Here is a 144,179-nt window from a genome sequence, read left to right as displayed (position 1 = left end):
CTTGTGAGTGAAAGCTACCAAATTGATATTCTTATCAAGATATAAACCTTAAGTGTCGTCCTGGTTTCCAATAAATTGACTTCTTTATGCAATTGCTCTTAAAACAATGTCTCCTATTTCTATCCTTAAAAAAAAATAAACAAAAAAATTCTACAAACCAAAGGCAAAGCACTCTGTGTGCTCTCTTCAGACTTATTCAATGCAGCAATTATAGGCCAAATTCTCCCCTACGCTGGTTATTTTTATCAGGGCATAGAATTCCATTGCAATTATTCTACCAAGTGCTGGGTTTACCCTTCTGTTGGGGGAGAAAGGGTTAAATGTATATAAATACCATTTTGAAAGTGATTGCCATCTTGGATTGGCAAAAGGACAACTTGTTCCCCATCTTATTTTGTAATTTGGCGCTGTCTACACAGCACCATATTTTGAAATAACTCACTATTCTGAAACATCTTTAACCCTTTTGGAACGAGGGTTATTGGGAACATCAGAAGAAGCCACCCAATATTTCAAAATCGATTTCAAAGTAGCAGGCTGCTTCACTAGATGTGGAATAGCTATTTCGGGATACTTCCGGTATCCCAAAATAGTTCTGCAGTGTAGACGTACCCTTAATCTCAGTGTTGCTCAATTCCCCATAATAGTACTTTCCTACCTCACAAGGGTGTTGTGGGAGAAATGTACTAAAGATTGTAAGATGCTCAGCTTTTACGGGGGCTGGAGGGAAGGCTATATATGTACTGCAGTTCTATAGCTTCTTTTTTATTTGATAGAGATACCACAATTTCTCTCAGAGGAGTGTAAAAAAGTCATAGAAAAATTTATCCAAACTTCATGAGACAAGACCTAACTTTACTGTCATGGACCTAATACTCAAATGGCTGCAGCTTTATGTCCTTGAAAGTCTTTAGAAGTTTTCTTAGTTAATTTTTTACTGCAGAGTTTACAATAGCCGTGCACAACAAGATTTTATAAAGGACACAATCATGTTAATCTTCACAGAGTGATGGAACTTACTAGCTGTTGGCATTTATTAATCTTTACTCACTTCAAAGAGCATTCAAATCCACAGAAAATGATGATGATGATGATGATAAAGAAACTATACCTGACAACGTTGTCTCCATTCAGTGCGATGAATGGTAAATGGTACAATCAGATTTTTGCATGACAACTTAAAGAGGTCAGTTTTTGCTGACAGACAGCTTTCTGTTAGCTCTATGTAATTGCAGAAATGTTGCTTGTCTTCCTGCTGTTTCATTACTATGATTTTTCTGGGCAATTTCAATGTCTCTTGCTATCCTTAGTTTCATTTCACAAACTAAAGAGACATTTGGTATTAGTAATGGAGAGGTAGCCGTGTTAGTCTGAACTTGGTAAAACAAAAGGAAAAAAAATTACGTAGCACTTTAAAGATTAACAAGATAGTTTATTAGGTGATGAGCTTTCATGGGGCAGACCCACTTCTTCAGATCATATTCTGAAAGTGAATTGGCATGGCCATATATAACAAAGGAATATACTGAAGAAAGGACACAGATTATAAACTAACAAATCAGCTACTAGAACAGAAGGTGGGGATGAGGGGCAAGGAAGAGACAAGGAAGGAGGAAATAACTTATTGTAAATCAATAAGTAGCTAATCTGGAGTTACTATGAATATCAAAAGGTAAGGAGGCTATCTTTTTGTAATGTGTAAGGTAATTAGCATTTTTATTAAGGTCCATTCTCAAAAATGTCAAATTTAAGCATAAATACAAGTTCTGAAGTCTCCCTCTGTAACGTGGTGTTAAAGTTTCTTTGAAGTAAGATGCACGTATTCAGGTCTTTAAGGGAATGGCCAGTTGACTAACAGGTTTTTCTGTGTGGAGATGTCTGATGTCTGATTTGTGGACATTAATTCTTTGGCGAAGTGATTGAGCAGTTTGTCCAATATACATCGCAGAGGGGGACATTAGCACAGAAATCTGAGGGCTTGTAATGATACCTGTAGAAAGTCATCCTTGAGCATACAGATTGCTATGAACTGTAACTTTGCTAAATATGGACTTCCTCGTTAAATCCTTAGGGTGAATTCACTGAATGGTTAACTCATGGTGATGCCTACCAAAAAGTACAGATGATCTTGGTTAAATTAGTGGTCTCTCCCCTTCTTTTAAAGCCACCAACTAGAAGCTCTTAAATAGCAGAAGTACAGCTCTGTAGCAGAATCTCTGTTTTGGGGATCTCCAGTCACTAGATAGTTGGGACTTCTGGGGTCTTTTAGTTCTTTTATTCATTGTAAACTGTTCCTCAGAAAGATTCATGCAGAGAAGCTATTTCCAAGATTCCAACGGTATAAGGTAATGCAAAACTAAAGCCCTTCTACCTCTGCCTCTGGTGGACCTCCAGTAGCCCTGTTGGTAGATATTTTTTATAGGGTTGGAGTGGAACCAGAATCACCCTTATGCCTCTTCTGAACTCCCAGCAACCCCATGTCAGCTCTCCAAGATGGGAGTGACCCAAGAGATTTATAATTTAATCTATTGGTACTGGAGGAATTGTACGCAAATATGGCTTACCCATCTCTGATCATTGCAAGTAAATCTTAATAACTTCACGTATATTTATAAGGAAAAAATGAAATTGCAGCAGATAGCTTATAGCTTACTCAAGTTAATTAAATCAGAAACATAATTAATTTTGCATCTCTTTTCTGCCACTTGGCAAGCTGCTGAAAAGATGTTTTTGCTCGGGCCCAGTTTCTACCATCTTATTTGGCTCATAGAAGCAACCATTTTTCTTAAAGCATTCAGAGAAATGAGATTAGAGCATACTAGTGCCAAAATATTGGACTCTGGTTAAAGATGTCAACTGCCTTAGCCCTTGCAGATAACATAAAATCTATTTATTTCCCAAAAAGAACACACGACTTTGTTTTTCACTCCAGACTCAACTATGTTTTATTTACAAACTAAAAGATTTACCCAGCATTACTCAGGTCCTTAACTCAATTAATTTTTGTTTTTCTTCATTTAAGTCATTGCTATGGAGTGCAGCTGGAGATGAAGGGTTCAGTATTCAGACTGCCATGGAGAGAGAGGACAACCTTAGCCTCCTCTCACCACAGAAGCTTGGGGCCAGGTGAGAAGCACCTCTCCATGGACACTGTTGCATCATGTCCCCCAGCTGGGACAGGTCCAGGTTCATCTATTCCCTACATCAGGGGTTCCCAAACTTTGTGACACAGGGACCAGTAAATCCATTCATGAGCTTTTGGAGGACCGGTAACATTCATTTGCATATTCATTAAGCAAATGATGAATATTCAAATAAGTTGTTTCTGGTCCTCCCAAAGCCCCCAGTGCCAGCGTTAGCAAAGCTTTTGATATGGTCACCCACAATATTCTTGCCAGCAAGTTAAGGGAATATGAATTGGATAAATGGACTGTAAGATGGATAGAAAGCTGGCTAGATCAGGGTTTCCCAAACTTTTTACTTTAGTTGGAACCCATTTTTTTTCAGTACTATTTTTTGCTGCCCAAAAATATAAGCACATATTAAAAAGAAATAAAAATGTATAAATTTTCAGTGTTTCACCCGGCTGCATCCTCTGCCCAACCTGGGCCAGGGCTTGGGGGACCCGGTGCTGCATGAGCACTCCAGAAGCCAGGAGCAGGAGCAAATTGGGGGTAGAGTATCTGGCTAAGAGGGAGGGTGCAAGGAAGGATAGGGTTGCCAGGTGTCCAGTTTTGTACCGGACCATTCGGTATTTGAGGGTTCTATCCGGGAAACAAATTGAGAAAATACCAGACATATAAAATGTCCAGTATTTTCTAATTAGGTAAGATTTATTTTTATTAGGTGTATCAGTCCCTAGCTGCGAACTGCCTGGCTGGTAGATGTGCCCATGCTGCGTGAGTGTGTCTACCTGCCAGGCAGTTCACATGGGGGGAGGATATGGGGGGGGGGTATACAAAATGGAATCCCTGGGGCCGGACTCACTTGTGTGCCTGGGTCTGCACGTGCCCAGGTCAGTCTCACCTTCTGCCAACCAATTCGCTCCCCCCCCCCCGCTTCTCCTCCCAATTTCCCCTGGCTATCCCCGCTGCCCCAATCCAGCCCTGCTTCCGGCAGCATCCTCCTCCTCATGATCTCCCCCATCCAACCCCCTTCCCGCCCCCTGTCCAGCCCTGCTTCCACCACCCGCCCACTCCAATCTCCACCAGACAGCCTTGCTGCCCCCAACCCTGCTTCCCAGCAATCGGTTTCCCCCACACAAACACCTCCTCCCAGCCCACCCCACCCTCCTCCTGGCAGCCACGCTGAGGCCCGATATTTTTTTCCCACAGCCCATAGTTTGGGAAACACTGCCCTACATTACCCAGACAGAGTAAGGAACTGCACTTTTCCTCGCTCCCTGAAGAAGGGTAACAGCCAGCGATGCTCCTTCCTGAACTGGGGAGGGAGGAGGCCATGTGCCCTCCCTAAAGCGTGCCTGGTGGATGAGAAGCAGTCCCAGATGGGGGTGGTGAAGCACCCCAGCCAGGCCCTTTCACCTGCCTGGTGATTTTGTCTCTTTTCAGTATGCTTTTATGTGTCCCCATATGCATTGGGGACAAACCCTTTCCTTGCTTTAAGTTATGATAAGAGGAAGCTGGTGGTCCTAGCTCTTACATTTAAGAGGAGTTCTTGGATCGTTGGTTGGACAGACAGACTCACTCACTTACAGACAAACTCTCTCAAATATATAGTAAATAACAAACCATATTCTTTATTAAAAGTCTCAGAGACGTGACCATGTTATTCTGTAACTTAAAAAAATAAGGGGTCCTGTAGCATCTTAGGGTATGTCTACACTACCCTCCTAGTTCGAACTAGGAGGGTAATGTAGGGATACCGCACTTGCAAATGAAGCCCGGGATTTGAATTTCCCGGGCTTCATTTGCATAAGCGGGGAGCCGCCATTTTTAAAACCCCGCTGGTTCGAACCCTGTGCAGCGCAGCTACACGGGTCACGAGCTAGGTAGTTCGAACTAGGCTTCCTAGTTTGAACTACCGTTACTCCTCATTTCACGTGATTCGGGTTAGCTTGTGTTTACTGACTTGTTTCCGTTAATATTGACCATTCCATCAACTTTTGTGTTATTTGCAAATTTTACCCCTAATTATTATATGTTTTCTTCCAGTTTATTTTAATTGCAAAATCAAGTGGACATATTGAATTGAAATCTAACAGCATAGTCTATGAATTCTATGACTTTTGTTGTTCCCTCAAATGAATGACTGAAGGGGGGTGGGTCCATCCTCCATGAACTCTACACCAAAGGCTCACCTAGACTACGGGGAAGATTCGAAAGAGGATATGCAAATTCCCATGAAATTTGCATATCTTCTTTTGATCTCACTTTCAAAAGCAGAGCTTTTCCTCAAAAAATGAGGTTTACGCAGATTTTTGAAAAGGGGGGTGCCGAAAAAAATGCATCCTGACTACTATCACTTTTGAAAGCTCTGCTTTTGAAAGTGAGAGCAAAAGAGAGATCCATAGGAATTTGCATATTCTCTTTCGAATCTTCCCCATGCTCTAGATGAGCCCCAAGAAATGGAATGTAGACATCTACAGCAGGATTGCCACCAGCCTCATGGAGAAAGGCCATTCCAGCTCCTTGAGTACTGGGCCATTAAGCTCCTTGAGTACCACTTAGTCTGTGTAGTGTAGTAAACAGGTGCATACTTCATATTTCTAATTTAAAATGCATAAATGATAAATGCACACAAATAGAACATACACTTTCAGAGAGTTAAAAGCTTTCCAGTGATAGGTTACAACCAAGGTCGGATTAAGGAGAGGGGGCTAGCTGGGTAGCTGCCCGGGGTGCCAACCTATAGGGGGCGCCTGATGGCAGTTCTAAGGGGTGCTGCATGCCCGATTGCATCTGTAAGGTGCTCAGTGTGCTGGGGGGCGGGGCCACACATGCGCTGTGCTCCCGGGGCAGAGCTGCGCATGCATCACACGCTCGCTGCCCGGGGCGCAGGAAAGACTCGAGCAGGCCCTGGTTACAACTTACAGGCAATATTTTGCAAAAAGCATATTCAAATTAGGCATATTCCAATTCATTAGCATATTTTCCAGAAAGAATAAGGAGGTGCAACATTACAGGACCTCTAAAGCTGAAAGTGGCCAGGCTTTCAAATTTGCAGTTGGAACAGCCTTATACAGTTAGTGGTCTGGACACAGAGAGGAACATGTAATATACATTGACAGGTGAATTGTACTTACACCACTGCAAAAGCGAGTATAGAATGCTACTGTGCAGGGTGGGGCCTTGAGAAAGGGGTAGGGCTGGGACAGTCAGCCCTCAGTGCTGCCTAGAGCATGCTGCACCCTCTCCTCCCCGCCAGCCCTTAGTGCTATTCAAAACATGCCATGGTGTGCTCCAGCGGTGATTTAAAGGGCCTGGGGCTCCTGTAGCAGTAGTGACAGCTAGAGGTCCCGGCCCTTTGGAATCACTGGACTCTGGGGCAGTTGATCCCTTTATCTTCCCTATCAACAGGCCTGCTACCATAATGGTTATGTTTTACATTCATGTTTTCATCAGTGGAAATCACTCTGCAAGCTGTGGAGGGAAAGGGTGAACTGGGACCCAGGCATATTTTTAACCGTGCTCCTCTGAGGTAAATTGAGGACAGATGTTAAATCACTTATTAAACACAGTAGTGTAGTAATACACAGGTAATTTAAACAACTATAGTTATCTTAGTGGTGCATGAGAAGTAATAGATGATCAACCCTTATAATGAAGATATTTCAAATAAAGATAAAATATACTTCGCTCTTTGGTGCCACTTGTAATAGTGCAGTTCCCCGCTGACCAGATGATTAGCTGCTGAGTAAATCTGAATCAAGGTGCGATATAAACAATAATGGGAAAAAAATTAGGCATAGAATTTCCTTAAAATACCTGACCATGCTCCTTCCCATTTTATATACATTAGGTGAATACTTAAGATGATTGAAAGGTTCAGGTGACATCTCCTGTATAAAGAGACCATGCTTTTACAAAATCTTCTAACTAAGGCATCCACATCATTGTAAAACTATTTGACATAGGCTTTTGAAACACTCCAGTCCACTGGTGTCTAATGCAAATTAATCTGAGGTAAAGTAGATTATTGAGATCCTAGGACAATGTTCAATAATACATTACTGACTTTTTAAAATCTCTGAGCTGAAAATGCTCTTAGACAAAATCCAAACAACGTAAGTCTAATTCACCTATGGAGTACTGAATCTAAATTATAGATTCAATCTCTAGCAACTGACATATGTTCTCTTATTACAATATATTATAAGGAAGGGAAGTCAGGATAGATGGACTCTCTTTGTTTAATGGATTGAGAGGATAGTAGGCAGCACTCGGTATCTCACTCCTACTGTCTTCAGTAGGAGATAAGGACACTCGGCTACTCCCAAGCATGCTTACCCCTTGCAGTATTACTCCCTGAGGCTCAGATCCATAACTGATGCATTAACAGGACACAGAGACATGAGAAATTATTCTTCCACTCTACTCTGCAATGATTAGGCCTCAGTTGGAGTATTGTGCGCAGTTCTGGGTACCACATATCAAGAAAGATGTGGAAAAACTGGAGAAGGTCCAGAGAAGAACAACAAAAATGATTAAAAGTCTAGAAAAAATGAGTTATGAGGGAAGACTGAAAGAATTGGGTTTGTTTAGCTTAGAAAAGAGAAGACTGAGAGGGGACATACTAGCAGTTTCCAAGTATCTAAAAGGGTGTTACAAGGAGAAAAACTGTTTTCCTTGGCCTCTGAGGATAGGACAAGAAGCAATGGGCTTAAATTGCAAGAGAGTTTGAACGCTAGGAAAAAACTTCCTAACTGTCAGGTGGTTAAACACTGGAATAATTGCCTAGGGAGGTTGTGGAATAACCATTACTGGGGATATTTAAGAGCAGGTTGGGTAGACATCTATCAGGGATGATCAAGATGCTGCTTGGTCTGCTGTGAGGACAGAGGACTAGACTTGATCTCTCGAGGTCCATTCCAGTTCTAGTATTCTATGATCTCACTAATATTAATGTGTCTACCTGCAGGCCAAAATGAGAGAGCATTCCCTGTTGCCAAGTCTAATTATACCAAATGGGCAATATGTAATATTTGTTCCCTGTTGTCTTCTAACAGTTCTAGAACAGTTGCTAATTATTTTTATAGGAAGCTACTGCAGATAGACCTAGATTTGGACATACGGGACCTTGGTTCTGTTCCTAGCTGTGCTGGATAAACTTGGGCAAGTCACTTGGGGTATGTCTACACTGCCACCCTAGTTTGAACTAGGGTGGCTAATGTAGGCATTCGCAGTTGCAAATGAAGCCTGGGATTTAACTATCCCGGGCTTCATTTGCATCTTGCCATGTGCCGCCATTTTAAAATCCCCCTTAGTGCAGACTCTGTGCCCACGGCTACATGCGGCACGGAGTAGGTAGTTCGAATTAGGCTCTCTAATTCGAACTATCATTACTCCTCAAGGAGGTGAGATCTTTGGCTAAGTCTGTGGGGTCTTGGGCGGGGGCTTGGGATGGGGTTTTTGGGGCACTGGAGGGGGTTCTGTGCTAGGGACAAGGGGTTTGGAATGCTGGAGAGGATTCGGGGTTGGGGTGTGGGAGGGGATACAGGCTCCAGTTGGGCCTGTGTGTCCTTGGATGGGCCAGGAGGTTGACATTCAGTAGGAGGTTTGGGGTGCAGGCTCCGGGGATGGTGGGGGTGGGGGAAGTTTGGCTCAGGATTGGGATGTGTGTGTCAGTCTGGGAGGGAGTTAGGGTGTGGAGGAGGTTCCAATCTGGGGTAGGGGTTGATGTGTGGGAGGGAGTTCAGGCTGCTGGCTCTGGTCAGGTGGGCAGTGCTTTCCTCCAGTCTGTGGCTGGTGAGGCTAAGCCTGCCTACCCGGATTCCCCACTGCTCCCAGAAGGGGCTGCTGTGTCCGGCCCCTCTGCAGAACAGCAAGGTGGCTGTGCATGGTGTATGCTGCCCTCACCCACAAGTGCTAACTCTGCAACTGCAGAGCTGGTGCTGGGGGGCAGAGGCAGCATGCAGAGTTACCAGGCTTCCCTGATCACCATTCTTCCTAGGAGCTACAAGGACATGCCACCAAGCTGGCACTCAAGGCTACGGCACTCTGGGGAAGGAGAGGGAGGGTATTGAGGCTCAGAAGACTGAGAGAGAACACAGACATTTTAGAATTGGCCATAGGGTGCACAAAATAACTCCAAATTAATCCACAAACCACAACATGCCCAAAATACTGATCGTTTTGTGCTCTTCTTGTGCCAGTTCCTCGTAGCAGTTAGAATGGTTGTAGATCTCTATTCTAACAACATCTCAACCAATAAGATTATGGGCTATGCAGTTCATGTGGGACACCCAGGTCTGCATGTGTTATATGCTCTCTTCTTGTGCTTAAGCTATAGAAGGCGTAAGTCTTTAGAGTCTTTGGTTCAGAGGTGGGCAAACTTTTTTGCCAGGGGGACTTTTTGGCACGTTGGCAGTGAAATTATATGGAGGACTCTGTAGGGAAAGCTGAGCTTTCTCAAACAGCCAGGTGTGGCCTGGCTCCTGCCTCCACCCCCCTCCCATATCCAGTGCCCCCTGCTCACCACCCCATGCAACCCCGCCTTGTTCCCCACCGGAACTATTATCCCTGTTTCACAGGCAGAGAACAGAGGTACAAAAACCAGATGAATAGTGGAAAGTCATGCTGGAAGCAGATGGTAAAGCAGCAAATCGAACTTTGGTACTCCTGAGTTTCAGCCTAGCACCCTCATTGCCATACCATCTTTCCTGTCCATGCTGTTGGACACTGACAAACACTGCCCCATTCTTGGTGTGTTTTAGCATTTAAATGTGAGCAAGCTTTGTGAGTTGTAAGGTTGATTGCAATAACAAACTGCATAGACTTATCTAATAGAGTGATGAACATGGGCCCAATTCTGAGAGGTGCTGATTGCAACCTCAACCCCATTGATCTTAATAGAGTTGTGGCTGATCAGCACCTTACTGAAATGGGCCCTATGTAATGTGGCTACACATGGGCCCTAAGTAATAGTGATAAGGGGTATTCATATTTTATTAATTTCTTATCTTTCTGATGGCTCCATCTTTTTCTATTTTTTCTCTCTCCATTGCCATCCTACTACTAAGTGAAAGAAAAATAACAAATAGGATCCCCGCCCAATCAGATTGAACCTTCCTTTTTATTATTTATCCATTCATCTGTAAGTTGATGTGCACGGCACATATAGCCAGAAGCAAATGTTGTAGTTGTTCTTTTAGCCATACAAGTACAGCATGTCAAATGAATGTGAGCCCTTGTTTATCTCCTCTAGAGAAAATTAAGTAGCACAGTTCTATCATGTATAATGATCTTCCTGATGGGTTGGCATTTGCATATAGAGTGAAGCCTTATGTAGCTTCCATTCCCTTCCCTTCCTCCCTGCCAATTCTGAGAGATTGTGGAATATTTGCTAGCTGGGGAAATGAGGAACTGTCTGTTTACATTGTGAATCTCTGCCTTGGGAGTGGCTCTGTTGGGGCATGAAGGGGGACTGTAGTGTAAAGGTTGGCGCTAAGGGAGTTTTGAGTTTTATCTGTGGTGCTGTCACTGTGTGAAGCTGGCAAGGAACAACCTTGGAGCCTCAGTTTCCACTTTTGTGAAATGGGGGCAACCCTATTTATCTACCTAATGGTACAATAATCTTTAATTCATCACAGACTTCTTGGTCACTTGGAACAAAATTTCCAGATGCTTGCATGGGTATAATCATTTAAACTCCCAATGGAGCTCAAGAGACAGCTGGATGATTAGGTATTGTTAGCTCATGCTCAAGTGATCTGAGTGCCCAGTGGCTAAAGGATTCCAAGTGGATCAAGAGGTGTGGCCAGAGAGATGGGCACCCAAAGCCTATCTTCTGAAGAACCAAGAGCCAGTGATATTTAGAAACAGGGACAACAGCAATGTCTAAAAGAGCATAGCGTCACATCATTTAAAGATTCTGTAAATCCCAGTGGTGAGCAAGCATCCTTCTGAGATATGCGAACCTGGTTCGCTTAGGTGCCCAATATGAGGAATATAGTCTCAAAGAATAATCTTTGCTCACATTCTGCTTTGAAATCTCTTGTTTCCTGAGAAACAAAGTATCTCTCCTTGTACTAGAGACAAATATGAATGAAATCAGCTACAGAACTATCGTTCAGCTCATATTTTTAGTGCTCAGTCCACAACCTGTAGTGTCTTCTCCACATGTGTGATTAGAATGGCTGATGAAAAGTTAATGATGTTACAGGAGCAGAATCAAAGCTGTTTGAGTAATCTTTACTGTGTATATCCATAGTCTTAAATACGCTGGGTTGTTTTCTACAGTGGAACCTTAACTTTAAATTGTCAGGTTTTCTAACCTTTATTTTTAAGAAAACTAGATTTTTAAAAATTGGTTTATTCAGCCATAAATACAGTTTCTTAATTGCAGGTTCATTAAGTTGGTTGGGTTATTTTACGGGGCCTATTACAAACAACCTGCTTTTTTCTGAAGACTGCCTGGTGCATTCACTGTGATATTCATAACCGTTAGAATTATGTTTAGATGTAAATTACCAATGAGTTGTGCTGACTTGTACTGTGATGACATGACAGCTCAAAAACTAAGTATAGTTGAGCTGGGCCACTCTTTGGACAAAGGACTTCTACAGGCATCTAAGAGTATCAAAGAAGTGGGCGGTGGTGATTCAGTAGGGGCAATTTGTCCTCAACTGGTACTCTGGTGTGGTATCATGGGACACTTGTTCTATTGGGCTGGCTGTTGTTTAGAAGACACAGATAAATCCCTGTCCACCTACACTAAAAATCCATTTGACTTTTGTGTAGAAAGAGGAATATTAACTTCATTGTCTTGGCTAAATTTCATCTCTGATAATTGCACTCTGCATCCTAAATACCACCTGGAGTTTCAGCTGGCAGTCTTCTTCACTTCCGTTTCTCCAGTGCTATGTGATGTGAATGTGACCTGCTGCCACATTCCATCCTAAAATTGGACACACTTCTGGGATGAATTAATTTTGCTTATATATCCTATACCTATTATTTTACTTCAGAGAAGCATTGTGAGACTGTCATAACACTTATAAGAAAGACAAGGGGGGTGAGGTAATATCTTTTCATGGCCCAACTTCTGGCGATGAAAAAGACAAGCGTTCAAGCTTACTCAGAGTTCTTTTTCAGGTTTGGATAATGTACTCCGAGGGTTTGCCTGCACTGCCATTAGATATTGACAGCTGGCCTGTGCCAGGTGAGTTGGGCTCATGGGGCTTAAGGTGTGGGGCTATTTAATTGCAGTGTAGACATTTGGGCTAGGATAGCAACCTCAGCTGTGAGACCTTCCTCCCTCACAGGGGCCTTGATACTGGGATCCTGCTTGAGCATCAACATCCACACAACAATTACTCTCTGGTAGCCCAAATCAATTGGCACTGGCCAGCTATGGGTTTTTGCTTGCAGTGTATATATCCTTAAATGTCAAAGCTAAATGCAAAACGGAACATTGCTTAGCAAAAGTAGCTAATATGTATTTCAAGGGGCCTCTTAGCACCCCTCCAATCTTGGTTGGGAGGCAGGGGGTGAAGGACAGGTAGGGAGAGTGTAAAAAGGCAGCTGGGGACAGGTTGTTGGTGGATTATAGATTGTTGTAATAAGCCATAAATCCAGTGTCTCTGTTAAGTTCATGATTTTTAGTGTCTTGCAAAGTTATAAATTTAAGCTCCCAGGCTCATCTTTTGAAGGTGTTGAGCATATTTCCTTTGAGAATGAGGACTGAGAGGGTAGATATGGAGTGATCATTTTGTGAAAAATGTTCACGCTCAGGTGATACGGTGTTTTTGTCTTTTATCATTTTTCTGTGTCATATTTTTTAGCTACAACAACACTGCATTAACACTTGTAAAGCTACTTGAGATTTTCCTCAGATGAAAGCTACTATGAAAATGCAAAATATTAATAGCAATATGTTAAAAATTGAGCTATACAGATAAATCTGAGTCTGAAGAATAGGTTTACTGAAGCCTCTGTATTCTGTAATGTTCACTGATAGATAATAGATATAGTAGTTAGATATGAGGTCAGATTAATAGTAGTCTATGCTATGCTTGCCTGATTGTTGAGTAGTCCATGCACTGTACTTCTCATATTTACTAGAAAATGAACTATCACTATCAGTCGTTTTTCTGTAAATTTAACTTTAGAGCATGCTTGATCATACTGAAAAGGCAAAGTTCAAATTAAGTTCTTAGGCAAAGTGAAAAAGATACAAATTGGATAATGTACTCCTAGATATGAGTAAAATAATTGTGCCTAAAGGCTCAATTTATAAAAGAGTGTTTTGGTTGGTCTTTAAGAAACATTTGCCTTTCATAGTGATTTATTCCTCCCATATACTGTATAAAACAAAGCAAATTTCTCCTATCTCTAACACATTTTCATATAAAAAGTTATGAATGGGGCACATCCAACCTACTTAACTATCACACTTAATTATTATATATATATAAAATCTTATTTTCTATTATATCCACTCCAATTCAGCTAATGCAGTTGATGAAGTGGGTTTTACCCATAAAAGCTCATGATTCTATATATTTTTGTTAGTATCTAAGGATTTCTTGTTGTGCATAAAGTATATTTAGTGGCTAATAGCCACTGATAAAGGGAATATATTCTCTTTTATAGACAACTTTGCAGTAAAACAGGGAATAATATAAAAAGTTTCAAAGAGGTAAGGCTATTAGTGAATCTTCATTCCCAAAGATGTTTCCTGATTGCTCTAGGCCATTTCTATCAAGAGAGCAATTTCCTACGTGCTGCCATTAGTGGATAATATTTTTTCCAAATAATAGACTAATAATGGTAACTAACCACAAACAGTAATATTCTCTCCATTTAAAAGATTGCCAATACAGACTCTAATGTTCCATGGTGAAACAGTACAACATAAAGAAAATGATTTGTGATGTGAAAACTCATTTGTTTAGAAAATTCTTTCTTCCTCTCTCTCATTCCTTCCCTCAAAAATGCTGAATAAAAATGGAGTTTTCCATTAAGTTTCAGTTTTCCCACAGTTCAAAATGTACATTTCAGAGTTATCAGACCTTGGAAGAACATTTTATATAGATTAAAAAAAATCAGATGAACAAGGCAACAGCGTACTTGCGTGTGCCAGGAGATTTGTTAGCACTTAATATCTTTGGGCTACCCAGACACACACATAAGATAAACTGAGCTTGGATTAACCAGATACAGTATAACAGCATTCTGTTATCTGTCACTGACAAATTACAGGCTGCTAGCTGGAATTGCTGCTTGTAGATAGGAGGAAGTTAGTAGTAAACTATGCTTGTTTTTTTAAACTCTTAAAATAAGACCATATATATAAATACTTTGAAATAGGAAATGCTGTGAGCACATGGAAAGGAAACCTTTCTATTTCATTTCCTCACTCTCTCATTTCATTTTACTATCAAACATTTACTGCATTGCAGATCTCTAAACTATAACACTTGGTACCAATGTCAATGTAGTTTAAGCGCTAGTCCATCATCCAGAGTTAGATTGTTTTATATTTGAGACTGCAATATATTATTTGAGGTCCTCTTGAACATGTATTCTCTTTTTATATAGCTGATTTTGATAAAGAGAATATAGAAGCACTTTAGAATGTTTTCAACTGTGAGGCTACATCTAGACAGACATGATTTTCCACAAATGCTTTTAACGGAAAACTTTTCCGTTAAAAGCATTTGCGGAAAAGAGCGTCTAGATTGGCATGGATGCTTTTCCGCAAAAGCACTTTTTGCGGAAAAGCGTCCATGCCAATCTAGACGCGCTTTTGCACAAAAAAGCCCCGATCGCCATTTTCGCGATTAGAGCTTTTTTTGAGCAAAACAAATCTGAGCTGTTTACACTGGCCCTTTTGCGCAAAAGCTTTTGCGCAAAAGGACTTTTGCCCGAACGGGAGCAGCATAGTATTTCCACAAGAAGCATTGATTTCTTACATGAGATCGTCAGTGTTCTTGCGGAAATTCAAGCAGCCAGTGTAGACAGCTGGCAAGTTTTTCTGCAAAAGCAGCTGCTTTTGCGGAAAAACTTGCCAGTCTAGACACAGCCTGACAGTCTAAGAAACAGAAGATGTAGTTCAGCTAAATATCATCGCAATATTTGTTGCTGGGGGAAGGAACATGCTTAAACCAGTTCTGGGTAGAACTAAATGATGACTGCATCAGAAAATGTCCAACACATGAACTAGGTTTTAAGTGGCCCTACTGTTCAGATGTTATGATTCATATATTTTCAAAAATTAAATTGCATAGTATAAACTACCACTTAGCTTTTTTATAGTGATTTTCATTGAAGGATCTCAACACACTTTCACATGAACTACTGAAGCCTCACAGTATGCCTCACAGAGGTATATAGGGATCCCTTTACTCACCACCCATACACATAATTGAAAACAGTACACTTCTACCCTACACAACCTTTTAGGAAAGGAACTGAAGAATACTGTATCTAGCCAAAAATTCTAGGGACTTCAGGTGGAGAGGATATAATCATCAGAGATAGAATTTAGGCAGAACAGTGGAGTTGTGACTCATATTTCATAAACTGGTATGATAAATTAGTTTTATCTGATCTAAAAAAAATCACCTTTGCTAGTGCGTTTCAGTACAGAGTCAGAAAGGAAGCAGCCATGGTTTGAATTTTTCATAGCATGGCTTGAAAGTATGGCATCCACTAAGTCAGATCCTGTTGGGGTCACAGCACAAGTTAATACACCTACTGGAGTAATCAACAAATCCTGTAAAGGGACTCTTTCTTCAGTACAACTCAAGCTCTGACTCCTGTCATCTTCTCCTGCAACCTTCTTGATTCCCCTCCATAAAACAAATTAATCAAATTAAACCCATCTTCTGCAAACAACACAAATCCATGCAATCCTCCTTTGCCAAACCCCTGATACACATTGCTTTTGCTTGGAAAACAGCACTTCTAGAACAACATATTTATTTTCTATTTCCATTCACCACACATATCCCCTGACCTCAGCTTCTCTTCTCTGCCCATGCTGCAGCAGCTTTTATGCCTCATCTCACCCACACCCACTTTCTCATTCTCATACAGTTAGCTACACATGTATTCATTGAGGTGTGTACATAGAGAACACAAGGCCTCATATAAAGGGTAGACTACACAGATGGAAGGGGAGGCAGAAAGGCCTGCAACAATAAAGGGGTGATACCCCTTTGGTAGGTTGAATCTACGAACACAGTCAAGAGATTGAAGCAGACTGTTGGAGTTGAGGACCCAAGAACTGAGGAGGGATAGTTGGGAGCAGAAGGGACTCCTCAAAAGCCCCCACTAGGAGCTAGTGACACATATTATGAAATCTAATACCTCTGGTATTAAAACTGCTTCTCTTCTAACCAGAACACTGGGCATTGTTTTTTTAATATGCTTTTTATAAAACCAAAATAAGTTTTTCAGTTTTGTCTATTGGCAAAGCCACAGCTGCCATCTTGAAATGGGTGTTTGGAGGGATTGAACAGACAAATTTAATATTAACCACTAATAACGGTGCCATAAAACTTCCTTGTTGTGCTACCGTCTTCAATAATAAGGGTCTTTAATCAAGAGCACAATGGTACAATGATCCAGTGGCTGGATCAAGATGGATTCAAATGACAAAGAAGGAGCATATTTTTAACAGTGAGGATAATTAATCACTGGAATAGTTGACTAAGGAATGAAATGCAGTCGCTATAGCTGGAAATGTTTAAATCAAGACTGAATGTCTTCCTACCAGATGTCCAGTTCAAACACATTATTGAGTTTGATGCATGAATTACTGGTTGAAACTCTGTGGCCTGTGTCATGTTGGAGGTCAGGTTAAATGCTCACAGTGGTCCTTTCTGGCCTAAAATTTCTTAACACCACATTATGCTACCACTTACACTTGTTGGCATACTGCAGCTACAAATATAACTTACTGAACATAGAAGGAGGAATCTATCAACAAAAAATATGTAAGACCTAATGAACATCTCAAAAAGTCTACTGCCCAACCCTAAACCAGAATCACTAATCTTTTATCCAAGCCCCTTATTCCTGGAGGCTGAACTGATGAAGACCAAGTCTAGTTTTACTACTGTCTTCTTACTGTAAACAAATTTCATAATTGACATGTCTGTTTATTTGAAGAGGTAATGACATATTTTAGCAGTGATGAGGAAAAGCAGTGACTTGGCATCTCTTTTGTTCAGCAATGTGTACAGTAACCTTTGGAGCCCTGTGCAATGTTACGTAGCATATGGACAAATGGGCTTTTGAGGAAACTGAGATTTAATTAACAAAAATGGGGCATCAACTTGTCCTTTATCTTTGAGAAACAGATTTACTCACTCCTCAGACTTGTCTGGTTAATACACTTCAGCGTTCAGTTTATAATTTCAGCTGACGTTTATAACTTTACATATAATATTGCCATATGATTTTCACCCTGATATAATTGCCCAGCAAGTTATTAGTTTTCAAACAATACTTTACTAGGCATATTTTGTACAAATATGGTGCATTGGGGGTGAATTCTGGAGTGTGTTCCCCCATCACAGGTTTATAATGGATATGCAGATGAAGTTCTAACTATAGAAGTGAGCAGACATCCCTATAATAAATGCAGGGAGATTAGATCTTCTGACATTTGGCAAAAGAGGTTTCTGAATCAGAGATCAATTTATCCACAAGCCAAAGGAATATTTTCATAGTGATTTTTCACCATAATTCTGTTTCCTTGCCATTTGAAAAAAAGTCACAAAGTCAGCAGGGCAGAGGTTGACCTGCATCTGAGGATTGCTAAACTGCAGCTAAGATGGGGAGTAAAAAAGATGCCCTTGTGCTCCTTTGATTGTGGAGTAGCTCTAACCTTTGCTGGCGATCAATATCCTGAACCTGTTGGGGATTGCTGGGAAGCAGGAGAGCCCTACCAGTGCACAGTGTGCTGGCAGCTGAAAAAGTAATGTAGGAATTACTGTGATAGCTCCATGACATCCGAGAAGCTCCTGTACATACGGGAGATCAGCCAGGGGGCAAATCTAATGGCTTGAGGACTTCCTTATACCAGTGAAGTAGCATTAAGTGACAGGTTGTGATCCAGGTTCAGCACCATGAATAATATGTGGTAGGAGTACGTTTTGATGGTAAATCTAAGCTTTGAGGTCCTGATCCTGGATTTCAGCAGAGGAGCCAAGCAAGGGCAAAAATAGTTCCTCACCACCTTGGCTATGATTTTTGGGATGTCTGAGGGACAGCTTGTCTCACAGATAAAGTTAGAGAAGCCCTAGGACTGCTCTAAGTTACACCAGCTTGTAACAGCTCCTAAAAGGCCATTGTGCTAATCAGGGACTTTCAAGTGTGCCTTAGCTAGGCTCTCCCAGCATGCACTTTATGCTGAGAGGCTGGAATAGAGTTAGATATGTCTGTTTTGTGCCATTTGTGACTCTCCAGCCAGCTACTGACACCAGCGTTATGGCAGGTTGTGATAATGGAGCAGAGCAAAACCAGTTTCGTTTGGGCAAAGGATCTTACCATAAGATCTCATTATCATTTTTAGTACTGCTTTATGGCTGTACTCAGAGGCCATAATGAAGAGTGAGCTCTTGTTGTGCTAGTTGCACAACTGAGGACACAGTCCCTGTTCTAAAGAGCTTAGATTCTACCACAAATAAAAGTCTTTTCTCACAGTCAGAGTGTAACTTTTCTGAGTCTATGTCTACATTACAAAGATAAATCTGAAAAAGAAACACAATTTGTGGTACGCAAATTGCATATCTTTTTCCGATTTACTTCCAAAAGAGACTTTTCTGACATTAGACCCAGCTACACAGGGCCAAATTAGAAAAAAACAAAAACCTCTTTTGGAACATCCCTTCTTCCTCGTAAAACAAGATTTACAGGGATGCCGAAAAATGCATCCACTTTTTTGACATTTTTTTTGGAAAAGCGGATGTGTTCCTTGGATGCAGCAGAACTTTTCCAGGATATCTCTGGTATCCCAGAAAAATTCTGCAGTCTAGACATAACCTGAGAGTATGAAAATGTTAAATTAAGGTCCCTCACATTAGATTGACCAGAAGTATTTACTGAAAAAATAGCATGCCATTAAATCCAAAATTAGGCCTTACAGTAGAATAAATATGTAATTTGGTAATTGCTATTTGCAGGAATAGCTAACTTTATTGTGTTATTCACAGTGCATTTGTATACTAATGTGGAATGCCATATCACAGAAGAGCTCATTGAATCTTGAAATGCAACTGTCTCTTTGTAATGGTGACAACGGTATGATTAAGATAATAGGCAGAAGGGTGTGGTGATGGGTTAAAATAAGCCAGACTGATATGGTTGTTAAAGGATATCAACGATAATGCGGAGGCAGCAGTGAGACTGTGCAGAGAGTTGGGAAGTTGGATTGGAACGAGTAGAGATATGAGACAAGGAGATCCCATATCGCTAAGTATCTTCATCACACACCTAGAGAGAGCAATGGAGAAGATGAAGGAAGAAGTAGAAGGGATATTGGTGCACGGGATGAGAATTAACAACTTGAGGTTCACTGATGATATAGTTATCATTGAGAAAAATGAAGTTAGCGAGAATGGTGCAAGTGCTAAATGATGAAGGGAAGCAGTATGGACTAATTATGAATATCGATAAAACAAAGACAATGGTATTTGGAGATAAGGAAATAGGAAGGAAGATCAGTGTAGATGGGATCGAACTAGAGAATGTAGAGAAGTTCACATATTTGGGGAGCAACATGACGTATGATCTAGACCAGCACTTCCCAATCTTTTCCAGATGGGGACCCATTTTGACAATTCAGGAAGACTTGGTGACTCAAGGCAATTCAAAAACAGGGAGAGGAGGGGGCAGAACCACCTGGGGAAACACTTGGCGACCCTTTTGAAATGTAATGGTGACTCATATTTGGGTCATGACCCATCAGGTTGGGAAACACTGATCTAGACTGTAAGAAGGAAATAGCAACTAAAATAGCGAAAGCAAGAGCAAGTTTGAAGGTGATGGATAAGATCTGGAAAAGTAAAGCAATTAGCTTAGGAACGAAGCTGAGCATCTTGAAAACGTGTGTATTTAGCAGCATGTTGTATGGAAGTGAGACATGGGTGATAATGCAAGATTTGAAGAGAAGGATATTGGCGTTTGAGAGGAATTGTTATAGACAGATCCTGAGAATAGGATGGATGCAGAAGGTCACCAATGAGGAATTATATAGGAAGATACAGCCAAAAGAGAACCTATTGCAGAAGGTTATACAACAGAAGTTACAGCTACTTGGGCATATCTGCAGAATGAACGATAAGCGAAAAGTTAAGACCCCACAGAGATCTTATGCGGTATTCGGCATAATGGATGGTTTGAATAGGAGAGGCAGACCCCATGGAGAATGATAGATGATATAGTAGATTGGTGCAGAGCTAATCTATAGAAACTAAGCCACTCCGCACTGGACAGGGGTCATCCGAAGCCCCAACTGTACATCCAAAGTCAGAACTTTAAGCGGCCTACAATTTTTATTGTCTTGCTCAATAGATTGTAATGGTTGTGAAGGAGCTACTGTCTCCTTTTGTGTGGGTGCTTAGGAAAATTACTTGTCTAATTTTAAAAGATAATAAAAGAGAATGAACCCATAAAAAGGACCTTAGAGCTACAATCAATAGGACTAAGCCAGAGGTTTCAGGGCCCAGGCAAAAATCAAGGATGAAAATTCATCCTTCACAAAGAAACCACAGCTTGTTTTTGTGTATTTTACAATTTGTCTTTAAATTTTCTAGCTTTGATGCATTTTTGGTTAAAGTTTTCACAGAGATTGAACACTGTGTGTTTTCAGAGGTATAGACTAACAATACACTGGTCTTAATAATATTTCATTGGTAGTAACAAAAAAATCCTTCATTAAGTGCATCGTTAACATAGTTAACCTAACACCAACTGCCACTTCCAACAGTGAGTGATTTTCTTAAAGCCACATCTCCTTCTTTTCATTTCTCTCTCTCTCTGCTATTAACAGTTTTCGATAAACCTTTTGACAGGCTTCCTTTGATGCAATGATCACCTGAATTATTGAAGTAGTTCTTATTACTCAGAGAAATAATGTCATTTTAATGTTCTGCTGCTCATGTCACTGTATTGTAGCACTTCATTCAGCTGAGTTTGGTCTTGCAGGTAACAATTGCAAATGTCTCTGATTTCATCTACCCACTTGACCATTATTGGCCATGACATCATAAGATTGAAGTGCTATCTCTTTTGTTACAGTGGCTTTCTGAGCCTACTTTCTATCATTATAGTTATGTGCTCTATCATTTGGTTTCAAATACAGTAGTATATGTGATCCTATAACACAATACTTCTTTTTGATACAAACTCAGCTGATATGTATCTTATTCTTTTCCTTGTATCGTTCTTGAAAAAATAGGTAATCTGTTCCTAAGTTTTCTATTTAATAACAACTGTGCAGACGATAAACCTGATTGTAATGGCAATGTTCTAGAATTTAGTAATCATAGAATCATAGAATACTAGGACTGGAAGGGACCTTGAGAGGTCATTGAGTCCAGTCCCCTGCCCCCATGGCAGGACCAAATACTGTCTAGACCATCTCTGATGGACATTTATCTAACCTACTCTTAAATATCTCCACAGATGGAGATTCCACAACCTCCCTGGGCAATTTATTCCAGTGTTTGACTACCCTGACAGTTAGGAACTTTTTCCTAATGTCCAACCTAAACCTCCCTTGCTGCAGTTTAAGCCCATTGCTTCTTGTTCTGTCCTCAGAGGCCAGGATGAACAAGTTTTCTCCCTCCTCCTTATGACACCCTTTTAGATACCTGAAAACGGTAATGTCAAAAATAAATCAGTATTGGCTTCTTCCACTTCTGTTAGCAATCCTTTTACTATTTTAACACCAATTTCAAATAGCCGACTTGATGTTGAAAAAATTTCAAACCCTTCACTGTGAAATTGAGATCCATCATCAGTTATCACCATGCTGGAAAAATTGATTCTATTTTATTAATTGCTTGTTTTGCACCAAGATCTTCTATAGATATTTCAGAAAAATGAGAAAAATAATCAAAATCTATAACATATTAATGTACTTTATATTCAAATAAATATAAATGTACATTAGACCAAGGTCTTAAATAATAAGATGATGAATAAATATCATAGGTTGTTTAGACTGAACATTTCAGTATTTTTGACATGTCACTGTCTTTTATGAAATGCTCTGTATTTTGGTTATTTGTGACCAATACAGAACCTCTCTTATTCTATGTTTTCATTTTCATATGCCTAAAAGGTCTCTCTCATATTTGGTTCAGCTGTTAACCCTAAAGGAATTACTACTCTAACCTTTAAACAGAATTCATTCAATTACTGATGAGTCTTGAATAAATTGATTTTATGGCATCAGTATTTTTTTTATTATATCCTTTTTCAATATGTTTAATAATCCTTTGTAAATTTTCATCCTGCCTACTTGCATATACAATTTCTTCCGCTACTATTTCTGATATAGGAAACATTTTAAGTACTTCTGCAGGCACCACATCATCATTATATTCAGTTACAATGGTTACATTGTAAACTCTAAAGAAGATACATGCACCCTCACTGATTGTCTTGGGTGGAGGATCTTTCACCTGATCACTTCCTCTGGTGCAATTTGTATCTTGTGTGACATCTTTATACATAGGCTCTGCTCTGGACAGGATGGAGGAATTAAGTGATTGTGAGAGCACATTCAGCAGTGTTAACTAGAGAAGAAATTGATTGAGGTTAAGGCACTGAACTCTGATACAAGGGCTTGTGTCTCCAGCTCTCTTTCTGTTATAGCTCTGTTTGAGCTAGTGCACTAAAAGTAATGTACACATGGTGGGAGGGGCAAAAGGCCCTGAGGATGGTCCTGTCCAAGATGCTAGATGTATTCAAGGCAGCTAGACTCTCCTATTGCTTGACCTACTATGGCTACACTGCTTTTTAGTGTACTAGCTTGATTGTAGCTAGTTGTAGATATGTTTCCTTAACATGGGAATCATAGCCCCCAGCTTTAAGTGCAGACACAGGGTATATCTGCACAATGCCCAGTGTAATAATGCTTCTGTTTCAGTTTAAACTATTAGGTGCTACTTTAATAAAAAAGTTACAATAATTGCAGATCTCTGTCTGGTCATAGAGCTCCTGATGGAGCAATGGGGGCTCAGGGTTTGTATTGCATATTTGTAACACTTACTGCTCTATGCTAAAAGTATTGACTGAGTGCCAGCAGAATAGTCAGGCATATGACCATTTTGTCTTGAATACTCCACTTCGATGACTTTAATTGAATTGCTATTTTTTCTATAGTATTCATACCTCATTTTTCAAAAATGAGGTAATACTGTAGAAAATGTACATAATACTGACATATCAGGGGAGATGGGCAATAGAATGAGGTAATACTGAGCTAATACTCATACTATTGCCCACCTCCCCTGATATATGTGAGAATTTTGATTCCTGTGTTCTAGAAGGCAGGAGGTCTGTGTGCACATGCCCAATAGTGCAAGCCATACTACTAGAAGAAATTACAGTTTTCCAAGTTCTCTCCAGAGGTAGGGTTAAAGAGCCTGTGGGTATCCCACAGGAAAGAATTCCCAAGTGCACCTTCCTGGACCCTGAAAGGGGTTTTTGCATTTGGGTTTAGACAGCAATATCAATCCAAGGCCAGGGAATCTGTGATTTTGGGGAGTTTTAACACTGGCAAGCTATTTTTAGTGGAAAGGTATTTTTAAAGTCTCTTGCAAGCTCCCAACTTCTGCATCAAAATGTCAGAGTGGGGAACAGTTTTGGTACTCAGTGAGGCTACGGCTACACTGGCATGATTTTCCGAAAATGCTTTTAACGGAAAAGTTTTCCATTAAAAGCATTTTTGGAAAAGCACGTCTAGATTGGCAGGATGATTTTCTGCAAAAGCATTTTTGCGGAAAAGTGTCCATGGCCAATCTAGACATGGTTTTCCGCAAAAAAGCCCCAATCGCCATTTTCACGATCGGGGCTTTTTTGCGGAAAACAGTACTGTGCTGTCTACACTGGCCCTTTTGCGCAAAAGTCTTTCGGAAAAAGACTTTTGCCCGAACGGGAGCAGCATAGTATTTCCAGAAAAGCACTGACAATCTTACATGAGATTGTCAGTGCTTTTCCAGAAATTCAAGAGGCCAGTGTAGACAGCTGGCAAGTTTTTCCACAAAATCATCTGATTTTGCGGAAAAATTTGCCAGTCTAGACATAGCCTATATGTATAGAATTAAAAATATGGACTCAAATCATGCCACCATTGAGTTAGGCAAGAATCTCCTCACTTCTCTGTGGAAGAGGAGCTCTGAAATACCTATGACATTCCCCTCCCCATCCCCTATCCTGTAGAGCCTTTTCTGTGCAGTTAAGATGCCATTCTGGGGTCCAGACCTGCCGATGATATCTATAAAAGGTAATACGGTGCTAGGCAGTGTACATTTCTTTGCATATGCATTCTCTTCTCATTCTGGAGGCAAGCCATAGTCAGAGGGGGACCCTAGCAGACCCATTCAATTTTGTTTATCAAAAGGGTTCATAACCACAGAGCTTCATGGCTCCCATTGGCTCTAGTTTGCCATTTTCAGCCAGGGGAGCCGTGGGAAGTGGTGTGGCTATATACTTTTTATAATAAAAGATTATTAAACTATTATGTGATGTTTTTATCTATGTATAGCTTATAATGCATGGTTTTAATATATTTTATAATATAATACTTCAACAGCCCTTACATTTTATTTCATTTTTTAAAAAATTGTGCTTATCTTTTTATTTGAAACTTGAAAACTTCTGCATACTTATAACTCTTTTTTTTCTGTTTGCTTTAGTATTCTTTCCTCTCCAGTTAAATGGTACAGCCAAAGTGCATGGTAAATATTTTATAATGGCACCTATGATAATTCATTTATCATGCATGGTATATATTGCTAATTCTACAAAACATCTATCATGCTAAAATGCATTGATTATTTATTTTTAACTCGTTTCTGAGCAATGCAGGAAGTTAGTGTTACTCAGAGCTATGATTGCTAATCACCTGGGCTCAGATTCTGCAGTGGGATCTTTGCAGATGGACTCTGAGGCCTGCACAGAGCCCAGGTGAGCTGAATGAGAGTACTGACACATGCTTGCTTTTGCTCACTGTGAATCTTTGCAGGTTCAGCAAGTAAGAGGGAACTGCGATGAGTTGTCACCCCTGGGGAGCCATGGGAACCACTGTGCCATTCTGTTCTCCAGATAGGCTGGCCAGTCTCACACTGCTCTACTGATGACACATAACCAGTCTCTCCATGCCCTGTTATCACCCAGCATGACAGCAGGTGGTACCAAATTGAGTTGCCTAAGTGCTTTACCTAAGTTGTTCAAGGATATAGATCCAGTTTTCAAGCTCCTCAACTTTGCATCTCTGCTGGAGAATAAACCTGGAATTATGCCATCTTACACTGCACAGGGATCTGTATAAAGTAAGCTCGTTAATATAGTTTGCTTTCCCCTCAATATGGCAAAGGCATGTACAACAAGCTTGTGTTAACCAAGCTGTGATTTTCCCCAGACATTTTACTCAAAACATGCTAGTAAAAATAAAAATAAAACATGTTTATTAACTACAGAAAGTTTGATGATAAGTGATAGGAAACAGATCAAAGCAGATGACCTAACAAACAAAAAACTGCAAACCAAACCTAACATTCTGGATAGATAGCATTTTGAATGAACAATGTCTCACTCTGACTGATACAAGCAGTTCACCAAGTTTTCATACACAAACTAGAAATTTCTTTAGCCTGGGACTAGCACTTCCCCAGTTCCTTCTTTGTTCCTTAGATGTTTCCAAGAGCTCTCTTATGTGTGAAATAAAACCAAGCAATGATGTCATTCCCAATCTTGTGTAGCTTTTCTTTATGGCAGGAACCCTTTGTTCCAAACTCATTTCCCAGTCCAGTTTATGGAATAATACAGGTACCAAAATGGAGTTCAGAGTCATGTGGTTTAGTCATATGCCCTGGCATGTATTGCTGAGTCATAGCAGCCATTACCCACAGGATGTCTGAAACATTCCCTGGAAGGTTCACTAGGCGGGAGATGAGCTTCTGTTGTTTACTCTATTGGCCCATTACCTTGAATAGGCCCTTTACAACCGGCTGTCTAGATTGGAAGCATCTTGCTTAGAGGGAGTGACCAGGTGTAACTATATTTGAAATACAGATACATAGTCAATATTCATAACTTCAGATAAAGGACACACACATACAAATAAGACAATTATATTTATAATTTTTCCATAGATAACTGACAAGATATGTAGTGTACAAAATATATAATAATTATGTTACAATCATATCATCCTCTATGAAGAATACTGGGTGCAGAGTCACAGGAACATAGTAGAGGTATGCACTATATGAATGGTACAGAGGGAAACCTATTCTGACACTGATTCAAGAACAAAGACACTCAGGGCATGTCTATGCAGCACACCATTTTAGAGGGGTGTGATTTGCACTGTGCTCTGATGTATTGTGCTGTAGTTTCTCCTCACAGATTCTGATGGCATGCCTAAATGGTGCACAGTTCAAGTTAACATAGTCTGTTGTGTATGCATTGTCACTAGAAACTTTGACCTTAGCAGGAATTTAACAAGGACATTTTCTGGACAGACTCATTAATGGTTACGTTCGAATATTGATCATTTAGACCACGTTTATGCTTTAGGGTATAAGCCAACTATGAACTGAGGAGTGTAGGAAGAAACTTATCTTATTGAAGGCTATTCCATAATTCCATATTATGGATTTCTTGCACCTTCAATCTACTCCTGGCTATTATCTGGGATGCCATAATAGATGGATAATGGCTCTCATCTACTAGGTTAATTCTTGTGGTCTAGTGTCAATATTATAAAATATTTGAAGACACTTTACCATTTCAGGAAGTGCTTATCAGCAACACATGCAAAAGCACAACAAGGACTCTTTTCAGATTCTGTGGGTGTAGTGATATAACAAGTGGGCCAAGAACATGATGTTAATTCTCAGTTATTCAGAAGTACAGCAGAAAGAACAGAGATGGCTGGTGGCCATTATTTTTTCTCATCTCCATCCCATGGCTTATCCTTTTTAAAAGTGCCCAAGCTCTTTCTGCACCTAAGATGACACATCCTATTGATACAATTCATTTCAAAGAATGAAACTAACCACTGATGGGGCAAAACTAAGATGGCTGCCTCTTCCCATAGAGAATAGGAGTCAGGAAACAACCTAGATGTTTTATTCCACCTCTTAGAATTACAATAATGAAGACAGGGTTCTCTGAACAGCACACTCCAAATCATTAATACTCCTATCTATATTTGCCAATTTATGCAGGAGTGAATCAGTGTTCTTCAGGCAGTACCTTGTATTGTTTAGTCCCCACACTGATTTAAAACCACTAAAGAAGCACCACCACTCATATGAGTAAAATTATAAAAACGAGCCCTGATTTTTTGAAACAAAATCATACATTTGATCCTATTTGTTGATTGCCAAATGGCTCTCTTGGCTTCCAAGTTTTCATTGAAACATTTGTTTCCTTCTTAACAGGTACAGATTTTGCTTTTTAAAGGAAGTTCCATATCTTTGTCACATCAACATGAAGTAGTAAATCACAGTACTAGAGGCAAGGGCTATTAATTTAGGAAAAAGAAATTGAACTGCAAAGAATTCTTGCAGTGAACATAATGTCTATTCAAATATTGGCAAATTTCCTAAAACAGCAAACTTAAATACTAATTCAGGACTCATAACTATCATTTGTAATTTGGCTGTCTTGATGCATCTTCCCAATTATCTCTGTGATTAAATATCAGAAGTATTCATACCAGGGATAGGCTAAGAAGACTGTGCATCATTTTGCACAAAATACAAGTAATTAACTTTCAAAGACATCTCTGCCCTTGTTTAAAAAAGCTCTTTAAATCAATATCATGTGACATTACATCACTGATGTCTGTCTATCGTATGAATTTACATGCTGGTAACTTGACTTATACGATTAGACCAAATCCAAAATGTATTTAATTCCAATTATATATAATACTATAACTTGTTTAATGCTTGATGTATGGAAGCAAACTCTGCAGATCTATCAAACTTACAGGGCTCAGAAGCTTTGGGGATAGTATTGGTATGAATGAGCTCCTGGGATGTTTGAATTTATGATGAAGAATTTTAAGTTTTTTGAGAATACCAAGAACACTTTCAGATAGGTTCAAATGAACTCCTAGGCTACGTCTAGACTACAACCAGTACTTTCAAAAAAGCCCTGTTTGCATTCAAGAACGCCTTTTTTCGAAAGAGCATTTTCCAAAAAAGATGTTCTTCCTTGTAAAATGAGGTTTACCACGGTCGAAAAAAGTCCACGTTCTTTCGATTTATTTTCAAAAGAACGCGGCAGCAGTCTAGATGCAGGTGACGTTTTTTTGAAAAAAGGTCACTTTTTTCGACCCCCCCCAAAAAACCTTGTAATCTAGACACCCCCCAGAGATTTCAGGGTGGGATGGGAACATTTATTTCTGTTTAAGAATGTTAACCATCAGATTAAGCCTGAGTTCATAACTGAATAGCACCTTATTCCATGAGACATCTCATGGACTCCTTCTGGAATTTCAATTTTTGATGGGAGAGTATTTGGGTCAGCAACCCTGTGCTGCTGTCTGTGACATAGCAACTACTCTGCTATTTTCAGCATGTTAGCTTGATCAAAGTTAGCACATATTGTATACATCTATCTGAGTTGGAAATTACATCTCCCAGGATAGACATACCTTACTGCCTGCTTGAGTAGTGCTTAGCACAATGGGGCCCCAATCTGTTGGCTATTAACACCAGGAGGGCTGCATGCAGGTTTTAGCGGGTCCATCAAACTTAACCAGAAAGCATTGTATTCACTGGGGTCCAGGACTGAAACCAAATTCAGAGCAACTTAGCTTTCCGGGGTTCCCCTGTGGTGTGGAACCCCAGACAGTTTTCCTGCTTGCTGTCTCCTAAAACCAGTCCTGTCTTTTAATCTACTGGATATGAAGAAAAAAGAGTTGCTGTGGCCCAGGTGAAAAAGGCTGAGAACTCCAACTCCTGACTTAGAGCATCTGTGTGATTTTCAGTGACCACTTTAAGATGTTCTATGCTGTTCCCAAAAGAACCATTTCCTCCCTAAAGCTTAGACCTTTATATATCCATTTTTAGTTTGGCAATTTTAAAACTTTAAAATAATTAGGCTGGTTATCAATTTGCAGAGTTCTAGAATTCTCTCCCCCCACTTTAACAGCAGCACATGTACTTCTGTTTTAAAACTATCTGCTTTCTTCCTGTAACCTATTTGTTAATCATGTTTTACTGATTGACTTTTGGGCACATTCCCAAGAATTTTGAAGGCAGTCTTTAATAAACACTAATATGTCTGCATACAAAAACAGATGATTATTATTCAAGAGTGGGATTATGAAGAATTAAACTTTCCGAAACTCCATAGAACACAATCAGCTAGACATGAAAGTAAGCTGAATTTCCATTTGGTTTGCTTCTTGCTGAGCCTTCAAATTATAAAGTGAAGCAAAGCCAAAAGATTAATACAATGAAAACAAAGATTGGGAAATTAAATGACACGATGCAATTTTCTGCCTCATTGGGCTGGCACCAATAGTATGCAAAGGAAAGCCTGCTTAGTGTTGGTTAGCCGCTGTATAAATGCAGGACAATCAGTCTCCTTCTCAAGGGAAGCTATTTTCTTGAATCATATAGCCATTGATTCTTCCAATTACCAACACCTCTAGGCACAGTTTGAGGTCTGTCTTTTTTTTCCCTCCTTGCCCTACTTTGCCACATTACTACTATTAGTTTATACAGGTACATGCTTTCATATTATCTCCAATATTTTATCCATCACTCAGAACGTACATAACACCACCTGCAACTTGCTGCCACCCCCATAATTAAATATTAATATTTCAGAAATTGGTGCTTTATGGCTAGCTGGATCCTATAATGTACCATCCCTAAATCATCTCTAGCAATGCATTCTTAATATGTCTCCTATTCACACTGCTGCTAGAGTATTGGTGCTAATGTATCACTGCTGATCCCTGTCATTTTTTTTGAATCTCCCTTGTTCCTCCTCTTGGGTGATTTAGATGCTCAAAAAGGACATTATGCTCCTTTGAAAAGATTTGAAACCCATTGAAACATAAAATGTATGTGTACCTAGGCTGAGTTAACGCCTCAGCAGTTCTGGCTCACTTTACCGCTGGGTTTGGAAGAATCCTGGCCTTAATGGAAAGACCTCAATAAATACTACAATATTTTGCAGTAATGGGCCAAATCACATCACGGTGAGCTATACTGTTTTTATGTGGCCATTTCTTTAGAATACTGTGGTATAGCAGCTCTCGAATTTTTGATGAGCTGCAGCACGGTCTAGTCGTTAGGGCACTGGGCTAGAACTAAGGAGAATGACATTCTAGCCTCCATCATCTGTGTAGCCTTGGATGACTCACTTGACCTGAGGAAGTGGGTCTGGCCCACGAAAGCTCATCATCTAATAAACCATCTTGTTAGTCTTTAAAGTGCTACATAGTCCTGTATTTTGCTTCAGCTACACCAGACTAACACGGCTACATTTCTATCACTTGACCTTTCTGTGACTTCCAGATCTATTGGTCTGTCTATTTAGATTGTACGCTTCTTGGGGCAGCAACTGTATCAGAGCTACATGTTTGTACAGTGCCTAGTCAGTTGGGGCCCCTACATACAAGCAGTGACCGAGGCCAACAAGCCAGAAACATTTTTGGAGATCTGCTTGTGCTTTTTTGTGACTTTTGAAGTCTGTTTTTCAGAGTGTAAGGTACGATCATACCAGAAAAAAGAGTGCGTGATCATGTAATTAGACTTTCATAATGCATTTGCATGAGTAAATTTAATTCTGGCATTCTCTAACTAGTCAGTGCTTAACTATGCAACTTTAATATTATATGAGTGTAGCTATTTTTATACGTACATTTTAGTTTAAAAAGAATTAAATTCTATCATGTGAGGTGTTACCATTGCACGTTGGTCATCATCAAGGTTTGAATACCAGACTTCTACCCCTCTAACATAAGGACCTCAACTGGCAGCAGCAATGGGCTGTTGTCCCAACCAGCCACAAATGGTGTCACATAACACTCTGAAACAGTTCATTATATATGCATGCATGGCTCCACTTTCCAGATGGCCTATCCAAAGATACAGCTTTTGTAGGCTCTTTTTAATAGACTGGATGGCTGACCATTGGGTATAATTAACATATTAAAAACCAATGTTTTATTCCAGATCTTCCAGAAGTGAGCTTACGTAACTACCACCTGGCAGATTTGAACCTGGAACTTCTGGGGAATTGCGTACGAGCCGCTATAGCTTGAACTATATAGCCAGCTAACTCTTAGCTTAGGCTGTAGAGCACCTTTGTTTTAATCTCTAAGGGTATGTCTACACGGCTACCCTATTTCGAACTAGGGTGGCTAATGTAGGCATTCGAACTTGCAAATGAAGCCTGGGATTTAAATATCCCGGGCTTCATTTGCATGTTCCCAGGCGCTGCCATTTTTAATTGCCCTGTAGTTCAAACTACCTACCACGGCTACAGGTGGCACGGACTAGGTAGTTTGAATTAAAGCTCCTAATTCAAACTACCGTTATTCCTCCTGCAAGGAGGTTTACTCCTCGTAGAATGAGGTGTAACAGTTAATCCAAATAAGGACTTAGTTTGGATTAACTTTAAACTGCCACATGTAGCTGCGAGCAGTTCGTTCAAAGTAAGGGGGATTTAAAAATGTCGGCCGGATGGGAACATGCAAATAAAGCCGAGGATATTTAAAAGTTGCCTGATTTGCCTACCTATCTAGAATTAATGAGCTAGTGTAGACATACCCTGAATGAGTAGGCAACTAAATGGCAGAAGAAATGTAATGTTGATAAATGCAAAAATACACATTGGAAAACATAATCTCAATTATACATATAAAATAATGAGGTCTAAATTAGCTGTTACCACTCAAGAAAGAGATATTGGAATGAATCTTCCACAATGGGATTGTTCTCAAAAACATGCACTCAATATGCAGTAGCAGTCAAAAAAGTAAACAGAATTGTTGGGAATCATTAAGAAGGGGATAGATAATAAGATAAAAATATTGTTTTTCCTCTTTATAAATCATGAATACTGCATGCAGATGTGGTTGCCACATCTCAAAAAAGGTATATTGGAATTGGAAAAGGTTCAAAAAAGGACAACAAAAATTATTAGGGGTTAGGAGTTGCCAACTTTTACAGGCTGTAAATAAGCACCCAACTTTCACAGTAAGCCAAAAATCAAGCTAATCTTGTTTTAAACAAGGTCAAGGCAAGCCAGTCCCTAAGAGAATCCCAACACTACATGACTACATATGCCTGGCATGCAGTCCTATTCCTATCCATAATCTGATAGTTGCCTGAAGCTCGGAATGGGAAACAGGGAATGGATCACTTGATGATTACCTGTTCCGTTTATTCTCTCTGGGTCATCTGGCATTGGCCAGTCGTCAGACAGGATATTGGGCTAGATGGACCTTTGGTCTGACCCAGTATGGCCCTTCTTATGGTCTAATGTTCTTTTGGGTGTTGGCAATACCCCAGGACTTATCCCTCTTCTAAATGACAAGATTTTACTACAAAAAAGGTCAGAACAATGGTATAAAACAGATCACGCTATTTTCCCTTAGCCTTGTTTTTATAAGGGGCTACATTGCTGTTCCTGAAACTTTAAAGTCAGCTGGAGGAAGACAACATGCATGGGAAATTTTAGCCCTAATGTTTGAAGCAGGTAATGTGAAAGGACTGGAAATGGAGGACTATAATGGGAAGTGTTGCTCAACTTTAATACATTTTGGTATGCTTGTACCTCTGCAATTTTAAAATTTATGTGTGGAAAATGAGGCTCTTGAATGATAGCTGTCCAAATAAGCTCAATGATTAAGATTGTGTCCCTGTGCCCCTTTTTGTCTAGACTAGGAAAAAGGACCTGCCTAAGACAAACCCACCTGCTCTAATGTTGGCTCAGTTTCTTGATCCAGAGAAACTTTATGTTCCCTTCTGATCATTCATAACCAACCTTCACTAGCAATGCATTTCAGAGGCTTTAAGCCTGCAACTCTCAATAAGCAGACGAACACTTCTTTTGTCAAAGGAGCTGTAAAATGGATGAGCAGGTAAGAGTGCTCTTTTCTTATACTTAAATCTCTGATCCACTAGACACTGTAACTCCAATCATTAGAATTTAAAGCAAATCAAAACCCACATCTCAGTGTGACACATAATTAAGTGATAAATTGATTTAGTTCTGCTCATTAAAAAGGCATCCTCAACATTACAGAAGGGGTCAGTGGAGAGGCACTGTGGCTGTTTTATGTCATTAGCTTGCATACAGCTGCAACGAGTAACAACTTGAGCATATGCTTTGTGTTAGCAGCTACAATTCAGGCTTTGTATGAATTGAGTTGTGAATCTCAGGCCCAAATATGCCAGTAGTATTAGTGGTCATCAGGCTACTATGATTTGCCTTCTTTGTTGCAGCTTTGTTGTATTGCTGTTACTCATTCACCTTTCAATTGTTTGTGTTCATATTACCTGTGGTGGAAGAAGAGCAGTTCCAAACACTTGAATTTGGTGTCTGGATTTTTTTACAGTCATGACTGATTAAGAAGTGGTGGGTCCTGACAAATACAACCAGGATCTTAGTCTGGAAAAAGTTGGGAACTGCTATTTCTCTCTTTTCTTGCATCTCAAGAATGGCTACATTCTATTATCGTCAAACATAATTGCTGTGGATGGAGATGGGCAATTATTTCATAAATCAATAACTTCAGAAGATACCTGAAACATTGCTGTGAGCCCTTCTTTAGTTGGTGACAGTGCCATACAGTAAGTGTGAATGTAGTAAAGCCACACATCACAAATGTCAATTGATTATAATAATTATAGGTAAAGCTGAATGTATTTCCTATCCTTTAATGAAATAGAATGATTATTCTTTCAAAATCCAGACAGATCCTTTGTCTCACCTCTGTGAAGTATTTGCATGAAGCAATACTCTACAATGGATTGATGTTACTGATTATTGCAGAGGGATGTTTATTTCTGAAATTCCCAATTTTAGTGCAAAGCAATAAGCAAATGTTGTAAGAGATCATGTGCAATTGACTACAGGGATGCCTGGGCTTTAAAGGAGCACAATATCAGGCCACTGACAGATGGTGACACTGTCTTGCATGCAGGATGGTACAACTTTAATACTTAAAAAAAAATATAGATACCTATATCATTTATTTTGCCCAGAGCTCAAAAAAGGCTTACAAAAAATGAACAAGGCAACCCTCTCCTGAATCCTAATAGCTTTCTGATGAGGTAAACAATGACTCTTAATTACAGCAGAATCATCTTAATTAAAATTTTTAGCTTCTAATTATCTCAGTTGTCTGCTTCACTGGATTTTAATGAAAAAGATTGATTAAGTATAAAACCAGTAGCATAATTAAACATTCAGGTTCTACACTGGTTATGAAGGTGAAAGTAATGTGATTAACTTCAAAAGTGCATTTTTCAACAAATGATGTTAGACAAGGAAGGCCACTCTTGTTTTTGCCTCTTTCCCTTCCCTTGCATGTAAAGCAAGTAAGTGGGGACAACATCTTCAGGCAATAGTTATGACAAGTGACAGATTATCATGGCATGTTTTTAAGTAAAGCAATTGGGTTGTGTCACCACTTTTATTAAGAACATCATATTTTGGGAGGTTTAGTACGTGGACTGGAACTTATTTCACAAGATTTCTGGCCTAAAAGTTGTTAGTGCTTATGAAAGGCTTAAATAAGTTGTTCAGTTCTTCTATATAAATTACATAAATTACAAATAGTTAATCTATCTTTTTCATTAAAACTCACTCAATGAAGGATGTGCCTTGGTGGCTCAAATTACTTTAAAAGGATACTGGTATTAAAGTAACCTAAATTGTGAGCCCAATTCTGCTAATTCTATTTTTCGTAAGGGTTAAACAGAATTCTTTCTGAAAAAGAGAGCTAGTACAGATCAGTCAAGTTCCAAATGTGACTCAGAGGTGGAGGAGAATTGTAAGATTTCTGTAGGCCTCTCTTTGTTACTTATCAGTCTTCATTAAGAGTGATACAATGATGCTATATTTACACATCACAATTTAGCAAGTCTCTTGCCAGATACAAGAATATTGAAAACAGAGCAGCAATGCCAATGTGGTTCAGAATTTCAAATCAAACACTTTATTGTGCTGGATACAAATTCTGTTCTCATTACTATGGTGCAAATGTGGAGTATGACAATCCCCTTGAAGTCAAATCTTCTTCTCTACAATTTTACAAGTGTTCCTGAGAGCAGAGTTTGGACTGTATGATTAATTTTCCTATTTTTCCCCCTAGATCAGCCCACATTAATAATTGTTCAACTCAAATTCTAACAGACCTGTTTAATCATTCATTAATATAGTTACTAATAAGGCTGTTAAAGATTCTGTGATTTCTTCTGGAGCAGAGCTGTGGCTGATGGAACAGCTGAGCAGTGTCCAGCCTCAGGGCCACCAGAACAGCAGCTGAGGTTGGGTTTTAACTCCCCTTGGACTACAGCAGAAGTGGTCAGTCCTGTCACAGGAACAGTGGTGGGGCTGGAGCAACTGCACGTCCCAGCTGCAGTCTCTTTTGTCCCTCCTCCCCTCCAAGGTAAGTTTAGTAAAAGCCAAGGACAAATCCTAGGCTTTTGTGAATTTTTGTTCATTATCTATGACCTCTCTCTGGCAAGATCTGAGCCTTACTTACTGGTGGTAACACTGATAATCAGGGCAAATGGGAAAGGAACACGATGGAGAAACTTACACTTTTTAAGAATTCATGCCTAGCATTTAGTCCTCCAAGCACCAATAATTCTACCAATAGCCAAACACTATCCCTTTACTTACTTGGTCATAATTAGACAGATCAATATTGGAGTATTAGAAAGGCCCCTTGGGCCTCTGCCCCACAATGCTCTTCAGGGTTCTTTGATTGTGCAGCTCTCATGGAGCCATGTGTAACCTGGTGCCTGGGATGGACCACAATGAGAGTACCACATTCAGGGCAGACTACAAGAAATAGAGCAGGCAATCCCCGAAGCTAGTGGTTTATTCTATCATCAGATTCATTAAGCCAAGAACAAAGAACCACAAGTTCTACTACACCATGCACAGCACATTCAGCCCAACTCTGTCTCCATCACCACCAGGCTACAGAGTTGGGCCGAATGTGCTGTTCATGGTATGGTAGAACTTGTGGTTCTTTCAGCATACAAGTCAAATGTAAGAGCAGGAAAATGTTCCTGTGTTTAGTCATGTGACTGCTCTAGGAAGAAAACTGTTGAATGGACACATGGATAAACAGGATAAAAAAAGTCAAGGGGGCAGAAATGGTTGCACACAGAGCATAAGTTCTCCAGGGGCATCTTAGAACTCAATGGTGACAATGGACCAGTTGAAATGTTTTTGATTTGTCTTTTTCCCTCCTGCTCATTGACATCCTAGATTGACATCACACCAAATGGTGCTTAACTTAATCAATCTTGCTTTCCTGTCATGAATGATGTGGCAGCCTTTCATTACCATCCTGGTATTGCTCCAAAATCCTAACCTAACAAAGTGTTGTCAGGGGACTAAAATGCCATTCACTTTTCAGATTGCACCTTTACTACAGATCCTGACCTTACGAATCTTTCCACTTAGTAGAAGCTGTTTGACACGAAGCTGCTACTCAGGGTTTCCCAACCTATGGATCAGGACCCAAATATGGGTCACCGTTACATTTCAAAAGGGTCACCAGGTGTCTCCCCAGGTGGCTCTTAAGGAGCCATTCACACATTTTTTGAATTGCCCTGGGTCACCAAGTCTTCCTGAATTGTCAAAATGGGTCCCCATCTGGAAAACGTTGGGAACCATTGTGCTACATGGTGCCATACCTAATCCGTCCTTTGCCATGTCTGATTACAAAGTGCATATACAATTTTTCAATTATTTTGTAATGATTTATGTATGGTTTGAACCTAAAATCCCTTTGTGTGAGTGACTGACTGTAGGTAATTCTTCAGTTGTATTAAGATCATTGCCTATAAGACTGATAAACAATTGTTATTCTCTTACATCACCGATTTAAAATCAGTAATGCTGCTCTCTCTCTTTCTTATTCAGAGTTTGTGGGAGTGTGCTCATAGATTACAGACTATGTGAATTGTCGTGCGGGTGCTACAGGAACAAATATCAATGGTACGAAAATCTTATGCCATCCTGAAGATAGGAAATGACAATATCAGCTCTTCTGTGCTGCTTGCTGCTCCCTGATAGCAGGAGATGAGGGTGAGGGCTGAAGTATCCAGTCATTTCTGCTTGCTTCTAAGTCCAAGGAACCAGTTTTATAAAGTTCACTCTTGAGAGGAGGAAGATGCCCTCCAGTGTTTCTGCTCAATCAGCCTGGGTGGTCGGAACAGGGAGTGGGGAGTAGTACCCCCAATCTGTGCTCTCCCCTGATGTATGTGGGCAAGAGGCTTTGAGGAGATGAGCACCGTATCCAGCTTTTCCCTCATGCTGGAGCATTCCAGAGAATGCTAGGCATAGAATAAGGGAGCCTTTCCCTGGCTTTAACTATTGGATGGACTAAGAAATGCATTTGTTTATGAGAAAGTTGTTACCTGAGCCCACTGCAACTGCAGTCTTCTTATTATTGATTTTTCTCCCGTAGTTAAGAGCTGAGTGAAGTTAAGAAAACAGTACATTGTAATCTAGCAGGGCAAGCTGAGGAAATGGTCACATAGGGAAAACTTTTATGGAAGGTTTGAGGTAAGTTACTCAAGTGGAGTTAAGGATCTCTGGGCAAGAATACATTCCACAAGTCATAAATAGTGTAATAAAATTTGATCTTGCAAGTCGGGTGTAATTGAGGGACAACTACTTCCGTTCCCTAGGTTAATCAGAATACTAATCTTCAAATAGTGCCTAATGAACTGAGTGTGCTGTCTCGGAGTTGATTAGAAATAAGTGTGGCAAAATGCGCTCTCTTTCTTATTCAGAGTTTGTGGGAGGTATGGTCACAAAAGCCTTCTTGATTATCTCTTTCTCTCTTGCATCTTAGCTGTATGCAAATGTATCCAACGTATCCAGCTTTGGACTGCTAGTGGATAGCTGTCTTCTAAGCAATGGATGTGAATTATTGCTGCTGGATGGGGATGAGATACAAGAGCAGAAGGGAAGCACATTTGGTATACCACCCTTCAGTTTGTTGTAGACACTCTCTTCCCTTCATGTGGAGCCAACTCTCTTGTGTTAGAGCCTAGATAGAAGGGGGCACTGAACAGGCTGCCTTGGTGCCTGGCTGGAAGGACCAGAGAGTAAGCAGTGTGATCTAGTGGTAAGAGCTGGTATTCACATGTCAGAGATGGTAGATGGTGAGCCAAGATCAATAAGCAAGAGTTGAACTCGGAGTTAGGCTGAGGACTTAAGATTAGAGGTTAACCCTGATGCTCAGCTGGTACTGAGTCTGGCTGGGATCAGAAATCAGGAGACTGAGGGTATGTCTATACTGCAGAGCTTTTTCGAAAAAATGGCTGTTCTTCTGAAAAAACTTCACTTACGTCCACACTACAGTCATGTTCTTTCGAAAAAAAATTGAAAGAACAGAGGGGTTTTTCTGACATTGGTAAACCTCTTTCTACAAGGAAGAAGCTTTTTTCCAAAAGAGCTCTTTCGGGAAAAGGCATGTGTGGACAGGGAAGAGAGAGTTCTTTTGAAAGAAGAGGAAAGAGGAAAAAGCACAGGTGCATGCGAGATAGTGTCCATTGAGTGTGGACACTATCTTTTGAAAAAGCAGATTGCTTTTTTGATGTGCTTGGGCAGTGTGGACACTCTCTTTTGGAAGAAGTTTTTTTGGAAAATCTCTTCCAGAAAAGCTTGTTCCCAAAGAAGCCTGAAGTCTAGACATAGCCTTAGTAAGGTCTGGAGTTGTAGCAGGTCTGAAGTCCATGTGCTTGCCCAAACAACTTCCTGGGGCACTTCCAGGGTTAAACAGGCCCTTGGCAATTAGAGGGTGCTGTCATTTTGGGTCTCTTGGCTGTACTTCCTGCAGTGCCTACTTTTCACAGGGCTCCCTGTCTGCCATCCCAGGCTCCCTGGCCCCAGATTCTAGTCCCTGCGTCCTTATGCTGGCTGCTGATACTGGAGGTTGGGAAGGTGCGTGAATGCTTCTTGCACACACTCTCTTGACCTGGGGCAATCTAGCCCATAATTAGCACCACCCACAGGTCTCTAGGACTGTGATGCAAAATGCAGTAGATTGAAGTTACTGACATGCCATGGTTCAGCAATAGCTTGTCAGCACTAACATAATGTGGGCAGAGCTGGGCACTTTATCAGTAGTTCACAGAAGATAGGTCCATTAATGGCTATTAGCTAGGATGGTGCCCATGGGAACAAAACCATGGGAACAGGAGCAGGTCAAAAATTCCTCAGGTACCCATATAACAAAGTGATTTCAATGGTTACTCTCTTAAGTTGACCTGTCTGACTTGTTCGTCTTAACCACTTTTAAATGGGTTGATTTAATTCATTTCTGTCATTGTCCCAAGAGCTACCAATATGTCAATATACGTTTGGATGAAAGGCAAAAAAAAAAAAAAAAAAAGTCAGGTCAACTTAAGACTGTGTGCAACCCACAGTGGATGACAAAAATGCAAGTGGATTTCATTACTTAATTTACTCAAGCCAAGGAAAATATTTGATCCAATAAGTGAAATAATAGATTCTCTTGCAAAAGAGGCACTTTTCCTGCTCCTTAAGATCTCAGCTTTACCTCTAGGCAAACTACCGTGTTTGTTTGACACGCTTCTCTGCTATTGTATTGTACTTATAAGAATTCATTTTAGATCCACATTCAAAACTTGCCACGCAGGGTTTATAGGGCAGTAAAAGTGGAGGTGGTTAAAATTAGCACTGTTCATGTGCTCTTGCGGACTTAGAGTTGAACTCCTGGATTCTGATCTTGATTCTGTCATGGTTCGCTGTGTCTGGGCAAGCCACTGAGGCTAAACTTTCAAATATGTCCATTAATTTTGGCTGCCTCCATTTTGGGGGATGCTTGTCAAAGGTGTGGAGCAACCACAGCTCCATTGAAGTTGAGGGGTTCTGTGAGGTATTATGTTGTATCTTTAAAATCCCAACCCAGATGTTTCAACTTGGGAATATAAAAATCACTGGAAGCTTTGGGGAGTTGAAGCCTAAATCTGACTGTTTTACTTTATTAGATTCATTTAAAATAGGATTTATCTCTATTAGCTCACCTGCATGTTGCAGGATCAATATGTGCCGTGATTCCTCCAAAAAATGTGGTGGCTAGGTTGCAGTACACAATGACCACAGCCTGTCATACTGAACAATATTGCCTCATTGTTTCCCGGTAGTCCCCTATATATCCACATCCATTTCTTATCTTTTTTACTTAGCTTGAAACCTCTTTGAGACCGGGGCCATCTTTTTGTTCTGTGATTATACAGCACCTAGCATCTGGTTTATGGGATGAGGGCTCTGAGGCTGTATGCTGAGGCAAATTATATATTCATAAATAATGTCTACAGCGCATTGTTAAAAAAGTGAAAGTGTTGTTTTACTGATATTTTTTGCCTTACTGTTTATTTAAAGTACTAGCATCAGATGGATAAGAATTGTAATGTTCTGGAGTATTTTTAGCTAGGAAATTAAATTAGGGCTTGTGTTCTGGTCTGGTCATGCTGCTTAGGAATAGGTTGTGTTTTAGAATATTAACTTTAATCCCTGGGAAACGTGATACTGAAAGATGTTCCATTTGCTCTATTTTCTCCTTTCATTAAGACAGGTGGGGAAGCTCCAGAGCACTGGCCACAAGCGATTCATCAGGGTTAGGCATTGGCAGGCCAGCAGAGGATTTGTTTATGAACATCTGCAGGCACAGAAACCTGCAGGTTCCAGTGACTATGATTTGCTGTTCCCGATCAATGGGAGCTGCATGGACACTCAGGTAAACAAACCATCTGGCAGCTCGCCAGCGCGTAACCTTGATGAACTGCATGTAGCTTGTGGGCTGGAGGTTCCCCACCCCTGTACTATGGGCTAGACCGTGCTTCCCAGCTCCATATTAAAAGTGGTACTTCAGATTCTGCAAATAATTATGCTAATGAATCATTTAAAGCACACACATGAGTAGTCCCACTGCGTTCACTTGAGCACAATTATTTATGGGCTTATGTGCTTGCAGGTTCCAAGCATTACTCCTCTCCCACTTCCATTGATTTCAAAGGGTGCTCCTCAGAGAACTCAGAATCTGGTCCTTGTTTGTGTACTTGTTTTTAAATACATCATTTTTAAATAGAAAATATAACTGAAGGATTTGTTTTGAAAGGGTAGGAAGAGGATCAGAGTGGGATACTTGCTTAGATTATTATTATTTTTTTGCAAGCAGATTTTTTTTAAAAGGCCAGGTAAAATGTACTATATTTTTCTAATTGCAAATTTTGTGTGAGTATAGTAGCTCCTTACTTTGTGTATATAAAATTAGAATGATTTTGGTAGTTATTCTGGAAGATAATGAATTGTGCAGCCAAAAGGTATTTTAAGGGTTCCCAGAAGTGCTGTTGGGTCAAGGCATGATAATATTCTGCAATTACCTGCTAAAGCATTCTCTAGTTAGACTTAAATCCCTCTACAGTTAATTGTCCAGTGATGATAGGAAGTGAGTACACTGGAACCTTTTCTGTAATGATAGTATTGTAATGTCTGTTATCGAAAAGAAGCAAATCTAAAATTAGCTACGAATAATGAGGGATAGAGGGTTATTTTTCCAGAATGAAACACAACTTCGAACATACAAAAAAGGAATCATGATTAGAGGTAAGGTTTTGTGTGTAATAGTCATCTCAACTAAAGGTAGCAACGTCCCAGAGGCATTAAGTCTCTTGCTTTGTCTGCTCAGATGCCATATTCATGAGCAAGGGAGGACCACGCAGTTAGTGAAGAACTCAGTTGAATGTAGAAATAACTCAAAAAAGATATAATGGAAAGATTACCCAGAATAAATAGACAAGTGCTTGTTTGTAGTGCCTCTGTATTTAGCAGCTGGGTATTCTAATTTTGGAAAACTAGAAGCTTTTATGGCTGGAGAGCTAACAATATGGATCCCAAATATGTGGGAAGTTCATGGGCCAGCAGGGGGTTGGGTGTGGAGACTGCAAGAGTCAGGTCAGGGTGTGTGAGGAGGGGCTCGGAGCAAAGGTTGTAGGGGGCTCAGGGCAGGGGTTTGGGGTATGTGTAGATGCAGAGAGTTTGGGGGGTAAGGGTGCTATTTAGGGAGAGTAGTAGGACTCTAGGCACTGGCCCTCAGATTCATACCAGGAGGCTGCTTGCCGTTGCCTTTCATCACTCTCAGGGAGCTAGAGGAAAGCTCACAGCATGGATCACTTACTCCTCTGTCCCTCCCTTCTCCATTCAGGAGAGAAACAAATGTACACACACTGTGTGCTTTGCTCTTGCTCCCTGAAGGGAAGGGAAACAGCAAGCAGTGTCCCCGTATGCATTTCAGTGGGGTGGGAGGTTTCAGCTCCCTCTGTCCTCCCTAAATGATGTCCTGGGGGATGGGGCTTGTCCAGACTGGTGTGGCCCCAGCCAGCCCTTTTTTCCTGCTAAGCAGCAGGCAGGCAGGTTAGATCCGGGAGCCTGGCTGCGGGGAGCTGGGCTCCTGGTTCCTCTGGCAGCTCGCTGACAGCCTCCTGCAGGCCTACCAGACTTCAGGGCTCCTAGGCACCAGTGCTTCACTGGGACTTTCTGGTGCTGGAACATCCGTGGTGAAACCCCATTAATTGCAATACACATTACCACTAGGCAGCCTTTGTTTCTTGGATCCACAAGCAGTGCTCCACCATTTGGCACTTCCGTGAACACCACCAGCAATTCAGAGTGGATTCTCTGTTAATCCCAAAGCAAACTTCCCATGTTGCCTGTAGTTCTTCTTATAGGATTGCAAAATCAAAGTGAGCACAGGATGCACATGACAATAGTGCACAACTGTGAGAAATCCTGTGCAGAGGTGTGGGAAAATAAGTATGGAAATTCTGGGATAGAGTTATTATGGAACATTGATCCTTTGCTCCCTGTTACCATTGTGTGACTCATGTCTGTCTTCCCAGGCATGTCACCCTTCAGACAGTGTGCCGAAGAATGGAAAATTGCACACTGAGATACCTACCATTCTATGCACTGACACACTCACAGCAGGTGAGTACACGTGGTGCTGATACAGAGCGCTAACGATGCATGTGTACAAATGATAGACCAACTCTGGCAGCTCTATGCCAACTTAACTTGCATTGGCAAAACTTCATAATGTAGACTTAGTCCCTTTTGGAAAATGGGATCTAAACTCCTAGTTCATTTGGATTCGTCTAAAAAAATTACCAAATATCAGGAATTTTATTTTTTCTTGGTTACTGTGTGTTGTCTTGGGGTGGCAATGGATGCTGAAGAATGATTGTTTATATGCAATTACAGACATGGAGTTCTTGAACACTGCATTGATTCTTTCAGCATAATCATTATCTTTAATTACACTGTAGCATAGATCTTACACACTGTTACTGTGGAGAAATAATATCATTTTGGCATTTTCTAAAATGGCTGAGAGCAGTCAATAAGCTCTCTAAAACTTTAATTATCATGATCAGGCATGGTAAGCAGTCAAAGGTATCTGTTTATACAATTATCTTATTAATCTCAAGTGTCACCAGATGAGTAATGGCATATTATCCTTTGAGACATTTTGAAGACTGTTGATTAATTTCTAGTTGGGGGATATGGGGGAAAGCTCTTAGACTGGTCAAAGAACAAATGTTTTTCCTAGCCTCACTCTTTTTGGCAAAAAAGTAGGTAAAATATATTTTCACTTTCTTTAGCTGACAGTTTTGGGGGACCTGGTTGAATGGCTAAAACTCTAGAAGGCTTACTAATTAGCTGGGTTAGTTTCTTTGTGCTGTACATCCTTGTCATGTTATAGGCCATTGTAGAGAAGCCAAATGAATTCTTGAATAATTCTTCACTGCAGAGAATGTGGGGGAGATGCGTACAAGAGAATTCTTTTTTTGACAACAAATCTGAAGTTCATTCGTTCATTGATGTGTCAATAGAAGAGAGATTTTAGGACCAAATGATAAATTCAAGAGTAATAAGTCACCAGGACAAGACAGTATTCACCTAAGAGTTTTGAAGGAACTTAGCTATGAATTGCAGAACTGTTAGCTGCAGTCTGTATCCAGTTGCTGAAACAGGCCTCTGTATTGAATTACAGGAAGGTGGCTTATGTAATGCCTATGTTTAAAAAGGGTCCTAGATGCAGTTCTGCTATTTACAGGTCAGTAAGCCTAACCTCAGTATTGAGCAAATTGGTAGAAACTTTAGAAAAGAACAGAATTATCAGATCCATAGATAAACATGATTTGCTGGGGAAGAGTCAACATGGCATTTGTAAAGGGAACCCATGCCTTGCTAATCTATTAATATTCTTGGAAGTTGTCTACAAGCATGTGGATAATGTTGATCCTGTCAATATGGTGTGTCTGGATTTTCAGAAAGCTTCAGACAAGGTCTTTCACCAAAGATTTTTATGAAAACTAAGTAGTCACAGGATAAGAAGGAAGGTCATCTCAGGATTTAGTAACTGGTTTAAAGATAGGAAACAAAGATTAGGAATAAATGTTCAGTTTTCACAACGGAGAGTGGTGAACACTGAGGCCTCCCAAGGATCTATACTTGGACCTGTTCTATTCTGGAAAAGGGGCTGAAGAATGAAGTGACAAAATTTGCAGGTATAAAACTATTTGATATATAGTTTAGCCCAAAGCTGACTGTAAAATTTATGAGGGGATGTCACAAAACTGGGTGACTTGGCAATAAAATGGTAGATGACATTCAGTACAGGTAATTGCAAAGTAATACACATTGGCTATGTCTGGACTGGCATGATTTTCCGCAAATGTTTTTAACAGAAAAGTTTTTCCATTAAAAGCATTTGCTGAAAAGAGCGTCTAGATTGGCATGGATGCTTTTGTGCAAAAGCACTTTTTGCGGCAAAGCGTCTGTGCCAATCTAGATGCGGTTTTGCGCAAGAAAGCCCCGATCGCCATTTTTGCCATCCGGGCTTTTTTGCGCAAAACAGTTTTTAGCTGTTTACACTGGCCCTCTTGTGCAAATACATTTGCGCAAGAAGGCTCTTTCCCGATCGGGAGCAGCACAGTATTTGCAGAAGAACACTGACAATCTTATATTAGATCGTCAGTGTCTTGCACAAATTCAAGCGGCCAGTCTAGACGCAGCCCCTGGGGAAAAAATAATCCCAACTATACATACATAATGAAGGATACTAAATTAACTGAGAGTCATCCATATTTCTCTGAAAACTTCATTGCAATGCACAGCAGCAAGCAAAACAATGTTAGGAATTATTAGGAAAGGGATAGATTTCAAGAGAAGTGATTGTTCCCCTTTATTTTGCACTGGTGAGGCCACAACTGGAGTAGTGCATCCAGTTCTGGGCCCCCCACTACAGAAAGGATGTGGACTCATTGGAGAGGTTCCAGCAGAGGGCAACCAAAATGATTATGAGGCTGGAACACATGACCTATGAGGTGAGGCTGAGGGATTTGGGCTTATTTAGTCTGCAGAAGAGAAGAGGGGGGGATTTAATAGCAGCCTTCAACTTCCTGAAGGAAGTTTCCAAAGAGGATGGAGAGAGGCTGTTCTCAGTCATGACGGATGGCAGAACAAGGAGCAGTGGTCTCAAATTACAGTGTGGGAGGTCTAGCTTGGATATTAGGAAAAACTATTTCACTAGGAATGGGTTACCTCGGGAGGTGGTAGAATCTCCATCCCTAGAGGTTTTTAAGTCTCAGCTTGACAAAGCCATGGCTGGAATGATTTAGTTGGGACTGGTCCTGCTTTGGGCAGAGGGCTAGACTCGATTATTTCCTTAGGTCTCTTCCAGCCATATGATTCTATGATTCTAGATAAAACAATAAAATACCATAATGCCACTATATGAATACAGTGCCCTTTCTCATCATAGGGCTCCTGACACATTGTTTGTAATATTTAAAAACTGTATTAAAGCTAAATTAGATTATAAAATTATGGTGGCGTCACTTTTCTAACAGTTATTTTGAGCTTTGTTTAATGGGAGAAATCCTGACTCTGGTAAAGTCAATGGGAATTTTAGCATTGACTTCAGTGGGGTAGGATTTCATCCAAAATGTTACAAAGTTCCCTAATCCGACCAGTCTGGCTCCTCCTAACTTCACAAGCAATTCCCCTCATCTTTGTAAATGAATGAAAGGCCCAGTTTCTCGATAATGTTCTCAATCTTTTTTTTACAGTTACTCTCATACAGGTAGGGAACAGAAACAACACCACCAAGTGGTTGAGGTGACAAATTACATGGTGTTAATATCTAATGATAAGAGGATTCGAGCAATGAGCTAGCTCAGTTTTACATAGACATTTTTTGATAAACAAATTTGGGCTTGATTTCTATGAATGTGATCACTTACAACTCTTCATAGTTCATTAACAGATTTTGAACAGAAAAGAGGTTGAAATTACTGCACTAACTTGTTTGCAACAAATAGTCTGGCTAGTTTACTAGTGAATGTGATAGTTTGAAGAATATTTACTGATAATCAGTTTTGATACTCCATATTTGCTGTTTATGGGCCGTTTTAAAACCAAGACTTGTAAACTTCATCAGTTGCAGTGGCACACACAGAACAAGATTTTATGCCCGATTAGATATAATTATCATGTAGTTTTCTAAAGACAGAGAACTGCAGAAGGAAAAGAAGATAATCAGAGCACAAGGTGTTTAGGTTTGCATAATGTTTGTGGATAGGAAATCTTTCTTCATTTTTTTTAAAGCTTCCTGATTTGCTGTCTGATTTTCTCCCAATTATTTTATTATCCATTAAAAGAGGGTATTTGGCAGGCTTGCTGAGCAGAAAAATAAAATAATCTGGTAAACTTTAATAAACATAAATAAAAGTTTTTGATTCTTGGATGACCCTGATTATTCATTACTCCTGTTATTCAGTCCTGAGTAAAAGCAAGTTTTGCAGCTGCTAAAGGCGGAGAGGGGGGAAATACTGCACACGAGAGACAAGAAAACTGGGTTTGGGGACAAGACTGAAATAATACAATATTCCTTTGTGCTTTACACGTGGCAGATATTCTTCTCTCATGCCATTCAACCCATTGACTTGAATAGAGTTTTAGGAAGACTAGAACTAACCCTTTGTTTTCTAAGGCATTAGGTATGCTTATGGTGCTTTATAGAAACCAGACTCTGATTATTGTCCTTTCTTCTGATTGGAGCCTTTAGCACTGCTGTGATCTCAGGAAAGATAACGAAATCCTTGGAGGCAGCAGCTCTGGGCAGATTCTATGATCATATATCCCTGAGCCTGCCCTGCCCGCCAGTCTGTGAATTCCATGGCTAGGCCTCCCTTCCATTCTCAGTGACAGTGTCAAAAACACAATATGTAAGGTATGCATTTGGATGCCACTAAAATTGGCATATAACAAATCAATAGGAAACCTGAACAGATGCCTATGGTGTCAGGCACTGTGGAGTGTCTCTGTAAATGGAGGAAAGCTGATTTTTCTTTCTTGACTGCCCATCTGAATGACCATCAAAGTTGGAGACAAGTCGGGCTGCCTAGTCCCTAGCCTATAGATCTGAAATGATGCTGTCATCTGGGACTCCTGAGCACACTGGCCAGCTCTACTTTGCTCTGTTATCTCCAGGATTGTCAAAGGAATGAGGGAACAAAATCTCCATGTCCCCTATAGCTCCCCCCATATATAGATAACTCCTTACTGCTTGGTGCTGAGCAAATAGCACGGATTCTCAAACTATATTGAGCTGTGACTTCCTTCTGATAATAAAAAATACTGCATGACCCCTGGAGGGCTTTAGCCCAAGTGGGGGGCTTGTAACCTGAACTCCACCACCCAGGACTATAGCCCCCAGGCTTCGACTTTGGCCATGGGAGGTGGGACTTGGGCTTTGGCACCAGGTGGTGGGGCTCGGGCATCAAATTTGTCCCCAGCAAGTCTAATGCCAGCCCTGTAACCCTTGGTCTACAGGCTGTTCTAAAGTCCCATCTCTAATCTTTGCATGAGGGCCATGGAATGGCAGAATCAATATATTGCTAGTTTCTGTGGTGGCGGTGGTTGTTTTTTTTGCTTTTTTTTTTGTTTTGTTTTTTAAAAATCTGAGGAATTGTAACTCTGACATACAATAGATGTCAGTAAATGGTACAAATGTTGGATTTCCCATCATAATTAATTTGGTAGACTCCAATAGCAGCAACAACAACAAAAAACCAATCCTGTCTAAAATCTCACAAATACAAAAAATGTCCACCAACAGAGAAACCAGACCTCTCTGCTTTTGCAAATTTGCTCCAGCATGGCAAGGCTGGCACTGTATTAATTCTGGTGGCTATTGTGAGACTTTGATCTTACATGCTAAAAAGGAGAACAGGATGACAGACTGGATAATGCTGTGGTTGTTCCCTGAATTTCTTAGGGACTTGATGGTTATCACCTTTAGACCTTGTGAATTTTGTAGGTAACTAACTAATAAAGAAATAATAAATATTGTGTGCAGCTAAAGTTCAGGGTAGTTTAGATGAAAGCTAGAAATGGGCCTGTGACAAACTATAACTGAATTTTAAATGAGCATAAAACTATTATAACACAATATTGATGTCTTGAATCTTAAATTCTATATTAAGGTCATGGGAATGGCTTAGTGTTTTATGAGCCTTAGTAGTTTTAGCAGCACCAACTCTTTAATCTTAACTTTGCCTCAAGCCAAAATAAATCTTAATGTTGTAAACTGTATGGTAACATAACTGCCTTGTTCAGTAATGATCTTTCCTCCTCCCTCCTAAATGTCACAAATATCTTGCTGTGGCAAAACAGAAAGGAAACATCGTACTCTTTCCATTGAAATGGCAAATAGCAACTATTGTAGGATTGTAGCATGAACTATATCTTTAGTTTTGAACATTTTAAGCTTTCTCAGCAATTTTTAGTGGTTCATAACTAAGCAAGATTAAAAAATAAAAAATCTCTCTACTATTGCAAGCTTTTTCCCTCTTTTTATCTCTAATGGCAGCAATGAAGTTCCAATATTTGTTGCTGGACATAGTGCTTCTAGTGTTGCTGTCTATACTGTTTGTTCTAAAGATGATTGAATAATGTGTAGCATCAATATTATTAAGAACAAAACCAGACTGTTCAATTCTAATCTGTAACTGAATTTGAAAATTCTGCAGTATTAAAAATATTCATTTGTGTGTTAAATGTATAGCATATTTAGCTATTCACATACATAAAATGTATAACCTACAAATTAAAACTCTACCTTACCAATAAATTATATATTCTTCAATCCCCTGTCTCATTTTACCCAAACTCTCCTCCACCCCAATCAGGATGGAGAATGAAAAGAGGAGGAGAAAAGTAAAGGAAAAAAACCAAAACAAACTCTACTCTTACTGCACCAGGTTGTTTTGTATGAAAGTTTACTTAGACCAGCCCTTATCTTAGGGAGTGGAGTGTGAGGAAGAATCAAGAAGGGTCTGGAAATGCAGTAAGTTTTCTAGGAACTATCTTGTTTAGTAGAAATAGAGTTTGGAGTATAGATTTGTTTCTTCATGAAACCTCCAAACTCATGGATTGGCACTTCTTAGCTCCAGCTTCATGGGAGATATCCTGAAAGTATATGCTGGAATAATGCTCCTCTTCTGAAAGCATTAATTCTTTCCGTGGGGTGCTCCAAAGTTACCTGTGCACTAAGAAAAGGATGGTGCTGCAGACAGATGTTGGCCTACCTCAGAAAGTTTCTTCAGCTTGCTGAAGGGGTGGTTTGCTGATATTTTTTCTTCTATTACTTCCAGTACCACCTCTTTTGATGTTGATATATATTATCCCAAAATCATCCCAAATCTTTAATTGTGAAGATTGTAGAGAGGCTGATTCACATAAATTATTCAACATAATAAGCTCTTTAATCGCAACCTTTGCTGCTTTGTAGTCCAACAGATCCACAGATTCTCTCATGTGGCTCTTAATTCTGATATGTTTAAAGGAAATTCTTTTCCTTTTCCTTATCCTTAGTCATTTGTGGTTTAAATCCCTTGTTACACATCTTTGTTCCTGCATTGGATTTTAAATGCCTGCATTAAAATTGACTTCACAAGGGTTGGTGTTCCATTTTTCTCATGAATGCCTGATTGGCTCTAACAACCTCTTAAATCTCACTATGTCAGTCATTTCAGTTTGTTCTCAAAGTATTTGAACAGGCAAATGGATGCTCAATATTATAATCTCTTTTCTTCAGGACCTTGAAAGTTTGAATACACAAAGGGATGCAAATGTTCTCCTCTGATTTAAAGGATGCAGAATGTATTATCTCTCTCAGGACCCTGAAAACAGGGATGCATGTAGCTCCTGTCAGTGCTGGACTGCAGTGTACCACTGCTAACTTGCATGTTGCCATGCAGGGCAATGACACATTGAAACTGAGCTTCCAAAATTGGTATCAGAATGATGATACACTTTATAAATACTTTACAAAAGTAAGAGAAATAAAAAATATTATCTAGTGTTCTCAGTGCTCTGTGTTGTCAAGCAAGACCCATGACCAGAATAGTGTATCGTTGGACTCTATAGAACAGTATTATAGATATTCCTGTCTCTTGCATTTATGGCTGCATTGCTCAGGCAGCAAAATAACATTTTGTGCTTCCAGTAAAACAATTTCCAGCTTTACTTAATGTCTGTCAATGAATTTCTGCAAATACAGCTACGGGAAACTGTTGGCCACTACTTGCCATATTTCCTTGATAAGCCTCAGGCCCCTATTGTATATTGGCAATAAGACATAAGAGAAGGAAACCATACCCAGAGGTATTAGTTAAACACTATCTCTATGTGACCCAATATTTCTTCACAATATGCTGCTATTGCTAAGGGGGTTTGTTACTCCTTCTACTACTTTTTGCTTACTTGAAAAATTACTAATGTAACACAATGCACAAGAACTATTTGAATGGCCAGATTTTGCTGTTTCAGTGGAGCAGACTGATAGAAAATACAATTGACCCTCCCATCCCCATCCCCAGAAAGACTACTCAGATGTCAAAGACTAATTTTGGAAAGCATTAGACATTGAATCATGTTTTGGAATGTAGCTGCAGTGAAGTCACACAACACATCATACTTATTTGCATGTTGGACCTAATCCCCTCCTATGAACTCTGTGATGTAATCTGAAAATCTACAAAATCTCTAAAGTAGTACCGGATAACATGGAATATTTAGACTCATGGGGAGCCAAGCATACTGTGTTTCAACAAGCATAGGTGGAGGGAGAAACTGCTGCTTGGAGAGGCAAGCTTCCCAGCCTGTGATCCTGCTTTCTCCCCAATAGCCTCTCCTCCTCAGTGTCTCTCTCTCCTCTCTGCTCAACCATTCCAGTCAAATCCTTCAGCCCAAATGTAGCAAATGACATTTGGAAAAAAAATCAAAATACCCATTCTTCTAAAATGTCTTTCTAAAGAAAATGGAGCATGTTTCCCACTGCATGCCGGATTGTGAAGACTGGACATGTTGAAAGTATCTAATTAAAAGTAATAAATTTGGGAAAAAATGTCAGTCAGAAGGTTTTTTGGATATACCTTGGAGTTTGTCAGAAATTTATTTGCAAAACCTTTGTAGTAAGGGCAAGTCAGTTGTCTTTCTGAACACAACTTTAATTATTATGGAATATATGATATATCCCTTCTCTGTTTTACATTTTCTTCGTCAGTATTTCTAAGCTGATTTTATATTTTAAATATACTCTTAAGCCTTCATAAAGTAATCATTTTAGATAGTGACATATTTAAACTCACTAAAACAAAGACATTATTTTAAATTAAACAGTCTGAGTAATTTAGTGTGTTCATAATAAGGTTCATTTCTTTTAGAAAAAGGGAACACTAATTTATTTTGTGTGATTTTCATAACAAGACATGGTTATGACATTTCACTGTATGTTTTTGTTAAGATGTATTGTTAGGATTTTATATTTTAGTAAGGTACTGATTTTGGAGAATGGTTCTCTTAAACCTAGTTCATCTACTAGTCAGAAGTAAAAGGGGAACTCATTTGTCCATCTATCTGGGGCTATGTCTACACTATAGGGAAAAGTTGGAAAAAGAATTGCAATTTGCATATATTTTTCTGGTTTTTTTCCCCAAAAGAGAGACTTTCCCAACATTTAGTCCATCTACATGGGGCCAAATGTTGGGGGAAAAAACTCTCTTGTGGAACATCCCTTCTTCCTTATAGAATGAGGTTTACAGGGATGCTGGAAAAATGCGTCTGCTTTTCCAAAATTTTTCTTGAAAAAGCAGATGAGTTCCATGGACATAGCAGAGCTTTCCCTGGTATCCTGAAAAAGCTCTCAAGTGTAGTCATAGCTTGGAAGAAAAGGAATTTTGTCCCTGGAAGGGTTCTCTTCAACAGGGGGTAAAAGAAAATAGGGATGTATAGGAAGGAAAGGAAGACTTTGAAAGCAAGTTTTTGTACTACAGTAATTACAATTAAAATGTGTATTTTAGATAAGAGTGGTCTTTTGAAGAATTTATTTAAAGAACTACTAGGGGGCTATGCCACCTGCTTGCTGCACTCACCAACCTCCTTCTCATGGGGGGTAGGCAACCCCGGCTCTCATCTACAGTCACTGGGGAGGGCTGGGCTGCGACCACACCAGTCTGGGTCCCTTCTCTCCGCTCCCCTTGCCCCCCCAGCCAGGTCCCTTCTCCCTCTCCTCCTCCACCAGCCAGGCCTCTTCTCCTTCTCCCTCCCCCTCTCAGCCAGCCTGGGCACCTTCTCCCCCCCTCCCCGCCTCTACCAGCCTAAGCCCCATTCTCCTTCTTCCCCCTGTCATGAACCAGGGTTCCTTCTCCGCACCAGCTCGGGCCATTTATCTCCTCTCCGAATCCTAACCCCCCTGGGTATGTCTACACTACCCTCCTATTTCGAAGTAGGAGGGTAATGTAGGCATACCGCACTTGCAAATGAAGCCCGGGATTTGAATTTCCCGGGCTTCATTTGCATAAACCGGGAGCCGCCATTTTTAAATCCCGGCTAGTTCGAACCCGTGGAATGAGGAGTACAGCTAGTTCGGATTAGGAAGCCTAATCCGAACTAGCTATTCCGTGCCGCGTGTAGCTGCGTGGCACGGGGTTCGAACTAGCCGGGATTTAAAAATGGCGGCTCCCGGTTTATGCAAATGAAGCCCGGGAAATTCAAATCCCGGGCTTCATTTGCAAGTGCGGTATGCCTACATTACCCTCCTACTTAGAAATAGGAGGGTAGTGTAGACATACCCCCTTTTTCCCAGCCATGGCACATGCCGGGCCCAGTTCTAACCCCGGTGGCCGGGGAGGCACAGGGATGCCTGTCCCACCTGGCTGAGGTGCAGTCAGGTGCAGGTATTGCTGTGTGCACATGGTGCTCTGAGGCACTGCAGTCTGCTGAGATGGGGAAGCAGCAGTGCAAGGGGCTGCTGTCTTGACCTCGCCCCCACGTGGTCCCGCCTGTACTGCCCACTCCTCAAGCCCTGCCTGCAGTGCCAGGGGCTGCCAGCCCATCCCCCCACCAGGAGTGGCAGGGATGGAGAAAACAGGTTGGTGAGGCAGTTCTTCTGGGTGGCTTGGGGGTGATCTGGCAGCCATGATAAGTGCAGCTGCTCAGGAAGGGGTGAGTCTCTGCAGGGCAGTCAGACTCCAGGCCATCAGGCACCATGTTCCCCAAGAGCCTGGCGATGGTGGAACCTCCAAGAGCCCACTGCTGGCACATAAGCCCAGATGGAAGCTCCACTCCTAGTGCCTGTCCCTGAGCTGCTGTCCTGAGCACTGCATCCCCATGGCTGTCATGGCTGCGATGTGGGATCTGCTGGCTACTGTGCTACGTTTCTTGGCACTGAAAGCCCTGTGGGGTGGGAGTAGTGGAAGAGGAGTAGAGGCTTGGTTTAAAATAGCAATTCTAAGTGGCGAGGGGAAGCAGCGAGGTTGGGCTTGAGCTGGGAGAGGTGGGAGGGGAGAGAGAGGGAGGAAACAGGTGGGATGCAGAGTAACGTGATGACATAATTCTGTCCTGCAGAAAAAACTTTTCTTAATACAGAGAGAGAGAGAGATGTCTGAAGGTCCAAGCATTTCAGGTTAAAACTAAATACTTAGATTGTGTATCTACATATCTATTCATGGACTTCTTTAGAGATGTGATTTTATAATCTTCAGCAACAAACTAATGGAATATTTAAAACAAATTTTGAACTAAGGCCCTGTAGACATAGTAATGCGCAACTGTTTTTGTCTGTAAATTCAGGATTGGCACATGCCTGTTAATGGCTCCTCTACTGCTTCAGTGGTTTGTTAATAGTTCTGGCAAACGGGAAGGCTTTTCACTTTTAAGTTAACAGATCCACTTTGAGGCAAGAGTCACCAATCTGCAAGCTACAACCCAGCCTGCTATGGGAGCTTTCAGGAATGGTCAGATTAGGTATAGGACAAAGGGAGAGATTGAGCACTAAGACTCAGGTAAGGTGTTGCCTCTCCTTGCCTCTTATACCCACCCCTCTATCAACAAGCTAGATAAATTGCACTTCTACTGCTGTGGTTTATAATCTCTCATTAGCCTTGTATGCAAGACTTACAGCATGTATTGATCTTGGAAAACATGTAAGGTTGTGAAAAATAGTTCATTAAGTATGAAAAACTCTTCTGGCTTGATTTTATATTAACAGGCAGTTTCTCATTTTAGCTGAGGACTGTTCTGATAAATTTAAGTACAGTGATGATTAACTAAATTCTTTTCTTCCTTCTTATATTTAAAATGAAAGTAAAATTTTATTAGTGATGTTACAATTACTTCTACTGTGAGTATTAGGAGGGAAATATTTAATGTATAGATAGGATCCTACATCACAAAACATCAACTGAACTAGATGGCCCACTGGTCTGACCCAAAATGGGCAATTAACTATAAGGCATTCCATCCTAAATCCAATTTCAAAGGATATTGTGCCCAAGAAAACTTGCTTTTAAGGTGTTTCTGCAAGCTGGTGCTAATCTTAAAATATGTAACCAAAGTAAGCTGCAAAGAATTCATAGTGAATAACTTGAGAGAACCATTTCTGAGCATGGAATTTCAAGAAGCATTTCACAATTTCTGATTATGCAAAACAATGACATGCATTTGTTTGTTCTTTTGCTCACATTGTAGAGTGAAAAACATTTCCCTAAAAATATTCAGACCTCAATACTCTAAAATCAATTTGTTGCTCAGTTGTAACTAGTCACAAATTGAATAGTAATAGTGTTTGTGTTCAGTGATTGGATAGGGATGACAAGAGGAAGGCTTGAAGGAGGACTGTGAGACCAGGGATTATGAAGCCTAAAGTATTCTGGAATTTATATTTTTAAACGCAGAGATTAAATCAACTTTCTGCAATAATTTGTGCTATTAAAACAAAATGCAGAAAATAAACATACATGCCATGAAAACGTAGAATTCCAACTTACCCCAGAATCAGAGTGCTTTGGTTTTGGATTCAGTTCCATATTTAGATGTAGGCATTGGTTGTTTCTTATTTTATCTGAACGAGTTAGCCTACCTTTAATTTTAAATATATATTATTAAGGGGGAAGAGTTTCTTGTCACTTCAGTATAACCATTGAAAACAGGATTGTATTTTGACACCGATTTGTATTCCTCTCCTCCATCACAAATGCCTTGAATACCCCAAATGTTGGATTTTTAATATATAACAATTTATTCATCTGTTTGTTCTTTCTAGTGCTTAGTAAAGTGGAACAATATAGGATGTTAATATTTTTTTTATTTAATGCAGAACTGTTTTACCAAATGGTGCTTTTTATTTATAACAGCTTAAATTGTTTTTACATTTAACACTTAGTACTGAGAGCAGGCATACCTGCTAAGGGCTATTTTTATGTTAAGTAGCCTTTGGAATGTAAATGTAATGGCTAAAACAAATCTGTATGCTCCCAACAATTACTGTGTATATTGAAGTGCCAACACTGTTCTCTTTGTAGCAGCTAGCCCAAGGTTATATGGATATAGAACATAGACATTTAAAAAAGATCACCCCAGCCACACAGTGATTGGAATTTGATAGATACCCTTGCATGATTCCACCACAGGTTATAGACATTTAGAAAGAGATGAGTGAATAGGAAATTACTTGTGCGGCACTCCTTGTCAGTCCATCTGAGAACTGGAGAATGATGAATGTGATCAAGTTGGGACAAAATAAAGGTCCTACCACTCTGATCTAGCTTTCTTATAACATAGAGCCATTCCCACTTAGTCTTCCTGTCCTCCTAAAAACCTCATTGCTCTCAGAAGAGCAGTAAAGTGAATACAATCAGAGAAGGTAACAATTAAGTCAATGTTCTAATTAGATCTGGGGGGGAAAAAAAAACCCTGGCAATTTTTTTTGGTAAGAAAATCCCTTTTAGGTGACAGCAAAACACTTAGGCTACGTTTACACTGCATCACTATTTTGGGATACCAGAGGTATCCCGAAATAGCTATTCCACGTCTTTTGAGTGCCCCCGTTCTTTCAAAATATAACAGGCTCGCTATTCTGACATCCCTGTAAACCTCATTCTATGAGAAGGAGGGGATGTTTTGGAATAGCGATTTATTTCTAAATAAATGCTGTGTAGACAGCACCGAATTTCAAAATAACCTATTTTGAAATTGACTGGAAATAAGCTACACAATTTGTATAGCTCAAATTGTGTAGCTTATTTCGAGCTACGGGTGCAGTGTAGATATACCTTTAATGAATTCATGTTGATTTTGCTGAAATTTTTTGTTTAACAAACCTACAACCCTCTCCTCCCTCCAATAAAATTGGTTTAATATTTTAATTTGAACAACTTTGTTTTGATAATTTCTTTTAATTTAAATACTTTTTTTAAATTTAATATGTGAAAAAGGTTAGTTTCAGACATATGTTTTATTTGACCTGAAACAGATTTTTGTGATTTTTTTAAAAATTGCCACCAAACTAAAAAATAGTTGTTTGCACAGCTCCCATTCTAACCTATTCTATGAGCCAGTGGATGGGTTGGGTAGTGGAAGGAAGAGAAGTCCAAATTAAATCCTTCTATAGACTACTCACTTATCCACTTAAGTTTTGCAAGATGCTCTGATACTATGGTAGATGAAGTGTGGACAGGATCCTACAGCAGAACAGGGAGATGCGGAGCAAAGCACTAGCTGTGCCCCCCCCAGCAGACCAGGGAGACGTGGGCGGCGGGACTGCCGAGACTCGCCGCGGTCCCGCCGCCCGCGTCCTTCGCGGCTTTGCTCCGCGTCTCCCTGGTCTGCTGGGGGGAGGGGTGCAGCTAGTGTGCCCTTCCCCCAGCAGACCAGGCTTTTCTCGCTGATGCCTGGGGTAGAGCAGCTGGGGTGCTGCTGGGTTGGTCCCACAGCGCCGCTCCTCGGCGCTACTGGACCAACCCGGCAGCGCCCCAGCTGCTCTGTCCCAGGCGTCCAGATTTAGCCGCTGTTGAAACTGATCAGTGGCTGATTCCAGGAAGCCGGGAGCAGAGCAGCTCTGCCTCTGGCTTCCTGTAGTCAGCCGCTGGTTAGTTTCAGCAGCGGCTGAATCTGGACGCCAGTTCTGACTTACGTACAAATTCAACTTAAGAACAAACCTACAGTCCCTATCTTGTACGTAACCTGGGGACTGCCTTTATTTTATTTCTACAGAATTTTTCACAATCTTTGAGTTTAAATTGTTTATTAATGGTTTAGTCACCAAAGCTGCGTATTAATGGCTTTAGTGACCACAATACTAATGATAAAACAGAAAAGCAACCTGATTAATGAGAGAAGGTTGGGAGAATTTTCTGCAGAAATGGAACCACTTTGGTAGTTGCAATAATTGAAATTCATTATAGGATACTTCTACCAGCACAACAAACTCTAGTGCAAAGCTTACTAATTCACTGAGCTTATTTACCGATTTGCTTAAGAATATTGCATGCACAATGCATTTATTCATTCTCTTCTTTATCACACTGTGGTTTTTTCCCCCTATGGGTTTGTTTTGATATTAGGTGAAGTACTCTTTAGAGTCGTGGACATATTACCTCCCTGATTCTCTGCAAACTCCTGGCCAGGCAAACCCTGCAGGCATTATGAAATGGAGAAGTTGAGAAAGATAAAGGGAATGCTTTTATTTTTCCTCCTCATGTCTCATGAGAAAAAGTACTTTTGGAACATGCATTAAGGTTGGAGTTAATATAGCAGCAATAGAACAGTGGCAGTCATGCTCTGCTTAAGCTAAGGAGCTACTGATTTTTGCTTTTTTTTAGTGCATTATATTATTTGAAAAGAATACTGTAGCAAACTAGAATGGATTAGGACTGCTTCAGAATAAAGAGCTCACTTCAGAGCTTTTTTTACACAGTTGGATATTCAGTCACAGATTGCCTTCCCATTGTATATGTACAAGTACATTTATAACTTTATTCTCGCCTCTTTTTTTCTCAGTGGATTGGTATTTTAAACATCCAGGATATTACTGAAATGGTCCAGGCATTATTGAACAACTTTCATACTATTATGAAAAGAAGAAAGTCATTACTATATTCCCTCACGTATTTTTGTTTGTAGATGTTCCTCTAGATTTTACTCTTTATCATCACTTTCATTTTAGCTGTCTGATGCAGTATTATTCAAATTTTATTTTTACACTAACTAGCAAAAAGCAGGCTAATATGACACACACACCAAAGGCTAGAATAATTAGCTTTTTTCATAGTTTTGTATCAGCTAGAGTTCTCTACATGTCGTAGCCCTCTTGTGATGGGTAGTAATGGTTCCTGATTCTAAGGCTACACTTTGCATATAGGAAACTGAAGTAGAGAATGAGGTCCTGATTCAGTAAGATAGCTAAGCACATGATTCTGTTAGTGGGACTACTTGCAAGTTAGACTTCTGCTTATGGTACCTTCATGAGTCAGGTTTAACTGATGTGCCACAAATCACACAAGAAGTCTGGCAGAGCTTGAAATTTGGATCTTGATCTCTTTTCTTTTAGAGTACAGTGACTTTACCAGAAGACCATGTGCCTCATCTTAATTAGGGTTTTATAATAAAAGAGCAAAAAGTCACATTACACTTCACATTGTATTTAAAGTCCCATTAAATTGCATTATACGTCCACATTAAACTTATAGCAGAAACTGTATAATTCACATTTTGATACTCTGCCCTATTAGCCACCTGAAAGTCTTTACTTTCTAATAAATTGAGACCCACGAGTAATTTAACATAGGCCCCTGAATAACTAATTCCTATTGGACAAGTGTCTACATCTCTAAACTTTGATTCCATTGGCATAAATGTGTTAGCCTAGCCAAATGAACACTGGTGATCTCACACAAATACCTCTGGTGGTACATATCAGGAGGGAGAAGAATTCTTCAAGCTAAAGAACAATACTGGGACAGAATAAATAGATAAAACTAGCACTGAATACATTGAGACAGGAAACTAGAAGATTGTTTCTAACCATCATTGGAGTGAGGTTCTGTGATGAAATTGGAAAAAAAAAAGGCCTAATACTCTGGGGGATATAAACAGAAGTGTTGCAGATTAGACATGGACGACAATTGTCCTAATCTATTCAGCCCTGGTTAGATCTTAACTGTGGCCAGTTCTGGGCACTGCACATTAGGAAAGATATGGACAAATTGGAGAGTGTCCAGAGGAGAACAGAAATGATAAAAGGGTTGGAAACTCTCACCTATGTGGGGAAAAATACTGGGCATGTTTAGGCTTTAGGAAAAAGAATGAGGGCAGACCTGATAAGTCTTAGCTTTTAGTGGCAATGTGTGGCAGGGGAAGAAGAGGGGGCTCTAGCCCCCCACCTCACCTCATCCCTAGCTCTGTCCTTTCTGCACCCCTTCCTGCCTACATCTTCCCAGCACTCCCTAGAGTGGCTTGGCCAGGGTGTGATGCCACAGGGGCTGGAGCCACCTGCTCTGTGCCTTCCCTGCTGCACTGCCAGTGAGTGGAGGGAAGGAAGGAGGTGGGGCTGTGCTGCATTGTGGACTCCTGCCCCTAGTGCTGGCCCTCCTGCTGGCTGACCTCTCGTGCCTTGAGGGCGCATGGGGGCGCACATACCTTTTGCGTGCACCCCTCACACATTGCCTGTATTAGCTTTACAAAGAGGATCATGATTAATTGTTCTCCATGTCCACTGAAGGTAGAACAAGAAGTAATGGGCTTAATCTGCAGCAAGCGTGATGTAGGTTATATATCAGGAAAAATCTTTATAATTGTGAGGGTAGTTAAGCTCTGATATAGGTTCCCAAGGGAATTCCTGCCATGAGTAGATTTTTAGAAAAGGAGGTTGGACTTGATGACCTCTCAAGGCAGGCCTCTTTTAGCCCTAGATTTCTGTGTTTTTGGAGCAGTTTCCCAATAGGAACAGTGGGAGATAACAGCCTGTCTAGTTTTAAGATGAAGGTAGATAACCTTCTGAATATTATTATATAACAGGATTGCCTGTGACATCAGGGAACTGGGGGTGAGGGTGGAAGGAGGAGCAGTAGAAGCTCCCTGCAATGGGGGAGGGTGTGTGAGGGTGTGTGAGAGTATAGAAGAAGGAATGCCCAGGAGGCATACCTGGGTGGTTGACAAATGCCTTTGATGTAGACTTTGATAGTCCGTGCGTCCAGACTATCGTGCTGAGCTGACAAACAGCTGATCGGCTCAGCGCGGCAGCCATGTAAATTTAAATGAAGCGGCAATTATTTAAATCGCTGCTTCATTTTCCTATGCTGGGTAGTTTAATCTACATGCCTCTGTCACCAGAGGCATGTTGTCTAGACGTACCCTATGTCATCATATAAATAGTTGATGAAGATATTGAACAGAATTGGTCCCAAAACAGACCCCTGAGGAACCCCACCTGTTATGCCCTTCCAGCATGACTGAGAACCATTAATAACTACTCTCTGAGAATGGTTATCCATTATAGTAGCCCCATCTAGGTTGTGTTTCCCTAATTTGTTGATAAGAAGATCATGTTCACTATTGTCTAACATGCTAATAAAACATATATTACTGGCTTCTTAATAGCAGAAATGATTAATTTTATATATAAAAAGGTGGTTTAGAAGTAGGAGGAGACAACTCACTCTCTGTGAGCTCAATTGACAATTCTGTTTACACTTATTGAAATGATCCCAGGATTACTCTAAAGCAGTGGTTCCCAACCTTTTCACTAGTGTGGACCCCCAATAACCTCCCAAAACCATTCATGGACCCCCATTTCAGCCACAGATCCATGTTGAATGTATGGCTAACATTTGTATGCTTCTAACCGTCACAATTGCTTCATCACACAAAGGCGCCACAACATAGATTTTCGGACAGCAATTAATAACATTATTGGAAGATATTTAATTTAAAAATAATAATTGATTGTTACTTTGCAATTCATTTAAAATTTATTATCTAAGATCATTTTTATTTATCTGTTATTTTTTGTACGGACCCCCTGCAATACTCTCGCAGATTCCTAGGGGTCTGCGGACCCCATGTTGGGAACCACTGCTCTAAAGGATTGTGAAGAAACTGCTGAAAAACAAAAAAAGGGATAAAACTGAGCTTCATCAAGAACAGCCAATGCTTATCCTTTCTCCTCTACTTCTGGTTTAAATCAGGAAATTAGAGGTTCCAACGCTTAGTTCCGATATCTCAAAAGAAGGAGGGGGTGGATGAGTTGGGAGGGGGGAGCAAAGAAAAGCTGCCAGCATCTTATTAACATATCTGAGCCACAGCGCTGTCCCTAAATTGGATTCCAGAACTGCATGCTGTTCAAACGCCTCCTTCATAAAGACAATGGCAATAACTGCAGTAAGTGGAGACCCTGTGCTGGCCTCTGCTTTCTCTTGATAATACATCCCCCTGGAGAAAGGAAATAACTCAGCATAATCTAGTAAGGTCCACAGCTTCTAGGGAATTTCGTGCTGTCCTTTAAGATAATGTAAGGCCAGTGAATAAATCTAAAAATGTAAAATATCATAGAAAACATCACCCTGATCTTTTGGTAAAAAGAAGTTTGGTATCATACAAAACAAAGACATACAAGGGAGGGCAGACTTAATTCTCATGAAATAATGGCCCTTTTCCTTGCTGTAAAAAGCAGTGTTAAAAAATGCACAGCTCTTGATCATATCCTTCATGATTTCTATATAGTGGCCAGAGTTAGGTTCCAACAGGACATTTTGTTCAAGAAAAAAAACGGAGTCAGTTCTGAGCAAACTGGTTCTAATTCCGTTACACCCTACAACTCACATGAGGGGCAATAGATACCATTCTGTATCTGATGCTTTGGAGCTGAGTTTGTTTCCACATTTGAAGTTGGTGGGGGTCGGAGGGGAGAGAAGTTTCTGTAACAATTCCCCTATGATTTTGTTTGTTGAAAAGCTATTCACACTACAGATGAGATTTCTATCTGAGTCCAGCCAACATCCTGGCTGACAAAATGAACAAGAATAATCTTGATTTAGATCTTGCTCATGTTCACATTGCATGTCTGACAATAATTATCCTAAATCTCTGATAAACAGAATGGAAGCCTATGAAATTCTATTCCGTTTATTTGAACTGGCTGTGCTTTTGCAACATTTTTAAAGAAATATCAGCCTACAGAAAAGAAACAAGATTAAGTCATCCCAAACTGAACATGTGGGTGGAAGAAGGTTTGAATAATGTATTCCAGAAAAGAAGTCAAATGTGTGTATCAATAAAGCAAATGACAAGAAAGCAACAGAGACTTAAATCTTAACAAAGTGAGGCTATCAGAGCATGGGTGGTGGGTGAAGTTGCTACTTGGAAAGGCAAGGCCCCAGCCTGTGACCCCACCCACACTTAACCCCTGCTTTACCTAGGCCATGCCCCTACTCTGCATAGGCACTGCCCCTCCCCATTGTCTCTCTCTTCTCTTCCTCCTCCCTCTCTGCTCATCCTTTTCTGCCAAAGGCTTGATTCCAACTATAGCAAATGATATTTGAAAAAAAAAAATTCTTCTAAAATTTCTTTTTAAAGAAAATGAAGCATGTTTTCCATTGCATGCAAGATTGTGAAGACTGGGCATAGAGAAGGTACCGTATTTTCCGGCGTATAGGGCGACTGGGCGTATAAGACGACCCCCTATCTTTTTAATTAAAATATAGGGTTTCATCTTATACCCCAGCGCCCCTCCGCCTCCTTTGCTCCCGGTGTCCCTGGTCTGCTGGAGATGGTCCCCAGCAGACCAGAGGCACCGGGAGCAAAGCCGCCAGGAGCGCCTGGGCTGCCCCCCCGCCGGAGCCCCTCCGCGGCTTTGAAAGCCTCGGGGGAAGCCGGCGGGGGGGCATCCCAGGCGCGCATGGGATGCCCCGCCGCCGGCTTCCCCCGAGGCTTTCAAAGCCGCGGAGGGGCTCCGGCGGGGGGGCAGCCCATGCGCGCCTGGGATGCCCCGCCGCCGGCTTCCCCCGAGGCTTTCAAAGCCGCGGAGGGGCTCCGGCGGGGGGGCAGCCCATGCGCGCCTGGGATGCCCCGCCGCCGGCTTCCCCCGAGGCTTTCAAAGCCGCGGAGGGGCTCCGGCGGCGGGGCATCCGGCGTACAAGACGACCCCCGATTTTTGGGGGATGTTTTTTAACTTCAGAGGTCGTCTTGTACGCCGGAATATACGGTACCTAATTAAAAACTCTAAGGTTACGTCTACACTGGCAGCTTCTTGTGCAAAAACTCTTCCAGAAGAGAGCGTCTACGCTGGAATGTGCTTTTGCGCAAGAGATGTGCTTTTGCGCAAGAGCATCCGTGCCAGTGTAGATGCTCTCTTGTGCAAGAAAGCTCTGATGGCCATTTTAGCCATCGGGTTTTCTTGCGCAAGAAATTCATGTTGCCTGTCTACACTGGCCTCTTGCGCAAGAGCAGTTGCGCAAGAGGGCTTATTCCTGAGCGGGAGCATCATAGTTCTTGCACAAGAAGCACTAATTTCATACATTAGAACGTTAGTGTACTTGCACAAGAACACACTGCCAGTGTAGACAGGCAGCAAGTTTTTGCACAAAAGCGGCCGCTTTGGCGCAAGATCGCGCCAGTGTAGACCCAGCCTAAATTTAGGACTAAAAAAGGTCAGTCACAGGTGTTTTGATATACCCTGAAGTTGTCAGAGATTTATTTGTGAAAACTTTCTTGTAAGGACAAGTCAGCTGTCCTGCTGGATACAACATTAAATATTACCAAATACATGATGCAGTTCTTCTCTGTTGTATATTTTAAATCAGTATTTCTAAACTGATTTTATATTTTAAATGTACTCTTAAACCTTTACAAAGTAATTATTCCAGATTACTATATACTTAACACACTGAAACAAAGACATTATTTTAAATTAATCAGAGCTGTTTAGCATGTTCATAACAAGGTTCATTGCTTTAGAAAAAGGGAGGACTAATTTATTTTGTGTGATCTCCATAACAATAGACACATTTATGAAATTTTACCATATGTTTGTTAAAATATTTTCCAAAATTTTAGGCATAACAAAGGATTGTATATGTTACTACATTTCTGATCTTGGAGGAGAGGATCTCTTAATTAGAGAAGTATTCAGAAGTAAAGAAAGGGAAACTCATTTGTCTAGTTATGTAGAAGAAAAGGATATTTGTCCCTTTACAGGCTCTCTTCAATATGGGGAGGGGTGGGTGAAAGGAGAAAGATTACAGCATGGACAGACAGAAAGGACAGAAAGACTTTGAAAGCAAGTTTTTGTATTATAGTAATTACAATTGAAGTGTGTAGAATAGTGTGACAGGCCGCTAATGGCCCGCATGCTGGATGGCACCGAGAGGCGGGAGGAGAGGGGAGCTGCAGGCAGAGCACCCCAGAGCTGCCAGAGAATGGAGCCGGGGGGGGGAGGCAGGGGCAGTGAGCAGCAGGTTGGATTTGGCTGGGGAAGCCGCCATGTCATGGGCAGGGCAGGGCCCCCGGGCCGCGTCACAACTGGTGGGCCATTTCAGCTGTCAGCTGGCCGGGCGCTCCGCGGCTTGGCTCTGCTTTGCCCCCGTCCCCCCTCCCCGTCCCCCTGGTCTGCAGACCAGGGGGATGGGGGGGGGGGGGGGAAGAGCCAAGCCTCGGAGCGCGTGGGCAGCGGACAGCCCTGTCCGCTGCCCACGTGTTCCTCCACTTTGCTTCCTCTCCCTGGTCTGCTGGAGACCAGGGAGAGGAACGGCCCCGTTCATAACTGCGGATCCGACATAAGTCGGATCCACGTAACTCGGGGACTGCCTGTATACCACAAAGTTTATCTGTAGCATCCTTCAGGACAAAATTCAAGATTTTTTTCTTTATACTTTTGAGTGTGTTTGTAAGTTCTGAAGCTTTCAAAATCATATATATATTAGAGATTTCTGCATCTGTCTGTCTGTGAGTCCATTTGTTCAAGAACTCCTCCTCAACCATAAGAGCTAGGACCACCAAATTTGGTATGCAGCTTCCTCTTACCCTAACTCAAAGCAAGGTCAGGGTTTGGTTGTGCCAGAAAAATGGGCTGTGCCTAGAATTAAATTGTATTCCATAGGGAGGGGGCTAAGTGGAGGGACGTGGTACTGCACAGTCATCAGTGGGGGTAGCAAGCACAGGGGATGGCTATATTGCGGAGTGACCAAAGGGGGCAACTGAACCACCCAGGGAGTGGCCAGTTGGGGACAGGACTCTCCATCTTGACTTCCACCCAACCGAGGTAAGTGCCCCCTCCCAGGCCCAAACCTCTAGCCCCTGGGGCTTGGCCCCAGTACAGGACTGGGTGGGGGAAGGCCCACCGGCCCCAATGCCATAGCCCCCCCCCACTGGGGAGCACTGCCAGGCCCTGGAAAAACCAGGAGGAGGGTTTAGCACTTCCCCCCACACCTGTGCTGGCCACTGCTGCTGTATTTGACCAGCATATGTACATTGGATACTTGTAGGCATAAAATCTGTGAAATTGTGTCTGCTTTCCTTTAACACTGACAGGTTTTCAGTCATTAGCCCTTTCACAGGTCGTCTGGGATATAGGGCATACTCACTGTAAAATGGGGTCCAAATCATTTAACTTTTAAATGGATTCCATCATACGCTAGGTGAGTCACTTATGATCCAACTTGTGATGGCAGAAAGCAGCACCTTTCTAAATCCAACATGCCTCACTAATTCTGGATTATTTTTCCAGTCTTGTAAATAAAAAGTGCAGTCTTCAGCGTTGTCTTCTAAGCAGTGCATCTGATGGTTTCATGAGGACACTGATAAAAATGAGCACCTTTTGAAGCTTACCCATCTCCTTTTAGAATACAGGAATAAGAACTATCCTTTTTTAATTATTGCTGGCTGGTGGGTGAAACACAAGCAGATAAATTTTTTGCTGAAGCTTAAGAGTACACAGTCAGTACTACATTGTTAAATGAATGCATGAATGAACAACAATAAAAACATATAATGAAAAGTTTTTCTTCTTGTTTAATTCTAATATGTCACAATGCCAGCTTGTGTGGTGCTGGGTGCCTTTTCACATATATACTGTTGAAAGCCAGGGTTTTTTTTTTGGTAAACTCTGAAGGCCACAGAAGGACAGATAAAGGAATAGCAAATTCCACTGAGTGTTTTATCAGCTTCCTGACACTCTCTGAATGGTGCCAGATAAAAAGGTGAAAAACTTAAAGGTCTTGTGAAAGGCTGTACATAGGCTTGTGAACAGTGTATTAATTATATGGAGTATATTCTCAAATCAGACTTCCTTTGGTGTTCTTCAAATGCACAGAAACTCGTACTCTTTACTAGCAGGCTCTGATGGTTATTTTAGATGATGATAGAAAAAGCTTGTCTGTATTTGGGATGAAATAACTGGTTGATGGTCTGAGCTAGAAATAATCTTTGTATTCTTCTGTCCCACTGTTTCTTATATTTCCCTATGTGACATTGACAGAGAATGATGCCTGTACCTGAGGTAGTCCTAGGGTGATCAAACAGTAAGCCCTGATCTACACTAGGGCTGTGTCTATATTGGCATCCCTTTCCGGAAAAGGGATGCTAATGAGACACTTTGGAATTGCAATCCGCGGGGGATTTAAATATCCCCCGCGGCATTTGCATTTACATGGCTGCCGCCTTTTTCCAGCTCGGGGTTTTTGCCGGAGAAAAGTGCCAGTGTAGACGCGATTTTCTGGAAAATAAGCCCTTCTCCGGAAGATCCCTTATTCCTACTTTCAAGTAGGCAGCCATTCCTACTTTCAAAAGCGGCAGCCATGTAAATGCAAATGCCGCGGGGGATATTTAAATCCCCTGCGGATTTGCAATTCTGAAGTGTCTCATTAGCATCCCTTTTCCGGAAAGGGATGCCAATGTAGACACAGCCTAGGACTTTACTTCAAAATAACTCCCGCCCCCACCCCCGGTCGAATTTATAAGCAGAGCTTCCACTTTACCAAGCCTGTTATTTTGCAATCACGGGCTGCAGAGTTTGAAATCTATACTGCTTTTCATCAGGAATAATGCTAATTCCAAGTTAGTTAGTACATTTGAAATAGCATTAGTGTGGATGCTCCGGTGCGATTATTTTGAACTAATTATTCCCCAGAGTAATTTGAGCTATTACTCCCCAGTGGCTCCTGGGCCTCTAAGCCTGAGGTAATTCTTCCACGTTATCGGAGCCTGCCTCAGACTATTTTCGAGGCTTCCCCATAGTGTGGACATGCTAGTTTGAATTAGTTTAATCAGGAGTTATTTATTTTGAAATTTCATAAAATCGACTTGTTTCCTAGTGTAGACATGGCCTAAGTGTGAAAAATTAGGGTAGGGGTAGGAAGTAATAGGAGCCTATATAAGAAAAAAAAAAAACCAAATATCAGAACTGTCTCTATAACATCAGGACATCTAGTCACCCTATGTAACCCAACACTTTCTGTTAAATACCCTGGTTTTAGTAGCTTAAATTTGTACCATATTTAAACCAAAATTTTCTATGTCTACTTCAGGATGAGTGTTTTCCCAGAACATTTCAACTAAAACTGTTCAGATGTTTCTGAGAATGAGATTAAGGAGAAACATTGTTTTGCTCATGTTATAAATATTCTTACAATAGTAACATCTTCATGCTTTAGTACATGAAATTTAGATGGAAGTTGCCCTATTGGCAGGGGCATGCTGTTTTTTTCTAACCTTGTGAAAATATGGCTAAGTTAAAACCCTATTAAAATTTGTAGTTTGCCAAAGTAGAGGTTTGTGAGGTTTTGGTAGCTAAACCATCCACAGATTCATCTGCACTAAGCATGCACATCCTGGAGTGCACTAGATTTTCTCTGCAACTAGAAAGTAAGAGCCACTGTGGGTTACAGGCACCAGAATTAAGGGCAGGGATTCTCCCTGTCTCTTTCCTGTGCTCCCCATGTATGCTGCCTGAGAGGAGTGACTCATATTCTGAAGGGGCAATAGGAACATGGTAGGGAGAGGAGCAGGAGCCACTGGGGAGGTGGGAGGAGACAGAAGAGGCTAGTAGGACAGGGACTAAAAGGTCTATAACAATTAGTGAATACTTTCCTCCAGAGCTTAGAACTGAATCCAGGATTTCCAAGTCTCAGTATTATTTACTATCAAATAACTGTGAAACATAGTGATGAAGTGCCTTCTTTTTTTGTGAAGGACCATGTAGAAGATATCTGCCACTTATTCTGTTAGCTCAAGTATCAGAGGACTGTATTGTGGCTCTAAGATCAGCACTGTGCTGATGACTTATGGCAAATCAGTATGGTGTCACATTTCTCATTTTTTATTTAAGATTTTTAAAAACTTAAGAAATTGTATGACAAAAAGGTACATTAAAAATGATGACTGGAAGTCAAACACTCAAAAGATAGGAACTCCTTGAATGGAGGTTGGCCATGACTCCTGTATGCTTATAAATTATTACACATTGTTTAGTTTAATTGATCACACGCTACTTTTCCTCAGTACTAAATCCTTGGCTTCATTCAGTGCATAGGGTGGATCTGCTTTTGGGATGAATCGGCACTGTGTAGTGAGAGGCTGTTGTCTGGAGGACTATTACCACATGTGTTGCCTAAGTTGGAAGGTGTGCAGTGAATATGCTGGGGGATTGCAACAGAAAGGACAGTCTCATCATTAAGACAGTTGAATACTGTCCTGGAGAACTGACTTCCATCCCTGACTCTGTCACTATTATAGGAGCTCTATAGAAAAGACACGAAGAAGAAATGAATGAGTCTGTTATTAGAGCAACATTTGAATGGCATACAGCAAATGAGGCATGGTCACTCAGACATTTGCTCAAATGAGCAAATGAACACTTTGAATGATGAGGATATGAAGAAATATGGATTAGCTTACCCATTCATTGAGCACTGCCCAGTCTGAGTATGGAATGAGGCAGGGCTCCTGTGGAACACACTATCTTAATGCATATACACAATGAGGTTCAATTAGTGGATTCTAAGGCCAAAAGCGCCACTGTGATCATCTAGTCTGATTTTCTGTATAACATAGGTTACAGAACTCCCCCCCCCCCCCCCACATAAAAAATCATAGAGCTTAACTTTTAGAAAAACATACAACCTCAATTTACAAATTATTAGTGACTGGAAAAATTATTCCAATGGATTGTTACTCACCATTAAAAATGTACCCCCTTTTTCCAGTTTGAATTTGTCTAGCTTTAATTTACAGCCGCTGTATAGTGTATTACACAGTGTTCAGTTAGACTTAGAAGCCTTTTAATAAATATTTTCCCCATGTAAGCACAAAGTTGTCCCTTAACTTTGTCTTGGTAATTTCAATACACTGAGCTCTTTGGCTACGTCTAGACTGGCATGATTTTCCGCAAATGCTTTTAATGGAAAAGTTTTTCCGTTAAAAGCATTTGCAGAAAAGAGCGTCTAGATTGGCACGGACGCTTTTGCGCAAAAGCACTTTTTGCGCAAAAGCGTCCGTGCCAATCTAGACATGGTTTTGCACAAGAAAGTCCCAATCGCCATTTTCACCATCGGGGCTTTTTTGCGCAAAACAGTTTTTAGCTGTCTACACTGCCCCTTTTGCACAAAAGCATTTTTCCGAGCGGGAGCAGCATAGTATTTGAGCAAGAACACTGACGATCTTACATTAGATTGTCAGTGTTCTTGCACAAATTCAAGCGGCCAGTGTAGACAGCTGGCAAGTTTTCCTGCAAAAGCAGCTGCTTTTGTGGAAAAACTTGCCAGTCTAGATGCAGCCTTTGTGTCTATTTCAATAAGACATGTTTTCTATTTTAATTAATTTTATTGAATCGCTTGTGTGTCTTCTGTGTTCCCTTTCTCTGAAGAATCAACATTCTTCTTGACTTGCAGATATCAGCATTGCACAAAATATTCCAGCAGCTGTCATCCCAGTGTCAAAAATATCAAGTTCTTATGCTCTCTGGAAATATGGTTCCTTCTTCCCACATTGTAGACCATATGTGGCCTGGGTGTGGCTGTGGCATTTCCAAAGCATATTCCATCCACCTTCTCTCTTCAGGACCCCTTAGCAGTGTTGTGTAGTCTTCATCAGCCCTCTGCTGAAACTGGGCCAGTAGTCCAAAGTAATTTAAGCTAGTCCTCAGTGTCCCAAACACAAGGTCAGTTATAGCTACAGCAGAGTTTGTATTCATCTCCAATGATCCTGCTAACTACAGTCTTTAGGCTGCCCAGCCAAAGCCTTGCCGTCAAGTGCTGCCTTCCATCCTTTGTCAGCACACTCATGTTCTGAGATGGAAGGCAGTGTATATACTCCTCTCCTTCTGAGAGCGCCTCCTGATTGGCCAGGAGAGACAGAAGCCTTGTCCCTTCCTGCACTACAAGAGTCCTGATCTTGGGCCCTTAAAGTAACAGAATTCTTGAATCTTTCCAGAGTTCTTACATCTCAGCAGGTGGACTAGTTCTGTCAGCCAGGGTTAGATTTTTCAGCTGTTAGTTTTTTAGAAAAAGTTTTTTTTTGGTCCAGTATTCACACATTTAAGATAGGATTTTAGCACTTGGATCACATTGCTAATATACTTTATAAATATCTGTTTTCACCTTGCAAATCTTAGTGAGAATTCAGAATTCATTGTGGATCTTAATGTGCTTTGTCTATCTCAGGCCTGCACAACTCGGAAAGCAGAGAGGGCCATATTACTCCAAAGAAAACAGCTGTGGGCCACAAGTAGGGTTGCCAGATGCTCTCCCAAAAAATACTGAACATGCGGGCTAAAAATTTTTGTTGAGCAAAAAAACCCCCACGCATGTCGGGCATGCAAAAAAAACCCCGCACTGCCTGGCTTCCGCACGCCACCAAAGGAGATGCCACCAGGCTTCTGTCTAGTGCGCATCTGGAAATTCAGAAAATACCGGACATTGCACATGTCCGATATTTTCTGAATTTTTTTATTGAGCACAGAGTGCAAATACTGGACTGTCCGGTAGAAAACTGGATACCTGGCAACCCTAGCCTCAAGGTAGGTTTGGGGGGGTTGTGATACTTTATTAAGAATTTTCCAATTAAATCAGGCCTGCACAACATACGGCTCCCAATGCCCTTACCCTCTTCTCTCCCAGCATCACCTTGTCCCCCCTCCCACTGACACCTCCCCTCCTGACCTTTTCCTCATTGTCTCCACTTGGCCCCCTGGCATTTGTCTCTCTTGCACCCTGTCCCTTGGTGCCTTCTCCTTTCTCCTGGCCTGCCTCCCTCCCCTCAGCACAAGCCCCTTGCCCTCCCTTACCTGGCTTCTGCCTTCCAGTTTGCAGGGCTGCCGGAGCCTTTTTGAATCCAGTGGTTGCGGGCCACACATAGTCATCACGGGCCACACAGTAAGCCCCTGCGGGCCACATGTTGTGCAGGCCTGGTCTATCTGACCAAACTCTGTTTTTTCAAAGGCTCATGTAACCAAAATGGCATTCCTTTATAGATCCAGGGACTTGGATTTGTTTCTCTAAAGTTACATTATTTTCTTGAAGCACAATAGTGGTTGGCCTGATTCTTTTTGTTGCTGCAGAAGAAAAAAATGGGAAGGTGGCATCATTTGTCTTGGCTAATCGCCAAGAACCTCTTTAATGATCAATGGTTAAAGTGAGTGGATGAACTCTTGGCTTGAATTTTGCTTTTCTAACATAAATTCATAGAAATTGTTGCTATGTGCCCAATTATGTCAAACGTTTAGGTGTTTGCAAGATTTTTGGAGAATTCATCTTGTGTCACAGCAGTACAACTCAGTTTGTTTCAATTAGATTTAGATTTATTCCAGGAACACTTGATTTGTGCCATGCTTTCCCTTGCATAAATGTCTTTAGGGATTCACAAGGACATAAACCATCCTGCTTGGGCTGGAGGCCAGGCCTCAATGAGGAGAAAGAGTCTCAGACCCCAGGTGGGAATGGCTACTTGCAGATATTTAGCTCCATAGTGCAAGCCTGAATAAGTTGTCTCAGACTCTTTGTTTCACTACAATGGGGCTTTTATTTTCAGTGTAGACATACTCTTAAAGAGCTGATTTTTCCCTTATTTTCCTGTATTATTGGAGAACTGTGTAGTCAAACTGTATTTCTATAGTGTTTGTGCTAAAGGGGACCTGAGGAAACTGCAGAAATGATTGGCCAACCCCCAGAGTGCCCTCTGGTGAACCTAACGGTCAGGATTTTTTATTTACCACTGCTGTTCCCTTGGGGGATTTTATATTTGTTCTGCTATATATAACACAGAACTGGAGATAATCCCTGTGTAATAGAGTTCAGGTGTCATGGTGCTTAGCATCCTTAGTGCCACACCCTGTGGGTAGGATTTGCTGTCCAATCCACCTATAGTCAGAGGCATAAGTGATCTATGTCCCTTTTGTAGTGGGGGCATGTGGTAGGGGATTGGGGACCCATCCACTCCACTGGGCTCTGACTCAAGAACCTAGGAAGATCAACAGTGTCTGGCCTTCAAAGGTGCCTTCAGAGTTATCTTCACTGCACCGCTTCCTACTGTGTGCCCTTCTCTCCTAGCCCAATATAAGGTGAAACAAAAAATTAAAAGCTCAACCAAAACTGCTAGCCCCAATTGGGCTTAACATGCAGTCTTCTCCCTTCTGGATAACTTCTCCTGCACCCTTGTAAGGATCCCACAGTACAGATCTGCCCCGCTTCCCTCTTGTAAACTGAGTGGTTCCCTTTTCCATGTTTTCTCCAATTGGAGCATGTTCTGCAGGTCTTTTGGGGTGGCATCTGTATACCTTATCACTCCATATAAATACATTTTCCACTATATTTGACACATCAGTATTGTATTGTCCCTTATGCCGTCAGGTGCATTGTGAAGTCTGTACACATCAGCACTCCTTATAAATTAATTTCCATTATATTTGAAACATTGGCAATTTGAATTTACAGCAGCTCTTTCTCGCAACAGCTAAATGCCAGCATTGACGTTCCGGGGCCAGACAAGAACATGAAAATAACGTAATGCAAAGTTATGGCCAACCTTCCTCATGCTAAAACAAACAATTCTACACAAGGCTCCTGCTACTCCCTGAGCTAGTGGCATTGCTCATTTAGTTTCCTGAAGAAAAGCTTGCGATCATAAATTTTATTCCTAATGCAGTTAGCTGGTGCTAGTGCAAGGCAATTCATCATTACTCTCTCCTCCTCTACACCACCACCACTGAACGATTAACGGATCAAAAGCTATTATTTGAGGTAACCTAATAAAGACATTAGAGTGTGTGCTATGGGAGAAAAAATGTATGTACTATGATACTACTCTTTGCTGGTGAAAGATAGTGCTAGTGGAGCTCTCCCTCTCTGTGTAGCAGTACTATACGTCAAAGGTCATAAAACCTTAGGGATAGAATATATTTTGCTAAAATTTGAAAATCATGAGTTCTAGAAGTAAAATAGAATTCAAAGACTTAAACTATGGTTTAACTCTGTCAAAATACAAATTCCACTGCTGGATATTTTATATATATGTCAAATATTTTATTCCTCTAGTTTTAGAAGCAGGGCAAGAACTTCCTTTTCAGACAAGATTCTTTCTTTTTATGTTGCCCTGGCTTCCATGGAGTTAGAAAACCACTTAACAAAATTTAAATTTCCCTTAACATAGATTGTTAATGATAAAAACTTCATAACATTGGTTTATTGAATTTATGAAATCTCATATTTTTTAGGACAATGTAGCACTTTAAAGTGCTACATTGTCCTGCATTTTGCTTCAGCTACCCCAGACTAACACGGCTACATTTCTATCATATTTTTTAAACAGCTCTGGAGATCTTGCAAAATTCAAATCCCCACTGAACCTTGCTGCTGATGGCTCACCAAGTGGTAGTTACAAAATTGAAGCTTCTTTCATCACTGTAGCAGAAGGAATAGTTGTATCCATATTTAAGGTTGCCTGGTGATTTTGAGTCTAATGGGCAACCTAGGCTTGTGAGTAGGCCGCATGAGTGACCCTCCTTCATCTTGCTGGGCAGCAAGATTGTCACAACTAATATGATCTTCTTGAATATGGTAGTTTTGCTACCTGTGTTTGTGTACCTAGAATTTGTGTGGTGGGCTGATTGAACCATAGCAGCGCTTTGATTGGTTGCAAAGGGAGCGCACAGCTCTCACAGTCAATGTTGTGTATAATCAGCACGCTCCTTGTTTCATGTGCCCTTGCTTTACGTGTATCTCACTTTAGAAATACTGAAAGGAAAAAAACTACAACAACAACTAGTAGAATCTGACAACTCAGCATGTGAGTCACAGTAAATAAAATGTCTTGTGGGCCATGCATAGAACCCAAATGCATGTAGCCCACAGGCTGCAGGTTGCCCGCCAGTGTCTAATCCCTAGTTTCTGTTACTCCTAACTTTCCAAAAATTTCACCTTGCAGATAGAAATGATCCTGCATATGTCTTTGCTCAAAGGTGAATTATAATTTCTAGTAAGAACAAAAGCAATTCAGCAATTTTTGAATATAAGAGTAAAAGTAATAACCTATATTTCCTCAATTAAAAACATCTTGCTGAAATTACAAGAAATTAAAGGCTGAAATCTGTCACTTGAAAACTCCAGTCTGTATTAATTCCTTAATTAGATTGCCACAAACCAAAAATCATTAAAAAAAATGATTTTCTTTACGCAAAAAATGTAATGGAATTATCAAATGCTTTTTGATAATAAGTAGGTTTCCAGTTTTGTTATTGTAGTACATATCTGGATGCTGGTATCGTATTTGGCTCTGCAGCGAGACTGTTTAATTACTGTCTGAGGATATTTATGTTGGTTAAGGTTTTGTTCGTACAAAGGCAATTCTCTTTAAGCTGTGGTTGGCATATACATATATCAAACTATCCAAAAGATTTAAGTGGTAACCAGTTTTATAGCATAGACTGAGTGATTTTTTTAAATTTGTAATTTAGTTAAACATCATCTGCATCTCATTAATGTGAATATATGTAAATCAGAACTTCTGAGCTTAAACAAATAGTCCCCGAATCTGCTACAAATTACACCAAGGATCATGCAGTATTGTTCCATGCAGACAATAGTAGCAAGGAAGTTGGTAATCAGCAGGGAAGACAAACTGGACCTTTGACAATGACTGCTCAAAAGAAAATATGCTATTTGTTTTCCAAGTAGGAGACAGGTTCTCATTCTCTGGTATGTAATCACTTAGGCTATGTCTAGACTACAGTGCTTTTAGCAATGACATGTCCAAGGAATGCATCCTCTTTTCTGAAAACAATTCCAGAAAAGCGGATGTGCTCTTTTGCCAATCCTGTAAACCTCATTTTACAAGGAAGAAGAGATGTGTCAAAAGAGCAGGTTTTTCTGAAATTTGACGCTGGGTAGATGTGCCAAATTTTGGAAAAGCCTCTTTCGACAGAAAAGTGGAAAAAGATACACAAATTGAGGTTCGCAATTTGCGTATCTTTTTCCAACTTATCCTAGGGCTAGGGCTAGACTATAAAGGTAGACTTTTCAGTTTAGAAAAGAGGAGACTGAGGGGGGATATGATAGAGGTCTATAAAATCATGATTGGTGTGGAGAGGGCCGATAAAGAAAAGTTATTTATTAGTTCCCTAAATAGAAGAACTAGAGGACACAAAATGTGTGTAGTGAACCTGTGGAACTCCTTGCCAGAGGAGGCTGTGAAGGCTAGGACTATAATAGAGTTTAAAGAGAAGCTAGATAATTTCATGGAGGTTAGGTCTATAAAAGGCTATTAGCCAAGGGATAAAATGGTGTCCTTGGCCTCTGTTTGTCAGAGGCTGGAGAGGGATGGCAGGAGACAAATCGCTTGATCATTGTCTTTGGTCCACCCTCTCTGGGGCACCTGGTGCTGGCCACTGTTGGTAGACAGGATATTGGGCTAGATGGACCCGTTCTTATGTTCTTATGTTCTTATGTTAAGATATGTCTACATAGCAGTGTTATTTCGGAATAACTCACATTATTCTGAAACTAGACAATTAGCCCATCATAAAACGGGATTTTCAGGTCTCTCCTCCATGTCAGTCTTCTCTCCTGAGCCTCCAGTCTCTCACTCTGTCTCTGTCTCTCTCTCTCTCTCCCTCTCCTTCTCCTATTGCCTCCCCCCCTCTCTCTCAGCTCTCCTCCATCTCCTGCCTCTCTCTCTGTCTCTCTCTTTCTCTTCTCCTTCCATTCCTGCCTCTCACTCAGGGGAGTGTGGAGCCCAAATGGTCGCTTGCACCACTTGCTCCCCTGCGGCAGCCTGGCTGAATGGTGCAGAAGTCAGCCAAGTGCCACAGTGGGAGGCGAAGGGGGGAAGGGCGGTGATGTTCATGGTGAGGGGGCGGGGCCTGGAGCCGCTGTCACACCGTACGTCACCGCCCTATCCCCCTTCGCCTCCTGCCATGGCACTCGGCTGACTTCTGCACCGCTCAGCCGGGCCACCGCGGGGGAGCAAGTGGAGCAAACGGCCGTTTGGGCTCCCCTGCGGCGGCCCGGCTGAGCATCGCAGAAGTCAGCCGAGTGCCATGGTGGGAGGCAAAGCGGGGTGGTGACATACACGGCTAGGCCCCGCTCCCTGGCCATGTATGTCACCGCCCCACTTCCCTTTCCCTCCACCATGGCACTTGGCTGACTTCTGCACCGCTCAGCCAAGCCTCCGCGGGGGAGCAAGTGTAGCAAGCAGCTGTTTCTGCTCTGCACTTCCCATGCAGCACAGGCTGCCCAGAGGGAACAGCCAGTATTTCAGCAACAGCACTGCCCAGAGGGAACAGCCAGCATTTCAGGCAACAGCGCCACCCAGAGGGAACAGTCAGCATTTCAGCATTACAGACTCTCAGACACTGGGCTACTATATATATGATAACATAGTTGGTGTCTACACTACATATTATTATTTTTATATTATTTTGGCATAATATCAAAATAATGTTGAGCTGGAGGACTTCTTACTCTGACTCCTGGTAACCGTCATTTTATGGGGAGTAAGGGAAGTCACAGGAAGAGTGTTCTTTCTAGTTCTTCCTGCTGAAAAGATGGCATCCAAAGCCAAAATAAGCTATTTTGACTTAAGGTACGCAATTGATGTAGTACAAGTTGTGTAGCTTATTTCAGCTTTAGCCCTGCTGTGTAGACGTGCCCTTAGATGTGAGCAAAGAGGGTACAAAATTCTGTTCGGTCAGAATGTACAAATACACAAGATGTAAGTCTCTCACTTTGATGTAAATTTAGAACAAGGTCATAGAAGTCAATTGATTTATATCATATTATTTAGATTGCAAACTCTTTAGGGTAGGGATTTTATAACTATGTGTGAATTTATCAGCTAGCACAATGTGGCCATTATCTCAACTGGGTCTTGTGGACACTATTATATTTAATAGTAACAGCCCCTGGATGCAAGATTAGAATCAGGACCAAAGTTTGTTCTTTGAGTTCTCCTTAGCTGCTTTGCCTGAGAGGCCCTCTAAGAACAATGATGTTTCAAATAAATGGTGCTTATTCAACAACGGCTGTTCTTTGTACATCCAGAATTCCCAGTGGGTAAATGAAAAATGCAAAGTCATGGCCTAGCTCACTAAAATTAAGTGAAATGAGTATTTAAAAAAATAAAGAGTGAAGGCTTTTAAAAACATTTATACAAAAAGTAACAGGAATGACATAGATAAATTGCTCCCCTGCAAGACAGCAATGCTCTATTTAGAGATTCCACCTGAGTGCATTTTATTTGAGATGTCTTTTAAACTGCTGTTGATCAGAAAATGAGAACATTAGAAGTTAATATCCATTTTTTTTATCTGCAGTCCATGCTGAAATGGTAGGATCCATAGACTTTATACTGATGTGTGAAAACCATCTATGATTTCTATATAAATGGTGTTTAATACTGTTCAGTGAATGAACAAAACTGTTTGGTTAAAATAAACAACAAAGTCTTTAAAACCACCAATTTCCTGTTAGTCGAAGTAGAAACGTTGTGCTTAAGATGCCCCCAGCTGCTGAAGTTTTCATATCCAACTTTCATATTTTAAGTTAAATATATAATAGTTTATTTTCACATCTTGCCACTGAAATCCTATAAGGCCCTCAGTTTTCCTATCTGTTTTGTGGAAATTAGGAGAAAAGTTCCTCTATAATCTGATTACAAACTTAACAAAATGGATTATTATGTCTTTAAGAGCATCAATCTTCAGTCCTCTGTGAAATAATATTGGCAATATTACATTTTTTCCAGTTCTGAAATAGTACATTCTTTTTCCTATTCAGGAATTAATGACTTTTTTCCTCCACCCCCTAGTCCATGTCTAGTTATTTAAGGACAAACCATCTTTTAAGCAAATACCATAACAATGGGAAACAGTGCCAGTGTCGATACAAGCCTCATTTCCTTCCCTAATGTTGTAAAAGTGCCGCGGAAGTCCATTGAGTACTGCCGACTTCCCCTTCAGCCAGGGGTTCCTCGACTTCCCACTCTGCCCTAGGTCCCACCCCCATTCCAACCATTCCCCCAGACTCCTACCCCTGGTCTTCCTGTTTCCATCCAGAGCTTCCTGAACACCACAAATCAGCTGTTTGCTGCACTCTGGGTGTGCGTCTACACAGCACCCTAAACTCGAAATAAGATACGCAATTTGTGCTACACAAATAGCATATCTTATTTTGACTCTATTTTAAAATAGCTTATTTTGAAATTTGGTGCATTCGCACATTGAGCCATCTCTTAACCCTTATGCAATGAGGTTTACTGGGATGGCAAAATAGCATGCCTGTTATTTTGAAAAATATTTTGAAATAACAGGCGGCTTGTGTAGACATGGGGTAGCTATTTCAGGATACTTCTGGTATCCCAAAATAGCCGTGCAGTGTAGACATACCCTGGAAGTGCTGGGAGGATGGGAGAGGGCAGCAGTTGGTCAGGGGGGTCATAAGCAGGTGAGAGGTATGGTGGGAGCTGACTGCTATTGGATGCTCAGAACCCACTAATTTTTCCCCAGAGGTGCCCCAGTCCTCAAGAATCCACAGAATTGGCACCCATGGTCTACAGTATAGCAGATTTAGATTAAATCTCAGGAAAAACTTCCTAACTGTAAAAATAGAAGGACAATGGAACAGACTGTGTCAGGAGGCTTCTTGATTGGAGGTTTTCAAAAGGAGGCTGGATTAGGCTAAAGACCCTTGAGGATTAGAAGGGACTGATGATTCCATGACTTCAACAAGGATGCACCAGGGTTTTATTCTTCTACTAATCAGAAATCTTAAGAACAAAGATCATGCTTTAAAAGTGAAAAAGTAGAAACTCCTCCCTGCCCCTTTTTCATGCAATTGCTCACAGATGGAGCATACTGAGTAAAATCCTATCGATTGTTGATTGCTGGGACTACAACTGTGACTGACTATGAGTAACATGAGTTCCTTCACCCCTGCATGATTGCATATAGGCAGGGAGCAGTTTAGCTCAAACACACTTACCATAAAAATAATGCATTTAGCTCTTCAGTCTGCAAAAAGTTTGTGCTGGGTTTATTTTTTATTCATAATGTATTCTATTATAGTTGTACATATCCTTTGGCTCAAGTTACCATGAAAGCAATTACAGATCCATAGGACAAACATTGCTTTTATTTCTGCCATTTTAGTGCCTGTGTTATATTGATCTGGTATTTAATAAGTGACTCCGAGGCAAGCAGGTACAGTATATTCCTGATGTGTAGGCTTTCTAGGCAAAGCATGTAAGTATACCTTTCTCCTTTAAGCAGTGGAAGAACATTTGTTTTCAATAGATTGCCTCAGAGTCATTTGTTTATTAGTGTAAGCCTTACAGGTTTCAGCGGAGGGGTAGAAGAAGGAGAAAAGAAAGCCACAACATGGTGCTGATTCATCCATGTATATCATTATTATTTGTATTATAGTAGAAACCAAAGGTTCCAACAAAGATCAGAGTCCCCTTGTTTAGCATGGACTGAGGTAAACAATCTTTTCCTTCAGGAAACACCATAGGCACCTAAGGGTATGTTTACACTACAGTACAAGGCTGAATTAAGATATGCAATTACAGTCACGTTAACTCGACTTTTGGCACTGTCCATACTGCAGGAAGTTGAAGGGAGAGCACTCTTCCTTTGACTTCCCTTTCTCCTTGTGGAAGCAGGACACTTGACATCAACTGGAGTGCCTCTCTCAGTTTGAATTAGCTGTCTTCACTAGACCTGCACATTCGAACCCTGGAAGATTGACAGTGGCAGTTTCAATCTTCTCTGTGGTGTAAATGTACCCTAAGCCATCTGATTCCAGACACCTGTTTCCTGTTTGGGGATCACTAAACAGAGACAGGTGTCTTCCTGCAGCCTGGACTAAGATATTCATCTGTGACACAGGTGGGGATTACCACACACCATTCTCATCAACATCACCCATTGGCTATTTTAGGCAGCTCTCTCTTTAATAGGCTGGATTTTGTGGATGACATGCTGATGCACTTCTCTCTTCCAATTCATTGTAAAGGGAGCATAGCGACCTAACTCAGGCTTTGTGGATCACATTGTGTTCTTCTGATATTGTAGGCTCCTGAAGTTAGATGCTGTGATGCTTACACTCCCAGTATGTAAATTCCTTTGTGAATCTTAGCTTAAGATCATCCTCAATGAGTATTTTGCTAGTAGCAGCAACCAGAAGTTTCCCCTCCATTGATAAGTACACCATGCCAAAGTCCTGTATGACTTTTTTTCCTGGACCATATTATACCTTTGCCTCCACTGTCTGCACAAGCAAACACCATCTAAATGTTTTTTTCTCATTTAAAAAGTCCTTGGTTGGCATCCTGGCTACTTTAGAAACTTCTTTGCTTCAGCCATTGTGGTAGTTGATATCAGATGGGTTGTGTTTGATAGGCTGGCTTGCCAAGGAAGGGCTTTTTGACTTAGGTTTTGGACTAAGCACATTAGCTTTGTTTCCTCTCTGCTGGTTTGACAGCTTGTGGTTGCTGACTTTGGGAGTGTAGTGCAAAATACTGCTGCAGGAAGCAAACCTGTGCTTGCAGGCGGCTGCCTGGGAAGGCTGATTTTGTTGTATTCTTATTAGCTGACTATTCAAGTTGCCTGTGCAGATGGTATCTGGTTACAAGTGATTGTCTGATTGCCAAGAAGTTATGATGAACTCCTTTTCAAAAATTCCCAGTTGATAAATACACTTAATAGCTAAGAAGGTATATATCAGAAAGAAACTGGTAGCACCATCCCGTTCCACTTGGCTTGGTGTTCATATAAAAACTTGCACTATTTTGATGAAGATCTCACCAGAATGGTGATGTGAATGTCCACAAAGGCTGAAGTATTTTAGCTAGAGTTGGAGTCAGCTAAGAGGCACGCAAGAGCAGGAAGCACTTGCATATGCTATACTAGTATGACAGGAAAATAGAGGCTTTGGAATTCGCTAGCACTCTTTTCACTAAGGAATAAAAATGACAAAAGCACGAGAACCATACTGTTTCTTTTTCTCATCATCTACACCTTGTTTTCCCTCAGCAGTACAATGCCTTGGGTTTTGTGGGTTTTTTTTATTTACTAGGTACATTGGCCTTGTTTCCTCTCTGCTAACTGAGGCCTTCTTCTTTATCATACAACAGGAAGTGAAATCTCATTCTCTTACCCTTAAGCCACCATCTGCACTGAAAAAGAAACTATTGGTTATAAATGTTTGTCTGTCTGATTTGTTTCCCCTGTTTAAAAATGTATTGGAGAGGCTCTAAAAGTAATGAGGCATTTAATGAAAACATACTTTTTATAGGACAAATCCATGGGGGTGGAGAAATATGTGGCACTGATGCACGTGAGTTAATTAAATTAAATAACCTTTACATTTTTGCTAATTTGATCTCAAGTTACCCCTTTGATATTTCAGCCTATTCTTCAATTACTTTATTTTTATGCATCTGGGTGTTGTGTGTGTGTGTGTGTGTCTCTCTCTGTGTGTGTATGTGTTCATTCTGTAGAAGTTATCTTACTTCTGTATTTGGCGCTGGTGCAACCACTGTTGGAACACTGTCCATTTCTGGTGCCTGCAGTTCAGGAAGGATACTGATAAATTGGAGAGGGTTTAGAGAAGAGCCATGAGAATGATTGATTAAAAGATTAGAAGAAATGCTTTTATAGTGATGTCCTCAAGGAGCTCAATCTATTTAATATAACAAAGAAAAGCTTAAGGGGTGACTTTAATCAAGCTGCAAGTAACTCTATAGAAACAAATATTTGCTAATGTTCTCATCAGTTTAGCAGAGAAAGTTATAACACTATCTAATGGCTGCATGCTGAAACTAGACAGATTAAAATGAAGTGTATACTTTAACAGTAAGTGCAATTAACTACTGGGGCAGTTTTTACCAATGATTGTGGTTGAATGACCATCACTGACAATTTATAAATCAAGGTTGGCTTGTTTTCTAAAAGATATGTTCCTACTAGGGATTATTTAGGGGAAGTTCTGCAGACTGCATTGTACAGGTCAGACTAGAAGATGAGAATCTTCTCTTCTGGCCTCGGACTCTATGGAGATCCATAGAAGTTATTTCAGCGATCTCTGTTAAAACAGGGAGTTTCATAGTAATGGTTGCAAACAGCATAAACACTGAGATTCTTACTGGTTCCGAGAAGACTTCCCTCATTCACCTGAATATCCTTCACCTTAGGAGTCTATGGCTTAAACTTGCCCAGAATTTAGAAAGCTGGGAATTTCTTCCAATATTTTGGAAATTGCCCCCCTAGCTTCTGGTAGGTGTTTATATTCATCCCAGAACCACGTTTCAAAATATGCCTGCTTGAGTGGATTCCTAAGAAGTACCAGAAATGCTCAAGGTAAATCTACTTGAATACATTAAGAAATTTGAAGACTACTCTGGACACCACCTCATTCCATTCATTGTTTAGTTGACTAGGAATTCCTAGTCATAGGACAACGAGTTTGTGTCATGGCTAAAGCAGTAAAGTGTGTGTGGTATTGGCTTAAGAGGGCATCAGGTATCTCTTTATTCCTTTGCAGCTCCTGCATCATAGATTGCAGCGTGTGGTGGAAAGCAGCCTCTGCTTCCCCTCTGTGTAGGAGGGATTGGGCTGGGTAGGAGTAGTGAATAAGAGGAGTCAGAGGAAGGGAAGTTCTCAGTCAGATACAGGGTTCAAGTGGCTTACCTCATCACTGGAGAAAGGGGGGAAACCAGGGCCATGGTGTGATTCTCTTCTGTCATTGGTGTGCGTTCTCTCCAAACCCTTCTCCTACTGTGAACTGCATAATTTCAGTTTGCTTTGAAACACTCATGCAAATCTTTTAAAATCAGATGAAAAGTACAAGCAGGTGAATGCAAACTTTCCAATCACAAGATTTGCTATGCGTGGGTATAACCTAACACACTTCTAGGAAGGTTCCAATGCTCTGGCAGAGAAATATGTTTGGGCTGAAGGTGCCATTAGTCCCTTGAATGCACAGACCATTCAATTTTTAGTTATTGTGCATTGGTGGATCTGAGATTAATACTTGACCATTAATTTCCTTGGTGGAGGAGCTGGAAATTAAACTAAAGACAGATAATCTCTGCCCACAGAGAAACTGCTCATGGGTTGAAAATCTCTGGGAAGATCTTGTGTATAGGGGTGTGTGTGATCCCCTCCACATCAATCGTTTGGGAAAGTGGAGTTTGCTTCCCCTACATGTACATAGGAAAGACTGTATATAGTTATTTATAAACCTGTCAGATCCCCAACTTCCCATTAGTTGAGGAAGCAAAGGTTCCCCTGGGCTTGGCAACCCCCAGGCCTCCCAAAGGGAAGCACTGTGTATTACCTAGAGCAGGGAATCTTGCTGTATGTGGGGAACTCCTTCCTTCCCTTGATCACACCAGTTTCCAACCCCTCCTCAATGCAGACCTCAACTTTACAGGAAGCTTCTGGGATCTAGAATGAAGTGGTACCAATCAGAGGGAGCTGAGAGGGCAAACAGTTTGTGCATTTGCTCAAAGTTCCATTGGCTGTGTGGCTCTGGCAGGGGAATATGAGCACTGGTCCCATACTAAGTCAGTATGGCGGCTGCCAGAGCAGTCTGGAATCATAAAACACTTGAATTTTGACTTGGCTACCTTCCATCCAGACAGAGAGGTGGCTGGGCCAAAAAGTGTTGTGACTTGGCACATTCGGAGTCTCTTCTTGTCTGCTTGAAGCACAAAAGAATCCACAGATATCTTGACTCCTGGTTCTGGCTAATATGCTCTGTGTGCAAGAGAGAGAGAGAAAGAGAGAGAACGCCCTCCCAGCAAAGGGACACCAGGATTCCCTCACAGGGGATGAACAAGGACCAGAATCCCTTCACCCCCCAAAGAAATATCTGAATTAGTGCTACTTCTGAAATGGGAGAGGATGATGGCTGCTTCATCTAGGGAAAATTTGTGTACACAACATATGCTTTGTAGGTGGAGATGGGTGGGGGACTCACCAGGCACTGATTCCCAAATTAGATCAGCATAAAATTTGAATACTGTGCCACCATTATCTTTACTAGAATACATTTTAAGAAAATGGGAGAAATTGAGAAAAGTGGCAAGTTCACTCATATGCCAAATTAGTTCAATTTAATATTTGCCTGAAAAACAAGTTGAAAACAAACATTGGACAGTGTGATTTTTTCTGCATTGAAATAGCACTGAGAGGAAAAGCTAGTGTGATTTTTCTCTCTCCCCAAAAGCGACGAGGAGTCCTGTGGCACCTTATAGACTAACTGAAGTGTAGGAGCATAAGCTTTCGTGGGCAAAGACCCACTTCGTCTCTCTCTCCCTTTCTCTTTCTCTCTCTCTCACACACACAGGCACACAAGCAGGCTCTTTAACTTAATTTAATCAAACTTGTAAGATTTGTGCAAAAAGGAATGCAACATTTTCAAAAGATTTTTTAAAATGCATGCAAGTCTTCTGTGACTTTGCCACAAAAATCCATTTTTTTACCTAGTTTTGCACTGCAACAGTGAAAAATCTTGTGGGAAGGGATGATATGAAGACTATAAGATTTACTGCTCTGCTTATAATATATTTTTGTCAATTAAAGGCAAGTAGAAATGACATTTGTTCAGGTTAGTATTGTTCAGGTGTTAGGGAAACCAGGGCCCAAGCTAGGAACTCAAAACCTAACATGCTTTAAGTGAAGCCTGTGGAAATTTTGCCATTTATTTCAATGAAGGCAGAATCAGGGCACTCATCTCTTTCTTTCAGTGCTTCAGTTGTTGACACCAAATGTTTTTCATTTCTCCCCTCTCTTCCTTCTCTCCCCCGCCCCCGCAGGCTCTGAGTGCTCACCACCTCCCGTGGCTATATTTCTTTCAGCCTGAATGCCTGAGTACTACTGTTTCTGTGCAAATATTCCTAAAAGGTGATTGGAAGGTTTCAGGTATTCATGATCAGTAAATTTCACTGTACAAACAAAAGCATAAATCCCCAGTGTGTTGATAGTGTTGGCACGTTTCAGAATGGAACTGCTTTTCTTCCTGAGGTACCTGTCTAAAAGCAGCTTGGACTCTCCATTCTCTAGACGCTTTCATCTTCTGAAAGTGAACTATGGACCCAGAGTACTTTATTGCAGCATCCACAGAATTTACAATGCCTGTTTTGAAGCAGTGTTTTTCAGTGTTCATGATAAGACACATTTTAGAAAACAAGGAAATAAAAGTAGACAGGGTACTTAGCTTAGGCATTTTTCTTCACATGCTGTGAGACTGATTCATTTTTCTGGCTCTATAAATAGCACCATCATCCTTTTAGGATATTTTAGAATAGAAAGAGACTAAGGCCCATCTAGGTCAATCCCCTTTAAATCTTTAGGCATTATGTGATTATTTTCAAAATATGTAAATTGTAGCAAGTAGTTTTAAAAATTAGGAATTTACCAAAAAGTATTAAGAGAAGAACTTCTGAGGCTTGTCCTTCTAATTTACCTGATTCAGCCTTTGCCAAATAACATATTCATGGTGTTTTCATATTTTTATTAGGAACAAGAAAGTAACAATATAAAAAACGTACATAATTAGAATACATATTGATCATTTGCTTACCGAGTAAAAGCTATGCTGTTACAGAACAGTTAGATACTCATTTCTGTCTTCCATGCTATGATCTCAATGCTATCTTAATGCTACAAATTATACAGTAATTATAGTCGCTATAACCTGATACCTTCAAATATTATTACTGTGCAATTTGCAGAAACGAGTCATATGCCACAGTCTACCCTGTGTTTATGTACAGAAATGTCTCACTAGCGTCAGTGGAATTTGTATGCTTAGACTGAGGGCAAAATGAAGACCATGCATCTATGAAATACAGCAACTTCAAGGGATTATCCAAGGTGGATTGTTAACCTCTGAAAGCCAAGAGGTTATTTTAAAGTGGTCACATTGGATAATGGGTTGCCATTTAAATGTGGTCTTTGGTACAGAATTCACAGTGTTTACATTGTTAATTGTTCTCCAGAGAATAATTTATAACTGTAGAATCTGAATGCAGTAAGATTATTTTCTCCTAAGCTTTTAAGAAAGAAGAAACTGCAAACACACACATCTCTGGGGAAACCAAATAGTTTTTCCCTGGCATTTTATATTATTCTGATTAGAGATTTTAATTGGTTGGTTGGTACTGTGGTGCAAGCAGAGGACAGGTGGAGGCAGTGAGCAAGGTACAACTGAATGTTGAACTGAAAATCCTAAGCCAACCATCTCTCTTGCAACTGTTCCTTCCCTGGCAGAGTTCTCTCTTGTAGCCAGACACCATGCTTCTGTATTAGACCAGAGTGACTGTTTACCTTGTCTTCTGGTATGCTTTTCTAAGCTCCTTTACTTTCATGTGGTACTGCTTTGACTCTGTGTGTAGCCTTTCTCCCCTCATGCCCTCTGTGATTTTTGCCATAGATGTCAGCATTTCTTCTGCTGGTGTGGAACTCTGTCTGCACACATTCTTTTCCCCACACAGCAATCAGATCCAATATCTCCTGTATGCTCCAGGCTGGAACACGTTGGTGGCCATGGGCATTCATGGTCAGCTGTGCTGGTGAGTCTCCATGCTGATCGAACAGAAAATGAAAATCAAAAGGTGGTAGGGCTTTTTCTGTGTACCTGGCTGATGTGCAGTGGTGTTGCAAATGCTCTGCAGAGCCGTCACAGTGGTGCACTCTGGGATACCTCCTGGAGGTCAATCCTTTTGAATTACACAGTGCTGTGTTTACACTGTCCCTATGTTGATGTATGAAGGTTGACTTAAATGCTATGCCTCTCATGGAGGTGGAGTACAGGAGTTGATTTTACAAGCCCTTTAGATTGGTGGAAAGGACTTGGTAGTGTGGGCACATGCATTTTACATTTCACCTAACATGTCATATGTCAACCAAACACCATAGTGTAGTCATGGTCATTGTCAAAAACAATTTTCTGGGGGGAAAAAAGAGACAAGAAAGTAAAATTAATTTTCCACACATTTTTTCCACTAGTCTCTAACATGCTATATTTTTAAGGAGAAGAAAATGTTTTTGTTGCTATAACAACAATACCCACTCTCTTGCTTTCCATCAGAAAGCAGAGCATATTTAGAAAAATTGAAATGTGGGGAACTCAGTGATAAGGCTGAATGCAGTAAATTTTCATCTAAATCAATATTTGTATTTGCTCTTGGAGCCATTCTAAAGCTCTGAACATTTCAAGGTCAGCACATTTGTTTGTAGTGTTGAGCAAGTTGCTTGATGTTGTTCACTGTGCAAAATCTTAGTTAAATGTGTCCTGAATGTTATTAATGTGAAAAGAATTCAACTAATTAAAACACTTAAGAGTATTGTAATGCATCATTCATAATGAAAACAATAGAATAGGGACCTGCTGTCATATTTTTGGGCCACTCACCTGAGTAATCACTCATATGGAAGTGAATGTTTGCAGGATCAAGCCATTAATTTGTAAACTGCTCCAGGGGTGGTCTTCCTTTTGTTCTGGACAAGGCTGAGCATGCTCTTAAAATTCTAAAACATACAGTTAACACAGAAATCCAGTGAAGTGATGGAATTTGAAGGAGAATAATTCATTTTCAAGATTCAGTTGTTATATATGCTGTAACAATGAGGCTGAATACCAGCTGATAGTCATTTAAACAATTAAGTGTAAACATAATTCAGTCACTTCTTAACATGTGAGTGCTTGACTTTGCAACTTTAATAATATTCTTTTAACATAGGTTTTTGTGATAAATTTCCTGTTTAAAAAAGTAAACAAGAACAGACTCCCCCTCTCCCTGCAGAAACCCCATCATATGGCAGCATAATAAAACCTACATGGATTATCATGAACCTTTAGCTCCTTCACACAGACTTCTGCCACTTGAGGAAATAAAGCATAACTGATATAAGTAATAATAATAATAAAAAACAAGTAGTGACAGCTCAGGATATGTCTATATACAATTTTTATTTTGGGAGAAGAATGTAAATAGCACTGCACATTTGCATTCTTCCTCTGGGCGGTGAGGGGGGCTTTTACCTGTATCTACACGTGGCTGAATTTCAAAATAACCCCCTATTTTGAAAGACTCTTGTAAACCTCACTGTAGGAGGAATAAGGTGTGTAGACATACCGTTAGAGACTAACAAATGAGTGGCACCTCAGAGACTAACAAAAATATATAGGGATCATGAATTTTCATGGGCAAAACTTACTTCATCAGCTGAGTTGGAGTGGAAATAACAGAAACCAAGATATATATATATATGAAACTTGGTTAAAAAACTAAGTTTTATATATAACAGCAAAAGAAGTACATGTCAATTGTAGGACTTGTGTTAATGAGGTGAATTAAGTGGGCTGAATGTGTCCCATTCACAGATTTTGAGATAAAAATGTGGATGTTAAAGGCAGGGGAAATTGGCTTTGTAGTGTGTTAACCAATTAATGTCTTTATTCAAGCCCAGGGTAACAGTGTCAAATTTGTAGATTAATTCCAGTTCTGCAGTCTCTCTCTCTGTAATTGGGTGGTAAAATTGCTTTGTAGAAGAATGGCTACTTTTAAATCCATGACTGAGTGACCAACGAGGTTAAAGTGTTCCCCTACAGGTGTATGTGTGTTACCATTTCTGATGACTGATTTGTGTCCATTTATCCTTTGTAGCAGATACTGTCCAGTTTGGTCAATATACATGGCAGAAAGGCATTGCTGTCAATTGATGTCATATATCACATTAGAGGATGTGCAGTTGTATGAGCCCCTGATGTTGTGGCTTACGTGGTTAGGTCCTGTGATGGTGTTGCTTGTATAGATGTGTGGACAAAGGTGGCAACAGGGTTTGTTACAGGGGTAGGTTCCTGGGTATGTTTTTCTGTGGCATATTGTGTGGTTGCTGGAAAGGGCTTGCTTCAGATTGGGGGGCTGTCTGTAAGCTAAGAGTGGCCTGTTTCCCAAGGCGTATGAAAGCAAGGGATCATTTTCCACGATAGGTTGTACATTGTCAATGATGCAATGAGGGGTTTAAGCTGTGGGCTGTGGGTGATGACTAGTGGTGTTCTGTTATTTTCCTTGTTGGGCCTGTCTTGAAGTAGTTAACTTCTGGGTACTTGTCTGGCTCTGTCAATCTGCTTCCTCAATTCCCCAGATGGGTATTTACGTTTTTTAAGAATTCCTGATAAAGTTCTTGTGTTTGTCTCTGTTTGTGGGATTAGAGCAATCCGGTTGTATTTTAGGGCTTGGCTATAGACAATGGATCATGCAGTGTATCTGGATGGAAGCTAGAGGCATGAAGATAAGAATAGCAATCAGTAGGTTTCCAGTTTAGGGTGGTTATGTGACCTTCATTTATTTGTACTGTAGTATCAAGAAAGTGGGTCTCTTGTGTGGAGGCTGAGGTTGATAGAGGTGGTGGAAATGGTTGAAATCCCTGTGGAATTCTTCAAAGGCCTCCTTCCCACGGGTTCATATGATGAAGATGTCATCAATATAGCATAAGTAGAGGAAGGAATCTAGGGGATGAGAGCTGAGGAAATGTTGTTTGAAGACAGTAATAAAAATGTGGGCATATTGTGGGGCTATGTGGGTGGCCATAGCAGAGCTGCTGACTTGAAGGTATTAATTGTTCCCAGTTAATTGGTATTAATTGGAAATAGTTGTGGGTAAGGACAAAGACACATAGCTTGGCTACAAGGCATGCTATGGCACCATGGGGGACAGTGTTCCTGACAGCTATAATCCCCAATGGCTACGATCCACAGGGATAGAGTTCCTGGCAGCCATAATCCTCGTGTGGAATGTTGGGGTAAAGAGCTTCTACATCCTTGGTGACCAGGATGGTGTTTTCAGGAAGCGAAAGATAGATTACCATCCTCTATGTGAGCCAGAATTTGAGATGGATGAGCCACACACTTTGTGAATGGTCATGGGTTCTATTCCCAGCTTTAGAGAGGAATGTGCTATAGTGGGCATATGATGGGGTGACTTGCCTATTGTGTGGGACACCAGTGCTGAGGGATCAGCCCATCATGTGGTGTATCTTCTTTAAAAAATTGGAAGGTCTGATGTACAAAAGATGGAAAAGATACTGGGAGAGAAGAAGCTGCTACCTCTCTACTACTATTCAGCATTTGGGAGGAATCCCATTACTGTTTCTTTAAGAAAGTGAAACCAGGAGCCTTGAGAGGGAGTGGGGAATATTCCTCTCTCCCCGCCAGTTGGATGAACTTTAAGCATCTGCCATACCTTCTGAAGTATAAGATGGAAAGAGCCCTTCCAACAAGGCGACTTGACACAAGGGTGTGCTGGGGTGCACACTCACCACCTGAACATCACAGATTCTTCTGCTCAGTCCCTCCTTTCTAGCCTCTTTGCCCAGCCAGTCTCAGTTCTCCTTCAGTTCCTTGTCAGATCTCAGTGTCAGTTACCTGCCCAGCTTTACCAGTTTCCTTGTCCCAATCAAATTTCTTTGCACCAGCCTTGCCAATATGAACAAATTGTGTATATGTGAATGATTCCCAATTTCTACTTCTTTTTGCTTTGATCATGGTCTTCAATTATAATCTCTATGGGGCAGTTACCATATTTATCTCTGTGCAGAGCCTAAAATATTTTTATGATCACCATCAAGATTGCGGGCTGCCACATTTACAAGGGCAAATTGTCCATTAGATTCTCGTTCCTATCAAGTTCACTCTTCAGGTGAGAGGCCTGGGCCTTGCCACTATTCTGAGTGGAATTCTATGGTTCAGCCCTTTTTCTTGGATCTCTGAGCAACTTATAAACTGTGTTAATCCAACTGATCCAAATGTATCTGGCACGTGTAAGTCCATTTTCTGTGGGGATTTGTAACTAGTGAGTTTATTAAAGTGACTCTGAAACAGCAACTTCTAAAAAAAAAAAAGCATTATTTATTCATTTCTCAAAGGGTACAATCAATAAAAGGCCTGTCCATGTGGTTCTCTCTTAAATCTTTTTTTTTTTTTTTTTTTTTTTTTTTTTTAAACCAGCGTTTGCAAGTTTCCCTCAGCCCAGCTAACCCCCATCTCTGGCTGGGAGAAAAGACTGTCCTGTCACAGCAGGCTCTTTCTGTCCTCCCTGGTCAGTCTACCAGCTTTCTCTGGCACTCTATAAGCAACCTCTGGTCATTTATTCAACCTGCACCCTTTTCTAGGTTCCCAGTTCCCCTAAAATTGTTGTGTTCTCTTTTGATCTTTCTCTTCTCTGCCGTGGCAAAACAGCTCTGCTACTGGGATTGGGGTTAGGAAGCTACCTCTTCATGGTGGTGTTTTTGCTGGGATGCTCCTAATCTAGGCTGTTGTTTTACATTTCCTGTTCAGTTTCCCTAATAACTTTCATGGATCTAATTCCAAGTAAGTCATTATGAACAAATTCTCACAGATGCATGTACCACACCATGCACAGGGGTCTCCAGTATTTTAACAAAACAGAGCTCTGACAAAGGGAAAAAATTCAATATGAAAATTGTGCATCAATTTCTTCTGAAAGGTAACTTAAAAACAAAGGTGCTGCTATAGCAATGGCAAAACATGTTTATGCTGCTCCTTACTGCCTTGCCAGTACCTAAACTGCCCTCAGCTGTCTTAAAAGTGACCAGATAAATTTCAGCCATGATTTTACAGGTCACAAAACTCACCTGCAGGTAACATTGATTAGCAATCTGCTTTTCACTGCCAAACTTGGAGTTGTGTGCTTGCTCTGTCTGACCCCAGTCAGCTGAAAGCTGTTGTTTGTATGTCCAGGGAAACTAGATGAGTAAGGAATAGCAAGACACCACCAAGAACCTCTTCACGGTCAAGAACAGTCTGGCAGTTCTTTTTTAAATAAAACCCAAGAGGTTTAATTGCAGGAAAAACGTGATTGGTGAAGTATAGCAGCCTGTAAAGGGCTCCTAGGAATAAACAGACATCTGTTTATGCAAATATACCATCCCCAGGTAGATTCATACCATCGGGGTATTTCCTCACCACTTCTTTCTCATGGAGAGTTTGCCATGGGGGTGTATTTAAGTTCACCTAGAGATCCACAGAACCCTTTCTGGAAGAGTTCTGGCCAAACCTCCCTATAGTGGACTTTGTGTCTCCATAAGCCTCCCCACACCAGCACCTAATTCAATAGAAACTGGTACAGACAGTGCTGTAAATCTGGTCCCTGTGCTTTTGATCAGAGGTAAAGTGTGCGTTAACACAGCCCACAAAAGACAGTGACAAATATATGGGGAGGACTGAAGCTAGTGTCTCGATCCCAAAGTAATAGTTCTGTTTCAGCTGCATTAAGTTGTCAGAAGCTTTTCAGTATCAATCACAGTCTTATCAGCTACTCAGAAGGTATGAGGCTAGATGCCGCAGAAAGACTCTTGGGGGAGAATTTGAAGATAAATAGATGATATATCAATATATGGATGAAGTTTAAGGACATATTAACTTGTCCAATGCATAGAAGAACTACATGTAAACTACAAAGAAAGGCACAATACAACAGGTTTGGAACCAAATCAAAGTCCTTATAGCTGAGGCAAAGATGCGTAGATTTAACACACAGTCGCCATAAATCTGCTTTGCAAACTTCAAACATTAAGTATGTTTGTGCTGCACAGAAAAGGCAAGACAATTACTGTTTAACTTGCTTTAACTGCTCCAGTTCTGACTGATGACTTTTCGTGACCTGATGGCATTCACATTTTTGAACTTCTGATTTATTAGGTCAGATGATAGAAAGATGTTCATTAAAAGGCCTGTAGCACCAAGCATCTTGCTTTTGTTGTTTGAAGCATGTTTTCTCTTGTCTCCTCTTTCCCTGGTTTCTGTTGTCCCACTTCTTTTCTTTTGTCTGTCGGTGGTGGGACCTGTTTCCTTGGCAATAAGTGATGGAACAAGTGGGCATTTATAGCAGCGGTGGGCAATAGCAATAGGGTTAGCCCTTGGTGGGCTGCAGCTGCTGTATTTATGGCTGGTATGGCTATGGGTGTCCTGGTCTGTGCTGCACCCGCAACTGCCATTGGCCGAGAATAGCAATCTGTGGCCAATGGGAGCTGCAAGTCCTGAATGCACAGAGATGCAAGTAAATACAGTGGCGGCAGCCTGCCAGGGATTAACCCTGATGAACCAATGTCATCTTATTGCCCACTCCTGAGTTATAGGAAAGAGATCTCTATTGAGCATGATGAAAGGTCCATGTTTGACCCTATAAAAGTCCCTGGTGACTGACCAAACTAGGTCCTTTTTGAAATCTTACTCTCTTTTATCAGTATCTCTGATATTCTTGGCTTTTCAACAAACTCACTTGGGGGTTACTTCTCATTCTTTCCCACATTGGCTGTAGGCTTATAGGTGCTGGCATTGCCACTGTAGCATTTGACCATCCTGAGTGGTCACTTTATATAATCTGGGAGCCAATGCACTTTGCAAAAATCCTTTGCTCTTCTTGTCCCTGTATCTTTGCAAAGGTTGGCTCTATACTGGAAAGCCCTCGTCCAGAACTGTCAGATCTTTGACTGCACAACTATAATAACTCACTCACCTTCTCTGATTGTTTGTCATTTCCATTCTGTGGCTTCCCACTGTTTTCATATTAGTTTCTCATGAAGAACCTGTACTACTAAAAGTTTCAATCTCTTTTAAAGAATAATATGTTTCCAGAACTCAAAACAAAGCTGCTCATGCTCAGCTGATGGTGAGATGCAGATTTTTACATCATGACCCAATCCCCCACTGAACTAAAATAAGCTTTGTGTACCTCCGATTCTCCTGCTTCATGGTGTAATCTGTGAACCAACTGCAGGTCCTCACTGGGGATAGATTTCTGCCTGCAAAATCTAGGCTGTTCAAGGGATTCCAGTTCTTTGTCATGGTTCAAAGTACTAGTTGCTGTACTCAAGGACATCTTAGTGACCAATTTCTTCCACCATGTTTTGCTAGCAATGAATGAGTTATGGAAAAGGCTAGCAAAAATGTAGGAAAGTTCTCGACTGAGCATTCATAGGGGACATGGAAGTGTTTAGTAGCAGTTCAGGATCAGCTTGCATCAGATTAAGTTTTTCCTGAATGTTGACACTTTTTTCAGTTTCACTTACCACACTGTACAAATACTATAGGCTCTTCTGTTTAGAAAGCTGGAACTGGCTGAAACTAAAAACTTGTCATCCATTAAATTCTGATATTGAGACATCTGCTTTCATCCCAAATTGGGATTAAAAGTAGAGTCTCTGAGGCTTTCCCTGGAACAGAAAGTTTTTAGAAAAACTTCAGTTTGGAAATGTCAAAACCACCACATTTCAGTTTGTTGAACAGAACTTAAATGATTTGCTTTGGACTGGTTCAACATTGTCAGTTGCTGCTATAGCCCATGGCAGTTGTAGTCTGGGTCCTTCATGCACCCACTTTCATATATGGATTGGGCTACCTGGCCATACTACATTTTCCATGATATGACAGTGCAGTCAGCAGAGAGAGCATACTCTAGTTTGGCCAGTGGAGGAGTCGTGGCATGAGACATTTAATCTGCAACCGCTATGAGGCATCATGGCAGCTCAAGAGGATACAGACTAAAATTAAGCTGACCTGAAATAAAATATTTTAAGTAAGTTTAGCAAACTAAAATGTCTGTATTTTGAAACTGGAAACAAAATTGTTCCATTTTTCTGATGGGGAAAATAAAAATTCAAAAATTGTTCCTAAATTGAAATTTTCCTACAGAAAACTAGGCCTGTGGTCACATTTTTTTGTCAAAAGGGTTAGATGGAAAATTCCCAACTCGCTCTCTTTGCATGTTTTGGCAGTATGTATTGAGTGGGCAAAGTGTAGACTGCAGCCTCATGAGCCACTTGGCATGTTTCTTTCGGAATCTGGCGTGTCTCTGAGTTTGAATGTTGCAAATAAACTAAAAAAATTATGTTAGGGAGCCAAAATGTGTAGAAATGCAAGTAGAAATGTATATGTACTAAACACTCACGCTGAGCTGAGACACTAAATGAAGAATTGCAATTAGTGTTATTGGCTAGTCATAGCCCCCCTGGAAACTGGGGGTTTCTAATGAAAGGGCTACTATTGACAGAACCTTAATCTGAGCATTGCTAAGAGACACTGTAGCTTTATATAGCAATTTAATGGTAAACTTTTTTGCTTTGCCACTGGGAACATAGCCAGCTGAGGTGACTGGGTTTTCACATTATACAGCAACTCAACCTTGGAGTGTGCTGATGTAAAAGCACTCGTTCTTTATTAGACAAATTTAAAATAATGGTCTGAAAAAAGCATGTGCACTGTGTATTCCATTTAAACTAGTGCAGGATTCATATAACATTCACCTCACCTTCCAGGCTTAATGGATTTAATGAACAGTTAAAATGTTTTAGGCAGCCCATAATCGGCAACTGTGATGTCAGTCAACACTCAAAATTGACATTTCTTATTTTTTAGTAACCCATGTGCATCAGGGCCTGACACAGTGTGAGTAACTTTCTTTTACAGCTTTGCTACTGCCCCTCGGTTCTTTCTTTCTGATAGTTTAGATTAGCTAGACCAATCTACTTGTAATGTATTTAACTCTTTACAAAGAGGAATATGCAGAAGTTCCTCATATACTTCTCACTCTGACCTGAAATGTAGAGCTGGTAGAAACTGGAATTTCTGTTTTGTGGGAAACTTTTTTTGGTGACGGGATTGACCTTGTGTGTATAGGGTGCCAAAGAGCAGAAAGCTCATTGTTCAGGTCTGAACTGTATGCTCTTTGGTCATTGTGGTGTGATCATTAACTAACTATCCCCCTACTCAGGTTTTGTCTACACTAGCACTTTTGTTGATCAGGGTTGTGAAAAAACTTAAAATAAGTTTCACTGACAAAATCACCGGGTATGGACAGTGTTATGTCAGCAGGAGAGCATTTCCTACTGAAATAGCTACCTGCTCCTTGAGGGTGGTTTAATTATGCTGATGGGAAAGCTCTCTCCCACCAACATAGAGTGCCTGCATGGGAGACCTTACAGTGGCATAGCTGTAGTGGTACAGCTGTGTTGCTATAAGGTGTGTAGCATAGACATCACCTCAGTTATCTGGTTCCTTTCACTGCCTTCATCTGAGTCCAAAGCTGCTAGTATCACCTAAGAGATCATGGTGATGCAGGTACTAATTCCGGGTGTTGCTAAAAGTAGGAAAAGGAAAGCCAAATTCCATCTACACCTTGCTTTATGGGAGGCTGAGATCAGCTCGGGTAGTCTATTCCTCCAATCTTCTGATGATGTTAGCAATGATTGCCAGGGTGCTGAGAGCTGTTGAACCAAAGTGTACACTCTGTAGACAATGGAAGCCATTTCAAGCCAAGGGTTGTGGCAGCACTCCCAACACTCCTTGTTCTAGAACCTATGAGGGTTGCTCTCTAGTCTCTCTGGGTATGTCTACACTACCCCGCTAGTTCGAACTAGCGGCACGGGGTTTGAACGAGCGGGATTTAAAAATGGCGGCGCCCCGCTTATGCAAATGAAGCCCGGGAAATTCAAATCCCGGGCTTCATTTGCAATTGCGGTATGCCTACATTACCCTCCTATTTCGAAATAGGAGGGTAGTGTAGACATACCCTCTTTCCTGAAGGATGCTGGAAAATGGGCCACTTGGCTGGAAGTCTGTAGCCCACACAGATATCCTAGATTACTACAATTCTGGATCTGCAGAGGCTCATTGAGGCTCTCCCACCCCTTTTGTGTGGGCGGCTGAGTCCGTTTTTTCCCCCCCTTCAGAGTCAATTAGAAAAGCTCACTAAATAAGGCCTTATTTCAACGTCTATTAAAGTCAAGGGAAAACTTAGGCCCATAATGATCTGTGAAGCAGAGTAATGCAACCTTGTCTAAGGGATTCTGACTAAAAGAACCTACAGAATGCTATTATGATTTAGAGTACTCATAAGTGCACTAGCCACTTTAACACAATTTATAGACAATAGACTCCTTCCCTGCAAAGCTTATAAGCTTTTAAGACAGGGAAAAGGGGAAAAATGCTTTAAAAATTATTTTGATCTCACACCTACTAGTCTCTTGCTGTAATTGGATAATGCTAAGTAATATTATGTGAAGTTGAGTGGCTTTCTGATTTCTGCATACTATAGATAGGTGGCTGGCCAAACTTACTGACCCACTGAGGTGCAGATGTCAGTCTTCAGAAGCTTGAGAGCCAGGGCGTGCCTGCTGGAGCTCAGGACTGAAGCCTTATTGGAGGTGCTTGGTAGGGCTCAGAGCTTCATCTCCATTTGTGTTGAAGCCTCAGGCCCTTCCTCTCTGCAGGGCAGAAGCCTTTACATCACAATCTTGGTGCAAAGCAGAGATCCCGAGCTCTTCCTACCGAATCTGGTAGGTGGAGAATGGGAGAGGAGGCTCTGCGAGCTGCACTTGGACTGTAATTCTTAAATTAATTCTCTGAATCTCTTGTTGCTTTCTAGTGTCACTTTCAACTAATACAATAAGAACATAATATGTCAGGAAACAAAATAATGTTGCCACTAAATGAGCCCAATCTTCTCCCACGTACATCTCAAATGATCTGCTTAGAGAGAGCCTGGGCAAGCTGGTTTTTCAGTCTGGCTGGAACTCAGCAAAATCTGATTCTTTCACACTGAAGGAAAGTGAATTATAGTGTCAAAGGTTTCCTGAAGAGAAATGCAACATTTCTTGCTCTGCAAATACAAGGAGTGGTAGCTGGAGTATCTGAGGATTTAAATACAAAAAGGAAGTCGGTCTCAGAGGTACACAGCACCCAAACCTATGCATAGTCTTTAGAGCATTACATGATTAATAGGGTGTGTGTACATGCACATGTTTAAATAACTAGCTGCTGGAAGTATTAATCCCATTACATGTCAAATAATTTAACTTCTAGCTTTCCAGTTTCACAGCTTTTATTTAGTGTGTCTCTTCTGACGGCTTGAGTCTGAAATGTTTGACAGTGTACACCAGCAGTTGATAGTGGGTGCAAAATAAGTCCTAGAATCACACTATTGTTTAAGTTCGGTGAACTGTATTTAAAAATGGAAATACAAATGAAAACAATATAAAAAGAATGCTGCATTGATTTTTTTTCTCCCCAAAGAAGCAAGTAGAACCTTAGCTATATTCATGTAAATGCAGCTTTAAGCAAAGCTTTTCTTTCCTAGCTTTAATTATGAAAATCCTCTTGAGTTTTTCAGTCTTTTGTGAGCCATGTTGCTGTTTTTTTTTTCACAAGAGAGACAATCTGAGTTATCTCAGAAATCTTTATCTGCCTTCAGCTTGATACCCAGAAGACTTTTGCTGGTACTGTGCTTAGGGTCAATTGTTCCTTAAACTACTTTAAGAGTCTATTCAACATGACGAACAAATCAATCTTTTCAAGTCAGAAGCTGATGAAATTCTACATTTTATAAAGTATTGCTGTGAGAGTATGAATTGAATAGATGGCTTTCAGGCCTGCTCAGTGTCACTTTACACTATTTTACTAGGGTTTCTGTAAATGGAGATTACTAAGCCAGTTTCAGGTTGTTGAACATGCATAGCCAGATCAGACTAGATAAGCCATCTCTCATATACCTATATATAAATAGTACAAAGGAAATTTGACACTGCCTTTTGAATGCTAGCATAACTTTAAGAGCCTTTAAATAATATTGGAAACAATAAGAAGCTTTTATATAATGAACCATTTAAGAACTGTACCACATAATCAATAACTAGTTACAGTTAGAAAATGAGACCATGTAATTTCTATTATGTTCTCTATAAGGTGGCATCAGATGGTGATCTCAAAATTAAAACCTTTAGTAGCTCCAAAGTGTACATCAACTCTGCAACTAGACACCTGTGGCTGGCACATGGCTGGCTCATGGGACTGATTTATTGCTACATAGAATTCTGGACTGGGGCTGGAGCCTGAGCCGTGGGATCCTTCCACCTTGCAGGGTCCCCGAGCCCAGGCTTTAGCCCAGGCCCAGAATTCTACCCAGCAATGGAACAGTCCTGCTGACCAAGTGCTGCAATCCTGCATTGGCTGGCACAGGCCATCTGTGGGATTTTCTTCGCTATGCAATCATGCCCATAGACTTCTAGGCCGCAGAGAACCATCATGATTTTCTAGTCTGACATCCTGCACACTGCAGGCCACAGAACCTCATCCATCCACTCCTGTCATAGGCCCATAACATCTCTCTGAGCTACTGAAGTCCTCAAATCTTGGTTTTTAAAGAGTTCAAGTTACGGAGAACCCACAATTTACTCTAGTTCAAGCCAGCAAGTGGCCCACATCCTAAGCTACAGAGACTGGTAACTCTCTACACACGCACAGTCAGTTAGACCTCAGCATGGGAGCAAGACCCACCAAACTGACACCCTAGGAGAGAATTATCTGTAGTAACACAGAGCCATCTACGTCTAGTGTCCCATCTCTTGCCACTGGAAATATTTGCAGATACCAGTTGCAGATGGGTCATATGTCATTATATGCAGCTCATCCTATCATCCCTTCCATGAAATTACCAATCTCGCTTTTAAAATGTTAGCTTTCCACACTCTCCACCCCTTACTCCCTTTGGGAGGGTGTTCCAGAAATTCCCTCCTTTGATGGTTAGAAACCTTTGTCTAATCGGAAGCCTAAATTTATTGATCTTCTTTATATCCATGACAGGGAATTGCTTTAGGTGAGATATACCCAGATGATCCCAGCAGGCAAATCACAACCCCATGCTGCAGTGGAAAGAGATGTCCCCTCTCCACCCTGGTCTCTTCTGATTTGACAGGGGAAAAATTCCTTCCGAGCTCCAAATCTGTCAATCAGTATGGCTATGGGCATGTGAGCAAGACGCAGCTGCCAAGCATCTAGGAGGAGGATTAGATGTGCCACCTCAGAGTACTGGTCCATCTCATCCAGTACCCCATTTACAGCTGTGGCCAATCTCTCCTTGTTTAAGGCAAAATGCCTTCCCCTGAGCTGTATAATTTTGATTAGGAATACCTGGCCATACTGACTGCTACAGCTACCAAAAGGGAAAATAATATTAACCAGCCACTAAACTTTAGGACATTGAGAAGGTGAGAGGACTCCAGGCTATTTGCAGCTTTCACAGAACTTATGAGGCATCACACTCCTTAGATCTCACACTCCCATGGCAGTGATTGTGACAAAAACAGAAATTAGAACCACACCAAATCTAAGCTAATGACAATGAGTATAACAGGAACAGGGAATGGTACAAACTTCAGCTTTGTGTATTACAATTTTGAGATTGCAATCTAGTGGATTCTCGCAAATGCTGAACCCCGCAGGCAATTAGAATACAATTTTCCCTTAGGGTAATTTATTGGAAAGGGTCCCAGGATTGCAATATAACACCTGACAGGAAGGCTTTCAAATGCAAAGTGTCCTACTAGCTCAGGGCACTTTTACCCATATGCTTACAACCTCCTGCAAAATATATGTCAAACCCAATAATTCAAGTCCCAAAGATGCTTAGGCTGTGTGTATGTTGAAGTACAGATATAGCTGAACACAGCTTCAATCTGAATGTATTATAGAGGTAATCGGGAGGTTTCAGATCAGTTTCAATTATGAAATTCTGTTTTTATACATCCATTACTTCCTGAAATAGTCACTCTCAATACCAAAACCTTCCAGTCTTGAAAAAAATGTGTTCGTTTCAGCAGAATACTTTTAGCTATGACTTGAGTTACAACAGAACACCATGTTCTTAAAACTGTAGAGCCAAAACTATCTGTGGTTCCTTGGTGTGACCCATACAAACCACACAACCCCACAGTGCTTGGAAGCAACAAAGGATTGCAGTTGGAGGGTAGGAGTAACATGTGACTGACTTTGGATACTGAGGTGTGGGATACGGTGGGCTTGGTAGAAAGATGCTTTCCCTTTTTCCCCCCTTCCTGACTATCCAATTCTCTACTATAGAGAAGCACCATAGAAAGAAGCTTCAAAATCTGCTACCTCTTTGAGTTTTGCTTTCCCATGCCTGGAGTTTTGGATTGCCGGGATGGGGTGGGCTCAGGACATGTAGGCTGATGGTTTTGATTAGGGCAGGGGCAGGACACAGACAACAAAAGGAGGAGGAAAGAGGGGATGAGCTGCTCCTTCCTCCTCTTCATCGGCTTCTGCTGAATCCTGTGATTTTACTGATCCATGATACTTTGGGTCTCAGCCAGTGGCATGTGATTCCTTGACAGCCCACTTCTGAGTCATATTCCTCAGACTGAGCAGTGATGGACTAGTGAATTTGACTTGGATCTAGGATTCTAGGCCTAACTCTGACTTGTTGCAAGACTAGACATGCCACTGTAATTTCTCTGTGCCTTAGTTTCACTATGTTTAAAATGAGGTCAGTATCATCTAGACTATTTCACAGGGGAGCTCTGAAAAATGGTTAGTTTGGAAAGTGCTTTGGAAATATAGAAGACTTGGAATGATTTCCTCTTCACTTCGGAAGAGCAGTTAGGAGCCCTCTATTCCAGGTTTACTGTTTTCTACATGGCTCTCTACCTGGAGAAGGAAATTCTCATAAGAATATAGGAATGGCCATACTGTGTCAGCCCAGTATCCTGTCTTCTGACAGTGAGCAGTACCAGGTGCTTCAGAGGAAATGAACAGAACAGGTAATAATCGAGCAATCCATCCTGTTTCTCATTCCCAGCTTCTGGTAAACAGAGGCTGGGGACACCCATCCCTGACTAATAGAGTTCAGTGAGAAGGAAATAGTACATACAATGAGCAGGAAATAGGAGGGGTTAAGGAAGAGAGGAAGAAACATTTTCTGCAGATAGAGAAGCAAAGGAAACAGAAGGAAGGTACACAAATGTCAAAAGAACTCAGCATTTCTGGAGGGTGAGGCACAGTGGTAAAAAATATTAGGTTGCATATGCAGAAGCCTTTGGAGGCACTAGTTAAAATCTACAGTAGGCTAATTTAGCTCCATCTTTCATCCTTGAGTTTGCTATGTTGAGTTCCAGCCACAATTCCCACATGGCTTATTTTGTAGATTTCAATGAGATTTACAAATCAAGCCCAATTTGAAGATATTATAACTTTATGTAAGATTGTACTATGATATCAATAGATGAGATTTTAAAACACAAGCACAGTTTTGACAGAGTTAAAATTAACCCCTTAGAAGTCAAACAGTGTTAAAACAGAGTGCTTTATCCCTCAAATATAACATTGTATTAAGGCCAATTTATCGCAGAAACTAATCAGGCATGCTGCAATGTTTCCAGTGCTATCTTCCAGTTACGCAGAGCTAACATATGCAACTATAACTAGTATCACATTACTACAGGAAAGGGAAAATCATGCTTGTCTAACATAAGCAGTCCTGCTGAGTTCAATGAAGCTGCTCACAGCAGCAAAGGGTCCATCAATCCACCTAGATGTTTATGTGACTTCCATCACTATCAAACCTCTATTAAAACAGCACTTCTTCCTTTCTCTTTCTTCCAGGCAGTCAGAGAAATAGCTTGAATAGTTAATAGGTTTTTCCTTGGTGCTGGTGTGCTGAAGAATTTACTGCGAGAAAATAAAGTTGATGAGATGAGTAGGATGCAAAGATCCAGACAATGCAACCCTTCTGAATCATATAATCCCATTGAAATCAATGGGGCTACAGGAATGAGTAAGAAGTAATAATGCAAAAAAGTCTGCAAGATTAAGCACAAAGAGTTTATGGCTCCCTGAATTGATCAGTCTTGTGCTGGGTCAGAAAAAAGAAGCTGCACTTCCCCTCCTTCCCTTTCAATTCTTGGAACGCTACTGCAGTTGGAATCCTACTGCAAGGGAAGTTTTGTCTTTCTATGTTACTTGGAAAAATAGAATAGAGTCCTATGCATGGGTTAGCCTTTCACAAGAGGAGAGATTGAGGGTATGTCTACACTATGGGATAAAGTTGAATTAAGATGCGCAACTATGCTAAATGTGGAGCTTAAGTCAAAGTATCTTAACTTGACTTTTGCCACTGTCCACACTGCAGAAAGTTGAAGGGAGAACACTCATCCTTTGACTTCCCTTACTCCTCATGGAAGCAGGACTACCAGCATCATCTGGAGCGCCCCTCTCAGTTCAAATTAGTTGTCTTAGCTAGACCTGATAATTTCAACCCTGGAAGATCCACAGCGGCAGCTTTGATCTTGTCTGTAGTATAGATATACCCTGAATGAGCAGTCTCACCTTCCACTGAATTTAGTAGGAAGGTGCCCTAGGTTCTGAGTGCCTTAAAGCCTCAAACCCTTACTATAAAGAACGAGAAGTAAAGGCATATACATATTCTTCAGAATGGGTGAGTGCATTTCCTTATTTTCTATGGATGCATATGCACGCCTTTTAACTGTAAATATGCTAATGCTTCTGGTTTTGCTGCCATCATTTAGAAGTTGTTTGACTGAAGATGCAAATACGGTCTACCACTAGATGTTGCTCTAAGACAGCTCCAAGCAAAAGCAGAAATTGGGAAACAGCATGCTTTCTCTGAGATTTCTATCAATCACTAAAATTTACTTCTAAAACATTTCACACGTTAAATCTAAAGCTTAGAAAATAAGCTCCAGAAAAGCCCAGCACAACTTGTTATTAAAACATATAAGGTGTACTTATCAGAGCTACCTACTTCTAATAGGGTTGTAATAATACTGCATATTTCTAGAAGCATAAGACAAATAAAATGTAAAAAAAAAAAAAAAGGCAACAAATGTCTAGTGCTTTATAAAGACTGCTTTTCTAATTCTGCTAAGTGGTGGCCAGTATCTGACATATTAGCCTTCAAATAAATGTGTTTCTCTGCAACCACCCTCTCCTCCATTTTTGTGTGTGTGCAAAGCACAGGGAAAATTCATTGCTATTCAGGAAATGTGGGGGTACATCTACACTAGCCCCCTAGGTCAATGTAGGGAGGCTAATGAAGGTGACCGAAATTGCAAATCAAGCTCGGGATTTAAATATCCCGCGCTTGATTTGCATGTTCCCGACCGGCCGCCATTTTAGAAATTGACTAGCCTGAAGTAACTGCCTGCATCTACACGCGGCAGTGAAATGGGATTCTGATTTAAAGCCCCTAAATCAAATTAGCTGATAAACATCATTGCAGGAGGAATACCAGCTAATTTGAGTTAGGGGTTTAAATTGGAATCCCATTTCACTGCCGTGTGTAGACGTGGGCAGTTACTTTGGGCTAGTCAATTTCTAAAATGGCGACTGGCCGGGAACATGCAAATCAAGCGTGGGATATTTAAATCCCGGGCTTGATTTGCAATTTTGGTCGCCTTCATTAGTCTCCCTAGATTGATCTAGGGGGCTAGTGTAGGCATACCCTAAGAAAAAATCTAGATGAGATTACCAGATTCTGCTGAAACAGGCCTTGTTTTAGTTTAGGAAGTCAGATTCTTACAACACAGCTCACAAAATCTAAAACTTTACTAAAGAAGGAAAAAATAACATTGGTTGGCCAAATTATCATGAAATTTGGTATTCGTCATGGAGGTGCTAGTTATGATCAGGGATCCAAATTTAGGGCCATTAGACCACAGCTTTCCTGAATATGGCTCCCAGAATAAACTAGCTAGTCTTGAAGTTGGCACATTCTGGTACTTTCCCCCCCTCTTTTCTTTCTCAGGGTATGTCTACACTACCCTCCTAATTCGAAATAGGAGGGTAATGTAGTCATACCGCAATTGCAAATGAAGCCCGGGATTTGAATTTCCCGGGTTTCATTTGCATAAAGCCGGCCGGCGCCATTTTTAAATGCCGGCAGTTTGAACCCCGTGCCGCGCGGCTATACGGGACACGGAGTAGCTAGTTTGGATTAGGCTTCCTAATCCGAACTAGCTGTACTCCTCATTCCACGGCATTTAAAAATGGCGCCAGCCGGCTTTATGCAAATGAAGCCCGGGAAATTCAAATCCCGGGCTTCATTTGCAATTGCGGTATGACTACATTACCCTCCTATTTCGAATTAGGAGGATAGTGTAGACATACCCTCACAGATAGAGATCAAAACAGGACTCAGATCATTGCACCAGGCTCTCAGATGTTGGAGGGTTATCCAAGCTTTTGGAAAAAATGGAGGTAAATATTGTCTGAAGATAAGCTTGCTTCACCAGTTAGTCACACTGAGGCTCTAATAATTACAATGAGCATCGGCAGAGAGTGAGGCTACATGTCTGGAAAACCATCTTTATGTCACTGGACTTCGGTTGCTTTAAAGATATCTCAAGTCCTGTGAGTTCAAATCCTACGAATTTCTGCCCTGAGATGAATAAAAAAGGGGAAGGATCATGTAGAGTGCTCTGTGCTGCCTCTATTAAAGTGAGCTTTTCATTTTGGGCAAATATAATTTGAACGCAGCAGAATATCCTGGCATGGAAAAGTAGGTGGGAATGGGGGAGAAGGTTGGGGAATCAGGGAATGGATGGAAACTAGGAAGGAGACATGGGGGTGAGTGACAGAGACTAGAAGCAGTGGCACTTTTCAGCCCTACATTCCTCTGTGTGTGTACCATGAGCCAGCTCATCTAAAGCTTGCCTAACTGAGGGAGAGTCTGAACATCTCACTGTGCTCTATTTGAGATGGGATTTGGTGGTCCCAGCCTTTCCATGGGAGTCTGATCCCTGCTCTTTTGCCTTCCATGTGTGTGCCAGCCTCATTGGGGCCCCTGCCTATCTATGGCAGTCTGACCCCCACCTCATGGGAGTCAGGTTCTGGACAGTCTTCCCTTCCTGCTGGTGTCCAGCCCTATTTCCTCCTGCCATTTAATCCAGAATTCACAGGGGCTGTGTGTGGAGCTTAGAACAGGCATGCTCACAGTATGTACCAAGAACACACTGCTGAGACTGGGGTGAAGGGCTGCAAATGGGCATGTCTGATATATCAGAAAGTCTCCAGTGCTGGGGGGGGGGGGGGGGGGGGGAGCGGGAGAGGGAGAACATACACGGATCTGAAAAGAGCAATTCATGTATCTCAGAGCTATTGTCTGAGGGGCTTTATTCATCTACCCTGAATCCTCTCACCCCTGTCTGAGTCTAAAATGCCTCTTTCCTCTGCTCTCGCCCTATTTCATAATACTTATATAACATTTATAATGGAGCACCAGTTCTGCCATAACTAAGGTTGGAAGTCCTTCCTGTTGAAAAGACAGCTCTTCATACTTTAAAATCTATCTGCTTTCACGATTTGTCTTGAAATCTGTTATGCAGTGTAGGATAGGGTTAGCAATTGAAATGCGGGGTCATTTGGGTAAGAAGTTCCCAAGATACAGCCGCTAGGAAAAAAACAGCTGCATTTCATTAAATTCATTAAGTTCACAGATTCTAACAACTTTGACATTTAAAATCTTTCCTGGACAAAACATATGCACATGAACTATAAGCATTTGTGAAAAATCTGCTTCTGTTTAGCTTGTGTTTGTGTGTGTGAGAGAGAGGAGAGAAGGGTTTTATTTTTTGATTCATCTACTCTGAGTACAGCAGAATCTTTAGAAGGAGCTGAAACTCTTTTAAAAAAAGAAAATAAATGATATGTGTGAATGCTCACTGGGATGGGAGAGGCTAGTAGAGGTACAAGAATTAGGTGTTTGAATCTGTAGCAAGAAATGGATATTTGGAAGAGGAGGACAAATGGGAATGGCTGGTAAGAAAAGAGGTTAAGGGCCAAGGTAAGGGGAAGGGGATAGGAATTAAGGCGAGTAGGGCAAGAAGATGGGAGTTGTTGGAGAATGAGAAGAGTAGCAAGAAGATGGGGATTTAAGGCAGGGATGTTAAAACTATTAACCGGTTAACCATTTTAACTCAGGGCTTTCTTCCTGGCCTGCCACCCAGCCCCACTGCATCTGTGAGGTCCTGACATGGCTGTGGAATCCTGCCGCCAGTTCCATTACAAAACCAATATTAACTCTTCCTCAACAAACTATGTTCATCTAAATGCCTGACAATATTGTTCTTTCCTATAGTTTACTGGCCTGTATCACCTCTGGAGCCCTTTTAAAAAACTGGCATCAGTTTAGTTGTCTTGCAATCATTTGGTACAGAAGCTGATTTAAATGATAGGGTAAAGACTATAGTTAGTAAAAGTCTTCAAGTGCACATTTGAGTTCCCTCAGAACTCTTGGGTAAATACCATATGCTCCTAGTGACTTATTACTGTTTAATTTCTCAATTTACTCCGAAACATCCTCTGCTGGCATCTCTCTCTGGGACAGTTTCTCAGATTTGGGAATGTATATTTTGTTTCTTCAAAATGGTCTTATCGTCTTTGAGTGCTTTTTTAGTATCTCAACCAGTGGGGCCCTGGTTATTATTTAGCAGGCTTTCTGCTTCAGATGTACTTAATTTTTTTTATTATTACTTTTTAAGTCTTTGGCTAGCTGTTCTTCAAATTCTTTTTCATCCTTCCTAATTATGTTTTTACACTTCATTTGCCAAAGTTTAATCTCCTTTCTATTTTCCTTATTAGGATTTAACTTCCACTTTCTAAACAATGCCTTTTTGCCTCTCACTGCTTCTTTTACTTTGTTTTTTAGCCACTGTGGTACTATTTTGTTTATCTTTTTATGTTTTTTTTACATTCGGGGTGTACATTTAAATTGAGTTTCAATTATAGTGTCTTTTAAAAGTGTCCATGAAGCTTGCAGGAATTTCACTTTTAACACTGTGCCTTTTAATTTCTGTCTAACTAACCTATTTTTTGTGTAGTTTCCCTTACTGAAATTAAATGCTACAGTGTTGGACTGCTGTGGTGTTTTTTCCTGTCAAAGGGATGTTAAATGTAATTATATTATGATCACTATTACTAAGTGGTCCAGCTATACTCACTCTTAGATCAGATTCTGTGCTTGATTTAGGATTCAATCGAGATTTCCCCCTCTCTTGTGATTTCCAGGAGTAGGTACTCCAAGAAGCAGTCATTCTTGGTGTCAAAAATTTTTATCTCTGCATCACATCCTGAGGTGAAGTGTACCGTCAATATGGGGTATTTGATTATTGAGCTTTTAAAAAATATCCTTTCTAATCTCCCTGAATAGTCACAATCACTGTTTTGGTCATGAGGTCAGTGATATATCCCTACTGCTACAGTCTTATTATTAAAGCATGGAATTGCTATCATAGGGTCTGTCTATGTAGCAGCGTTATTTTGGAATAGCTCACGTTATTCTGAAATAACAAAGATAATGGCTACACTACAAGCCTTTATTTCAAAATAATGTTGAGCTGGAGAACCTCTTATTCTGACTCCTGGTAACCCTCATTTCATGAGGAGTAAGGGAAGTCGAAGGAAGAATGTTCTTCCTTTGACTTCCTGCTGTGTAGACCATGCCAGAAGCTGAGTTATTTTGACTTAAGCTACAAAATTGACGTAGCTGAAGTTGCATAGCTTAATTCGACTTTATTCCTTCTATGTAGACATACCTATAAAGATTATACAGCACAGTTTGGTATACTCCTCAGACTAATCCCCAGGTCTCTTGACATCACAATCACAGCTTCCTCAAGTTTCTTTGACTTACTCCTCTACCATTCAGCACAACTATACCTAGCATAGTACATGGAGATCATTCCCAGAAGGCAATGCCAGCCCTCAGAGGACAAGGTTAAAGCTGTGTGGGTGCTTAACTTAACTCTGTATAGCCTGATTTTCAGAAAGGTACAAACTATAACTGGGCAAACTTAACTCTGCATTAATGAAAATGTTTGCTATTTAATCTATTTATGCTTAATTCATTTGAGTGAACAGAAAAGGATAAGATCAAAGCTAGAGAGAGACTGGGATTTTATGGTTTGTTTTTGAAAATTGGTTTTGTATTGATTAACTATGAAGTGTGAACACCCAGGTCACACTACAAAATGAATTTCTGACATGTTTAAAAATTACATGTGCTTTTCTCTTTAGATCTCCTGGGCTTCAATATACAATGTCTTAGCTGAGAAGGACAGCTGTGTTAGTTTGCTCATTATTTGTAATGTCTTAGATGATGATTTTATTCCTGTTTTTGAACATGATGTATTTAGCTACTGATGCTTAATGGAAAATGTTTTGATGTTAGCATTCATTAGTTCATTTACTCAACTCTTCTACAACTTGACCTTGATAGTCTATAGACAATGGCCATAAACTTTACTTATTCAAATATTCCAAATATACATATTTTAAAATATTTTATGAAAACAAAATAAAAATATTGTATTTTACATACTGCAGTCCACTTTGTGATGAAAAAAACATTTTAAAAATATCTATGCCTGTTTTTACAATAATGTCTCAACTGATAGCCTGTCACTGAAATGTAAAGTAGGTCAAGATGCCCGTACACAAGTACATATTATATTGTGTTAAAAGCTAATAATGATGTCAATTATAGGCCGTCTTTAAGAGCTGTGACATACCATACAAAATACCCAGCCTATTCCTGGTATTGCCATTTTGTATAAGTGCTAACTTCACTTCTTTCTGATTAGCTGATGCGTCAACAAAAGCATGTTGGACGAGATTCCATAAAGCCAGCTAATTAGGCTTTCCTTTTTTGACAACAATGGAAATAAAAGTCCATGGAACTAGGTCTTGGGCAACACTCTGGCCATCTGGTATTTGTCTTCTCTGAAAAGCATGATCACCCTGGTCACTATTGAGACTCTCTGAAAGAGGGAGAAAATGCATTGCTGAACTTCTCCTCCGCCTCCTTGTGATAAGTTTTGCCCGGGTAATGTAATTGTTTCTGGTGGCAACAATATAACACATGCAGGAGGGTAATGTTGCTTGCACTGTTAGACTATGTCTACACTAGATCCCACCAGATCCTTATGTTCCAAAAAAGAGGTTTACCAATCTGGCGGGTGTGACGTAGTGGGGTGCTGTCTGCTCTGTGACCCGGGGTCCCCCTGCGCTGTGATGGGAGATTCTCACTGACTCTCCCAAATGTGTATTAACCCAGACACCCAGGCTCAGCCTCCCAGGGAGAGACAAAGGAAGGAGGGCGGAGACCAGCACCTGGCTGGGGGGCAGGGCTGGAAGAGAGTTTTAGTTTCTATCTGGTATCATGAAGGAAGCAGCCTAAGAAAGGGCCTGGGATTTAGGGGCCCAGTTTCCCCCATCTCAATGGGGGCTGAGGCATCCTAGGCCTGCCCTGTAACCAGATTACACCTATGCTGTGCTGTATCCTGGAGAAGCAATAAACTCCCTCTATTGTACTGGCTGGCGGAGTATGTTCGTGCCATTACGGGGGTGCAGGAGGTGGGCGAACCCCAATGCCTAGAGCGGGAAAAGAAAATGTCCACACTGTTTTTTTTGCACAAAAACCCTAGCGAAAAAAATGGATTGGCAGAAAATATGCAAATGAGATCACAACTCACGCAAATGAGTCCCTCGTTAGCATATTTTTTGCCAAGAAAACTCATAGTGTAGACGTAGCCAGAGTGTATATCAAAGGCAATGACGCTATTTGCAGTAGTAATACAAACCCCTCTAAGTATGGGGTTTAGCTTTCACTTGTAAAAATAGTCCTTTTTACTTTTCCTCAACCATGAACAACGTTCCATTTTCTGTAATTTAGTAACAGCTTCAAGCTTTGCACAGATAATCTGCATGTAATTGCTAAGCTCCAGAGGTCTCAGGTGCGATTCCACCTGTTGGCGTTACACTGAGAGTGCTGAAGGAGTCTGAAAGGTCTCATTTCACAACAGATATACTATAGCAGCTTTGAGTTGTCATGGTGCCACAACATTCCTTCTTAAGAGAGCTTCCTTTTTTATTTACAACCCAGAGGCTGCATTGTAAACGTCCTGTAACTGTATATTACTCATGTACTGGAGATCAATATGCATTTCCTTTACTTGTATGATATGGAGTTTAGTTTTTTTTTCTGACAGTTTTCCCCATTACCAGCAACGAGAGCTGAATCAAGAGGGAATTCAAGTTTAAATGAATAAGAAATTCTTTATCATAATGTTTGTATTTAGGTTTCAGTGCTTCCTTTCTTATGCCATTGCACAGGAAGTTGCTACATGGGGAAAAGGACCACAATGGTCTGTCTGAATGAAAGTGATGCCTCTGCATGAGGTGACTGTGCGGATAGGGTTTTTATGGCTATTAGAGAGTGTGTCAACTACTCCGAGTGCATTCACTTTTTTGATGTCCCAGCTTTCATCAAACTGGATCTCTCCTCCTCTAGTCAACTCAAATTAGCCCAGCCTACCAACTCAATATAATATGAATCAATCAGCCCTTACATTCTAGGACTTGAAGCCTATTTTTTCACCTCCTTATTAGTTTCCTAGAGGTAGCCTGGTGTGGGGCTGTTATCCTAGGTCCACTTGCCTGCCTCTCTGGACTCTTTTCTTTATAGCTGGGCATGTTTCCCTTATTGGTCCTTGCTGTGAGTGTGGGGCTTGATGATTAGCAGTTCTGAGATGTGGCAGCCTGGTTGTCTTTAAGTTGGGGAAGGTTCTTCTCTCTTTTCCACCTCTTTATTTGTATGTTTTTTGTAACCCCTTTTATAGCATGAATAGCTAGAGAACAGCTCACTCTGTACTTTGTGCTCATGTGGGAAAGGATCAGGAAGTTTGTGGTAATTTTCTTTCTTCCCAGAGAAGAGAAGGGTTGCCAAATTTCTAATTGCTCAAAATCAAACACCCTTGTCCACTCCTTCACTGCCCATTCTCAGAAGCTCCGCCTATCTGCTCACTCCATCCCTCTGTCATTGGCTCTCCTCACCCTTACTCCCTTGCTCTCTCATTTTCATTGGGCTGGGGTAGGGGATTGCGGTGTGGGAGGGGTAAGGGTATTGCTGGGGCTGAGAATGAGAGGTTTGGGGTGGAGCAATGGAGCAAGGGGTCCAGAATGTAGGAAGGGACTCTGGATTGAGGCAGAGGGTTGTGGTGTGAGAGGGGTGAGATCTTCGCCTGGGGGTGCAGGCTCTGGGGTCAGGACAGGTATGAGGGGTCTTGGATGCAGAAGGGAGTTCCAAGCTTGAGCAGGAGGTTGGGACACAGGAGGAAGTTCAGGGTGCAAGCTCTAGGAGGGCGTTTGGGTGTGGGAGGGATTTTGAGTGTGCGTTTGGGGCAGTGCTTACCATTGGCAGCTCCTTGGAAGCAGCAACATGCCCTTCAGCTCCTAGGCAGAGGAGCAGCCAAGAAGCTCCTTGAACTGCTTCTGCTTGCAGGCACTGCCCCCCAGCTCCCATTGGCCATGGTTCTCAGCCAATGGGAACTGCAGAACTGTCAGTTCGGGGTGGGGGAGTGGCAACACACGGAGCCCCATAACTAGTGATTTCTATCGGAGCTGAGGGTCATGTCACACTTCTGGGGAGCTTCACAGAACTAGGGAGGGAGCCTGCCAGCCCTGTCAACTGGGTTTTTAACAGCTCTGGTCAGCTCCAGAGTCCTTTTTTGATCAGATATTCTGGTCAAAAACTGGATACCTGGCAATCCCTTTCCCCTCAGTTCATTTAAGATATTGGGTTTAGTATATGAGTGCTGAGTGGTGTTTGCTGTCTGTGATATACAGGAGTTCAGACTAGAGGATCTAATGGTCTCTTCTGGCCTTAAACTCTATGGCTATGTCTACACTACCGAGATTTTTTAGAAAATGGCTGTTTTTCTGAAAAAAACTTCACTTACGTCCACAACTGCTTCTTTTAAAAAAATTGAAAGAACAGAGGGGGTTTTCTGACATAGGTAAATTTCTTTCTGTGAAGAAGACACCTTTTTTCCAAAAGAGCTCTTTCAGAAAAAGGCGTGTGTGGATGGGGAAGAGGGAGTTCTTTCAAAAGAAGAGGAAAGATGAAAAAGCACAGGTGCTCCAGTGGCCACTCTGTCCATAGTAATCACAGTTTAAATGTGAGATAGCATCCATTGAGTGTGGACACTATCTTTTGAAAAAGCAGATCACTTTTTCGTTGTGCTTGGCCAGTGTGGACGCTCTCTTTCGGAAGAATTTTTTTCCGAAGATCTCTTCCAGAAAAGCTTCTTTGGAAAGAAGCCTGCAATATAGATGTAGCCTATGACTTTTATTCCTGTAAAGGTAGATCCAAAACCATTGAGGTCAATAGAAGTATCACTGAACTTTGGTGGGAATTGTATACAATTTAAAACAAGGGATATTTTAAAGGGGAAGAACAAATATCTAGTCTAACAACATTTGCTGTTATTATTTGATACCTATATGATTACAGTAGCACCTACAGCAGTGTTTCTTAAACTTTTTAAGACCAGGGAACACCAAACAATCATTTTTTTAAAATGAGGAACACCAAGTGTGTGTGTGTGGGGGAAGAGACGGGGGGGGGGGGGGCAGTTATTTAAAAAAAAAAAGGTCACCTGCCCATTTAAGGGTGGCCATTTTGAACTCTGTTGTTCTCCGCGACACACCTCCAACTGCCTCACAGCACACCGCTGTGCCGTGGGACACAGTTTAAGAAACACTGATCTAGAGGCTAACCAATGGTATCAAGGACACATTGGGCACTATAGACATGTGTAGGACAGTCCCTGACATGGGCGTTATCTTAATGACAAAGATGGCTTGAAGTGCTGAGCTCTGTGATGTACCCCAGTGATGCAAACACACCTGCATCATTCATGGTCATGCCCCTCACTTGCTTTGAATTTTAAAGCAGCTTGGTTTAGTGACTTAAATACAAGACTGAAAGGTAGATCTATGTTCCGTTCATCGTTTTGCCACTCACTGGGCATTATGTGACTGGCAAATCATCTAACCATCCTATTCTTCGCATTCCTTCTATGTAAAATGAAGCTAATAATACTTTCAGTGAGGCTTTTATTAAAGCATTTTTGACACCATTGAATAGGTGGTGCCAGAGGGCCACAAAATGTTCTTTAAAGTATTCTAGGAACAAGAACAGGATATTAGGTAGGTATTGTTAGACTCCAGAACAGTTCTTTAAGGCTAGATTGGTAGTACACAATGAATACTGGAGATGCAAACAGCCACATGAAAAACTTTCACGCATCCTCTGTTCCTGTCAAAAATGCTTACGTGACGACGCGTTGGGATTCCCCTGACTCCTGCACCCCCGTAATGACACGAACGGACTCCATCAGCCAGTAGAATAGAGGGAGTTTATTGCTTCTCCAGGATACAGCACAGCACAGATGTAATTTGGTTACAGGGCAGGCCTAGGATGTCTCAGCCCCCCTTGATATGGGGGATACTGGGACCCTAAATTACAGCCCCCTTCCCTAGGCTGTCTCCTCCATGATCCCAGACAGACTAATTCCCTCTCTTCCAGCCCTGCCCCCCAGCCAGGGCAGCATTCCACCTTCATTTGTTTCTCTCCCTGGGGGGTAGCTGGTCAGACAGGTTGAGAGACCCTCTTTGCATAATGACTCATCCCCTGTCTTGCTGGGCCGTGGTACTGACAGCAGCCAGTGGGGGTTACCACAGAGCCAGCATAGAAACCAGCAAGGTGCCCCCACTATGTCACAGTACAGCCATATGGAAAACTTTCACGCATCCTCTGTTCCTGTCAAAAATGCTTGTGTTCTGGAATGCTATAGTCCATGCGCTTCCAAAAAAGTTGTGTCTTATCTTACGTTCACTAAGCTTGTGTATTTTAGAGTGCTAGATGAATTTGCATTATGAGTTAACATTAAGAAATGGATTTCAGTAATCATTTTAGTGGTCAAAAGAGTTATTTGAGAAAATGGAAACCTGCAATTCCTTCCACATACACCGACTAATTTAGTGAGCTTTTTTTTGCAACTGCATTAATGGGAAAAAATGACTGTCTAATGGAAGTGCATGGAAAAAATATGAGTGTGTCTGATCACACATGGAATTATTGAATACTTTTCAATTGAGTAGAAATCAGTCTTCAATATTCATAGGCTATGTTCTCACTTATTTATCTATTTATAGTCATTGACCTCTATAGATAGGAGTGTTTGTTTTTTCTTTTGTTTTTACCTAGTTGTTAGAAATAATGAATACTGAATTTTGTTATTTATATACTTACATCTTGTTTATGTATTTATATACATTGTGTTTCATTACGTGTTTGTATTTTATGTAAAAGAATAAAAAGATTTAAAAAATAATCTAGAAAACCAAACTTTGAACCTTTTCAGAAGTACACCCATCAATACCAGTTAGCAGTTTGTGTATGGATTTTTTGAGATACTGGCACTTGTTACCTAGGAACTGGACTTAGACCACCAAGTAAATGAAATAAATACATCTCATTTTACATGATTAGCCAAATATTCTTCTGATGATAACTTTTAGTCGCTGCCAAAATGAAACCATAAGTGAAAAAGAAAGCTCCCTCTTCTGGTCCTTTGGAGGTTTGTAGAAGTTCTCAACAGTTTGCAAATATGTATTCTATGAGCCTCAGCTTAATTTATGATGCTACAAGTCGAATATGCTTCTACAACTCTTAGGCTGGGTGGGAATGTCAATATTGGAGTGCCAGCCTTGGTGTTGATTTTACTGGCTTCTGTTGATCTGCCGCACAACAGTAATGTAGATTTTTTAAAATGCCTATATGTTTTAGTCTGTGACTTAATGTTTCGTTCAGTTTATTCTTTTTTGTTAATATGAATCCTTTAAGGATTTAATTTAAAGTAATTCATAAATCCTAACATAAGTAATTTAGTATTATTTGACGGAAATGGTAGCTGTGTTTAATCCTATAATACATTCCTCAATCATTACAGAGCTTAAAGGGTATAGCAGCTTTAGACAGAAAGCATTATGATGAGTCTGAATAGTACAGCTAGAGTAGGGAGAACTAAGATTTGCACAACAGATGGATTAAAAAAGCCCAATAAATATGTATTTAGTTATTTATTACAAAATAAATTATGTATTGACACAGGAAATTACATGATAATTTTCCGTTTGAAATGTTACAAAAGTAAATTGGTTTCCATCTAAAAGGTAGAACAGAATATTGGTTTTGTGTTTCTGTCATGACATTTAACTCATTAGCATGCAGGTGTGTTGCCTGGGCTTCATGCAATAACTGTCTTCTTTCACTGTGTTTACAGATAATCCCGCAAGTTTGCAGGCCAAATGACTTTCTCAATATGAGCCCACAAAGCACTGAATCAGACAGGGTACTGCTCAGGGAGATTCCAGCATGGTTTAGCCACAAGGTGAATATCCGTAGCACCTTTTAAAAGAACAATGACTGGAAATTATTCAAAATTCATAATTGTAAGAATTACTAGTGACTAACACTGAGGTCACTCATTATTTTTTTGCTGTATTTAAAATGAACTCTGCTGTCAACAGCTGATCTGTGGGTGATCGGGATTAACATCGTACCCATCAGCTCCTGGTTTACTAAGCATTGTAATTTATTCTGCTTCATGTCTTGTGTTTTTTGTGTGAAAACCCTTCCCATTTGCAGAGGTAGAGGGCTATGAGCAGAGTGGAATCATTGTGATTCTGCTCATGGGGGACTCCCCCTAGTTGACAGACAGTCCCGCTAATGGGAGGGGGACAAAGAGGGCAGTTGTCCCAGGGCCCAGCAATACAAAAGGGTCCAGAGCTCGTGGTAGTGGCCAGAGCTCTGGGCACTTTAAATCACTGTCAGAGCCTCACACAGCATGTCCAGGGCAGCAATGAGGGCTGGAGGGTGCATGTGGTGTGCTCCGAGCAGCGCTGAGGGCAGGTGGGAGGTAAGAGTAGTGGTGTGCTCTGGGTGATGCTGAGGACTGGCTGCCCAAGGCCCGGTACTGTCTAAGAGTATGTCTAGACTACATGGCTCCATCGACGGAGCCATGTAAACTAGTTTACCCGGCACAGGCAAAGAAATGGGGATTTAAATAATCCCGGCTTCATTAAAATAAACATGACCACCACGCTGTGCTGACGATCAACCGATCCATTTCACGAGGCATAAGGGATTGGTTGGCAAAGGCTTCCTCAGCCAACTGCTCTGCATCTAGAGTACTGCGCTGTGCCGGATTAGCTGATCGTTGGCACAGCGCGGAGGCCACGTTTATTTTAATGAAGCGGGGATTATTGAAATCCCTGCTTCTTTGCCTATGCCGGGTAAACTAGTTTACATGGCTCTGTCGACGGAGCCATGTAGTCTAGACATACCCTAAAAGGTAGAACAGCACCCTCCCTCCCACCCCCATATTGCTCCAGGGCTCAGTGAAGCTTCGGACCTACTGTTGTGAGGTCAAATAGATAAAAAAATACTCCTCCACTGTCCACGGAGGCTTACACCAGAACATGGTGGTAGGGGATGGGCAGCGTTGGCCAGTGGACCCACAATTAGTGGAGTGAAATGATGGTCATGTGGTATTGGTCTGGATAAACTGAATCTGGATTAAAGTGCTGAGTCTGCTGGATTTCTTATGTGATCTCGAGCAAATGACTGAAGGCCCAGATCCTCAAAGCAGGTTAGGTGCCTGACATCCATTGAAATAACTGATTTCACTGACATAATTTATTTTGAAGCTTCAGGGGGTAGCCGAGTTCGTCTGTACATGATAAACTTAAAAAAAACAACAACAAATGGTCCAGTAGCACTTTATAGACTAACAAAACATGTAAATGTATCATGAGCTTTCGTGGGCACAGCCCACTTCTTCAGATGACCGGAGTTTTACTTTATTTATAATTTGTTTTGATGGGAGGTAGGTGCCTATACCACTTTGAGGGTCTGGGCTTTAGTATCACTCTTGTAAATGGGGATAATAACTAGGACAGCCGACATTGAATATAAAAAAGGGGTCTTTTTTTTAGCATTGCAACCTCACCTTTGGCCAGGTATTTATTTATTAATTGATTTTAATAATAAGCACCTCTCCCCAATATTTGTCAGGGATATTTATTGCTGGGTTTTTTTTTGTAGAACACAGTAACTCCTGAACTTAAACTTGTACAGACCTGAAAAAATAAGGGATGGCCCTTGTGATACGGGATTGTTGGCAACCCCCAATAATAATACTAGCTTTTGCTAACCCTTTGTCTGCCTTGTCTATTCAAATTGTAAGCTCATCTATGCAAGTACTGTCTTTTACTACTTTGTGTGGACAGTGCAGAATACAATGAGCTACAATTTCAGTTCAGAGTTCTAGGCAATACTTTTATACAAATAACAAGTAAAAATTTCCCCAAGGTAGCCCTGGCTAGGCCCCTCCCTAGCCTCTCATCACCTTCCCTAAAACACACAGAATGGGAACAAAAAGCATATAGCTGATACTCCAACACTGCAGCACAAATTGGATAGCCAGAAAGAGGATTCAGTCCCACCCCCCGCTGAGAATCCACACAGAAAATGTCTTTCACTTGGGCTTTGTGCTGAAGTTAATGATTTGTCCCAATTATCAAGTCTGCTGTGGAGCTACAGACATTTGCAGTGAATGTGTAATGTACTGCTGTCTATAGGACAAAAGAAATGAGGCAGAGGGTCTAGCAAAATAAAAAAGAGGTCTCTCGCACTGTTCAGTGGTTTTCATGCATGATTTGGTAGGTAAAGGTTATCAGAAAAGTCAATACAAGTGTGCTCTGAAAACCTAACATTACTCAGACCTCTTGACAGGTATCTTACAAAGCAAATCAGTCAAAGTTCATTCTAAGCTGACCAGAAAAATTCCATTGCTTCTGAAAGCAGAAACACCTTTTCATGCTGGGTTGTTTTATGAACCTAGCAGCCCATTGGTGCTGCTCCCAGATGAAAGTATCTTACATTAGGAAACATATACCGTACTTCTTGCCTTAATAATGTGCCAATCTGGCACTCTTTTAAAGTGGGTGAATAAATACTATTTCAGTAAGATTTTAGTGCTCATGAAAGATGCCAGAATAAAAACACTGGAGGCTGGAGTCCCATTCTTATCCACCAAATACATACAGAATGGGCAGCAGGAATTCAATGCAGCCCTGCCTATGTTTTCTCAGAGCACCTCTTTTTGAAGGCAACTGTGACAGAGTTGTTCAGATTCCATTTCCATTCAGTTCCTCTGCTCCGATGAGCCTGTCATTGTGGATCCTAAATGCGATGGAGTTTCCTATGAGGCTGATACCTAACCCCTAGAAACAGGAACAAGACTACTAAACAATGGTAAGATGGTAATGACTTACAAATTGCTACTAGCCGTAGCCAAACTTCAGGCCACGAAACTGTAAACGAACGGATTTGTAGTCAGTCCCCGGAGAGGCCCAATTGCCAGATGAAAAAGTTTTAATTAGCTTTTTAGAAACCTCTGTAACCTGGAGAGATTACAGAGCAGAAACAAAACACAATGACAGGCACTGAGGTCTGTTCAGACAGAGAGACTCTTTATAACCTGTATCAAAACAAAGAGGAAAACAAAAATCAATCCAGCTCTCAGAATGTAAGGCCCGGCTTCAGGAAGGCACTCAAGCCTGTACCTTAGTTTAAATTGACTCATTGTCTTCACTGGCATACAGAACCGTCCCACAACATTTTGGCACCTGAGGCGGGGAGCTCAAATGAACGCCCCCCCTCTAGAGCAGAGAGAATACATATGCACCAGCAGCAGACACAATTTTCTACACTCTGGGTCCTAGTGGCGCCCCCCCCCCACACAGTCTGGCATCTGAGGCGGCCCCCTCAGTTCACCTCATGGTAAGGCCAGCTCTGCTGGCATATGTTTAAGTAAGCAGGGATGGTTGGTTTTCCCTCATGAATTGTTTTTTATTTGAAATTACTTTTCGTTTCAAAATGTTCTTCAATTTCATTAGAAAAATAAATTTAAATTTGCTCAAATGAAATGATTTGACCACAAATGAATTTTTGACTCTTCAGTTTGCCACATTTTTTAAAAAAATCAATTTTAATATTGATTCAAGTTATTTGTTTTCAGAGTTGCTAACTGACTAAAAAATCAGCTCTTAGAATGACTCTTCCTATCTCTAAGAGCATAGCACCAATGCTAATAGCTCCAGGTTCTGAGCCTCAAGCATATTACTGTCTTTTGCATAGATATTCTCAAGTTTATGTCTGTCCAGAAGCCTTTCACTGAACATGTGCGGGGAAGAAGGGAAAGGAAAGATGAAATTTAACTCTTTGTATTCTGGGGACCGGGCAATGCTTTTATGTCTTGCCATAGCATTTACATGGAAGCTTGAATATTCTAGACTAAATTATGTTAAACATATTATGATAACTATCTTATGCAAATTCTACAAAACAGCTTTTTTTGGCCTATGAGCATAAGTAGTTGTGACTGATCAAATTCTCATGACCAATTATATCAACTAATCTGTAAGTCTTCTTTTTCACAGCACAGAAACTCAAATAGGTAACAGACTCACCAAATCAAGAAGCACTTGAGTAATTAAATATAAGCAAGAGCACCAGTAATAAAGAAAAATAAAACACCAGGTAAGATTTTTTGAAAGGAAAAAGGTATAATTATTTCAGCTGAAGGGCAGCAATAACACAGATGCTGACAGTATATGAGAATTTTATGGACTTATTGACTCAGTCATTCACAAAAAAGTCATTAATGTAGCAAATGCCATGAAACAATGGTAATCAAGCTACTGTTCTCTACCTCTGAGATACAAAACCCTTTTGATTGAAAATCAAAGGCACTTTATAGAAAGTATATTATATTCTGTGTGATAGGGCCACAGTTTCCCTATTTCTTTTTATAACATCTAAAGTCACTATTTTTTTAGTCTTTTTTTTCCATGTTCATTTATGTATATTCATGCCCATGGAAGCTCAGTGAGTCAGCCATGAAACTAGTACGGAAGCAGTGTGACATGCACAGACTAGGTATTCTAAATCACTTCCACACTATAAAGTCAACAAATGACAAAATTAAGGGTGTCTGTGTACCCTTAACACTGTCATTTGTAGCAGAACTATACAGTCATTATATGTGTTCATACACCATAATTCCATCAAGATTTCTACTGGATACAAACTGAGCAAACTCCAGCTGCAGCATATTGGCTAATAGTAGTTGCAGCAATATTCATGGGCAGAGAGAGGGTGTGTCAATACTGCAATTAAAAACTCACAGCTGGCATATTTCAGCTGATTTGGGTTTGTGGAGCTTGGGTGTAGATGTCCAGGCTGAGGCTGCAACCCGAGTTCTGGGACACTCCCTCCATATAGCGTCCTAGAGCCCAGTATCAGCCTAAGTCTGAACATCCATATAAAATTAAAAAGCCTCATAGTGTGAGTCCTGGAATTCTGAGGCAGCTGGCATAGGCCTGCCATGAATTTTGAACATATCCTGTCTGTCACCTAAGCAGCTTTCACTCCATCTTGGGATTATAGTTTAACACTAACTCAGTTTATCAACACCCCCTGGGAACTTATAGGTAGCTAGTGCTGATCCTTTAGGACAAGTATTGTATTCATGCCAAAAAATACTACCAGTGCAGAATGTAGGAGTTTTCTTATCCTTAGCTTCTGTTTGTATTTTAAAGTATAGCCTCCTGTACTGCGTGAAGTAGTAGTTTAATCAAGAGGCAATACACTTTCCCTGTTGCTTTTTATAACAATACAATTTTGTATGTTGGAGTGAGGTCCACTTGAAAAAAAGAATCATGGTCACATGATTTTATCATCTAAACTGAGAATCAACAGGCTAAATGTCAGTTAGGGGAATTTTAACACCCTCTTTGTTCTCTTATTAGGGGTTTTTCTTCCAAAACACCATACTCACCTCAATCTTAAGTGGATGTGAAAAAAAATCTCTGAAGGTGAAAAGATGCTGAAATAATCTATTATACCACTCGGAGCCAAATTACAGGTATCTGAGTCTAATTGTCTGTCCATTAAAAGGTCAGTGGTGTGTTTTAAATCTGCTCAAGCATTAGAAAAAGCAAAAGCCCTGTTAAATATAGCAGTTTATCCAGGCTCATGTAGAAGGGATAGTAAGAAAAAATAGCGTTACTATAGCTCCTTACATATAGAAATACTATAGCGATTTCAGTGTAGAAGTCAGCTGCAGATGTTTACACATCTTTGTCTGTGGATGTATGTTACTTTCTCAGCTGTCATGATATGACAGGGGAAGATCATGTAGTCTTAGCTCTTAGTAAGAGCCATAGTGGGTAATCTTCATAGCTTTTACAACTCATAATCATATACTATTTGGATGTAATGGCACTACCTAATGACCAAAAATCACATTTTTCTTGGTCAGAAAAATGGTATGCTGTTTATTTGATCATTTAAGATTCAGTAGGTTATTCAGTCACAAGGGTGCAGAGCAGGCATGAAACTGATTTTTTTTAATGTATCAATTTTAACATCTCCTGTATCTATGGATAACAGGTTCTCAGGTGAACTGCTGAGTATGTCACAGTAGGCCCAGTGGAGTTAAGTGTGCAAAGTCAGTCTGAGCGCATGCTGTAATGGATTTGACCTCAAAGTGCACTACAAAGAGAAATTGCAGATAACCATCTGAACTGACTTGTGAAGCTTGTAGCTCTGATTCCCTGGATACAAAAAGAAAACAGACTGAAGTGAAGAAATTAAACTACGAGAATGAAAATAGGTTTAATTTATGTAGTGATTATAGTAAAAGCTTAAAAATAACCCCAACCAGAGGTCCCCCTTCCAGATAAGAATTGTACACATTACCCTATATATGTTAAATTTAATAACATTATACATACATGCAGAGCAGGCAAGGTCCTGAGTCCCTCCTCTTGGTGAGTGTTTACTGTTTTGAATAGGCTCATTGGAACAAAGAGGAGAAAGTGCTATGCCACATGACTAAGGGTTTCACAATCTGGCCCTGTATCAATATATCTTTAAGTATTAATAAATTTGTACTAAGAGGACAAGTACAAACACACATCAAACAATAACTAGTTAGAGATACATTTATTACTTTTATTTTAATAGAGGCCCCAGCCAAGATCATTGTGCTAAGCACAGGGCAAACCTATAGTGAGAGAGCCCCTCCCTTGAAGAGATTAAGGTCTAAAGTGAGAAACCACACAAAAGGCCAGAAGAGAAACCAAGGCACAGAAAGTCAAAGTGATTTTTCCCAGGTCACACAGGTGACCAATGCAGAACTAGGAATAGAACCCAGGTCTCCTAAAGCCCAGTCCAGTGCCCCACAATGCCATGCCTATTGTATTTAGCAGGCTTGTGGAGTGCCACTTAGTGTAGGTGGAGGCATTGATTTACAGTCCCTCCTATTTATCTTTCAAGCATGCTTCCTCCCACTGACAGCTTGACCCCCTTTAACATATAACCCCTACACTAACCCTCCCAGGAGCCTCTGTTCTTTAGAGAGGCTCTCCATTGTCCCTACCATGAAGCCCCTACCTCTCCCACCCCACTTCTTACCTTCCTCATCCCTGCTGGTGATTCTCACCTTTGGGAGATTGGTCAATCCAGCTTCCCAGATGGCTCCATAATACTGAGAGGATCTGCTGCAGTTTTGACAGGCAGGTAGGTGAGGTCCTGGGAGATGACATGCTAAGCACATGGAATGGGAGCTGGGTGAAAGGTGTGGCATGCTTCCAGCTCTGATGCGCACAGCCACATGTGCATACAGGAAGAAAACCTAGAAAATGACATCTCTTGACTGACAACTGGCAAGAAAGGAGGAAAAAATGGCCAGGCTGGTCTGAAATCAGTCATGTGGCAACCTTATTTTCCATGTGTCTGCTTAAAAGCAGTTGGGCCATGACTGAGATGGTCTCAGCCTTCGCCGGCTCTGCAGCCTATGGTGTCCATTTCTTATTTTAGAGGAGGAGCATGCACCTCACTTATTCTGTGCATAGCATTTTTATTAACAAGACAAGGTACTAAGATGCTTTTGAGCAGTTCTGCTGGGATCATACACAGCGATGATCAAGTGCTACTTGTTTATTGCCTGTTGTGTTTATAAGTACACACACAGAGAGAAAAGAACAATAAATGCTTTTGTACACTGCCAATCTGCTCTGCAAACATCATGCCAAAGTCAAAATAAACTCTTAAAGAGAATCTAGACAGTCATGTATTTATTTTTGATTTATTAAAATAGTTTTCAGGCTGTAGTCTTATTTGTCCTGTGAGAGCTGCACTCTCCAGTAATGGGAGCATTGAATTTTCATGTGAGGCATTTTTGAGAACATTTTTTTTCTCCCTACCTCAAGAATGTGACAGGAATTTGTTCTCGTGTGATGTTATGCATGTTATTATAGCTGCTGTACTAAACATATATTTATGAGCATAGAAGGCACAAATGCTCTGCCTGATATTTTGTGGATCCACAAACCTCTCTATGACATTATAAAAAAATTACTTTGCAATGCTAGTCCACTGAGACAGAACAATTCATGCCTCCTCCGTCTGGGCCAGCCTTCCCCATATTATCCTCTTGCTCACATCTATGAGGCAGCGTATGTGGGCCCCTAGGCAATGCGGCGGCTCCACACTCCTGGAAGGGGCAGAGCATCCGGTGGAAGGGGAGGGGCAGGGGGTAACCATCTTTCTGTGCCATCCAGAGTGCAGCGTGCAACTCCCAGGCCTCAGAGCCATTCAGGATGCACACTCCAGGTGGTAATGTAAGGGGCCCAGGGCCAACTGCCCTCTTTCTCACTGCATTGGTAGGGCCTGCTGTGATGCCAGATCCCAAGCTAGGCTCAAGTATCTCAGATCTGACACCAGAGAGGGAAAAATAAAACTTGTGGTACAGTTGTCAAAGCATGAAGCCATAAGCCAAAGCATTGGACAGCTGTAATTCTTCAGTTAAAATAATTTGTTTTTATTAGCAATGGTTTTTTTGGGCCTAGTCCTGTGAACCCTTACACAGGTAAGTAGCGGCTGTGTGGATAATTTCCCGAAGTGAGAGAAAAAGGATTTCTAGCATGAACATGGGTTATCCAGATCCATCACTATATTTTAGTGAAGTATTCCATTGAAGATTTTTCTTTTCTTTTTCATGAAGCTCCCAGAAATTAGGACATGGGGAAAGGCAATTTTTAGTGGCTTTTAATTTAGTGTCACTTTTTTCAGACTTTTCACTTATCAATCCCATTTGTTTTCCCCGGGACTGTGTGAAATAAAGCAATTTGAAAACCTCAAAACCTGAGGTTTTTGCATTGAAATTTTCATAAGAAAGAAGGGTCTTCTTCAAGTAGTATCTCTAAGTGCTCCATGCTGTTACCCAGGCTGGTGTTTTTAAAATGGAGTTTATGATTCAAAATGGAGTCTGCTGATCCCTTTTCACCTTGCAGGCAGGGTCCGACCCCTAGAGTTAGGCCTCTCTGCTCGCTGGAGGGGAGTAGGTGGAAACGGGCCAGCTCCTGGAGTCCCTTGCCCCCATGAGAATCCAACTCAAGAGCTGCGTCACCCTTGCCACTGGCTAGCCCCAGTAAGCTACCCCTGCCTTCCAGCACCCTGCCATGAGCCCTTCACCTTCTACTGCCATCCCTGACTCCTGCACCCTCACCTTCATCCCTGAGTGCACCCCTCCAAACACCAACCCCCTGTCTCGAACCCAACTCCTGACATCAGAACCCCCTGCCCTAAGCCTCCCTACATGTTCCATCCTTCTGCTTAAGAACACGAGCAAAGCTGGGGATGTTGCTTGGTGCTCTACAGAGACCGGCTCCCACTCTGGCTACGCTGCAGTGGCTGCTCACAACACAATGCCACCCAGGACCCGCACAGCAGTTTTAACCCCAGTCCTTTTGCAGCTCAACCACATCAGCCTTCTTCAGTAGCCCCAGGTCACAAACTTTCCATGAGCCAGGCTTGGCACGGACACACTGAATGCACACAGTGTGCTGCCCCCACACAGAGCTCAAGCAATTCTCCGGCCTCAGCCGCCCATGTGGGTTTGATTCATTGTCACCCCAAACCACCAGGCTTTGCTCACCTTGTGGGCTGTGAGCTCCACTTTCCACAAGGCAAATTCTGCACTTTGGCTGGATGGGAATGTGTAAAGTCCCACAGGTAGTAACAAATGATTGGGGGATGCAAATTTTGCCTTTGCCCCCGGGCGCATAACACTCTCGCTACACCTCTGACCTAAGCACCATTCAGTACTGCAGGACATCAGATACCAGAAAAACTTGGTGAAGACTGTTGAAGTAAAGTTTCCTTTGCTCGCAGGTACAGAGCATCTTTTGGTGTAGAGAACTTCTTGGTCATTGGATACTTCTGCATCTCCACTGCTGTTGGCCCCTCTTTCTGTAGGAACGCCTCCATTACAAAAAGAGGATGCTGATGATGACATCCCATTTGCTTCCTTCATTTCTGTGCAGGACTCTTGAAGGGGCAGGAAAAATGATCCAAGATCTCATCGCTCTGGGTGGGAGAAACCCCAAACGTAACTCCTTTTGAATATGGGCTCAATGGTCATATTGGGATTCCTGGGCAGTCTATCAGGCTATCCTTGTTATTCTATTATATTGGGACAATAGGGGGATCCAAGTTTCTTACCCAAGCAACAGGAGGATACATCTCAGGATGAAAGAAGACTAGGGCAGACAAAGAATAAAAAAAGGCAACACAAGAGTGAGGCGGAGTTGCGGAGCATCCCCCGGTCACTTCTTTCCCCCAGTGGCACTGACAGCCTGAAAACATGCTCAGGCCCCTTCACACCTGGAGCAAGGGCTTCTCCAGCTGGGTGGAGAGGAATCGATGGAGCCGAGTCCTAGGATACAGGAGTCTGTGGGCAGGGTCAGGAATCTCTGGGGATGGGCCCCCCGCTCTCATCATCTATCTCCATCTTGCAGCACCCCAGCTCCTGCCCCTCCGGGACCACGGGCCCTTCTCCGGCCACCAACCCCTGGTGCTGCAGCGGGCAGGGCCAGATGTGGCGCCTCCACGCGGAGCTGCCCCTTTCCTCCGGGCAAGGGAGTACAGCATGGCCTGTGGGTCCATGTCCTCTGGCAGCAGCATTTCCTGCTGAGCTCTTGGTACTTGTGGGACCAGGCTCCTGACTCCAACTCCGTTTGTTGCTCCCGTTTCTCTGTCACCATCAGTCTGCGCCCGTCGAGCTGCACCATCAGCTCCATGGGGCAGAAGCCTCTCACATCCATGGAGAGCTGGTAGGGCCCTGGCCCTGGCTCCTGGACCCTGGGCTGCTGCCCAGCCCCCTCTGCCAGGGACTGGCTGCTCCGCCACGGCTGCCTCCTGCTTGCCCCTTCCCTGCAGAGTGGGGGATACACCAGATGGGCCAAGAGGTTGGGGGGCCTGGCCCCAGGAGACTGGGCGCTGGGATGCTGCTGTGAAGCCACACAGGGCTGTAGTGCCTGGCCTGCCACACTCGGAGTGGGAGCATCACCCTGGCCTGGAATCTCTGGTCCGAGTGGTGTTGGGAGCTGTCTGCTTCATGCCCTGGCTCTCCCAGAAGCCATACCACAAACCACCACCTCATTCTCTTTGCTATATGAGATCATGATGCTATTCCCTCCATCAATGACCAATGGTTTTTACCTTTTTGTGGACTTTTAAGCAGGTGTCAGACTCTCTTCAGTTATCTCTTGAGGAGGTTGGAGAACTCCATCAGAAGTTCTTGGACAGTCTACATTGCACAACATCTCTACTAACTAGGCTCTGCTGGAGCCCACTAGGATCATATTGCAAAACCCAGCTACAGGGACACCCACTTGCAAGAGAGTTGACAAGAAATATTATACTCATAAGGAGGACTCTGAATTCTTCTTTTCCTACTCACCACCCAATTCCCTGGTCATTGATATGGTGAACAAGTGGGGGAAAGCAGTACTATTATAAATCCACCCTATATGACAGAGATGAAAAGTGCTTGGACTTTTTGAGAAGGAAGGCAGAGTAATCAGCTTTGTTGCAATTCTGCATTGCAAATTGCTAAGTGTGGATGGAAAAGTGCAACTTTAGCAACTACATGAAATTTGGTTTAATTATTTACCACCTTTCTCCAGATCAAAGGAAATAATTCCAGGACACTACTGCTGAGAGTGTTATTGCCAAGAACACTACTGCAGGCCGTGCTGGATGCTGCAGACACTGTGGCCCAGTCCATTTCTGTGCTGGTGGTGATCCATAGGGCTTCCTGTGTGCAGTTATCTGGGTTCCACAGAGAAGTCCTGAATATAGTTCCAGTTTGATGGATGGAAGTTATTTGCAGAGAACACTGGTGCATGGAGGAGATGTGGTTTGCTCCAGGAGGAGCTGAGGGCTGCCTGAAAGAGGCTAGCCCCAGCTCTGCCCCTTCTTCCTGGAGCCCCACCCCTTTCAGGAACATGGAAACACCTCTCTGCCTTGCCTAGGGGCTCAAAGAGTCTCTTGGCCCCATTGGCTGCAGACAACCATGCCATCCTTTTTTCAATGCTGGATTCCATTCCGAAGCCAAGCCCAATGCTGAGAATACTGCTTGGGAGTCACCTACAGTTGAGCATCCATAAGGACACTACTCAAAGAAGTTACTAACCCTGTGCAGTAACTGTTCTTCTTCAAGATGTATGTCCCTAAGGATACTGCACTACCTGCTCTGCTCTCCCTTTTGCTTTAGAATTTCTTCTAATACTTGGTGGGTCACAGAAGGAACTGAGGGGAGGAGATTCACCCATACAGCTTGATATAGCCTTGGTGCAGGGGATGAGGATACCAATGGTGCATGCGCCACCAAATGGACCCTGCTAGTGAAACTTTTCAATCAGGGATGCATAGGGCACACATGTGCAAAGAGTGGAGCATCTGTAGGGATAAATGTTTCAAAGAACCACACTTGCTACACTGGGTGAGTAACTTTTTTAAAATGCTGAATTAGAAATTGATTAGGAGGTGGTATGTGCCATGGATCTAACTTACTGCATTCTCTTTTTATGTTCCTTCTGCATCCTGGCCCATTGAATTCAGTAGCTAAGCTCCCCATGGCTTCAGTTGCACAGAATCAAACCCCATTATTTTTTACCCCAATCCCGCACTCACTAAAGTGTATGTATAACTCTACTGGTATGAATTAATAGTCTTGCAGACTTTTCAGCTGAGCAATGGTGAGTGAGTGCTTACAGGATCTCACCCACAGGAAATCTGAACAACAACAACAAAAAGGCACTACTTCATTATGGCACATAACATCTTACTCTAAAAAATAAAAAAAGTCCTTGATCCTGGCAAACACTTAGACTTGTATAAGCTTTATTTACCTGAGGCCCACTGAAGTCTACTCACAACTCAGTCAAGTTGAGTATGAGCAGGTTTGTGGTTGTCTGTGATGTTTGAAGAGAAAATTAGTATGTTACTTTGTTTTATTTATCATGAATGATTTGTGAATTTAAAGTAATTTATCCCTAGTTATTTCACTTTTCTGGGTGTTTTTTTTAGAAATTACATATTTGATGAATTTATATTTAAAAAAGTAGGAAACAGTATATGAAGTGAATTTTCAAAACACTCATTTTTGCATTGAAACATTAGAAAGTATAATTCGTGTTTTGTAAGAGATTTTTCACAATCCTGAACAGCAAAATATCGGGGTATCAAAATGTTAAGAGCAAAACTATTTTTCTATATTGTATGTGTGGGGGGGGGGGGGGGGGGAGGGGAACGGAACGGAACGGAGATATCATTTTTGAAGAATTTTAGGCACAAATCCTGAAAACACTTAAACACAAATCAGTGAGAACTACTCTCATGAATAAAATTAAGCAGATATGTGTTTACAGCTGTGGGGCCTTAGTTTTCAATCTGCTGTTTCATACAGATGTGAATGCAATGTAGAAGACTCCCAGGTTCAAATCTAACATTCTTATTATATTGTGGTGATCTTCCTATTATCTGTCATTGCTGGGAATGAATCTCGAATAACTCTTACATAACTCTGAGAAAGAACTGATGGGAATGTTAACGGTTATCATTACAAAGTCAATTTGCCAATAGTTATCACAAGTGTACTTAAGTTACCATTATTTTTCTCTTTTATAAAATGAGAAATAAATGCCATATTTTTTATACCCTGTAACTCTTGCTTAATGCTAACCTTTTAATGGTACCCTGTGTATGGCTACTAACTCTTAAAAATGAACAATTGGTTATGAAACATTTGGTATGATTTGTTGGTTTGAGTCTCATATAGGCTGTGTCTAGACTACATCTCTCTTTCAACAGAGGGATGTAAATTAGACACTTTGAAATTGCAAATGAAGCGGGGATTTAAATATCCGGTGCTTCATTTGCATAATCAAGTCATGGCGCTCTTTCGAAAAAGTGCCATTTCAAAAGTAAAACCATGGTCTAAATGCGGAGAATCAGGAGAATTGGCAAAGAGCTTTCTTTAAGTTGATGGGTCAGGTGGGAGAACTCGAGCTGGGGGTTTAGTTAATAGGGTGAGATAGTTAATGGAGTCTCAAATAAAAGGGGTTCTACTGTAAATCAATAAACAATTGTGTGAAACTGAAACCTATATGTATTCTGGCTATGGAAACGAAAATTCAGTGTTTCATTTTAATTGTAGATAAGCAAGGATTGTTATGCTTTTTCTATTGGAGAACTTTTTTTTTTTCAGGGAAAACTAGGATCCCTGCTCATGTGTGGTTATTCAGAGATCAGAAGGCATTTTAAAAGACTGTAGTAATGTAAGATCTGCAGAACAGTGTTGGTGCATGTCCTTTTGAATGATCTCTCACAGGGATAGGATGGAATAGGCAGCATACATGAAGATGACCCACTAAAGAAAAGGGGAAAATATCAGCAGCACACACACACTGTAGATGCAGGATGATGTGAGTCACTGAACACTGACAACTTTCTCTATACACAACAGTGACAGAAACCCCTGTGCTAACCATATCTGTGCTGGTCTGCTGTGAAAATTTACTGTTCAATAGCTTTCAGAGTTTCTTATTTCTTACCTAGGGTGAGGTAATTTAGTGGATGACCATTGGGCTTCATTACAGAGCATGGGGAGCTACCGTCTGGTTCAAGGACATTTAAAAGATATTCTTACTCTATTTCTAAATTATACCCGTGCTTTTCCATCTACAAAGGAAATTGTCAGTTCATACTAATGCCTGAGAGTGCCAAGGTGAATGTGGTGAAGTAGTGGTCAAGTGGACAAATGTGGGATTTTTTTTGTTTGTTTTAGAAAAACAAGATATTGCATCAAAATGTGCACTTCTATTTATTTTGCCAAGTAACTTTAGTTTTAATTATGTGATAACACAGAATACAATAGACATACATACAATAGACAGAATCATCTGACCAGATCCTGGCCTCCCCGTCAGCCCTTATGTACTGCCAGATCGGCACTAGAAAAATCGAAAGGTGAGCTGAATAGGCATCTGGAGAGTTTCTGCATGACACAATCCTGAACAGACATGGAGACAGCATAGCTGGTTCTGTGTTACCCATTCCAACTGCTGATTAAGGAGGTGTAGGAGGTGGCATAGCTGGAGCACTCTGTGCTTGGGCAATGCATGGCTGCTGTAAAAGTTCCTTGTGAACCATTGAAAGCCATCATAATTTACAGCAGCCCTCAGGCTCAAGGTTGGGGATGTGATGTAAAAGCATTGCAACCCTGCCCCCCACTTTTTAGTTCTTTCACTCAGTGGAACTCACCTGGGTCTGAGGCAGTGGTGGGCAACCTGTAGACTATTGGGGTTTTATGTGTGGCCTACAAGACATTTTGTTTACTATTATCTGTGCACAAGGTTACCAGATTTTGCTGTTTTCTGTTCGCATAGTTTTTTCCCCTCATCCGTATTACTGTACTGCCATACATACAGTGACATACACATAACAGAAGGGTATGTGAAGTGAGATGCATGCTGATACCACATAACTTTGACTGTGCTCTCCTGCTGCATCCAATCAGACTGTTAATATGGTTCTATTGGCATATCCTGCAAAATCTAGGCATACAAGTAGTTAGCAAAGCTAGTCTATCTTAGGAGACCATCTTGCTTATGACAATCTTGCGGCCTATTGAGATGAAGAAAGGCCACTCACATAGCCCACTTACTAACCGAGGTTGCCCATTGTTGGTCTGAGGACTGAGGCTTAGAAATCTAGACACTGGAAAAATATAGAAGTCTTTTAGTTCACTTCCAGGGGATGCAGGATTGTGTCTCTTGGTAATTTTTTTTTTTAGTATTTTGCCTAGTCTGGTTTTGACAGTGGTATGGATGAAACCTCCCCTGACAGTAATGCAATGTAGTGTGCTCTGTAAAAGAATGGACTCTTGGTAATATGAAGCTCCACTAGAATACTCTGCTCTAGGTCTCTGCTGAGATGGACAACTGCCATTTTTGTAGGATGAGAATGATTGGAATTTCATATTAATAAAATCAGTGTGCCTTTTTTGGTTACCTGTACTTCCAATCTGAATATTGAAAATGGGAAGCATTTTTTATTTATGCTGATGATATAACCATGAGGAGACTGTAATTGCTGAGGAGACTGCAATTACATGTCTGATTCTAAGAATTTGCATAGACATGCAAAGCTGTTTTGCTGACTCCCCTTCACAGACAAAAGACGTGGGTTTTATATCCAACCCATGAGCACATAGGCAGTATTCAAAGCACCTACGCAGGACACAATCAGAGAAGCCACTCAACTCATGTTGAATTTAAGTTATTTATGAATATGCCAGGACAAAGTAGAAAAGGGACAAGAGTGGATCATAACCTTTGTGTGTATGAATGAGGAACAAGGAGAGAAGGCTATCTGTTTATAAACATCTGTAAAAGCAGAGGGGAAAACTTTATCTTAGTGAACATAAGTACTATATAAGAATTGCCTTCAGTTAGGAAGTCCCACTGTGCAACATGATAATTATGTAGCCTGTCTGGATGGTGTGCTGATGATGGTGTAGTGACACTCCTCCTGTGGTGGTTGGGAAGCAGCCTGTGTTGGTGAGAAGGACAATGCAAAGATGTGGATGGTGTGGTGAGGAGGAGCATAATAGTAACTGTAATAGTGAGGGAGTTATATTGCTGGTGATGGTGGGATAATTGGAAAGATCCGTGAGTTGATAGGGCAATTGGGGGCTGCTATGGTGGTTGTGAAGGAAGTGGGATATTAGGGAGTAGGGACTGTGTTGGACAATCCGGGTCCATAGTTCACATCTGAGCTGGTAATTCTGTGTGTTGAAATAAACTGTTGATCTTATTTAAAGGGAATAGACCCCTCAATAAATTTCCCTGTTCTGTTCATTCCCTGTGAAGCATCTGGCACCCATGGCTGTTTGAAGCCTGGATATTGGACTAGATGGACCATTGATCTAATACAGTAGGGCCTCCTATATTTTTATGATCTAATCTTAGTGTAAAATGCCACGCGGAAAAATGAGCATTGTAGAAACTGTACAAGTAAACCTGGAATCTTCTGTATTGTTTGTGTTTTTAACCCCCTTCTCTTTTATGACAGTTTGGCATTTTATTATAAGGTTTAGCTATTTCATTTGGAAAAATTAGTCCAAACTTGAAATTTGGTGAGGTAACCCATGTGAACAGATACACAAAGTGTATTCATTTTTGTTTTGAGTGTAAAAGATATGTCTCGAGTCTGCTAGCCACACGCTACCAGAAAACACCGTGCAACATTTGTACAGTAAAGTAATTAGGTTCTGTAGTAATTAGCTGTGCAAGATAAAAGACCCTCAGACAGGTTCCAATGCCTCATCAAAATGAAAAGTGATTTTGAATCCACACCTCCTTGTGTGCAATAGAAAACCAAGATTTTGTCAAAACAAAAGAAAAAAATCATAGAATCATAGAATCATAGAATAATAGGACTGGAAGGGACCTCAAGAGGTCATCGAGTCCAGCCCCCCGCCCTCAAGGCAGGACCAAGCTCCGACTACACCATCCCTGACAGATGTCTATCTAACCTGTTCTTAAATATCTCCAGAGAGGGAGATTCCACCACCTCCCTTGGCAATTTATTCCAATATTTGACCACCCTGACAGTTAGGAATTTTTTCCTAATGTCCAATCTAAACCTCCCCTGCTGCACTTTAAGCCCATTACTCCTTGTCCTGTCCTCAGAAACCAAGAGGAACAAATTTTCTCCTTCCTCCTTGTGACACCCTTTTAGATATTTGAAAACCACTATCATGTCCCCCCTTAATCTTCTTTTTTCCAAACTAAACAAGCCCAGTTCATGAAGCCTGGCTTTATAGGTCATGTTCTCTAAACCTTTAATCATTCTTGTCACTCTTCTCTGTACCCTTTCCAATTTCTCCACATCTTTCTTGAAATGTGGCGCCCAGAACTGGACACAGTACTCCAGCTGAGGCCTAACTAGTGCAGAGTAGAGCGGCAGAATGACTTCACGAGTTTTGCTTACAACACACCTGTTGATACAACCTAGAATCATATTTGCTTTTTTTGCAACAGCATCACACTGTTGACTCATATTCAACTTGTGGTCCACTATGACCCCTAGATCCCTTTCCGCCATGCTCCTTCCTAGACAGTCGCTTCCCATCTTGTATGTATGGAACTGATTGTTCCTTCCTAAGTGGAGCACTTTGCATTTCTCTTTATTAAACCTCATCTTGTTTACCTCTGACCATTTCTCTAACTTGCTAAGGTCATTTTGAATTATGTCCCTATCCTCCAAAGAAGTTGCAACCCCACCCAGTTTGGTAACATCTGCAAACTTAATAAGCGTACTCTCTATCCCAATATCTACATCATTGATGAAGATATTGAACAGTATGGGTCCCAAAACAGACCCTTGAGGAACTCCACTTGTTATCCCTTTCCAGCAGGATTTAGAACCATTAACAACAACTCTCTGACTACGGTTATCCAGCCAATTATGCACCCACCTTATCGTGGCCCTATCTAAGTTATATTTGCCTACTTTATCAATAAGAATATCATGCGAGACCGTATCAAATGCCTTACTAAAGTCTAGGTATATGACATCCACCGCTTCTCCCTTATCCACAAGGCTCGTTATCCTATCAAAGAAAGCTATCAGATTAGTTTGGCATGACTTGCTCTTCACAAACCCATGCTGACTATTCCCTATCACTTTATTACCTTCCAAGTGTTTGCATATGATTTCCTTAATTACCTTAATTATCAGCTGGACTTTTCTTATATCTCAGCCTTTTAGTTATGAGGCTGTTCATTTGCTTTTTATTCTTGTTATTATTTCCTATTTGTATTACAGTGGCCATGACTAGAAGTCCCAGGGGCTCAGTATCCCACTGTTCTAGGTGCTGTACAAACATTCAACAAAAAGGTGGTCCCTGCCCCAGAGAGCTTAAAATCTCATGGCATGTCTACACTTGCAGGAAGATAGATGCTGCAGTGGTTGATCTTCTGGTGTTTGATTTAGAGGGTCTAGTATGGACCCGCTAAATTGAATGCTGAGGGCAACCCTATCAGTGCTGGTATGCCTTGCTGTCACAAGGAGTAAGGGAAGCTGATGAGAGCATTTCCTCCATTGGCCTCCCATTGGCTCAAGGTACTTCAACTCCAGCTACATTATTTGCATAACTGGAACTGCATATCTTAAGCTAACCTTTGGCTGTAGTGTAGGTCTGCCCTAAGTATAAAGTACAATACCTGGTAGATGGACATAGATAGGCAACACTGCGACAATAATTATCAGCATGATAAACAGTGGTCTCAGCACATCCACAGCCTGTTAGTGAGGAGAAACACTTGCACCGTCTTCCTGATTCAACTTCCATTGACCTCTCTGGGAGTTAGATTGTGTAGTGAGGAAGTGTCTATACTGCCATGTAAGCCCAAGATTAGTTAGCAGCCCCTGGGTTTCTTAACCTACAGCTTGGAAGTCTACACTTATTTGTAACCCCACATTAGAAATTGTTGGACCCTGGGTCCCAACATAGGACTCCAGAGTCTACATGGCATTATGCAGGCCTGAGTCTAACCATCCAATCCCAGAATTACTAGGATATTTATACAGTGCATTAAAACACCCATGGCTGGCCTAGCTGGCTCCAGCAGTGAGACTGTAATATTTCTTGGGCTGGAGGCAAGACTCAGGGACCCCATGAATAGGGATAGGATCCCGGAGCTTTGACTCCAGGCTGAGCCTGAATTTCTGCACTGCAACTTTATAGCCACGCAGACCTACCCCATGAGCTTGACACAGGCCAGCTGTGGGTGTTTTAATGCAAAGTGGACACATCCCTAGTGCCATACCAAAATGTGGCCACGCTAGGCCTTTGTCTACATTGGCAAAATTTTGCCATCTGTCTACACTGACCGTGAGTACTTGTGCAAGAACACTGATGTTCTAATGTATAAAATCAGTGCTTCTTGCGCAAATACTCTGACGCTCCTGCTCAGGGATAAGCCCTCTTGCGCAACTGTTCTTGCGCAAGAGGCCAGTGTAGACAGGCAACATCAATTTCTTGCACAAGAAAGCCCGATGGTTAAAATAGCCATCGGGACTTTCTTGTGCAAGAGAGCATCTACACTGGTACGGATGCTCTTGCACAAAAGTACATCTTACTCAAATACTCTAATGCAAAAACTCTTGCGTTAAAGTGTATTTGCGCAAAATCTTGCCAATATAGATGTAGCCTAGCTGTTTGCAGTGTGTGAAAACTTGACAGTGCACCAAATTTAATTGTTCATAGGGCAAAGAAAGTTGGCCTAGGGGATATTTCTGGTGAATTTCCAGAGCACAATTCCTGTGTGGAGCTATGTTTACACTACAAAAAAAATAGGGCTTGAAGCCTGGGTCCTGGCTTCTGGTTGACTCAGGCTTGAATCCTCATCCCCTGGGTCCAAGCTCTAGGTTAGTGTGATTTCTGTGTAGATGGATGGGTGGTTAGGCTTGGGCCTGAGTCTCTCTCTGGGCTTACACTGCAGTGTATTAACCGCACCAAACAATCCATTGCCCGAGAAAGAGACTGGTGCAGAATCCACTGAATCTTTACCTAAATGGGTTGCAAAACTTTTTTCGTGTGAAAAAGTTCTGAGAATAATCCCCTCCCACATGAGAATCAAAACCAATGAGGAGCTCCTAGTTGCTTTGCAGAATTGTCTCCAAAGGGAAAAGGTGTTGCCTCACCAGCGACTATTTGCAGTTTGAGTGGAGCAGCATTTCTGTCTCATTGCGCCTTGTTGAAATGTTGCCAGCTTATTAAAAACAAGCAAAACCAATAAATGTTTTCCTGCAAAAGAGTGAAGTGGCAAGACTGGAATCCTAAGTCTATAAAGCTACACCTGGTCTTTGCATTACCATAAACCAAAGTTGTATACCAATAAAGACAACAGTGTGCATGTTCTCAACAAAGGAAATAACAGTGCTTGAAAAGTGGAACTAGAATATCCATAGCTGTTTTGAATTTGCCCATTGTAAGTGAACTACAATACAGAGGAAAAAGAGACCAACAATGTACTAAATATGGGCTAAATGATCTTGTTTATCTTTAAGGTGCCTTCTACATTTTCCAGAGAAGTAATGAGCTTCCAATTTATTATTTTCTTGTTACTTCTATAATACCCTAAAATACAGCATTTTACACATGACAGGAATTTTTTCCTCCTCTCCTTATCAAATGTTTCATTAGAAAGGTGGGGCTGAGTGTTGCAACTTCAAAATAGAAGTCAATAAAGGTTTAGTGGCCTAAGGAGTGTACAGACTGGCTCTACTCTTGCAATGGGCTCTGTGCAGCAGACTGGGCTAATTGAAAGTCAATAGGTAGCACACTGGCGAAGGATTTCACCAATCTGGATCCCAGTCCAGGGTTAGAGCTAAAGGGCCTGACTCAAAGCCGATGGATGTCAATGGGGGTGTTTTCATTGACTTCCATTGGTTAAGGAGCATGTTAGGCAAGAAATCCAGAAAATTAGATATAGTCACACTTGTACTGGATTTCTGGATGGAAAGTTCAGACCTGGTCCTGTATACCTATTTATGTTAGGGTATGGGAATCTGAACATGCAGAAGTTACACACATATAGGGTGAGAATATTACCCTTTGTAATATTTTATCCAGGCAGAATGGCATGTGTGTGTGAGAGAGAGATAAACAGAGCTCTGAAAAAATGTGTATCTGCCAACCCATCATCTGAATGTGATCGGTTAGCCAGATTTTACCTTCATCTGCATCTGCACTGTAGCAGCAAGCTATCTGGAGGCATGGCTGGAGGGAGCACAGATGAGTGTGTGGGTGGGTGAAATCATGCAGGGAAGAGGCAGGCAACATGAAAGCAGGTGTAACGCCAATAGGCAGAACCAAACTGAGACCTCTTGAGCTTAGCACATGAGCATCTACTGCTAGAGCTAAAAGCCAGCTGGCCCTCAGCTAAGGCTATAGAGCAAACTCATTGCTTCTCCATATAATTGTGCTAAGTGTCACTACATGAGACAGTGAAACACACAAGGTGTGTGGGTTACACAGGGACTGAGGAGCAGCATAAGGGCAGGGTGGGGGTTTTGAGAGATGGGTGACTTTTTTGTGATTCTTTAAAAACTTCTGTGTTTGGCATTGAAAACTCTTTGGGATGAATGAAAAAGAAAGTCCAAGTGCTGTCAAGAGGGAAGTGAAGGATAATTTTACACCATTTATCAGTATGAATTTAGTCTATTTTTAAGCACCACATATATGAAAGTGCAAACTATTATGGCTAAAAATACTCAGCTCACCATTTAGAATAGCTCACCATTTAGTTATGCAAGTGTTGCCCATTTTATGCAAGTGTTGCTGGCTTCTCATTTATAAGCATTACAAATTCCTTCCTGAGTTTAAAAAACAATTAATTATCACATTGACATATCTAGTCATTATAAATGTAAAGTTATGAATGCAAAGTTCTTTTTTTCTAGTGACATTTCACTCTTAACTATGATGACAATTAGTACAATGTATATAGAACCATGAAAAATTACAATATTAAATATTTGGCAAACAAACTTTTATTCATCTTATTTGTCATAGCACAGAGTGATGTGATTAAGAATGATTTTTAACCAGCTGCTAAGAAGGTGCCATCAGTTTTGTCATGGAATTAGTTGTAACTATAATGATGTAATATCAATCATTCATTGCAATGCTGCGTTAGATCAATTCTATAATTAATATGCTTGTTGTTTATTTTTCCTGTAACTACTACTATATTGCCATTGGTTAGTACTTGTGTAATTTTTCTGTTCTGCTGATAATGATTTTTTGGACAAAACATTTTTACAATCATCTTTACAATTTTGTTATTGAAAATGTGATCATTTTACTCAATAATAATTCATTTGTATGTTTCGACTACATGGTTCACGTTGTTTTGTTTTTGTCTTTCAAAAATATGTGCACGAAATTGATGTGAGTAAATTGATGTAAGTCGATGGTATTTACTAACTCTGTATAGCTGTGCATATTGTCATAAAATAAATGTCATAATAGTTGCTGTTGTTGAGCTGTTTCTCAGCAGTGGAATATACGTAGTCAAGCTTTTAAAAATAAGATTATTTTTTTCCCCTCAATAGCTTTTCTCTGCAACCACAAGGACTAGAAACATATGTCACACATAATTCCTTGAATTCAGGATCTGGAGATTTAAGCAAACACCAAATAGGATACAACTCACACTAAAACGATGAGTTAGCAATATGAGGTATAGATGCTGGCTCTGCTGTAGACTGAAGAATAAGGGTATGTCTTCACATCAATGTTAATTCGAAATAACAGCCATTATTTCAAATTGACTTTACTAGTGTCTACACAGTCAAACCGCTATTTCGAAATAAATTCAAAATAGTGGAGCACTTATTTCAAATTTGGTAAACCTCATTCTATGAGAAATAATGCCAAATTCAAAATAGCTATTTCGAAATAAGTGCTGCGTAGACACTTATTTTGAAATAGGGGGCCTCCAGTCTTCCCAGGGTGCCCTTAAAGGGGAGGACTCTGGCCACAGGGCCTGTGCCAGCTCCAAGCCTGCTGGCCCAGAGCCAGCAGTCACTGCCTCTTTTCCAGCGGCCCCAAAACATGAGCCAGCAAGTCACTGGCAGCCAGCCCTCCACCACTCCCCAGGAGCAGTCTGCCAGCTCCCAGGAGCCTGCCAGGGCCTGGAAAAGGTGGGAGCCTTCCTGGTCCAGGGTGGAGATCAGGGTGGACCTTACTCATGTGTGGGGGGGATGCCCCCAACATCCATGATTTCTGCACTAGACGGAGGAACATGGCCATCTATGGCAGGATAGCTGCCAGCCTGGCTACCAAAGGCCACATGCGAACCAGGAGCAGTTTCTCATGAAAATCAAGTTGGTCTGTCAAGACCCCCAACCTTGAGCCCTGAGCTTCGCCTCTCCCTTCTTTCCCCTTCCACCTCCCTCCTCCCAGGTTTCCCCTTCTCCTCTCCCACCTCCTTTCTCCAGTCTCACCAGTTTCATCCCCCTCCCAGTTTTTTTAAATAAAGAGAGTTTGTGTTCATGAAAATACGTGTATTTTATTTGACATCAGGAAGCGGGGCTGGGAGGGGTAAGTGGGAGGATGTGAGGGAGGAATGAGGCACAAGACCCCAGTGGGGCACACCAGGGAGGCTTTTCATGCTCCTCAGGGTGGAAGCTCTCCTGAAGGGCCTCCTGGATACTGACAGCTCCCCAATGGACCTCCTGGATGGCAGCCTGCAGAAAGTGCAGCAAGCTCACAGCAACGCGTTCATGAGAAGCACCAGTGTGTCCAAGGGCCGCTCCAGCTCCATGTTGCAGATTGCTGTGGTGCCCCGAGCGAGGGCAATCCGAGCACACAGAGACACAAATGCTTTGCTGTTCCTCATCGAGGTAGGCAAGCAAGCAGGGAAAGCTGAGAACCAGCTGCTCGGGTGGGGGTCCCTTTAAGCACAAGCCTCAGATAGCCTCAGGCAGCAGTCAAACAAAAACTCCTGACCTGATGCCCTGTTGGACCTGGTTCCAGCTGGCCTTCAATTCAATTCAGTGTCCACTTAGTGTGAACGTGCTATTTTGAAATAGCAAAACGTTATTTCGAAATGCATTGTGTGTGTAGATGTGTTATTTTGAAATAAGCTATTTTGAATTAACTATTTCGAAATAACACTCTAGTGTAGACATACCCTGAGAGACCCTTAGGCATCTGTGGTGATTTCCTGTGTTTTTGTTGCATCCTAAGTGGAACCAAACCTGCATGTGTGCAAAAGAGAAACCTCACACTGGTTAAGATTTGCAAAGGGAGGGAGCTATTGTCATGTCCCTCTAAATGTTTGAGCACCTTTCCCAGTGAAAACCCTCAGTTTTGTGTTGGTTTCAATTTTGTGACCAGAACAATAAAGATTTCCATGGCAGGTAGCTGTCATATTTGGACTCAGCAGAGGAGATATAGTGGCTTAAATCAGTCCTGAATCTGGACTTCTCCAGGAGCCACAAAAGCCTCTGAAATAATTTAGTAATTCCCCCTAAGGTTGTGTGTTCCGGCGGTCTGTCTTTAGTAGCCTACAGGCTATGTTGCCTGGAATTTCCTCAGTTCTGTGTGCTGCAGCTCCACCACTCGTAGAACCCTTACACTCCTAGCACTAGTCCCAACATAGCCCTCTATGCCAAGGCTTATGAAGACAAACTCCGAGGTTAGCCTGTAGCTGTTTTCCTCAGTACTTGCACCAGGAAATTCTCAGGGTCTGGGGTGTTTAAGGCTCCTTTATGCTGCTCTGGCATTTGTATCAATTTTTATTTTCTTCAAAAGGCATCCCCACCAGTAACTTTTACAAGTGCTTCAGTCAGGAGGAAAATCAATGAGGTCTTATACCTTCACTTGTTGAGAAGTCAAACCAAGATTGAGAAATCTTTCTTGATTCCGCTATCCTACATCTGATGAATGCCTTTTTTTCTTGATACTATGGGAGGCAATCTCTAACCAGCTCATCTCTACCCCATAGAATCCAGGCAGACAATTTTATAATGCTTTGAGGGAGTGTAGATGAGATGAATCTTCTCTGACATCAGGCAGTGATTAATTTAGGCCATGAAGCACGAGAATTTAGGGAACTGTTAAATATTCCTCATGAGTACTGTTCATGTTGGAATCCTGCTAAACTGTGAACCTACAAATGGGTTTTTCTTTTGTGTCAATATAGCCTAGTTTTCAGTAACCTTTCCTAGCCCTTTTCATCTAGTGTGATGCTCTGTACTGTTACTTTAACCAGTTTTACAAGACTATGATAAATGTACAAAATATTCCTAGTGCGATACCATTTGAAAACTCATAATCCACTTAATATTAGTGTCCTATTCTTAGTATCAACATAGGATGTAAGGTTATATGATTCTGCTGTCCAGCATTGTAATAATATACTCCAAGGTTAAGTAATGCAGGCTCAAACCAGTTTTTCAGAGACAAAGAAACACTTACATGACAGACAGATGTTGAAGAGCACTTATGTGAGCAGCCATTCTCCAGCAGCTTTCCATCACAGGAATGGCTCAGACATCTCATCCACAAGAGACGACAGCTACGTCTACACCGGCACCTTCTTGTGCAAGAACTCTTTTGCGGAAGAGTTCTTGTGCAAAAACTCTTCCAGAAGAGAGCGTCTACACTGGCATGTGCTTTTGCGCAAGAGATGTGCTTTTGCACAAGAGCATCCATGCCAGTGTAGACACTCTTGTGCAAGAAAGCCCTGATGGCCATTTTAGCCATAGGGCTTTCTTGCACAAGAAATTAATGTTGCCTGTCTATACTGGCCTCTTGTGCAAGAACAGTTGCGCAAGAGGGCTTATTCCTGAGCGGGAGCATCATAGTTCTTGCGCAAGAAGCCCTGATTTTATACAGTAGAATGTCAGTTTACTTGCACAAGAACT

At 41.2% G+C, this 144,179-nt stretch overlaps 1 pseudogene; it reads right to left on the bottom strand.

Annotated features, from left to right (window-relative positions):
- Positions 1–128,099: 128,099 nt before the first annotated feature.
- LOC142827615 (uncharacterized) lies at positions 128,100–129,766 on the bottom strand (annotated as a pseudogene).
- Positions 129,767–144,179: the final 14,413 nt, after the last annotated feature.

Source organism: Pelodiscus sinensis, chromosome 3 (genome assembly GCF_049634645.1).
Source record: "Pelodiscus sinensis isolate JC-2024 chromosome 3, ASM4963464v1, whole genome shotgun sequence".
NCBI lineage: Eukaryota > Metazoa > Chordata > Testudines > Trionychidae > Pelodiscus > Pelodiscus sinensis.
The sequence above is the reverse complement of the archived record's forward strand: the minus strand, read 5'-3'. Positions and strand labels throughout refer to the sequence as shown.